Genomic DNA, 144,179 nt, shown 5'->3' with positions numbered 1-144,179 from the left:
TTGTGTTCAATTAAGGGTTTCTACAGAGAGAAAGATTATACTGGGAAGTTGGTATTTGTTAGAGATTTTTTCCTTCTGTGAAATACTATTCAGTTGTGAAGGGTTTGTCTTTTTTTTTTTAACTGAAACAGCTCAAAAAATAGTTTTAATTATCACTCCTGCCTCTCTTCAAGTAACACACAGGTAATCCTATTGAAGTTCAATAAGAAAAGAGGCTAAATTGAACACCTGACGACGGAATAAAGTATGATCCAGCAGGAAGGCTCCTACTGAAGAACAATTGAAAGTGAAGGTGAGTGTATTATTTCTAATAATATGATGTAAAATTATTATGTCAGTCTGCTTATCAGGAATGATGTACCAAATTAACTGCTGCACCTGCATTGCTTGCTGATATTAATTTGGTTTATATTCAAGAAGGTGCTGAAACAGAAGGTATTTGTACTGCCTACCTAAATTAGGTCAGGTTAGTCTCTGTTTATCTGTAACTACATTGGTGTATACTGTGTACGCTTTTCCATTCTCCTCAGACATTTTTCTGGTGCAGTGAGATGAAGCACACGCACTTGTTTTCTTCACCAAACCCACACTCCATCAATTATAGCTTTTACTATCTGTACAATGGTCACGATCGAGTCACTGTCTTGGTCTTCTGGTTAGGATATTATCTTTTATGCCATTTCCCCTCCGCTTGCGCAGTGTAACACACTCTTTATCCCTAACGATCTAAATACAGCTTTCAGGACTTCCCTTTACCAGTACATCCCACACACTATGGACACAGACTTCTCCATAGTAATGCTACACCTGCATTACTAAATTAAACAGTGTTAGAGAATATCCCCAAATACTGTACCTCAATCACCTGTCATGTTTTGACCTGGGGCAGCCCCTGCCCTTCCCAGGGAGACAGCACGGGCCAGGGCTGCTCCCGCAGGCATGTCCCTGGCTGGGGAGCTCTGAGCAGAGCAATACAGATGTGGACCGACCTGTGCCACTCAATGCAGTGCCAGAAACACCCCAGCAGGTTTAGGTAACTACTACAGAGATAGTCACCATCTTTGAGCTGTGGCCAGTCAGGATTTAAAAGATGTCCTGAGTTACATGGCTTTATCCCTAAATGTATTACAGTAGCTTTCTTGCTGGCTTAAAGAGAAGCACTTTCCCAAGGCTGCCTATGAGGATCTAGTACTCATCTGCATGCCAGGCTGATTTATGCTGTAACCAGTTAATTCCATATCATATAGCTACAGGAAGATTATTCACCATCAGAAGCTGGAAAAAGGGCACTTTTCACCCTAAATCTTACTTGTTTCCCAATAGTCACACACCAGTTTTTCATAGATATTAAAATTATTACTGCGCAGCCATTTATAAAAAATGGATACATACAGTATTCAATACAGCACTTTAGCTTGCTAAAACTTTTGTTTGTGCACTAGCATCATCAAACCACTGTCATAACTTTAGAAACAGTTTTATGGCCCATAGAAGTCTGTTGTTTATATGGAGTCTACTTTACAATGAAGTCAGGAACGTAAAATCACCCAACTGGGTTCTGTTAACTATGATCTGGACCAGCTTATCTTTGGAAAAGGAGTGCATGAGGAGTTCTGCAAGAAAACGAAAAGGTGTCGGGATAACGGTCCCTCCGTAACACGGTCACACTGCACCTGAGCCCTTCCGCTGCCCCTGGGGGAAGTGGCAGCACAGCTCTGCAGGATGTTGATGCTTTTTCTTTTTTCCACTGCAAATGTACCATAGAGCGAGCTGTGGAAAGGAACAGCTGGACTAAAGGGTGAGTTTCAGCACTCCAGGGAAAAATACAGTCCCCTCCCTACCCCAAAACTGGTATTCAAACAGGTACACAACTACCATACGTTCACCAGCACATACAGTGTGCAACTTCTCTAATTTTAAAGGGGACTCACTCGGACTAAAACATCAGACACTGACTCTTCCATGCTGCCTGACAGACTTGGCCTGGAACGTGGAAGAAAGAGAAGTTGTATGACCATCAGCTATTTGTGTTATTGTCTATTTTATTTCATAAAAAAGTACCGTTAACCCTGTTTTCATTTTCACGCACCACACACCCAGAGCTTTGCTGTACCCCTGGCTCCTAGCCTGGCCTTGTTTCTGGCACACAGGCAGAACTGTGTGTTCTCAAACACTGGACCACACAACTGTAAAAACATTCATCATGAATTTAAAACTACTGAACAAATTTTCTTCAAACTTCCTCCAAACTTTTTTCTGAGTGTTCGAGCAACGTTTGGTCCTACTCTCTGCATAATTCTTGCCACAGGAAAAACTTTGCACCCCCATCCCCACAAAACCCTCCCACAAGCCAATCTTTAAATGTCCCCCCATTGCTGTGAAGTGTTAACTAAACTTTTTTGACCAACTGGCACTTGAGGCTTGAACACATGAGCTGGCTGAGAACAGGAGGAAATATCAGTAAACCAGGATGAAGGACATAAGATAAACTGAGCTTAAAAGTATTTCTGTTTGGCTTTCTCCAAAGTAATGCATAAACAGACCATGGGACCACCTAACTTTTCCCCCCACCAAGGCACTAAACTGGTGTATACCATTCATTCATTTCTTGTTCCCTGGAATAATAATTTTGCTCAGGGTATGGTGAGCCTTTAAAAATATGACAGCTAATGGGTTTCAGTGAATGGGTTGTAAAATACTTAATCTTTTTTTTTCTGTATTGCAGATATTGAGTCATTGATAGGCTTCCCCCCCGCCTTTTTTAATGTCAATCAGAATATAGTGTAAAATAGGCAAAAGCAGAAAACTCAGTCTGATGTGCTTGGAGATTTTCATAGTGAAAGAGTCACATCTGAAGGAAATAAATGAGGTGGCTTTGAAGGTATGGTTATTTAAAATGGAAATTCACGTAGAAACAAACAATTTATGCTGTACTTTCTTTAAATTATGCTCTACAACTTTTCCAAATAAACTCAAGTCTGCATGTAATAGCAGCAGTAGATATAATGTGTCCCATATTAAGTTTTACTGCAGATGCACATGGGAGCATAGTAAGGACAAACCACAAGCCGAATAACCTGTGACTTCTTGAAATTTATTATTAGACTTAATAACTTAAAGTGTCCTGTTTGCCTTGAAGCCAGCTGAACCAGTTCTTATCTGAAGCTCACTGCATCAAGATTGTCTCAAACCTGCATACCTTTTCAAAGTCTGTAGATCAAATAATAAATACCTAGACATGAATTATCTAATTTTCCTAAGAATGCCTACACTTTATATTATTATAATTGAAAACATATTTTATTCCTTAAAATTTAAGATGATGCAGTGATTGCAAGTGAGAAGTGGGGTCAAGAGAACCTCTAGTGAGATCTCTTACATAAACATGAGAAATCAAACATTATTCTCACATGCTGTTGAGGCTAATAACTTGTTGGAGAAATGCCTCCGGTCTAGATCTGAAGACAAGAAGAGACAGAGGATCCACCACTTCCTCTGGTAATTGTCCCAGCAGTTAATCATTCCACCGCCAGAAATATCTGCCCAATTCCTAACTTAAATTTTAATATCCAGCTAGTATTTCTCATTATGCCTTTCTGTCCTAAATCAGACTTTTCTCTTTATGTGTTGTAAATAAATCTCTGCTCATCATCTTTCTAAGAAGTTGAACATACGGCAGTCTCTGTGCACCTTTCTTTAAAGCTTATTTTGTAGCCCTCAAATAAATTTTTTTACTTATCTCTTTAGTTTTCCAATATCTTCTATAAAATATGGGTCTCAGACTGGATGTCAGAGTTCTGCTCATACATAGGATAAAATTGGTTTTATCAATTCCTTATTACCAAAGTTATACAGCCAAGAATTGCATTTGAAATTTTTCTCTCCACGTAGTGGACTCGCGTGACTTCCAAGAAACACTGCTTTTCAGATGCCAACCCTCTTCCTGCAGGTATGCATTCCTAGTTCTATAACTCTGATCCTCCAGGATAACTTTACATTTAACTAAATGAAAATTAACTGTGTTTGAATGGGACCACTTTACAAATCAACCTGTATTTTTTTCTTTAGGTCTACTCTAGAATATTGTTTACCATTATCCTCAGATTATTTCTTTTTTAGAAAAGTTTTTATAATTGACTGAAACAAATAGCAATGCTTAGAGAACCATATTAAGGCCACCATCACTTTTTCCTAGACATCCAGCCAGCACGTGCTTTAATTTTACTTTGTGGTAAAGATAAGAAAACTTTTATAGATCTATAAATGTCCCAAGTCTGAACATTTTCGAGTATGGTAGTTAGTCCTGCCCATGACTTCTGTGACACTTCTGTTAGCTTCATTTCTACAGCTGCAAATATTAATCCAAAAGGAACTGACTTTGCAGAAGCTTTCCACATACGAATATACAGGCTTAGTCCTCACACAAAGAATTTTTACTTTGAAAGGAACTCTGTTTGGATAAACTTATCTGCTGATGGTATGACAAAAACAAAAAAAGAAAAAAAAAACATCCTGGGCTGGACTTAACCATATGCCTCTAACAAATTTTACATCAGAAGCTGCAATAAGCAAATAACAAAACGTGATCTATCAGGGGAGTGCCATAGAGCCTGGACTTGTTATTCACCCTCACCATAAAAATGTATGTCTAGGAAGAGCCATCAGAAGCTCAAATAGAGTGTATTTCCAGAACGAAACCAGTATTACTGCGATTATGGGGAATGCCCCTTCTCTGGATCCAGCTGGAGCAGCTGAGGACATTTTTGCCCCAGCTATTCCTCAGTGCCCACCACCTGGCAATTACCAGTGAGAGCTTTGCAGGCAGAAGAGGCTGTGTTAACAATCGTAATCCACCGAAGTACAAAATCATGCCTGCAGGAAGGCTCAGGCTGCCTCCCTTGGTGCCGAAGGCCACCCAGCAGAGTGTGCAGGGCTGGATGAGGAGCACGCACGTGTGCCTTCCCCCCGCACTGCTGCAGGAACACCTGCAGTGGGGCAGCGCTGGCTTCATGTATAGCAACCATGCAGAACTGAACAAAGGCTTATTTGAAAATTATTATACTGAACTGAAGTAAGACATTCACAATACATTTATCCGCACGAGCTGTTTCACATGCTTAAAACAGACTGAATAATGAGCATGTATTTCAACCCTAAGCGCACCAGTGTTTAAACACGTATTTAAAACCCTGTATTTTTTATATTTAGCACTGACCTGAACAACAACAAGAAAAATACTTTTTTCCCCCTCCCAGAGGTAAGAGACATTGATTTGCTAGGGGAATGAATGGTCTGCAGCATCTCTGATATGCCAGCCTACCGCTGCAGGTGCTCTCAGCACCACAGATGGCTGTCTTCCCACCTCATATACACAGCAGCTGGATAAAGCCTTGGCATCACATGATATAAGAAGCAGTATAACGTGGTGTCTAATAATACATGTGGAATGGACAAATTAGGTTCTCTTATTCTGATACACATCTGCAAGAAAGACAGTACTATAATCTGCACCATCAGTTTAAACAACCAGTCTAAACAAAATTGAAAACTAAAGTTTTTTCCTGCGTAAAACGTTTTAAAGTATATATTCACTGATAAAGTTGAAGAAAAATGTGTGGATGCCTTCTTAAGAAGAAAAGGAAAAAGAACGTATGAAATAAACACAGCATGTAGCTTAAAGGCTACTTGCCATAAAAGGCTTTTCCTGACTGGAAGTTACAGATGTACTTAAAAAACAGATGTACATCAAAGACTGTTGATTAGAAGCACAGAGAGAAGTAATTATCAGTTATTTTTTTTCAAAAAAGAAATTCTTTATTCTAATACCAATAAAACCTTAGTATGTACAGAATGGTTCTATGGGTTTAATTAACCATATGAAAAATATAAATGTATATGCTATTCCTGCTCCACATCATCAAATTCTTATGGCTACTTTGGGTGAGCTTCTGATGGATATGAGATCCTAGCTTCACTATTTTGTGACAGTATTAGCTTAAAGATATTGCATAAGTGAAATTGTACAAGATCTATTTTTTGTTGCTTCAAAGTGCCTGATGCTAATAATTCTTTGTGGTCCAGAGCTACTTCCACCAGTAGATACTGAGGCTGGCAGACATAGAGATTCCATCCTGCAGTACAGTACAGTGGGTACAGTAGCACAAACCACACTCTTTGTTAAACTGGTCATCAGCTGCAGAGGCTGCACCTTACGAATAAAATAAAAAGAACCAGAGCACAGGTTTGAACGCTGTCCTGAAACACTAGCAGGTTTCCTGGCACATTTCTGACTTGTGCCAACTAGTACTTTTCCCAAGAATAGTACATTCCTGTCTGTACCTTCTTTGCAGAAGATCAAGACATGATGAAAGAAACATCTACCTGAACCCTTTAGACTTCACTAATTTCAAATTAGCAGCTGTTTTTCAAGCTGAACAATTGTTACAGTTCTGATCTTAGATACATACGTGATAAGCCCCTGGACTGGAATACATGGACCTAAAAACCAAACATGCAAGTGTATAACTTTGGCTATATATTTGGGCTGGCTGATACTGTTTTGAATGCTGGAAGGAAGTATTTATTTGAACCAAGCTCAGCTAAGTGATTATCAGCTTCTCACATTGAAGTATAGTTGATCTCTACTGAATGCTAATTATTTCATCGTGTTAGCAAATACTCATTTCTTGGCCAGTGCCTTCATCACAATCTGTTCCATGTGTTGATTTAAACTGTCCTATAAGATTAATAGTGGGTGACAACTGGATCATTTAGGGTGTGACATACTTATCAAATTAGATACAAGTATCCACTCAACTGTTTATTTTCTCTACCGAGACAATTAATCCACTATTATAGCCACTTTCCTTCTCTTTAACTCAGACTGGAAGGTAGCATTTTCTTCTTGTCATTTGCTGACTTCAGGAGATGCCTTTCAAAATCCTCTTTGAATTTATTCCCCTTCCAGTTATGCTTAACATCTTTCAGTTTCCTTCTGTGTAGCCAAATAATTTCTTACTCCCTAATGCTATCCGGTTATTCTTCTTTAAACTTCTTTCCACACATACAGGCTTCAAACATGTGATTTCTGTTGTTGTTAATTTCTGTGTAAATAAACTTTAGATAATAGCTCTTTCCTCAGACCCAATTTCAACGGGAAACATAAAGTACTAATATGCAGTCAAAAAGAAATGTTTGTAATACAGAATAAGCATTTCTCCCTGGTTTGCCTGTCTATGCAATTAAAATCTGCACAATTATATGGTTTATTAGTTAGAAATTGCCAGTGTTATAGTTTCTCTCTATCAGAACAATGGAAACATCCTAGGTAAGAGTCACAAAGCAGACTGACTCATATCTCCATGATGAACATTCACAATGTGCACTAATAGTTAATTACATGGAATTAACTAAATGGAAAAATCCTTCCACCTATAAAATAAGCATGCCATACAGAAGAAATAAGTTTCAAAATGCACATTAGTATGTAACATCAACATCATACCATAAGTTAAAGAGTTATTTATACAGTTAAATTTTCACTGATACAGTTTGCTTTTCAAAGGAAAATACCTTAGCCGTTTGAATATTTCCAGAATACTGAAAATAATTTGACCATTTTAAGCTACTTAGCAGTTTCTGCATGGATCTACCCAACAGGCAAAACATACAGAAACATTTAAGAGTGATTTGTGAGGTAAGAGCGACAAAGCAATTATTCATTGCCAGGAAATGTGTCTATTTAGATTAAGTGATCATAATATTACTTGTTTCCAACAAATACGATTCTATGATCTTTAAACAATACATTATTTTGAAATACCTCTAATTTAATAAATTAGATGACTGATTTATTTTTGAAAATCTGGATAAATATACAAGCAAAATCCTTTTGAATTAAGACTTTCCATGCCAAGTCTCAACTGCGAGGGATTTTTTATGATTAAGTATGAATTCCTGGAAAACACGGTTTATCATAGAAAAACTGGCAAAACTTTCACAGTATTTGCTCTAACAGGCGCCACTGTTATGGGCTGCAGATCTATGAATAGGCCAAGAACAGAAGCTAAACCTAACACTGAACGATACAATATGTTACAATGTGGGAAGATAGGGTTTTCTTCTTTTCTAAATTATAATAGATGGGATTGATTTAAATCCATAATTTACATAATGAAGAACTGGCCTGATCTCATCATTTCTCAAAAATATTGTTTTGATAAGTGATTGTGTTCTGAAATTTCATCTGGCAATGAAAACATGGTCATCTCTGAAGAACTGATTTATTCTCTTCTTACATGCAAGAATTACTGCTTGGGAACATAATTGAGCTTTCAAACAACAGATCAGATGTAAGTTACTATCGCTAGCAGCATTTTGTTCATTCCATGTGGGTCATAAGTCTTGCGCTAACCCTCATATTTTACAAATCCTTAAAATCCTACGTGCATAACATTACGGGCTGAGATAGTCAGCTGGTAGCATCAGAATACAAAAACATGAAAGCGGCTGCTCTGGGTCAACCAAGGATCCACCAAACCCACTATTGTAACAGTAGCCCAAAACTAACATGTCAGTAACAGTATAAGAGCAGGACAAAAAATATATGCTCCCTTTCACCAGAAACTTCACTACCGTGCATGAGGTCTGGCATGTACATGGCCATACGGAGTCACTTACTGTGGAAGGGCTTGCAAACAGGTTTTTGCTGGGGAATGCATTTTCTGGTAGAACCCTTGTAAGCGAAAGCTCCACTGTCTGCCTTTCTGCCACTCAGTGACTTATTTGCCACTACAGTCCTGAAAAGCTAGTGAGGATCATGCAACTATGACATTTTGTCACATAGTTTTTCAGCTGATTCTAGATCAGACCGAACTTCTTTTGCACAGAAGGGACAACAGAATTTGCATGACACTGAAAATGCATGAAATCTAGGCTTACCAAGGGAAAAGGCATGAGACATGCATTAATCCTGCAAGTCTCACATGTAGTGCCTGAGACATGAGAGACCAGAAACGATAAAGGAAAATCTGAACTGCTGTATGACATGAGACTAACAGAGAGTGGAAGAAAGAGCGCAGTTACAGCTGACCATAACTGTGCTTTCATGCTAAAATCAGGATATTTGTTATCTTATGGCCCTGCACATCAGGTCCATTCCTGACATGACAGGACACGAACCTATGTCTTTTGCAATGCCAACCCACAGCATCATGTAGTCATATAGAGGCTGCCACTGAAAAACTTGTAGCTCCGTAATACATCATCCAAAAATGCTTGCATCACTCCACCTCTAATTTAATTCCCTTCTAATCAGGCACCTAATGCCTGCATCTCAGTTATCTTTCATTTACTACTATAGAAAGTGATTGCATATTTTTGCTTATGGCTTCCAATTACTCACAGTTTTGAAAGACTCACCCAGAATGTTAGTTACAAAAGACAAAAGCATGTGGAGACACTAATTTCTGATAAAATGACTGGTTAAGATTCCCTCTCTTATAAGCTGACTACATCAGACAACAGTCTGAAGTAACAGCTCTATCATCTTTGGGAAAGGAAACAGAAAATTATTTTCCCTGTGCTTAAATTGGGTCAGAAAAGAGAAAGGCATCTGTTAATATTCCATGTTGAGGCAAGCTTATTCAGCCAACTATTGTTCTAATGCAAATGATAACAGTTTGTTGCAGATGTGCAGCTGAATATAATGCAGCCAAATCATCTGGGGTTTTTGCAGTAAGAAACTACACACAGAAGGTGGTGGTGGGTTCAATATGTATTTTAAAAGATAATTTTAAGCACAGTGCCTTCCTGTCAACACCCTCCACCTCAACCACCAAAACTGCAAACTTTCAGTTGTAAATGTTCTTTTGAGAAGATTAGCATGTAGGGTGACCCAGAAATCAAAGTACAAGAGAGACAGAGATTGATAGACTGACTGTAAAATAGAGGAAGTATTTTAGGATAGTAAAAAAAAAAAAAAGAGACAAAAATGGTGCTAGTGTCTCAGTTGTAAGGAAAGAGCATACACACTGTAACAAAGAATGATATTCTATGTTCAGATACATCAAATAAGCTGCAGATATTTTCCTGGCATTACTATATCTTAGGTAAATTCTCACTAACATACTTTTTCCATAGTGCTCCACAGGTTTCAGAAATTTTCTCCACAATCGCCCTCAATGTTCCAGTGAGGTATACAGCTTCCCATCACTCCTTCAGTCATATAAATTGCCCTTCCCCAGTATGGCAATGTCCACACCCAGACTAAAACATCAGGTGCTCTAAACTACATAGCACCAAGGCACATATTGCACCACTTCTTTTTCTGTTATTAATGGAGAACCATACAATTAATTAAAAAAACCTGAACTTTCTACCTCTGGCAACATTCTTGCTTTTAAAGATAGACAGTATAACAATTTATGGTTAGTTTACCATGACTTCAAATTGTATTTTGAAATCAAACTATGCCAATCAGAGAATGGTTGAAGTTGGAAGGGACCTCTGGAGGTCACCCGGTCTAACCCCTCCTGCTCAAGCAGGAGCACGTAAAGCCATTTGCCCAGGACCATGTCCAGATGGCTTTTGACTATCTCCAAGATGGGAGACTCCAACACCTCTTTGGGCAACCTGTGCCAGTGCTCAGTCACCCTCACAGTAAAAAAGTGTTTCCTGATGTTCAGAAGGAACCTCCTGTGTTTCAGTTTGTGCCCATTGCCTCTGGTCTTGTCATCGGGCACCACTGAAAAGAGCCTGGCTCTGTCCTCTTCGCACCCTCCCTTCAGGTATTTACACACATCGGTAAGATCCCCCTGAGCCTTCTCTTCTCCAGAGTCCCAGCTCTCTCAGCTTTTCCTCACAGGAGAGATGCTCCAGTCCCTTTAATCATTTTCATGGCCCTTTGTTGAACTCTCTCCAGTATGTCCATGTCTCTCTTGTACTGAGGAGCCCAGAGGTAGACACAGTATCACAGAATCACAGAATCACTAAGGTTGGAAAAGACCTGCAAGATCATCAAGTCCAACCTGAAGAAAAAAAAAAAAAAAAAAAAAACCCACACAAAAAGCAAACCACAACACACCAAAAACCAACCCACCCAACACCACACAGCACCATGCCCATCAAGCCACATCCCACAATGCCACATCCACACGCTCCTTGAATACCTCCAGGGAGGGTGACTCTACCACCTCCCTGGGCAGCCTATTCCAATGTTTCACTACTCTCTCAGTAAAGAACTTTTTCCTAATATCCAGCCTGAACCTCCCCTGGCGCAACTTGAGGCCATTTCCTCTAGTCCTGTCACTAGTCACTTGGGAGAAGAGACCAACACCCACCTCTCTGCAACCCCCTTTCAGGTAATTGTAGAGAGCGATAAGGTCTCCCCTCAGCCTCCTCTTCTCCAGGCTGAACAACCCCAGCTCCCTCAGCCGCTCCTCATAAGACTTGTGTTCCAGACCCCTCACCAGTACTCCAGGTGTGGCCTCCCCAGTGCTGAGTAGAGGGGAAGGATCTTCCTCAACCTGCTGGCAACACTCCTCCTAACGCAGCCTATGACACCATTAGCCTTCTTTGCTGTAATGGCACATTGCTGGCTCAAATGTATAAATATATTGAGATTTACTTAGATTACCTATTAAATACCAAACAGTATCATCACCAAACATCAAAATTATCTGGTAGGCTGATAAAAAGGATATTATCAGTCTAGATTAATTACATCAATACATTTATTTCTCACACAATGAAAGATAGCTTGCAAAATTGAAGGAGTGAATTAGAGCATTAATGAGTAAACAGAAGAGGCATACAGAGTGGAAACCTCTGGTTATTAAAAAAATAAAATGCAAGCATAGGAAGCAGAAGGAAACCAGAGAAGTGAGGAGGAATATAGTTAAACAGGGAGAACTGTGTCAATGACAGAAGGAAGAAGAAAGCACGCAGGGGAACTGGAGATGTCCGGAAATAGTTTTGAAATGTGCTAGGAGCCTGGTAGTCATTAGGCAAAACCAAAGGCAGAGGGAATGACATGTAGGCATTTTGGTGAATTTATCTTAAGTGATGCTTTTTGTAGTCACCCTCAAAATGAAGTAATTACTTAATTAATATATTAGTTTTAAAATAAAGTACTGTAATTATTTTATGGAAGGGCAGAAAACTAATAGCCTTATGCATGTCTGCGAAGCTCAGCAACTTCTAAAATTCAGCTTTTGGTAAGCTACTACAGTATGATATATATCCGGAGTTGTGATTTTTCAATACACACTATACAAGTGCCCGTACAAAAGCGGATCTGTGTTTGTACAAGTATCCTGAGTGCAGAGTCGCTCCATCAAACAAGAATATAAAATCTTGTCTCAATACAGGACTGACAAATTTTGCACAAGATTTGAACGGAATATTATGAAATACTATCAGACTTTTTTTTTTCCCCACAAGTGACTTAAACATATCAATTTTTTTGTGGCTATGTTAAAGAGCTAAATAAAAGAAAAAAAAACAAAACCCAGAAGTAGAAATGTCCCAACAAAAATGCACAGTGTGCGCAACAGCTATGTCTCCTCTCCAAACTGCATTATTCCATTGAAACTCATTTAGTGTAGTAACCATGAAATGGAGTTTTAAAGTTGTTTACTAGCCACATCTTGACATTTAGAAAAATAGCTGTATATCAAGTAACACAATTAGATACAGTACAATAGCAATATAATCGTACAAAACAAAACACAATCCGTTAACCACAATTTGAATATTTTCATATGCTTCTGCAATTCCTACTTTTAGCCAGTACTGGAACTCCAAAAGACTGAAAGAAAGATTGTTCTTATGGCATGATTTCAAGGAGAGATTTTACATCCCCTTTTTAAGGGTAAGATAAATTAAATGATGGTCAAGAATTTTTGCAATGATATAGAAAGCTAAATATTCTTGAGGTCATGGTTAGGATTCTAGGGATGTGTGTTAATATCTGGACTGTATTCAAACACATGCTGCCCTATCATTATTCCAAATAATGAAATTACTACAAAGTAATTCACAGGTAGCTACAATAAAGAAATCTCTGTCCCTCACTCTTCCTTTCATTATTCCACCCCTTGATTTAGCTCTTGTAAAAATAAAGTTTTACATACTTGAAAATAAATTGAGCATATTTTCACTGATACCAGGCAATTCCAACAATAGTGAAAAAAAAAAAAATTTATTGCCAAACTGTTTCAAACTCCATTTCTAAACCAAAGTCATGGAGGGCTCCTTGAGGAGTGTTCAGCACATGTGATCACTAGATTATTTTGTCCTATTTGGGCTAATAAGTGTAACTGCAACATAGCCAGAAATATTTCATAAATTAGGTCACTGCTTCTGAAAAAAGAAGAGAACATGATTCTGTGGGACTATTTGTAATCTAGCATTTTAGTATGGAGAAATATAAGACGGCAAAAATCCCACAGCACACTCTACAATACCATTACTTTGGGCAGAAAAAGACTAACTTTACAATGGACATTTTCACAAACCCCCGAGGGATTCAGAACAGCAAGTCCAACTAGAAGTCAGTAAGGCATTTTGAAAAAAGCTGGAGGAATCTCTTAAAACACTCTCATCCTTCTGAAAGAATAGCCTTCAGCAGCAGATGTTCAAAAGTGCTCAGCACTCAGCAGGGCCTGCTAATAACAAAATTGTTACTGAAAAAAATTTTGCAAACCTGAACAACAACAGCTGTGTATGAAAAGAAGTACCAATAGCTAAAGATTCAAATTATTCTAGCTGCAAGTATCTTCTGGGTTTAGGAAATACTAGCAAGCCTGGAAGCATACAAACACTTTTATTTCTATGCATATACGCATACATGTTAATATTTGTGTTATACGTAAACAAAGAACTATTGTCCCAATCTCACTAACGTAGAGCATTAGCTTTTGGGGATAAGATGGTTAAGTTTTAGGTATAAATGAAAAACATGAGAGATGTCAAACCTATTTAGAAAAAAATTTAAGCACACACAAAATCTAAGTTTCCATATCTTAGCCAAATGTGTTGAGAGTTATAAAAATCAAAGCAGAATAATAAATGTTGGCTTTTGAGCTACAGTAACTCAAACAAAAATGTTTCCAAATTTTAACATTATATACACGATTAAATACTCAATTTCCTGCTATTTTTCCATCAAAATAAAGCTAGACTGTAATGAACACTGTATGAAGCTTCAAGCAAGGAAGATCTAGGTTTGATTATTATTATTTTTTTAAATTTGCAGAAAAACACTCCAAAAATTCCAAACTAAACAGACTAGACTTATGGTGATCTTACTACCTGAAAATAAGTACATTTTAGCTCCTTTTTAACAGGAAAATATGTTTGCTAGCAAAAATGAGATTATGGAGCTTGTTTAGTATTAACTTCTGTCAAGTGTAAACAATTTTTCTCTGAGTTACTACTGAGTCATATGGCTAAGAGCAGTAACTATTATCTCTTCATTTTCTGTAAAATGGCTTAGGCTTGAAACCTCCCACACTTTCCCCATGTGACTACTCTGGACTGTTAAACAATCAGAAAGCACTTGCTTTCAAAAATCTAACATGTGCGGTAGCATGGTAGCATCACTACCATTCAATGGCCTTTTAAAACATGCTTTTTTTGTTTTAAATTTGGCTCAGCTGAACACCATAATCACATGAACACTAATGTAATAGGACATCTTCAATCAACTCAACTTTAAAGACTACAAGTAACACATTTTTAAAAGAAAGCTACTTTTTATTAGCAGAATGTAAATATAACTAAAGACTGAAGTATTTTTATCTGTAGCAGGAAATTGCTGTGCTTAATAAAGGATTTGGAAAGTCTGACTATATCATAACCGGGTTTAGTGCAATCTCTTTGAGAACACACAATTATACCTATTCAACACAAATGGAACTGCTGACAGGAACCAAGGAAGTAAATTACCAGCTATTATTTCACTCGGTCACAATGCATTGTGTTAGCTCATTTTTCAGAGCCTAAACTAGAAAATTAATTTCTAATTTCCTCAAATTAGCATATTAGATCATTGCATTGGAGTGTTCCTTCACTATTAACACTTGATTTTTTGCTGCTGACTAGGTTTTACGTAAATACCATGAAAGCAAGCTCTTCAGAAATACACCAAATCTATAGTCCTACGTGACAACATTCTCTTCTTCAGAAATTATATGCCAAATGTTTTCATACGGAAATACATCAGCGTTTTCACATGAATACCTAAATGAGACAGTGTTTTAGCAAACATTAAACACTTTAAACCAGCACCTTTAAATATATTCCTTTTGGGGATGGATGTACAAGTTTGACAAACATATTGAGTCAAAAATCATGAGCCAATCACAAGAAAATTTAAAACTACTAGATTTTAAAGCAATAATTAATTTCCAGTGTTTTTTTAGTTAGTTTCTGGTGTTGAAATATTCAGGGTGTCCATGTTTTCAGACTTTTGCCTGCAGCTACAAAGACTGAAAAAATAGCTAAAACGTGAAAACTGTTAATATGCAGCAGTTCCAGCAGCTGAGCTTTAAGAAATCAAGAAACTGGTGACAAAATTCACATAAGAAAGCAATACAGGGAAATCCCATTAATGTCCTCATTACTACTGTATTCTCTTCACTTAATCGTCTTGGGAAGTAACAAGGTAAAGCCATTTTATAACAATTCCTGCAAGTGATGCACAGTAACCTCCACAATTCAAAGAGTTCTGCTGAAGGAAGTACCCGAGCTTTCTCCAGGTGTCCACAGGGGACAAATAGTCTTACAGATTTCAGGGCATTTGTACCTTTCTTTTGGCAGCTGAAGCATTGCCATACTGATAGTATCAGAGTTTCACTTCCTGAAAAAGTGTCTTTCCAAAATCAGTTGGTTTAGATTGAGGGAGAAGCCCAAAGTTTCCACATCACACTGTTCTCAGTAAAAAGGCCTTCCTCTGTTCTCTTGTTTATTACTGTCTTAGAACAAAACCATTAGAAAAATTAGTGTAAAGTGGTATAAAAGGTAGACAAAACAATTCATTTGCTAGTGAGCTGACATCATGTCTTTACCACATACTGAAGAGTTCTAGAGAGTATACACATTTAATTGTATAATTAGATGAAATTTTGATTCACATAGAAAAACAAAACACATGCCTATCAATAGATCCACACCCTGTTTTAATAGCCCTGAAAGATGATACAGAGATGCTGACTTGGACAACTGCATTAAAAAAAAATAAATTTTAAGCAGTTCTTTTCCAAAATGTTGCTCCCAGCTTTGAAATGCACGCACTGATGCAGCCAATTATAACTCCAAGTCCAGCAACACTATTTAAATTCTTATTCTATACTCATCTGGTTGGGGAAAGTGGTTTTTGGTTTTTTGGGTTTTTTGTTTGGTTTTTTTTTTTTTTTTTTTTAAATCATTTCTTCTAGGACAACCTTCCCCGAGTTACAGAGGTTCCAAAATTGCTCAATGAAGTGAAAAGGACTGTAGTTATATTCTGGCTCTTATTCTAAGGTCACTTTTAAGTTCTGAGATCCCGTTACTTTGTGGAATAAGTAATGATTACAAAACAGCCAGATTCACTTCTCTTTTAAACCCATCAAGCAATGAAACTTTGCTGGCTTTGATGGAATGTTTGACTTTTGGCAATAGCCATCAAGAAGCTCACACTCATCAGTGCTATGAGAGATCAATAGGAACTCATCTATAGAGCAACACTGACCTATTCCAGATAGGCATCTCACCCAAAGAACTAGGATGTGAACACTTTGTAAGCTTGAGTCACAGTGTGAGACACTGTAAATCTATGACACTGTAATAAAAGGGGGGGGGGGGGGGCGGCAATGTTCCCCTCCAAAGAAATGGTATTTCTTTTATCTCACCGAAAAAATAATTCAGATGGTTGGAAGAAAAGTAAGAGAAATGTAATATATTATTCTTTCTCAAATACTCCACCCAAAAAACATTATTCTGGAAAAAACGTATGAATCAACTTTTTTAGAGCTTGAAATTTTAAGGACAATTACTTATTTAATAAAACCTCCAGCTGAAAGGAATATTCAACATGTTATAAAACCTCTTACAAAACACTGCTGTTTTTTAGGTCATCTCTATTACTGAGTTCTGAAGAAATGATAAATTTCTCTTCCCCTTTTCCTTGCCACAGCTGCAAGAAAAAAAGGAACCTTATCTCCCAGGATTTTTCCATTTATATGTCTAGGACTCATGATTCACTGGCTTCTCCAGCTCTCAAAAGAGGTATTACTGCAGCCTACGCTCAAGCTGGCATTGGATTGCAGAGACGATTAAGAAAGCGTGGTGGCAGAATAATCATGTACTGAGTGCTGCGAATTATAGCTGATAGCATCTATTCATAAGTCCAGCAGAGAATATATATTAATCGCCTTCAATGACTATGAAAAATTGATTCTGACCATTACAGCAGAATGTCAGTATTTTGTACTATAAAACTGACACAGTCTGTAATGGTCTTGAATCCAACTTCCTTTTGCTTCAAGACTTCTCACCCTGTGTTCGGCCACAGTACTTTCTTCTAGCTAGAAACCTTCCACCAGCTATTCTAGTTGCCAAACCAGAGCACAGGACTTGCTCAATAGATACTTTTTATCTGTGGAGTTTTTATGGCCCAGAAATTTCTTCAGCCATCAGTTATCAAATACAATCTCTTTTCTTCTGTTGTAAATACACTAAAATAGTACTACTCGTATATCACTCCTAGTGCTATATGGCAGAGTTGTGAACTCATTTTTAGCGCATCTCTCCCGCACAATCTTTTGCGAAGCTTAAAATTTATTCTCTATATTTGGCCAAATTGTGGGTTTGCTTTGCTAGGCCTCAGAAAAGTTGTTTCTTCTAGTTTAGATGTTATAAGGAAGAGATGGTAAATCAGGAGGTAACAAAATAATCTGGTCCCTAAATTCAGAGCAAAAATACAAAGCTGGAATTTAACCATCTTTGTGGTAGTTTTTAACTAGCTTTGTTTTAGAAACCCTTTAGGCATTTGTCATTTCAGGTAGCAGATAAATGTAGCACTTTTGTCAGTATTGAAGATACTGTAGTATTAAAGCTAAATGCAATCTAGCTTCAAGACAGCTATGCTAGATCTGATCAAAGCTGCTTGGCACTTGCATCTAGTCAACAGCTAAGGTTTCTTGTGCAACTTTAAAAGCAATGAATTAAGCAAAAAACTTTGACAGTTTTTACAGTACTTTCTACTCTGCTGAACTCTTTGTGTAAGTACAGTTGGCAGCCCATTCAAAATGTTCACATTTGTATCTAACAGAGAAGCAGTATAATTTAAAATCTGGCTGTCATTTTCGTCAGGAATTCACTATAATGTGTGCCATGGTGTTATCATGGGATATTAATGTCATTGGAAATACCTGTGATCTTTATGCTACATGATAGTGCAACTCAAACATAGGTGCTTGAAAGTCATGTCCCTTGTTTGAACTTCTTAAACAAAGCTCTTAATAAATCTGATGTATAGCAGGTATAGCACCTGCTGTTATTGGTGTCCTACTGCTGCTGCTCTTTGCAACTAGATACCTGCACGCTCCTCTGCTCTCCAGCAGAGAACTTGGTACCAGGTTCGCAGAAGTCAGACTTACGTGTCCGATCCGCTAAGAATGCCAAGGAATGCTCAGAGGAAACCAATAAATTATAATTTGAGTAACAAGGCTTAAAATGGACAATTATCTGAACAGCCAAGCTAATCACAATCTACAAGAAGAAAGATCTCAAAGGAATAGTCTTAAAAGATGAGCTAACAGTTTGTTACTGCATCTGCAATATTTATACACAGTAAAGAGATGTGCACGATATAAGATTAAAGTGTCAAGCCTGGAGGTGATGCGTAAGTCTGTATAAACTCAGCCTTCATTTGAAGTCTAATAGCTTTCTTCCTGATTCACACTGTATAAAGAAACAGACTGATAAACTCTCACATTAAATGGCAAAGATCGTGTAAGATTCTAATTCAGTTGAGGACACTTTACATTAGACTTTTGGGGCCTCTTCAGAATCTAAGCTCTGCCAGTTTAGACACACAAAATAAATGTTTAAGAGAAAGTACTTATTGCACAAAGGAAGCCCTCTGGGAACCAAACATATTGGTGCAGTACTGTGTCCATCATAATTAAGACTGCTTCTATGTTTGATCATTTGGTGCAGAATGTTATACTGACACAGGTACAGTACTGAGTTACCTCTGCGGTATTGCATTGCTATTTTACATGTTACTACTGATTTTAGGCTAATTCAGTCTTAGGCTGTGCCCAGAAAATTATTTAAATCCACCCATTTTTAATGTGAGACTATAATACCATGTTAAATCAATGCAGAGTAGGAATGCCCTGTTCATCATAAGCAGTTCTTGCTTTTTCTTTGCCCACGTTCCCACTCCTTTTCCAAATATTACCTGCAGTCATATTTGTAGTTCTTCAGAATGAATCTGGAATTCAAACTGTTCAAGAGGAAGTTCTTTTCTTCACCTCTGAGGTGCAAAGCAAAAAGCACTACAGGAATCAGTAGTATCCAAGCTTTCCAATCTGAGGTAAAATTATCTCAAATTATCTCAGAAAGCTCTAAATTAAAAAGAAAACAAAAGCACAAAACCAAGCAACAATAAAAAAAGCAGCAGACTTTTTCCTCCATTCCCCTCCTTCTGTGCTACTCATGAGAGGTAAAGATGCAAACATATCTAGAAGCTCTCTATGAAGGATTTCCACAGCACATCCTTAAAAATCAGTGTAGTTGACCCCAGCTTAGTTCTAACACTGATAGTGACTTGATCAAGTGAGACCAGCTGGGGAGATTGCTCCTCCACCTATTCCCTTTGGCATTCCCCCGTGACTCCTGCAGCCAGCTGGTGCAAGTTAATTAAATTAAATCTGGCCTACAGCAGAGTACTGGAAGCTGCTGCATTTATGAGTTGAGCAGTGTCCCTTTCCAGAATTTTTGTGAGCCCCTCTGTGATAATTATTTGACAGGAATAAACCCCACAGGAGAATAAGTCCCCCAAGTTAGCAGTCGAGAGCTAGGCACCCCTATAGCAAATCACAGTTCTTTTATCACAAACATCGTACCTCATGGCCTGAAAACACTGTATCTGCACAGCACTGTGCCAGATCTAATAAATCCTGTCTCTCAGCAGGGGTAATTAACTCTTGCGCAGCATTATGCTGACACTTTTAAACTGTTTCCATTTCTTGAGCTACCTTATGCAGCTTGGGAGCCTCTAAATGGGAGATGCCCGTTGTGTGTCAGATTTTAAGAGGCATTGGAAACCAGTTACTTAAAGCAGCATGTGTGGATAGGATTTACCTTTCGCACTTTGCTAACAAAGCCATTAATTAGGACTCAAATGTCCCTACATGATTTTTTTTCTGTCTAAAGAGCCAAAGAACAGGAAGAAGCCGTAACTGTCTGTTTCTCAGATTCTTTCCTCTCTCCTTCTCTTTGCTGGATTCTTTACCCTCCAGATTTGCCCTGTCTGATATAGGATAGGAGCAATTTCTGCTGAATTCAGCCTTAGTCCATGAGGCTCCTGTCTTAGGTTACCTTAGGTTGCCACCAGCTATCAAGCAAGCAGGCCGCAGAGCATTCAAAATGATTCTCCAGAAGAAGAAAGTTATTATAAAGGGTACAGACAGGCCATCACAATCAATCAAGTTACAGCAGTGTAATGAGTTCCTAGCTTAACAGCCAAGCAGCTGTAATTAGCTGCATGTACACTGCTAGCCTACTGCAAGTCGGAGGGTGATGTATACTTAGATAATTTACTTTGCATTGGTATTGTGCAAGGAGTGTGCACCCAGTTATGTCTCAGCTGAAAAGCTTTATCTACTTAAACTCATAATGTAACTGTTGATAATCGCATATGTATCCAAAGAATCTCATTCCTGTCACAGTTGGTTAGACATCACCAAGCCAGTCCTGCAGAGCAAGGCCCAACATTCAGAGTCATGTTTTCTTATAGCATCTTTCAGGATGATGAGGCAGATATAATCTAAATATTGCATGCAAATACTGCATATTTTCTAAATATTATGGGATGGTGAAGTCTTTCTACTTCAGTCACAGTTGCCATTATTTATGGAATAATTTCCAATATCTAAATGCTGTCATTGTTAGTACATGTTCTGCTGGAGAGATGAACTGTACAAAAGATGAGGAGTATCAGAAACACCCAACCAAAAATTCTGCCAGGAGTACATCAGGATGTGGCCCTTGTATCAATGCCGTGAAAACAAATAATATCTGTATAGGCTAATAGGTTTGTTACTTAAGGAGAGACTTCTGTGCAAGGAAAGCCTTAGTGAATCCTTAAAAATGAGAGAGGCTGATTGCTTTCTCATCATGCCACACCTGAAGCAGATGGCTCTCCAGACCTGCCATACCCAGGCCTGTGGTTTGGGAGAGGATACGCATAGAACTGTGCCTTACTGATTGATCCTCAGGGAGGAAAATACAATCTCAGGTAGTTGAGTGTTTGTTGGTTTCTCTGCTGTGACTTAAATGGCTTACACTATAATGTACAAAAATAGCTCTCTGGTTGAGAATCAGAAATGAGTAAGTATATGGCTTTTCCTCCTACAGGTGGATTGTAGTTTCAGAATGAGCAAAAGACAAAAACCAACAAGAGTTACTTCATGCACAATAAAATTTGTCAATTCCTTTTACGGACAAATTCAATCTGTGCACTTGGATCAGCTACAGCTCTTTTCACTATTTGTATTTCCAAGCAGATTAGCAGCTGGCTCTCCTTCAGCATTTTTAAAAAATCCTGAACTGCATAATTGCCATGGGACAGTCCTAACTCACACTCTGGTTTTACAATCTGGTATTTACTTGGTTATTCATTAAAAACAGATAACTCCCATAGGAGATACTGCATCACATGGTACTCATGATACTTCTGAAATGCAATTTACTTAAGGAAACACACATGTTGAAAGTACTTATTTGGTCTAAGATATAATAATGACAAAAAATAAATCGTGCATACAAGCTTTTAATGATTGGAAAAACTATGTGAAAATCTTCCCAAGAAAATATTTCCTATTACTTTAACTACAAAGGAAGATTGAAGGATAATTTATATTCAGAAGGAAGGGAAAAATGCGCTTGAGTTGGCTCTTCTGCACGGCCAGTAATTCCCTGATAATCCTCTGAAAATAAGTTGAAAATGTATCATGCTGCAATATGATAAAACAATACATAAAATTCCACGGGCTGAATTGTCCTGATAAGGTACGTAGAGCTAAAACCTTGCACTCAGGTATATATAGCCCATTACAAGATATGCTTTGGGCAGTGGTACTGAAGAAAGAAAACTAAAACAGAAATCAGATGACAATGACCCTTTTCCACAAAAGTGTTTTGCTGATGTTGTGAAAGGTACCCTCTAAAGGTCACTTTAGACACATTTTATTTCTAGTCTTAAAAAGAACCGTGCATTTTTAAATTCTGCTTAAGTCAAAGAGAACTAAGCCTCTTAAAACCTTTAAAAACCTGACCCATCAGTTAAATAAGCAAACAAACCAAAACCACACTTCACTGCAACAGCACTCCAAGGAAATTTAGGCTACTTATGTCTAAGCTAAGTTACAGGTTTCAAGATAAGTAATGTATTATTTCACCATATTCATACAAAACCGCAAGTTTTAAAAATTGCAATTGTAACCCATAGTAATATTTATCTGGACTAAAACAGCAAAAAAGTTTTGTAGGAGCATTGTGATTTAATATCAAGCTGCCTCAACTCCCATGCAAGATCGACCATACCCATTTCAAGGAAAATACCAACCCAAATACTGAACAGTTACCTAAATTGCGTAAATCTTGGAAGGGTTATTTTCAGTAAGTGTTGATATTTTTCAGAGCACTTAATTGCTTAGCCGCTTAATTTAACTGACCTTATTTCAAACACATAGGAAACAGAGGAGGATGAGTCAACAGCCACATCTTGTTCACAGAGCTTTGAAAGCCATCTAGGCCATCAAGCTATGTGTTGTAATTTAATAACAGTGAAGAGGAGTCATTCCTGTAAAATCTACAAAGGAAACCTGGATATTGGTCCTTGCTGGATAGTACTTGGTTTTAGAATTACACATAACTGCTACTCAAACTGATGTTCAAGTTTATAAAAACTATTTCCAACTACTTTTCAGACACGAGTCTAATCATATTGCATTTTCCCTTTAGAAAATAACTAAGGAATGGATTGCTTCCAACAATGTAATAGAAAAATAACAGTAATTTTTTAAAAGTCACACTAAGTTTATACTTGAACCCATTTTAATGAATATGAATCAAATGCATGTGTAATACATTTATTTAATCTCTTAGCTCACACATGTGTAGGCATTTTCTTTTCTGCATGTATTCAGGGTTTTTGTTGCTTGGGTGGGGGGATGTTTTTTAAAACCAGTGCTGGAACACAAATTCAGCTGAAACATTTTATGTGCAAGGGAATTTTCAGAACCCGATTCCATAGATTCATTCAATCACATATGTCCTCATTCATATGACCAAATAACACACAAATTACACTGTATGAAAAATAATACTTATATTAATCTTTCTGTATCTCTGTCCTATAGCTGTGAACATCAGCATGTCATACTGGGTTGTCAGGAGCAAACAGATTTGTTATTCTTCAGCCTTAAGGAAAAAACATATCTGATCATGTTTCGTCATTAACACACCTTAATTTCCTTTACTGCTTTGATACCAAAGCATGGAGAACACCACTCCTCCATCAACAGATTTCTATTTTTCCTATCTCTGCTGCAGGAGGGAAAAAGACAAACACACAAGAAATACCAGCATAGGTTTTTTGTTTCTAAGGAAAAAACAATATAAAATACTATATTTTAATGCAGAAAAGAAAAATCAGTGTTTCTTGCTATATTTCAGTTACTTTATAGTAGCCTATCAGCTGAGAGGTACACTGCATAACTTTTATCTGCAAATCTAAGAGGCATCAGGTATAGAAGTGTCCCAGTACAGATACGTACATGCATGCATATCTAAGTGTCAATGAATGAAAATGTAGTTACAAATTTGCTATTTCTGTATTTTTCACTTTGAAATAAATAAAAACAACACCATTTTTCCTATAATTTATAAATCATCATCTCACAAATAAGCATATGAAGAGGAACAGAGCTATGACCAGAAAAGGGAAAATATTTAATCTCTGAGGATTGTCAGAGTAATAGCTAATCCTGGTTTTCTCACAGTTGACCTGACTTGAGCAGGAGGCTGGACCAGATGACCTGCTGCAGTCCTTCCCAACCTGAACTACTTATGATTCAATTTTAATTTCTTTTTATTATTACCAAACAGAGATTACAATCTTCGTGCTCTTTTTAGAAGCTGGCACAAACCTTTTGACTATTGATAATATAACTACACCTCTTGCCTGTGTGCCTTAATTTAAAATACTTTGAAGTCTAGTTGCAGGCACTCTCATTGAAATGAGCAGTATTATGGGTTTCACTTTCCTTAGGGTTTAGGTTTCCTTTACTGTTAGTTTTCACCTGCAGCAGTCCCTTCTAAATGTGATCAGCTAAAGGGTAGAAAAAACATTTTAATACTCTCAGCATATTCCCTGTACAAAGCAGATGTTGACAATCCACACGAGCAGATTCTGCAGCTGATAAAAGCTTGTTTCCTGAACAAACGTACTAACAAGCATGCCAGGCTCCGAGGGTTAAGCCACACTATAAAACAGTTCTTGTTTTCTGGAAAGCCTCCAAACTACATTCATCGTGTCCCTTCTTGCTCCCACTTGCTAGCTCCTTCACAAAAAGTGCAGAACGGCCATCAATTAAAATACTCACAAAAATATTTGCTCATTACTATTGCTTTGCTAACCCGCACTGTGCAAATACGTGTCTTTGGTAAAGTTTACTTCTTGAAAGCTCTCTGCTGATGCGGAAATGGTTTTTCCTTTTTTCCTTCAGAAGCTTTGAGTCATGTTTTGTAACTGAAAATAATGCGTTATATTTTCAGTCAAGCTAAGGCCAAGCCTTCTTGATCAGAGTGTAATTGGTGCTCACAAAATACACCAAAGAGGCAAGCCTGCTTGGTGATACCAATATTCTAGCAGAGCCAGTCTCAGTGGAGCTACACTTAATGCAGTTTCTACCTGTCTGTTGAGGCCAGAAAAGAGCAGATTTGGTCCAATGCTACTGCAAAATTAACAGAGAGCTGCAGTAGGCAATGACAGTATGTTGTTGCAAATTCTATGTGCTACAGTCTCGTTTAAAATGCTGATAAGACTTGTAAACTCTAGTTTTTAGTACTACAGTGATAAACAATATTCCAATGTCTTCAAGATTCATGCAATACTAACGAAAGCAGTGAGATCTTGCTGTTTGTAAATCTTGTCATCTTTCCCAAAACCACAATGCTTTCTGTTTGCTACCATCCCTCTTCAGATCATGCCTCAACTTATAAAATAATCCTTCTTAAGCAGGATCATTTTCTTTCATCTATAACTTGCCACATACATTTATGTCATGACTTAACTAACAATGGAATGACATCCTCAAGTTACTAAAAATGTCAACAAATTAGACTGGACTTTTCTTTAAGATTTGAAAAGTCGAAGCAACTCTAAAACTAAAATACAGTTTATATCTGTATCTCTGTAGTTCCTCTGCTGGTCTTTCAATGTTTTCTTAGACTGCCATAGTGCATTAACTTAAAATAAAAGTACATTGTGCATGTATCTTTTAGATCCTATGCACGATTTTGAAATTACAAGCGTGCAGCATTCAGCCAAAGACAATTAAGTGAACAGGTCAAATAATTATAAAGTAAATTAAGAAATCAGCACTTCCAACTAAGCTTTCATCCTGATTAAAGCTAAACTCAGAAATGCATGAAACAACAGTTAGCATTATATTCAAAACATTAGACATACTCTGCATATCATTTCAGCATCAATAAAATAGGCCAAATTAAGAGATCTCAGCAGTGTAACAAACACACAAAAGACTTGTTCTGTTCCTTTTTCCTATGACCAGTCATTCCAGCTTCTATCTAACTGGGATTAGAAGATACCAGAAATTTTGCAAAGCCCAAACAGGAAGAACAGTGTTCTTTCAGCCTAAACCCACAGCACGTTCTCCCGTTCACAGCCACAGAATCATCCAGGTTGGTCCCCAGTCTGACTTCCGGCTCTCAATAGGATCAAGACCATGCAGACCAGATTATCCAGGGCTTTGTCGAGTCAGGTCTTAGAAACTTCCAGGGATGGTGACTGTACAGTTTGCTGGACCAATCTAGCCAAGTGCTCGACTGTCCTCATGGAGAAGGCAACAGTTCTTGCTTTTTCTGGACCAGTCTATGCCACTTAGGCTACCTGTTCTCGTAGCAACATAACATGACCAACAGGAGACATAAACTGTGGTGGTGATGTTTACTGAGACCCACCTAGAGAGAGCCCTAGCATTGACTCTCAAAGGGCAGACAGTGTTTGTAGGTATTGTGCACCGAGACTGACTACAAGTGCAATGTATAAATGAAGGTCTCAAAAGCATCCTCACTTACAAACTTTTCAACATTGGGCACTACAGTGTAGATGTAGTCAAAAAGATCAAAACAACATAATCTTCTGTCTGATAACGAAGATCACTCACTGAGTTCTGGTGCTACGTTAATTTTGAGCTTTTTTTTTTATTTCACACTTATGAAGAAGAGATTCATTGTAGCTAAAAGGAACCTCATGAACTTCAACAAAGACAAGTGCAAAGTCCTGCATCTGGGAAGGAAGTACTCCCTGAAAAAATATGGGCTGGGCACTGACTGACTGGGGAGCAGCTCTGCTGGGAAGGACCTGAGGGGTCCTGCTGAAGCTTGAGCTAAACATAAGCCAGCTGTGTGCCCTGGCAGCAATAATCACTTCCCTTAATCTGCTGACCTGTTAATACAGCCTGACAGCAGATTAAGGGAAGTGATCATCTCCCTTTATTTGACATTCATCAGACCACATCTGGAATACCATACGCAGCTTTGGGTCCCACAGTTCAAGAAAGATATTGATAGAGTTTAGCACAGAGCAAACAACATGATCACGTGCTGGAGCACTTGCCCTATGAAGAGAGACCAAAGGAACAGTGTTTGTTGAGCCTGGAGAACAGAAGGCTTTGATGAGCTTTCCAGTACCTATGAGGAGGTCATCAAGAACACAGACTCAGGCTCCACATGATGGTGCATGGAGGGACGATGAGAGACACCAGATGAACTGAAACAAGAGTAGTTCAGATTGGATATAAAGAAAAACTTTTTCACCATGAGGACCGTAAAGCACCGCAACACATTTGTGTAGAAAGGTTGTGCAGACTCGACACTTGGAGATTTTCAAGACCAGACTGGATACAGCCCCAGACCACGTTGCCTACTTTGAGCAGGAGTTTGGACTATGTAACCTCCCTAAGTCCCTTCCAACCTGTATTATTCAATAATTCTACGATTTTACTTGTTATACAACTAAAAAATTCCTCAGTTAGCCTCTTCTAAATAAATCTTTGTTTATATTTAGAGAGAAATCCAGATTTCCTTTGACAGGTTGCAAAAGAAAACAAATGTAGGTAGCACCAAACTTCCATGGGGAGTCGGGGGATGATATAAGAACATTTTTGACCCTTTTTACTGCAGGTTGTCAAGTTGAAGCCAGAAATTTTAAAACATTCACTCTCCAATGAAATATGTCATTTTAAAGAAGGAAAAAATACTCACCTACTAGAAATAACTATACCTATAACATGGCTTCTATTAGAAATTATGCTAGTTTAGTATACTGTTAATTGTATATGTAGTGTCTTCACCAAAGTTTATGCACAATTTTACCTTAAGTATTTTCTATCCTACCTTAAATATTTTTGCAAACCAGGATCATTAACTCCCTGTTTGCCATATAGCTAGTAGCTTATCAGACTAAAAAAACCTCACACTACTTAGTTAACATGCATTTTGCAGCTTTGCATATTTATTAGCTTTCTGTATTTAAGTATATATTCTTTTATCTTTTGGTCTTTTCAGGCATAATTTCTAAATATTAATAATGAAATAGTAACTGCAGTATAAGGCCAGAAAGTCTGATTGGGTCATTTTACTGTTGCTCTTCCAGAAGTCTTAAATTCTATTGCAGCAATAGAAAGAAGAAAGATCACTCCTTAAAAAGCCCCCAAATTCCAATCAACTAGCATGAAGTCCATCCAATTACATGCCCAAGCCACACAGTAACATGCATAACATGAACAGATACACAAATGTGATGTTCCCATCTGGTAATAACAGTTAAATCAATTAGTACTGACAATAAGAAAATATCACCAAATAACATATTTGAAATCAAGTAGACTATCCTCTTACGTTGCTGGCTTCAGTGGGAAAGAAGTGAAATCATCTTTCACTTGCATTCCAGCTTGAATCTCTACAACTCTGCAAATACTAGGAAAGTGATAAAGAATTCTTCTTCATCAACTAGATTTGTACCACAGTCATATGGCCAGATGGGTAACACCTCAATCCCTGATAAATATGAAACTGAAGTACTTTGGAGTGTCATCAGAGGAGGTGACTCGTGCTGAAGAGGCCCCTCTGTATAATAAATTATCAGAAAATGAGAAGCAATATGCCCTGTTTACAGATGGATCCTGTCATATTGTGGGAAAACATTGACCGTGGAAAGCTGCTGTGTGGAGTCCTACACGACAAGTCGCAGAAACTGCTGAAGGACAAGGTGAATCGAGTCGGTTTGCCGAGGCGAAAGCCATTCAGCCAGCTTTAGACATTGCTGAATGAGAAAAATGGCCAGTACTTTATCTCTCTGTTGACTCATGGATGGTGGCAAATGTTCTGTGGGGGTGGCTACAGCAATGAAAGCAGAGCAACTGGCAGCGCAGTGTTCTAATCTAAACCCATCTGGGCTGCCAAATTATGGCAAGATATCACTGCTCAGGTAGAGAACCTGGTTGTAAAAGTACATCACATGATGCTCACATACCCAAGAGTCGTGCCACTGAAGAACATCAAAACAATGAGCAGGTGGACCAGGCTGCTAGAATTGAAGTGGCTGAGGTGGATCTGGCTTGGGAACATAAGGGTGAGCTATTTATAGCTCGATGGGCCCATGACACATCAGAACATTTAGGAAGGGATGCAAAATACAAATGGGCTCGTGATTGAGGGGTAGACTTGACTATTAATGCCATTGCACAGGTTATCCATGAATGTCAAACATGTGCCATAACGAAACACGCTAAGCGGCTAAAGTCTTCTTGGTATAGAGGACGATGGCTGAAATATCAATGCAGGGAAGCCTGGCAGGTTGATTACATCACACTACCACGAACCTGCCACGGGAAGCAGCATGTGCTTACAATGGTGGAAGCAACTACTGGATGGCTGGAAACATACCCCGTGACCCATGCCACTGCCCAGAACACTATCTTGGGCCTTGAAAAGCAAGTTTTACGGTGACATGGCACCGCTGAAAGAATTGAATCCGACAACGGGACTCATTTCCGAAACAATTTCATTAACACCTGGGCCAGGAGCATGGCATTGACTGGGTGTATCACATCCCCTACCATGCACCAGCCTCCGGGAAAATTGAACGATACAACGCGCTGTTAAAAACTATGCTGAAAGCAGTGGGTGGTGGGAGGTTCAAGCATTGGGATACACATTTAGCAGAAGCCACTTGGCTAGTTAACACTAGAGGCTCTGCCAGTCGACCTGGCCCTGCCCAATCAAAACCCCTGCGCACTGTGGAAGGAGATAAGATCCCCGTAGTACATATAAGGAACTTGTTGGGAAAAACAGTCTGGGTTATTCCTTCCTCAGGAAAGGGTAAACCTATTTGCAGGGTTGTTTTTTCTCAAGGACCTGGGTGCACTTGGTGGGTAATGCAGAAGGCTGGAGGAGTCCAATTTGTACCTCAAGGTGATTTAATTCTGGGTGAAAATAAGCAATGATTTGAGTTGCTTGTTATAGGAATTGCTATAGCAGGAACCCATTGCAAAAGGAGGGCTTCATTGCAATGTAAAACCCTATAACCTGGCCCAAAGGGACCAGGGGTGGAGACTGTAATGGAAATACCTTTAATTGTTGTAACCCATAATTGGAGTTGCATGTTACAGGAATTACTATAGCAGGAACCACCTGAACCAATGAAGGACAAGCCTTACAAGAAGCAGTGCAAGTGCAGCAGTAACCTGACCTGAGCTGGCTTTGGTGCTCAATGACTCCATGCAATACAACATCTCTCCTGTCTTGGGTGACCACCATAACAGATGGAGCCCAAAGTCATGGACTATATTAACTCAATGGACATTTTGTGGACATTTATGGACACTTTACAGACATTCATAGGGGTGATCCATAGACTAAGGGAATGATATCTGTGTACGATATCAAAGGATGGGAAGGGTGATGATAGGTAATGAGAATGTATTGGATAGTGTGCTACCTGAGTATGACATAAATGGTATGGAATAAGAGGTAGAGAATGTGATGGGTTTGGCTGGGATAGAGCTAATTTTCTTCATAGTATCAAGTATGCGGCTGTGTTTTGAATTTGTGCTGGAAACAGTGTTGATAATACAGGGATGTTTTCATTATTGCTGAGCAGTGCTCACACAGAGTGAAGGCCTCTTCTGCTCCTCACCCCACCCCACCAGCGAGTAGGCTGGGGGTGCACAAGAAGTTGGGAGGGGACACAGCCGGGACAGCTGACCCCAACTGACCAAAGGGATATTCCATACCATATGACATCATGCTCAGTATATAAACTAGGGGGAAAGCTGGCCGGGGGACCGCTGTTTGGGGACAGGCTGGGCATTGGTCGGAGGGTGGTGAGCAATTGTTTTCATTTGCATCACTTGTCTTTCTTGGTTTTTTTTTCTTTTTTGTTGTTGTTATTATTTTCCTTTTCATTACAATTTTTATTATTTTATTTTATTTCATTTCATTTTTTAAACTGTTCTAATCTCAACCCATGAGCTTTCTCACTTTTACTTTTCCGATTCTCTCCCCCATCCCACTGGGGCAGGGGAGGAGTGAGTGAACGGCTGTGTGGTGCTTAGTTGCCAGCTGGGCTTAAACCACGACAGTAGAAAAACTGAATTTAACTCCACTTCTGCTGCAAACGTGTAAAAATCTGTTTCGGAAGTTTTTCTGTAGTGTGGACCATAAATAGTAACTGTAAAATGTACAGAAGTAGAAAGCATGTGTCAAAAGCACTTTATTTGACCCTATTCTACCAAAAATATCCTTACTTCCTGTGCTCAGTTTAATCCATCACAATCTACAATCATTTTAGTTGTATAATCCAATACTTATCCTACACATTTGTGTGAGTTTATGTACTGAGAACATTAGGAAGAAAGGATTTATTAATAGCCTCACAACCGACATGTACAGGGATTATGGTTCTTCAGTCCCCCAGGAGTGCCAACCTTACATTTTTCTCTTATTTCCTCAGTTTAAAAGTTCAATTACAAAATTTCTAACATTAGGAAAACACCATATTTTTAAAAACACAGAACGTCTTCCTGTAGCAGCCAGGACCTGCTTGATTTGAGCTTCCCTGTAACCAGTGTCTCTGCCTCCCGCTGCTTCACACTGATTAAATAAGCAACAAAACATTTTGAGTGTCTAATGGGGCAACCTGCTAACTAAAACAAATATGATAAAGGAATGGGATCTTAGGCCAGCCATGTGTATAATCACAATTAAAACATACCACAAAGCAGGAGTCTTGAACAGGACAATCTCCGTGGCTTCCTCACTTGCATAGATAACCAGGCCTGGAGAAGACTTACCCCAGGCACTTAATACACCACTAACACACTCCCTCCCAGGAGTTTTTTTTAGGAGAGAGAAAGGTGTTTAGACTCTGTCTGCTTTTTTATATGATTGCACGGAAGCAGTATTAAGCATCAGCATTCAGTGTGGAGAGTTCAAACCTGCGATTTTGTACATATTTATTTGTATCTCTGAAAACACAGGCAGGGAATTCCACACCACGGGATGACAGGAGAGGACTGTAATCTCTAGGATTTACTGGAACCCATGGTTATGAGAGAGTACTACAAGCCTCACACTGAATATGTTTTTGCAGCAACAATTTTCCTGGTATGTTGTGAAAAAGATGCAGAGATTTGGTCAAAGATCTTGATATAGACTAGGCACTATATTCCCTAACCCTTAGCAAAGCCCATCACTGTGCCTTTGAAAAAACAACATTTGAGAGGTAAATCTTTGATCAAGACCTGAATTGCTGGACAAGAAAATTTGAAACAACCTAAGAGAATCTGCTACAAAAAGGTGTGAATGTTCAATAGTTCCAGATTACCATAGCTACATGAGCATAATACAGAATTCATAAATATTGTGGTCCACTTAAGCACACTTCTCAAACTGTTTACAACAATTTGAATAATTTGTATCTATCTTAACTAAATTACCAAGACACAACTCACACCTGTAAATTTCTACTTGCCAGGAGTTACATATAAAGCTGGACATGGGGTACATAAATGACTAAATCTCTCCCACATGGAGTTGATTTGAAAAGATTCTTCAATTTTCTCAAATTTTCCACTACAAGCTAAACCTCATGCATCTGAATGGCAAAAAAGAAAATACTGATTGGAGATTTTGTAGAACGTCACCCAGGCTCTTTTCTTCCTCCTGTTTTTTCCCTAGTTGATCTGATCACTACGCCCATCTAGGCTTCAGAGTTTGTTAGAAGTAACTGGAACAGGTCATCCACCTCAGGAGGCTGCAAGCATTAGTAAGTGTAGCTACCTTGATGTAGATGCAGCTGACTCGCATTCAAAGATACCATGACACACATACCATGGCAGCCCAAATCAGCCTTGATTTTTACCTTTTCTTCTTCTTTCCTATAGACATGCTCATTTTGTAGCTTCCACTCTTCATTGTCTTTCAGAAGTTTATTTAGGTTACAGATTAGCTGTGCTGTACAATGCACCCCAGTACCACTATGACTATGCACTATGTGTGCATGCACGTGTGTATGAGTACAGAGTGCATAACAGACTCAGTTAATCTGAATAGCGAATCAACTTTATATTCCCTTCCAGATTGTGTCAGGGTCCTAGGGGCAAAACTGAAGTTTTCACAGATTTAATATGTAAGCTAAAACTTCATCTATAATTTTCACACGTACTGCTGGGCAGTACGTTCAAGACAAGAGAGACATATTCAAAAATCTGAGAACACAAGGCATACCTATTTATGTACCTATTCTAAGACTATTTCAGTTTTAGCTTTTTCATCAGGTTATGTCTTTTCTCAGGACCATGCAACCCTTTATTCCTTTTTATTTGTCTGATCTCACGGTTGACCCAGCCTACAGCAGAAGGTTGGACTAGAGATCTCTGGAAATCACTTCAAGCCTGAATCTTTCTTTAATCCTACGATTCCAAAAGGAATGGCAACCTTATCCCCTGTTGATCACACACCTCTCCTACAAATTCTGAAAATTCTGTAAATGTTCAGACTGCACAAGTGAAAGGTTAATCATTTCAATTTAAAAGATAACAATAACTCCTCTCTACCGGTGATGTCTCCACTTTGGGGTCTACGAAAGTGAACACAAATTTGAAACTGCATTTCCTTTTTCAATTCAGCATCACTACATAATTCTTAGAACACCATGATAAAGAAATTTGATTATTTCTTTTATCTACTTGTGGTAATTGCCATAAGCGAGTCTCACGCTGAAAAGCTTGATATCTATCACTATTCTGTTCATATCACATCCAGCATAGTTTGGCCCTGATTTCCAATATTCAGAACAAGTAACACATTCCAACTAATAGTTCCAGCTAACAATGCCACGTGTAACTAACTTCATTTAATTTAAACACCCATCACACGAGCACTGGATGTGCCATCTGCAGAGAGGTTTATAATCATGATCTTTCCTGCAATGTGCAGAGCAATTAGTTATTCCACCATCACTACTGTTTTCATGCTGAAGTTCAAACTGCAACCTGTTATGGTTCTTCCACGAGGCACCTCTTTGAAAAAGCCTCAGTACCACACCAGGAAAAACACAGTTTCACAGTCTACTGAGAGACTGATTGCTCCCATACTGAGCCTCTCCCTGGAGTCTTGCTGCACAAATTAGGACGGCTGTAGTACTGCTGCCTTTCAGCCTTGTCTGGCAGAACAGAGACAGGATTTCCCCTTCAGCTGGGATAAAATAGTTCTTTTTTCAATTTAGATATAGCATTTCAGTTAAGGAAAGCTCATAAAGATTTTTGTGGCATGGACTACGCTTACCTCCTGGACAATGCCTCATGGCCATTTTACACCGTCTGGATTCTGCAATGGTTGGGCATGGTATCGTGTCTTTTGCTGGCTTCTTCACAATTTGTCTTGTTCTCGTTTCCAGGCCCCACTTAAATCCACATGTTTTGTTATTTCTGCTGCAAGTTCCCCACTCGCTCCACTGACCGACTTCACAGCCTTCTGATAAAGCAAAAGAAAATACAAGTTAGCAATTCTTCCGTTTTTCTCTTTTTTCTTTTTTTTTTAATTAGTAAGAATACACTGTTAGAAAGCACCGCTTAAAAGCTTCACTGTCAACAGACAAAAGCTTAAAATGAAATATTTTACAGAACCTGAAAGAATCTTTTTAGCCTACATCACCCTGAGCATAAAACAGTCAGATTGTCAATCTGCCTGTATAGACATTTTGTCAGTCCCAAATACTCAAAAACTCTCCTAAATCATGAGATTTATTTAAATTTTTCTCTTCTTAAAAAACAAATCCTATTTGGTTGTCACCTAGATTTGCAAAGCTCAAGAGTTCACATTTCAAGGTCCTCTCCATCATGAAATGCAAGGAATATTCTTGAAAGAAAGATTCTGTTCTGACACAATTCCCAGGGTTCAAGATAAAACACCAAATTGTGACACTCGGCAAATATTGTGAGAACTGCCAATGCTGGCTCAGAGTTATAAAGTAAATTTCTACTAAAAACACTTATTTGTTGGTTTATATTTGTTACTTGCTAGCAGAAAAGGGGGGAGCTGCAGAGAAACTAAAAGTGAATTTGAAGCCCAGATGCTACAGGTATTCAAATCTGCTCTGCCTCTGGTTTGTGGCCTTGGTAAAAGGCAAAATGAGCAGGTAGTTTTATGAGGGTAGTTTTATTTAGGTAGTTTTTATGAGGTCCAACGAGTACGTCATTGACTTAAAGTTCTAATGCAAAAACTGGCCTTCCTGAAATGTTTCTGAGTTATAAATCCTCATACAAGGTGATTTACAGTTCACAGAATCACAGAATCACTAAGGTTGGAAAAGACCTGTAAGATCATCAAGTCCAACCATCAACCCAACACCACCATGCCCACTAAACCATGTCCCTCAATGCCATGTCCACACGTTCCTTGAACACCTCCAGTGATGATGACTCCACCACCTCCCTGGGCAGCCTGTTCCAATGCTTCACCACTCTCTCAGTAAAGAACGTTTTCCTAATATCCAGCCTGAACCTCCCCTGGAGCAACTTGAGGCCACTTCTTCTTGTCCTGTCACTAGTCACTTGGGAGAAGAGACCAACACCCACCTCTCTGCAACCCACTTTCATGTAATTGTAGAGAGCGATAAAGTCTCCCTTCAGCCTCCTCTTCTCCAGACTGAACAACCCCAGTTCCCTCAGCCGCTCCTCATAAGACTTGTGCTCCAGACCCCTCACCAGCTTCATCGCCCTTCTCTGGACACGCTCCAGCACCTCAATGTCCTTCTTGTAGTGAGGGGCCCAAAACTGAACACAGGATTTGAGGTGCGGCCTCACCAGCGCCGAGTACAGAGGCATGATCACCTCCCTACTCCTGCTGGCCACACTGTTTCTGATACAGGCCAGGATGCCGTTGGCCTTCTTGGCCACCTGGGCACACTGCTGGCTCATCTTCAGCCGACTGTCAATCAACACCCCCAGATCCTTTTCTGCGGGGGAGCTTTCCAGCCACTCGTCCCCAAGCCTGTAGCGTTGCATGGGGTTGTTGTGACCCAAGTGCAGGACCCGGCACTTGGCCTTGTTGAACCTCATACAATTGGCCTGCGCCCATCCATCCAGCCTGTCCAGATCCCTCTGCAGAGCCTTCCGACCCTCGAGCAGATCAACACTCCCCCCCAACTTGGTGCTGTCTTCAAATTTGCTGAGGGAGCACTCAATCCCCTCATCCGTATCATCGATAAAGATATTAAACAAGACCGGTCCCAAAACTGAGCCCTGGGGGACTCCACTTGTGACCGGCCGCCAACTGGATTTGACTCCATTCACCACAACTCTCTGGGCTCGGCCATCCAGCCAGTTTTTTACCCAGTGAAGAGTGCACCTGTCTAAGCCACGAGTCACCATCTTCTCCAGGAGAATACTGTGGGACACAGTGTCGAAGGCTTTACCAAGGTCCAGGTAGACAACATCGACAGCCTTTCCCTCATCCACTAGTTATGAGGACAGAACTTTCTGATGCAAAACAGAGTGACATTCCCAATAACGTAATATTTCAAAGTTTGGGAAAAACTATTATTGTTGTTATTATTATTATTATTATTAGGGGTAAAAAGATCTGGACACAATCCATTAGTGAATATTTCTTGATAGAAAATACTAAGCATCAGCTTAAAAATAGTGTCATAAGTATTTGAACCTGTCCACCTGGCAAAAGAGCTGCTTCAGCAGTACTGTTGTGCTAGAATACTCACCCACACATTCCATAAGCTCTTCCAAGGCTGCAAATCCAGGGGGGCATCCTCGGAAGCAGCGGCCTCTGTGCGAGTAGAAGCCAGTTTTGCATTTGGTACAGAAGTCTCTGCTAAAGCAGGAGTCACAGTTTTCTATTCTGCATCCTGAATCAAAAGGATCATAAGGAACAATGAGACAGCTAAGTCAGGGTAAGACTAAAAATGAAAGGACTTATAAAGCAAGAAAATAGCAAAACCAGAAGTGCTGTAATGAGGAATACTGTCATCCTGAAATCTATCTGCTCTATAAGAGAAATTACAGTTAACTGTAATTACTTACCACATTTCCCCCTACACCTTTTTAATCCTATTTTTTTAATGAAAACTGTAGATAAAACCTCTAGTTAAGTGAAATTTGAGTAATTACTTCTTTTTGGAGGAAAAATGTTCACTGTAAATTATTTTCGTTTTTAAGTAATTTCTAGGAAACTAAGATGCAACAAATGATTTTGGGAAGTATGCATGTATTATACATACTGCCTTCAGTTTATTATTTGTCATTTCAAGCAGGATACATTTTTTTTCCATAAGTTGACCCTATAAATAGCTGAATGAATGCTTTCATGTATTACGCCTGATGTCCCTGTCTTTCATGTATTATGCCTGATGTCCCTGTCTACACATATGCATGTGCTATCATGCAAAAAGCCTCAATTTTTCTAGATATAACTCCTCTCTATTATTAAGGCAGTTAATCCATAAAAAACAGATGTTATTAAATAACTAAAAGACAAAGCTATAATCAATAGAAAAAAACCCCAACTATCGCCTTTTAAAGTATTGGATTTCTCTGAAAATTTAAGAGAAACATCATCCACAATAGATTACATACTCGGAAGCAGACTATTCAGGAACATCTTATTCCATGCTAAAACATGGCAACTTGGAAATGAACTAGATATCAACAACCATATGCAAACGTGAAAAGCAGAAATACTTACATGGAGGCTTATGAAAGTCAGTCCTACACACCTACCAAAAAATGTTCCAAAGATTAAAAAGTAAAAGCCTTTATATTTGGAACAGTAATGAACACTTAAAAATTAATTTAAAAAATCTAATCCTTCAGCTAACATACATAATTTATATAAACTACATTAACTGTATCCTGTCTTCAGCTATTTGAAGTCAGAGCAGGAAGTATTTGTTATTCATGTCATGCAACAATATACTAATCTTTTTTGGTCACTTATGTAATTAATTTTTTCTTCTTTCTTTTCTAAAAAAAAAAAAAAAATCACAAACCGTAAGGACTTCTGAAATAGCTATTTGTAAATATACCCTAACAATACTTTAAATTTAGCCCATCTTTATAAAACAGATTTTAATATTTAATCTTGAACTTCAGCAGGCCAAAATAGGGCAAACAATATCACTTAAACTGAGTGGTGGTGGGAAACTATTCTTTGTTAGCAATTAGGGAAATATGAGGCTTTTTGGATGAGATTCCTTGTGGCATTGGACAATAAATTAGGCAGATTGCATGAAAAGAAAAAAAAAATATTTCAAATGCTGGTACACCTTTCTTTGGTTAGAAGGAAGGCAAACATCAGTTTGAAACTGCCAAAGGGAAGATCCACAGGCTCTGTTTAGACACAACCACACATAACCTGCATGCCACCAACTCCAGTGTCCAGCATCTCTCGAAGGGGCTTTTAGAACTTGTGTTAATATAAGCAGCACAAGTTGGGCTTCTTATCCACAGTTTAGTTTATAGGAAACTCCCAAGAATGATAATCTCTTTTTCATGAGGTTTGAACCAATCTCCAAAGAACAGGAGATTAATGTTCATAAAACAGCCTGCAAAATCACTTCCCCAGATTAATGTGTTTGCCAGGCCAAAAGATAAGGTGAGCTGCTCTGGAGATGTACTGCAATAGTTAATTGCAAATCTGTTACACTCAAGATGTACTGCAAGTATTTTACTAATTGCAATGCTTGAATCAAACATCCAGTGTGTTTAAATATTCAGAAAAAACATTTGCATCTTGCCCACCCACACAGGACTGTTTGAAAAGACATCAAGGTTTTTCCAAACCATTTAGTCCAATGATGAGGTGCAGAACAGAACATTAAAAGAAAAATTAGCATCATGTGAGCCTCCCTCACATCCAAGTGACGCAAGTGTATTTTTGAAATAATGTTTTAACTATTGCTTTCAAAACATGTTGGGGAGTAACATGTTTAAAGTTTACCCCATTTGAACTTTTTTGGGTGGAAGAGGGATTAAATGAAAAAATTTCAGTACAGGTTGCCTTTGATATACAAACATGCTTAGCAGGCAAAAGCCTGCCTCACCTTACGTTGGGGATATTCTCCATAAAACTATTGCTATTTAGCAGTACATATGTGAATACCCCATATTTAAACATTAAATGAATGAATCAATCTATCTTCTTTCAGTTTCTTGATCATACTGCAAAATTCCTATCCTATTTATATCTTCTGCTTTGCCTTCCATGCCAGTTTTCTTTTGTATCGCAGTAGAGTCCTTGCCATGATAATTATACTTTGGAAGCACTAGTAGGGGCTCCCAGGTTAAGGTTGGGTGGAGTTTTTCACCAAGGCAGCTTATTTTCAATTTTTTCCTATGAAGATAAATAAGTCCAAACATTAAATGCCTATTACTTAATCTGTATCAGATGCAATTTAGGAGAAAATACTGAAAAAGTATTAGGAATACTTTAAGAATTCTGAAATTAAAACATTAATTCACCAGAGTGATACTCAGTACAATGCTTGGGGTTACTGGGTGCTAATCGCAATGATAATTTAACTTAGTAACAGACCACACTGTAGCTGAAGATCAACTGGGATTGACAACTACTCCTTTTTGACATCCTCCATATACTCTGTTTCCAATCATGAAGGGTGTTGGTGCAGTTCTAAGTCTTGCAGGGTTTTTTTTATAAAATTTACATAAACTAAACTAAAAAATTAAAGTAGAGCAGTACTCCAAAAGTTAGAAAAGCTAACTTTCTAGAAGCCTATTTGCAATTACAAACTGTCATAGGAGTGGTTATAACATAAGGAAATTTTTAAAGAGTTTATTATTTTTGGTGTCCAGCTTCATTTTATTATATTGTTTAAATGCTTTTGGGGTAAATTTCCTTTTTTTAAATAAAGGTGCTATTAATAAATTATTTTAACTGCGACTGAGGTTAGTAAGTTAGAATAAATGAAATGTTTAAATTCTTTTGCTTTCACAGTTAAATACACCAACATGGAGAGAACGTTTTTAGTTGGACTCCTAAAGAATGTTGATACTCCTTTGTGAATATTAAGATGTATTGGTTTGGAACTAAATATAACTGTGTCAAATTTTGTATTTCTTATTGTTAATCAGCATCATTATCTATGTATACATTGTTAAATATAAGTCTTAATGGAAGTACATTGCAGAATATGAAAATATTTTGCATTCTATTATTTAAATAATAAATTGGATAATAAATCAATAATCTAGTGTGAAACCTACAGAAGAGCTGTTTGACATAATACACAATAATTAAGAAAACCAGCATTTTAAAAAATTGGTTTAGCCTTTACACAAAATAATATAATAAAAACAAAAGAAATATTGTTTAAAGTTAATGACCTGAACTGTTTTCTTCTGATTGCCACATTTTTCAAGCCTTCGAACTTTCTGATCTCAGCATCTTATGCCTAACTCTGGAGAAGGAAAGCAAAATCTTTCCTACTTTTCAAAACCCCTTCTTAAGTCCTTTTAGATTCCGTTTAAATTAACTAGTTAGCTTACTGATACGATTATGATAAACTGGAACAAGAGAGTTGGTTTCTTTTAATCTGGAGAAGGTTCTTGTCAAAAGCAATTTTTATTACTTCAATTTACTAGCTATAGATCCAATTGCTTTTCTCACCAGTTCAGTGGTTTCATTTTCTGTATAATTTCAGTAGCTAAACCATGCTGCTAGTGTATTCTTTTTATTCCACTTAAAAGATTACCTGGAAGTTTACAGCACCAAAAAACCCCAAAGGAAACAAGACCAGAACACTTGAGCATAGCTAAGATTTTAGACCCAAGGAGCTCTTTAGAGGAAAGAAATAGATATTGTATAACCCACAGTATTCTTCAGAAATGCTTTGATTTCTTTTCTCTAAAAATAAACAGAAAATGGTGCCCACTAGAGGTTTCCAGATAGATACAGATAACTGCATGGGAGATTTTAGAAGCAGTAAGGAGAGGAAGCCTAGAAGTAGAAGCTTTGGAGGCACGGGGAAAGGTAAGATTGGTGTTGAGGGGAGAAAGGAGTTGATAAATTCAGTCATGCAGAAGAACCCTGAAGAGCAATCACATACCTTTGGCAGGCCTACCATACTTGCAGGGCAACAATGACAAGGTTAGAAACCTAATCTTCAGAACCTGAGAGTGAAGAAGTAAAGGGTGCTTCATTGCTGCTGTTCCCATTTAGCTAGCAACAAGAGTCTGTAGGTTAGGGAAAGACACTTGTGAGTCCCTACCTCTTCCTTCCCTTGTATTCAATTTGCAGTGTCTCATCAAGGGTCTGCTTCCTACCAGACCTCAAATGCCTTCTATTCCTGCTCAGCATCGTGTCTCCTTATATCCCACTAATTCTACTACCCTCTGCATAGCCAGGACCTCTCAGACTCATCATAACACTCTTACCACAGCTCTTCTAGCACAATCTCGTATTTTCTTTCTAGTGTTTCTATCTTGGGAAAGCCAGAAAGTCAAACATTTGCTTCCATCCTTCCATGTGAAAGGTATAAAACACCCTTGAAAACCATCCCCATATGAAGACCACGCATCTTCGTCTGCTACCATCCTCACATAACTGGACTTCAAAAAGCACTCAGGAAGGCCCAGAGAAATCTGCTGATATGTCTGATTAGCAGAGCCCATTTCTAAACAGATGACACTTTTGAAAATGTTACACCACACTTCCCACAAGAGTTGTATGTAAATACTAAAAGAACAACATTCTGACCTCATTGAAATCCATGGCAAAGGTCCTAATTGCTCCAGCAAGAGCAGTTTTAAACTAGTAACTTTCTTATCCCATTAGATAAACAAGAGCCCACTTCAATGACTTTAATGGGAAAAATTCATGTTAAAAACCCTAAAGAGATACAATCTTTCATGATAAATATATATTTATAAAGTGAAAACTGAGAACTGAAGAAGAGCAGTACTCCAACAGCTAGAAAAGCTAACTTTCTAGAATTCTATTTTCAATCACTAGCTGTCACAGGAGTGGTTATAAATTCACAGCTACATGACTTCACCTCCCAGGGGAAAGGGTGGAAGAGAAGTCACTACTTTGTCTGGTGAAGCTAAGCTGGGCTGAAATTAGAAGCACTGTGCTCAAGTATCTTCAGTTTTAGACAAAACAAAGCAAAACAACAACTTACCCCTTCAACAGAGGTCTGAAATGTTGATTTATGGGACAAGATATATATCTTCTCCAATGGAAGGTCTATTGATACTGTGCAATCTCTTAATTTATCTGACAGGCGAGTAAGAACTTGAATGACTGACATTTCAGTGCAGCACAAGGGTAGATTATAATATGTAAAAATGCCTCCATGCTTGACAGCAGTTACAGAATATGCTCGAGAAAGAAACATAACTCCATGAGCTAATACTGTGCCACTCCTCAGTCAATGGCCAGGTAACCTACCAAACTGAAGGACCAAATTCTTTGGTTCTACAGAGGAGAAAAAGGATCGTAATAGCTCCCTTAAAAAAGGCCATTGTCAGAAAAGAATCCAAAGACAGAAATTTAAAACATCTTTGACTCTGCTTACTGAAACAGAGTGGCAAAAGATAAGTTATGTTTAGGACTTAGGAGCCAAAGTCCCCTTTTCCTTAATTTTCAGTGAGCTCTAGCACTCCAAGGCACTTCAGAAATAATTTTCTTCTGAAGTGTTTTCGCACATATACCACATTTTTTTTAAAAAATAATAGCTATGAGCCACGTTTCAGTCAAGGTTAGGGCAACAAATCTGATCTATAAGAAGTGCATTTAGCTAGCCAGCAATAAAACATTTGTATTTAGGCTTTATAATCTCATTTATATTGACCCAAATGTTGCTCTGCCATTCACTTGAATAGCATAAAAAAGCAAATCTGACTGATGTGGATGAAACTTACAATATTTATAGAAAACTAAATAAATGGTGCATTAAAAAACTCTGGAGGGAAAAAGCCCAGATTACAAATCATACCCAAATTAGAGACACATTTTAAGCAGATGAACCACAGTGATATTAAAGATTTTCCTGACCTGTTTTGGCTTCCTGACACTCATGATAAGCCACTTCTACTAATTCTTCTTTTAAAATTAAGCATTAAAGAATTGACAGACTTATATTTTAGAGAAGCAATCAAAAGCCCAGGAGTTAAAAATACAAATTCATGTATTGAATTAAATTTAGACCCAGGCACATATGCCTGTTATTATAAAAAAAGTGTACATGCTCCTGTGAACAGCTTCATTCTGTACTATAATTACAGAGAGCGTGACATTACCAAAACAAATAGTATCATTCCATAGTAAATTTATCATGAGCTTATAAAGCGATGCAGAATAAGCTGAATTGTAGAGAAATATAATGCCTTTGAAGCTCAAAATAAAGCACAAAATGCCCCATATTGAGATGCATGTGCTTCGTATTTTAACATATCTTAACAAGAAGAAAGTTTACTATATTAGCTTCTCATACTACTAAGTGCAATATGATGAATTTTAAGGTCAAAAGATGTCTAGATCTCAACTGTAAAAAGTGGTTACTCCTTTGTAAAGTATTTTTACTGATATGCATAATCTTGAAAATTTAATATGAGCCTTATTTTGCCTTTGTGAAAGATCCATATTCTCTAGCATTTCTGTTGTCGCATTGTTCCTTTCTAAACATAATCAATGTGATTGATTATCCACCCATAACTCCCTGCGTAACAAAGGTATTTCATAGTACACCTAGTGAAAAAGACAGCTGCTCAATTCCTGGTAATGTTAATAACAACGATGATTCACAGCAAGTTCTGCTCCGCATGAAACGCAGACACCAGTGAAGAGTACGTCAGAAAGGGAAGTGAGAACACGTGAGGGGATCTTCGTGAGCGGAAACCAGCAACCAGCAGCGCAGGAAAGAGAACTGTATTGAACACCTTAGAGACAGAGAGATAATGATCATATTTTGCAAAGGGAAGATGCAGACTGAAGCTGGGGAAGGAATTGTGGCATTCCTAAATTGAAGGGTATGGTAGTCTTTGCACTGAAATTGGGTTCTTGCTTGAGGTGTCCCCTTGCATTTAAGACGACAAAGTAATAGGAGGTGACGATCCACTACAGTCAGAGTTTTCCTTTCAAAGGTCAAAATGAGTCTTTCCATCAAGGCATCATCCCAGAGGAGCCTCTGGTCCCATAATTTGTGAGGTTGGTAATCCTGGGGCTTGACAACTGTTGCTTGGTCCAAAGCACCTACTTTGCTCTTTCAAAGTGAGCTCTGACTCACAGCTCCCTAATCTTCTTGCCTCAGATCTCTTTGCCTCTTCTAGCCCAGAACCTCCTAACTTCACCTATCCCCAAACCGTCCCCATGCCCATCACACTCACTCCTTCCAACTCCTGCTCCCATCCCTCTGCTGCTCAGTAAAACAACATTGGTGCTACAGGCTTAACTTCATGCTGCCATCCTGTGTCCGTTGGCACTCCACACCAACCTGTCATTGACCAGCACCACCTTCTGTGCTAATCCTCTCCAGAATTTCCAGAGCTGGGAGGGACTTCAAAAACCCAGACAGACTACACATTTTATAACTCACCTTGAGGACACCAGGGCACATGAGGGACAAAGACTGTGCTAGTGCTAACAAGAACAAGAGACATAGGCCAGATGATGAAGAAAGCTATGATGTGGGCAGTTCTTATAGTGGATGGAGTATCAGTTGAACAACCAATGGAAAGAGAAGAGAGACCAAAATTTTCAGGGAAGTCACTGATGAGACAGTAAGGAGATGAGGAAAATCATGAGCAAAAGAGCTTTAGCCTACAGGAGAATATCTGTAACAGCTAGCTATTTAACCTCCTAAGCAGATGTGGTAGTTGCAGGTTTATTATCATTATACAAATAAAGATTTTTAAGCTACAACTTTGGCAGGGGCTGAACATGAGAGCTAGAGAGTGATACAGACAGTCACTTGACCGTAACAGGTCCTGAAGTTTACCACAGGTCTACCATTTCACAGAGAGCAGTGCTTGGAATACAACATCCTAATTATAAAATACTATAGTGAGGGTATTTTTAAAAATAAATTCACTTAATAAACACTTAGCAATACATTTCTAGTATGTTCTCATCCTGATTCATTATTAGTTGAGATCTTTTAAATAAATGCCAAACCACAGTGTTTTCAATTAGTACTTTACAAATATACAACTGCCCCATTAAATCTAAATTGATTACAGATTTAATAAATTCTAATTCAAAGCACTATGATTATTTTTATTGCTAGATGGATGGAACAAAATTCTTCCGTCAAAATACAAAGTAAGGCAAAAAATCAAAAAATTCCAAATTAAAAAAAAAATCCAAATTCATTTAAAGGAAAAGACAGTAGAAGACATAAGGGGAAAAAATGTCTATAAAAGAATGATAGGCAGACCTCAATTTCTGGCCATCGAACTTCATTTTCAAAATCCCCAATGCTATATTAAGCTTGTTTTTAAAAGATAAAGCCATATTTGAAGGAAACAAACACAGAAGTAATGAGGACTATTTCTAAAAAGTCAGAAATATTATTTTATTTAAAGCAAATAGTGCTGCCTCTGTGGTAATTGAACCCTCTGACAGACAGTTACAATTGCACTGGCTACAATAGTCTCAGAAGGTCGTATGCTCTTTTATGCTACATAAGAAACAGTCAAGCCATGATATATTAATGATGTCTTGCTATTTTGTAAGAAAGTTCAAAAAAAATCATTACCTTTCTTACTACAGTGAATTAACTACACATGTTTAATAAATGCTCAATTTGTTTAAAAGCTTCTCTTTATCTTGTATTTACTTAAGGCGCATGGAAGGGGAAATTACAATTTTAGCAATGTCGGGCCTTCCTGTGAGAAGGAAAGTGAACCTAAATAAATGGAGCAGCCAACCAAAGCTGAAGGGAGCTGTAATTTCTAAACTCTGAGTGCTTCCTCCCCCTAAAATTGTAGAGGTTACTATGGATACAGACTAAGTTGAAAGGTTCAAGATAGGCTTGATCCATTAATCAGATCAATATTAAATCACCCACCCAGGTGACAGATTTCATCTTACTCTTTAATTCAGTTTTGTTAGGGTTTTTTTTCAGGAGATTGTTTCTTGTTGGAGCAGTTCAGTTCAAAGTCATTAATTATTAAAATTTCTTGGAAAATTAACAAAGTATAGCTCTTCTCTTGGGCATTCTTCTATAGAAGAGACTCAACACTTTCCAATTTTGTGTCCAAATGTACTGCATTGTCATACTGCAATGTTCAGGAGGAAAATCATCTCCAGCAGGAAACCTTACATCGATTTCAAGAGACAAGCAGTCTCAAAATTACATGATTCACTGTTACTAGAAAAACAGTCTAGAATCACTTCATATTCAAGACACACATACCGCTTACATGTAGAAAATAAAATTAGTCTTGAAATTCAAAATTTCCATCATTTTAGAGCTGATGCACTTGGCTGTGGTATTTATTGTGTTACATTTGGCACTAACTATGTTTGGCTTTTAAAATCATGTCAACATTTTCCATAAAAATATGTTCTATAGCTTCTCTAACAAAAATGGGCAAGTGTTTCAGTAATAAAATGTTAAACAGCTTTTGTGCCTATAAAGACATTAATAGGGCAGAAATCATTTCAACTTATGTAATTCAAGCCCTGTAACTCCCAGAAGGATTTTAATGCAGCCAGAATTTTTATTATTGTTAGCTGAGATAATACTATCTGAGCAATGGAGCCTGTAACTAAGCGTACCTAAAAGTATCTAACTTCAAGTAGGAAGAAACCTATTCCATTTTTTAAGACTGTTTATATTAACTCAACTTCAATCCACAAAATGTCTATGTGTCCACAATGCAATGTACGTGCCATGCAAGATCACCAAACCAAGAACAAAAATGAAGATGTGATTTATAAATACACCAGTTGGCAGTTACACTAAAATAAAAATATACAATACAAAAATCATTGGAGGGGAACCAGGACTGGTCAGTAAATGCAACTGCATCATTATTCTCGCAGAGGGAGACTGTCAAAGGCTTGAGGGTGAGTTAAATATCCAGCGCCCAACACATGCCAATATAGGTTGGACATAACCCACATTTATGCTTTTCAAAACCAATCCCGTAATTCAGGGAAAAAGGTCACTTTCTGTAAGTGGTAAAAATGAAAAAAGTTATATTGAATTCACCATCCACCTTCTGCAAATTACTTTCTTAAAAAGAAAAAAAAGTTAAGACAGACTGACAGTACAGACTATTTTTCCTACCTCCCAAGCACAGTACAGGCTAATATAGATAAATTCATCTATTTCCCAAAACTGTAACTATATTCAAAAACTTTTTTATATGGGCAAGTTTTTATAGCCCAGTTTTGAAAGGTTTAAAGTGGACGAGTTGCTGAATTCACAAACCTGTTATGAAAATTAAGGCCAAGATCTTAAATTACTTTACAGAAGGGATACATAAACCATATACTGGTCTCATTTAATTTTTCATCAAAACCTAGCCACCTGGTACAGATTAGGCAGCACTCAGCAATATTAAACAGCAGTTGGGAACACAACATGAAGAATACCAGATCCATGGAGCCCGCGCTGGGAATGGGGAGAAAGAGGTGGGATGTCATTGCACGGGCTGGGTCCAAGCATGGCCATGAGTGCTCCCCTTCCAGCCTGGATGGCCATGGAGTGACCTCACGTGGGTCTCAAGATTATGTGTGATGTGAAAGCCAGCACCCACTTTCTCACAAGGCAGTGCATCCCAGTGACATGCCTCAGTACTGAGGGGGCGAGTGCCGTGCGTTTAACAGACACTTGATTATTTCAGGAAGCAACGAAAAGCTATTTCTTACTTCAGGTTCTTAGGTTCAGTGACCTAATTCTGGTTAGGCTATGACACACACACAAAAAAAACCATAAATATGAATTAGAGGTAAAAGCAATGATTAATAATCCATACGGGCAATTCTCCACATATGACCATATGGAAAAATCGATACCGGCACAACTGCCAGACAGCGGTGAAATGATGTGTAGAGATACCAGAGCACTCGCTGGTTTTAGCAGTTGTGCTTCTAGGCACAAACATGCAAACAGGGAATCTTGTTGCACATTAGCAGGTTGTAAATTTCCAAATAAAATGCAGTACTAAAAGTGAAAGGTTGTTTGTTTGTTTTTAATAGTACATCTGTTTTATTAAAACAGCAACACTTACATATTAAAGCATGTCTGGTGTGAGGTGTCTGGTCACCTGAAATTTGTGTGGGAACAAAAAGCATGACAAGCCGCCCACCCATATATCAGTGCATATACTGACTAGTACCTACATGAGGCACTGTTAAATTAATGCTTAATCCTTTTTATTTTCATATAATGGGAATTTGTTTGTTAAAACTAGGAATATCTGCTTAAATCACCATTCTTTCCTAAATTTCCCTTCTAACTAAAGCAATAATAACAGTAAAAATAACAACAACAATAAAAACTAGGTTAATGCATCAACTATTTAATCTGCCGCATGTTACGTATCTTGGAATGAGCTGGAACGTTCTTTAGCAAAGTTTTATGATGATCTTAAGACATTTGTGAAAATATCGTCGTGTTCCACAACATATCACCTTAAAAACTGACTGTGAATTATGGCGTTCCTATAAAAGTGAATGTAAGCATTCAAAAAAAACTCACTTGAACATCTGTTCATATCTGGCGTTCGGAGTCCGTAGTACCCTGATGGGCAGGAATGCAAGCATTCACCATATTGTCTCATTCCTTCTCTTCGTAGGAAGAAGAATAACTTGTGTTGGCATCTGATGCACCCATTATCCTTTGAACAAGATAAACAGCCTTTGCAAATTGGATTTGGTCCATAACTAGCTGCAAAATAAGAAGATAAATTACACTTTAAGATCATTTGGAAATTAATTTGGCTGGATGTCCTCTTCCCTCTAAAGTGTTACTTATCTACCGCTTGATTACAAGCAGTTTTGAAAGGAAGGTTCTGAAAGTGCACTCATTCTCATACATCTGCACTGGCAAGTGAATAAGAAGAAATGCAATCTCTGTATTTTTAATTGTATGTAGGGAAATTTAATGAATTTACACAGTTTCTAAATAAAGGTACAGGCAAGCAGAGACCAAGCTATATAAAGTTCACCACTACAACATAAGTAAAACCCTGGTGCTGAATCCTAGTTCGAAGCTGAGCACATAAGCACACAACAGCAGCAAAATATAGAACATCAGCACCCTGATATATGCACCTGGAATGATATGTCCATGAAATCCAGCAACCACACTAATGCAACTTCTGGCTTGTGAAGAAAGCAGTGTTAAGTGTAACAAACACTCTACAGTACAGGTACAGCACTAGCAAAGTGTGCTGTCCCATAGCTCTCCTGGTATTAGAAAAGCTGTCTTGCAGTCTCTTCTTGGTCTTTCTAACGAGAATGTCAAGATTATTATTTTAAAAAAAGAGTAGCAGTTTTAACTTCTAAGAGCCTTTTTCTACAAATTTCTACTCCAAATGGGCTGAAAACCATATGCACAGACATTACCGAAGGAAGGTGTTCAGTGCAGGTTACCATTTTAGGTCACCAGCTGCTGTGCCTTCAATTCTATTCTCTCATTTTGCCTTGTTTTTTTCTTTTATTTCTTTTAAATTACTTGCCTCATAGGTGCAACACAAACCTTAGCTGCATCACTCTTTCCCCTTATGAGCTTTTATTATACTGCCTTTCTGTAGAGTCACAGAACACTCTCCTGTCCCCATGGACTGTCAACTCCTTCTCAGGTGCTGAGTCAGCACAGCAGGTTAGCAGAGGGAGGATCACTCAAGACATTCCTGAAAACAGCATAACTTAACAGGTCTGTTTTAAATATTAAGTTGGCTACAGGACTTCACAGAAATTTGCCAGTTCAAACCTGGTTTATTGGAAACAAAAGAAAAATATTATGCAACAGAAGGAAAGTGTCTTTGGGGTCTCAAGAGCTTTTTAATAGAGGCCACCCCAAGAACAGCTGGCCAAAAGGGCAAGGACTATGTTTAATTGCTATATGTTTAAATATTTAAAAGTATTCACACCCTAACATAGTACTCTGGTACTTTTATCTTGTATGGATGGATAATTGAGGTTGTTCAATGGATGACTTCACCAACGGAGCCAGGAAAAGAAAAAAGAAAAGCCCCACCACCCTCTGGAACCAGTAGCTGATAAGCTTTACTCTCACCTTCACACATCTGCACACCACATTCCCACTCCCTTTCTGCTCCCGTCCCCCACACATGCCTCACCAAGTTCAGCACAACAGCATTCAACTCCGATCTTGTACAAAATAATCCTAGTGGGTGGCAGGCGGGACGAGAAGCCAAACGCTCCGGTGTGAAACAGCTCAGCCAGCGGGACACCTTCTGAGTGCTGGAGTCCTGTGGCACCAGGCTCACCTGGTGAGATCTTCTTAATGGGAATAGCAACCTTACCCTCTATGGTATATGTACAATTCTTTGGTTCTCTGTTAACCCTTTCGTAATGACACACCCTACAGACCAACTGCCTTATACTCCTAAAGCTGTTCCTGTCTCCTGTTGCCCGCAAGACCTCAGATATAACTTTTCCTACAGTTCATCTTGCAACTATTCTCATTCACAATCCACATCTTCAAAGACATACAAGAGAAACAAACAGATGATGAGCTAGGCCTTGATGCATCCCTTATCTTTCTGTCAGCAGGGATTGCCTATCTGTAACCACATCAAATAATATGTGACCATGTACTCCAAAGCAATTGTTGCTTAACACATGGTGGGCAATCCTGTAGACTTCTAAAACCCCTTTTAGTCTCCTTGCAGCTGACTCTCAGCAAATCTGTACCTCCAGCTTGTTGAAGGTTCCTCAGAGAAGCCTGTACGATAAAAAAAGAATTAAAAGGAACAAAGCAAAACTAAAGATGCGAGATGCCTGAATTTATTCAGCATTCAAAGTGGGTTTTGGAGTTTGAATCAGCTGAAGTCAGGATCTCATATACAGCATGTATATGATTATGACTCAGGGCCCGGCCAACTGCTGAACAGCATGGGTATAGCTAAAGGCTACTATTCTCAATAGTGTCGCTTGGAGAACAGGGATTAGGCTTTGGAGCAGATACGTTTACAGTGTCCATGTAGGTCTCACGTCCACCTTCCCTCGCTGATGCCCATTAAAATTCAGATTTCTTGGCTACAAAATGTGTCTCAGTTTGACTCTAATGTCCAACTTTCCTTCATCTATGACTGCCCACATGTTACTCTCCTCAAGTACCTCTTTTTTCTATTTCTGGTAAGATGTCTTTGTTGATAACCCTCTGTTCTGCAGACAAATTTAATTATGCTCAGTTCTCTGGGCTTCAGCTATAGCTCTGTATTGACATACTCTCATGTGAAAAGGAGCTAACAGCATAAAATGATCCTCCATTATCCTGTGCTATCCTTTATTTAGAAGATGGATGGCACATCTTTCACAGCTTAAGGTCGACACAAGATACATGAAAGGGTTCGATAATATAGAAATTTTGTAAGTTGTATATATTTATTCCCAAATTTTAACTTGTGTGTAGGTTCCCCAAACCATGATTTCTAGGCTCTGCTTTATCTCCTGAGCAGCCTTAACAAATAATTTGTAATTTTCTATGCCTTTATTTTTTCCCTCTTATAGGAACACTGTGAGATTCAGTTCATCAAAACTTGTAAACTGCTCTGAAATCCTCAGATATGATATATTATAGATGTGACACATGTATTGTTACTTGAATGAATGATTATTAAACTCACACATTGAATTTGGATAACAGAGTTCAAGATGATCACATAGTTAATGGTCACATAGTGATGACTTCCCCTGTTGCTCTCCTAGTTACTAAGTTATAATAAAAACCTAAAAATGCATCAGATATTTTTCTTTTCTTTCTTTACCACATTAAGCAAAAAAGAAAAAAAAAAAATCACTGAAGAATTATATAATGGTAAGGGGAGATAATATGATTTGTACGCTGTAATAGAGAGAGTAAACTTTATGAAAGAATCTGAAAACTTCCCACTGTGCTGCTGAGGCACCAAACTGAATAATTTCCAGGTATTTTGCATAAAGTTATTGTGAAGTGTATATCACAGAATCTGTGTTCTTCCACATTGTTGTTGGTTATATTCTTTTCAGAGTTTCATGGGAAGCATACTGACTTCTGCAACCTTTCTGTCACTTCAACTTGTCCCAAAGCAGGGACAAGGACTAAATTACTTGGACACTGAACATATACTTTAACAATAACATAGCACTGGTTTTGGTGTCACATAGGCATGCCATCTTGAAGATACCAACTTAACTTTCTCTCTTTGCCCCTATGTATGCAGGCTATAATTAAATCCTACAAAATTCCCCCTGCTCCAAAGTCTTCCCTTTCCATCTTGGTTTCTTAACATAGCAAACACAATGTATTCTTATCACATATAGCTTTTTCAATATAATTGCTCTTTGAAGGAGGAATTGAACACCTCTGTGTTCAGCAGAAACATCTACACATTTCCTTTGAATTTCTTCATAACGTCTTCTTTTTCCTTCTGTATTAGACTGCAAGAAAACATAATAAGCTTACAAAACATGGTCAATCACATTCCAAGTTACCAGCTGCATCATATGCAATGTAAAACATCATGCTACTTATATCTATTTCAACCCTGCCTGGAACACCCTCCTCAACTGTGTGTGCCAGGCAGGCAGGCTTCCTCCAGCCAAATCCCTCATGGAAACTCGCTCCTTCCACAAGGCCCACAAATGTTAACCAGTGTCAGAGCACTGCTGTCGTCACATCATAAAACCGAAAATGCACACATGCTCTAAGTTAGCACCATCCTCTGGGTCTCAAAGCGCATGATTGCCCTGGCTGTCTGTTAAGACTGTAAGGTCCCTGCAACAGCAGTAATGTTTTGTACAGCCATGTAAGTGTGTACGCGGGTGTGAACAACGCACATAAACACAAATACACACCTTTATACAGATAACACATTTTCTATTCCTTCTGCTTGCTGCTTCTACAGCTATACTCTAGAGCATATCTCTATATTTAAAGGAAAAACATTTACAAACTTGATTCCCTATGTTGCTTCTTTATTTTAAATCTGGGATTAGATTTGCCAAGTTTGAAAAGGTTACTTGAGAACACAGACTAGTACCCAAACACTGAATGAAACACTTCTGAACTCTAAGGGTGTTCAAAGTTTCATGGTTTGGATCCATATCAAGTGTCAGCTAATTACTTTAATTCTTGTCTGGATCAAATGTATTTAAGCCATATTGCTGAACCAGTTTTAAGTGAATTGTTATGACTATTTGAAATCATAAGAGAATCAGCAGTACAAAATGAGTCTAGCCTGTTCCCCACAAGAATACAAGTTGTTCTGTAAGCAAGAAAACTAAGAGCATTTGATTTCCTATGATCTTACTGTCTTGCAGCCCATACCACAACAACTGCTACTAATTTGTGTCTTTCTTGTATACCCGCTTGTTAGGTGTCACAAAGCTCTTTTGAACCTGGTGCTTCAGCTCACCACAAGACCCTGGTATTTTTACACATCTGTAAAAACCAGGCTGAAGTGGACAAATGAATCCAAAACCAACTGGAGAAAGAGGAGGGCCAGGCAGAGAAACAAGCAGTAGAAAAAGGCATTATGTAAACATGACTTCTTTAGAGGGCCAGATTAACATGCTCGTTATGTTCCTAATATCACTTGCTGCCTGGTCATTGTGTCACTATTTGGCAGTCTTTGGTCTTTTGAACTCTCTGAAGTCAGAAACTGGGCTTACTGGTACAATGGCCAGCTTAATGGTACTCTGGGCCTAACTGGGATTGCAGCCACATACATGTTGGTAATTGGATTTAGTTCAGATCTAGCAGGAATGTCTCCAAGACATTTATCACGGTAAATGAGGTGTGCAGACAGGACTCAGGAGGGAAGCAACTAAAAGACCACTACAGGCTGCACTTATTACAGAAAGAGTAGATTTCATAATCCTGAATTCCATTAATGCTAAAGACATCCCATACATGTCTCAATAAAACCTACTAAAATACACTCATGCTTGGCATATGTCTTCAGAGTACCGAAGAATGGAACAAAGAATACAGCCTTAAAGATACACCAATATTGTATAGTATACCTATGTATTAACACTGTAAGACTGCAAGGTCATTATAGTTAAAAACCATCTGATGGGCTATGAACAGAAGCAGCCAAGAAAAACACCTATTTTTCATTAGAGCTGCATAAAACCAAAAGTAAGTTTTGGACAGAAAACTTCATTAACAAAAAAGGAAAAAAATTGATTAGCTTGACTCTAGTCATTGTCTTTAAGAGAATTAAGAGATTCAAGGTCAAAGGGGATTTTTATGAACAATTAGCCCAATGCCCTGTACAAAGAAGCCACAGAACTTGTGCTTTACTAAAACATATCATTTAAGAAACCATTCAATCCTGATTTTTAAATTGTCAGCGGTAAGGAAACCACCACAACCTTTGTTAAGATATCATAGAGGCTAATCACTCTCACTGTTGAAAATCTGCAGTGGAATTTTGAAGTTCAAATAGCAACCACTGGACCTTTTTATATCTTTGCCTGCCAGATTGTTAACAGTTTTTCAATGTTTTTTTCCCCAATGCAGACACTCTGATTAGGTCAAGTTTTAGCCTTCTCATGGGTAAGATAAACAGACTAAGATTCCAGAATGTCTCACCACAAGGCAAAGTGTCCAGTCCTTTGATCAATCCTTTGCCATTTTATCAACAGGCTTATGGACACCAAAAAAAGAGCTCAGAAATGGAAAAGCAACTGTGCCAGTGCCAAATACAGAAGTAATATAACTTTTCTACTTTTCCTAGATAATACTCTCCCGAAACATTCATGTGTTATGTAAGTTTTTTTGACCACAAAGACGCCGTTTCCCCAGTATCACGCTGCTCTGGGTAGGAAGCAACCATTTCTCGGAGTTACGCAGGAGATCACCCAGTGCTATCTTCCTCAGGACACTGGGCCTTAACCACGCAGGATCATTTTCCACAAAGTTGTCCACAAGTCAGAAAACCCAGATGTTCCCCACTCTTCCTCTGAAGATAGACTAACTGTAGGGTGGCATTTCACTTCAATGAGTTTGGTATAAATCTCACCAAATTTATGAGCATAAGTGAACAATTTTGCCTGCTTATTATGAAACCATTTCTTCACTTCCTTTGGAGGTCTTAATTCTATTTTCAATACCATAATTTTATGCTTAAACTACTTTCATTTGTCAGCTCATTTCATTCTCTCATTATTGATATAATGTCCTTCTGATTGTTCTAGTCTAGGCCTCAGAAGACTTGTCTTCATTCCATCTATATTCAAAAGCCAGTGCACTTTTTATTCCACTTCCAAATCAAAACATTTTACTTTTGCTACATGGCTATCCAGCTGCACACTTTCAGAATTTTCTGTACTGTTTTCCCCACCACCATGGTAGAGAGAATCACTGTGAAGATCAGTTAGATATTACAGAATCACAGAATGGTAGGGGTTGGAAGGGACCTCTGGAGATCATCTAGTCCAACCCTTCCACCAGAGCAGGTTCACCTAGAGCAGATTGCACAGGAATGCATCCAGGCGAGTTTTGAATATCTCCAGAGAAGGAGACTCCACAGCCTCTCTGGGCAGCTTATTCCAGTGCTCCGCCACCCTCAAAGTAAAGAAGTTCCTCCTCATGTTTAGATGGAACTTCCAATCATCAAGTTTGTGCCCATTACCTCTTTTCCTGTCACTGGGCACCACCGAAAAAAGACTGGCCCCATGCTCCTGGCACCCACCCCTGAAGTATTTATAAGCATTAATAAGATACCCCCTCAGTCTTCTCTTCTCCAGGCTAAAAAGACCCAAGTCCCTCAGCCTTTCCTCATAAGAAAGACGTTCCAGTCCCATAATCATCTTCGTAGCCCTTTGCTGTACCGTCTCCAGCAGTTCCCTGTCCTTCTTGAACCGGGGAGCCCAGAACTGGACACAGTACTCCAGATGCGGCCTCACCAGGGCAGAGGAGAGGGGGAGGATAACCTCCTTCAACCTGCTAGCCACACTCTTTTTGATGCACCCCAGGATGCCATCAGCCTTCTTGGCCACAAGGGCACATTGCTGGCTCATGGTCATCCTGGTGTCCACCAGGACTCCCAGGTCCCTTTCCACAGAGCTGCTCTCCAGCAGGTCAGCCCCTAACCTGTACTGATGCATGGGGTTATTCCACCCCAGGTGCAGTACCCTACACTTGCCTTTGTTGAATTTCACAAGGTTCCTCTCTGCCCAACTCTCCAGCCTGTCCAGGTCACGCTGAATGGCAGCGCAGCCTTCCAGTGTGTCAGCCACTCCTCCCAGTTTTGTGCCATCAGCAAACTTGCTGAGGGCACACTCCATCCCTTCATCCAGGTCATTGAGGAATATATTGAACAGGACTGGATCCAGTACTGACCCCTGGGGAACACCACTTGTTACAGACCTCCAACTAGACTCTGTGCCACTAATCACAACCCTCTGAGCTCTCTATCTGTCAGCCACTTTTCAATCCACCCCACCGTCTGTTCATCTAACCCACACTTCCTAAGCTTGCTTATGAGGATGATGTGGGAGACGGTGTCGAAAGCCTTGCTGAAGTCAAGGTAGACAACACCCACTGCCCTCCCCTCATCTATCCAACCAGTCATGGCATCGTAGAAGGCTATCAGATTGGTCAGACATGACTCCCCCTTGGTGAATCCATGTTGACTACTTCTGATAACCTCCTTTTCCTCCAGATGCTTTGAGATGACACCCAGAATGAGCTGTTCCATCATCTTTCCAAGGACGGAGGTGAGGTTGACTGGCCTGTAGTTTCCTGGGTCTTCCTTCTTGCCCTTTTTGAAGATTGGAGTGACATTGGTTTTCCTCCAGTCCTCAGGCACTTTGCCTGTTCTCCAGGACCTTTCAAAGATGATATTATTCTCCTTCAGCACCCTGGCAAGTCTCAAGAAATTACCTACTTGTTGAGATATTTTGCAATATTTAGTGACTATAGGCATTATCAGCATTGCATACTGTCTACCAAATTCAGAAGCGTAATTTATCAATAAAATGACACGTATGTTGGTTTCAGGATGCCTTGGTTGCTTGGATATTTTGAGAACATTACTGACTTTCCTTCCAGCTGGGTTGAACTGCCAGTCACAGAGGTATCTCAACCATCTTTCTTTATTCAACCATCTGGAGCTTTTAAAGGCATCTCTCATAGTTTATTTTCTGGATACCTGCTATCAACTGGAAACATTTAACTCCCCTTCTCCTCTTCTGTCTGCTCTTCACAGCCTACCAGTCCTCACTTGCCTTCAACTCTACTGAATGCTGCCTCCTCCTTCTACTTCTGATGGGAATCCTCCTTCAAAATTTCTCTCTGTTCAGTTCCTTCGGGGGACATTTCCTCTCTCCCTGAAAATGGAGCAGCAATGCCTCCTCAGTCTGGTTGCTCAGATCTCTTCCATTTCCCCCGTGTTCCCCAATGACTGTACTCATCCTTCCAGTCCAGAAATCCAGCGCTGTCAACAATTTACATTTTATGCACAGGAAGTCCTTCCTGGCTAACGGATGGAAAAAAAAATATGGAGCATCTGTTGCAGGTCACAAACACCACTGTCACCTGCTGTCCTAAAAATCAAGGATAGAAATAGACACAGAGAAGAAAGTGTCCCACTCCCTGTTCAAATGTCCTAGGAAATATTAGCTTTTATTGCTGGTTTCTGTTCACAAATTCACCAGTTTTATCCTAGGTTTTCCTGCTGTCACTGACAGAGAGTAATTCAACACTCACACTTGAAACACTGGGGATAAAAGGTCCAAGCATCACAGCCACTGAGTGCATCCAGAGACAAAAAAAAGTTAAAATAAAATATACTAAAAAAAGCCCTCTTCCCTTGTGTTCATGCATACAGGCCAGCTATATAGCCTGTTCAGGGAAAAAAAAAAAAAAACCCACAACCAAGCCTTACCAACCAACTGGTTCACAAATACCACTCATAGGTCATCGATCTTGAAGCCTAGCCCCCCAAACACTTACGTTTGATGTTCAAAAGTGTTACATGATGCACATTCATGTGCATGTTGCCAGTCCCACTTCTGAGTTTTAATTTATAGGCCAATCCATTTCAGCTATAGTAAGAAATTGCATTACACCAGTACATTACACCAATAAATGGACCAGCCATTTCCTTTAATCCATTCAAGCTGTTGATTTGTAAAGTGGCTGCTTCAGTTGTTATCACGCTGAGAAGAGTCCCTCCAAGATGACCTCACAGCTGTGGGCAGTTTTGTCTACTCCAAATCTCAAAATTCTTTATCTTATCTGGCATCTTCAGTCTCTGTAAAAATATCCATGATATAAGCTTTAAATAAACTTCCATCAGGTAGTTTTATGATTTAGAATACTTTATAAACCCCAGATAATTTTATTAAATGCTGGTAGCTTCATGTATAGTAACCTCAAGAAACCCCAACCATAAAACCCAAGAGGATTTTTAACAGGCAATACTTTTGAAAGATAACTTGTCTTTCACTCTCTCTTATTTAGGTTTCACATTATTTACACTTTCAGCTTTTTACAGGTCTACAGAGTAAAACGTAGAAATCCCGCAAAGCTACTACTTAAAACCAAGAAAATAATCACATCTGAGATTCTGGATTGTTCCCCAAACCCCAGCAATTGAGACACGGAGGCAAAGCACCACAACTGATCACCTTCGGCAACAGCACAGATCAATTACATCTGATGAAAACTGCATAAATCAATTGACGGGGCCGAGACCCCGACCCCCAGTCTGCTCTACCCCTTGGATCTACCCCAATGTCCGGCTCGCTCTGGCATACCCGTCATGCAGTGGCGGGGCTCTGTTGCCTTAGCGGCACTGCGGGCTGGTTTCAAAGAAGGGATGTCTACAGCTCCCTCCCACCCGGCCACCGGTCTGGCACTCACCAGTCCCAGCTCTCCTGCAGACAGTGAAGGAAGTGAAGTACAAGAGTGTGAGTACTGAGCAGCCTACCTGCTCAGCACGGGGAGCTCTGCACCTGCGCAGAGCTGACCTTAAACCATCTACAGCAGGAATCGGGAATTTTCAAAGCCAATCGCTGTGTCATTCCAAACAGGCTTTTGAAAAATCACTTTCCTCAGCCAAGGCTTTATCTCTTTTTCACTTACATCACCTACATATGAAGCACAGGAGCTCCTTCTAGGCTTTGTCTGTAGGAAGAGGGAAGCAAGGAAGACAGTACGTGACAACCTCCATGTTCCCCAGCTTATTTCAAGAGGGAAGTTTATTTGTCTTCCATTGAAAATAAACCATATTGGGAAGCCACTCAGAGGCTGGCAGTTTCACTTCTAATATAGGAAAAAAAAAGACATGCTCCTTCCAGAGACTTACTATACCTTGGACCAAGTCTTTATATATGGTGTTAACGTGGAAGCTGCGAAGAGAAACAAAAATAAAAACCAAACACTTCTTTACTATCCTCATAACACCACGCTGGTGGGGAGGCCTTGTCAGTGGAGTCCACAAGGCAGTGTACCTCCACCTCTCAGGTGGTTAAAAGTCACTTGAACACCAATCTCGGACCTTTCCATTTCAGACTCCCATGCTATAGTCATCCAGAAATGCACAGACTGTCACAGCCTATTTCTTAATTACAAAATTGCACAGAAATGCATTTTCCCCATGTACATATTCTGTGTGCCACTCTCCAATGGCACATTCAACAGCAAACTTCATCCTGCATATTGCTGCTGCAAATCAACATCTGGGACACAAATCCTATTGGAACAAAGTCCCAGGCATTTGAACAAATTCTTTTTTTTTCCCAAGTTTTTTAATATCTAGAATATTTCAGCTAGCTGCTGTGAATAAGATTCATCTCTAGCACACAGGTGAATAAACAGAGATTTAATTTTTTCCCCTTTGATGGCATGTTTACTTTGTCTTCTATTGTAAGTTATAACTTTTCCAAGCACTGAAAACTGCAGGGATCCAACGTAGAGGCGTTCCAACAAAAACACAGTTCCAAACCCAGATCCACCCAAACCGCTGAAGACAAAACATTATTGGAAGCACTAAAGCTAAAGAGGTGAAGATCCAGAACACTCTGCTTAAGACACAAAGTACAATGGCATACAAGAAGACTTTATGTATGATGCATTATATTTCATTTTGCCTTTTCAAACTTTTACTGAACAGTACCTAAAAAGGTAGAAAAGATTGAGGAACAGAAGAAAAATAGAGAAGGAGCTCAAGTCTGACTTTTCACTTCCTGGAGGACTAAATTCAACATATTTTAAAAGTGATAGATATCAGATCTGGACTCTGAAGCTAGATAATCCATACAGCAATTCCAACAGAAACAAACAGAGGCAAAGACTATATAGTTATTTTCATTGTTATATTAGGCACCACTAAACTAACGACTACTTACTTAACTATTGTTTACTATCACATTTTATTGTACAACTGGAACTGGCATGTAAAGGAAATGCCAAACAAATAAATATTTGGCTGTGATTGTAAATCTGTAACAGTGAAGAACATGCCTTATTTCTCCAGTTTATAAAGCAGTGAACACGCTGGTTAGTGTTTCATAAATACCAAACTTCAAAATGTTGAACAGCATATAAATGGAGGTTTTTGCCTTTTTTTTTTTTTTAAGAAAAGAATATTATTAAACTGAAAGTGGTACCCTCTAAGAATGAAGAAATGTAAAGTTTAGATAGTTGGAAATAGTCTGGAAGTTTTAATGGCCTCAGGCATAAGGAGCTGAGTAGGAAACTTTAAAATGCATGTAAGGTTATATTCACAGTATCATAAGTTTTGCAGAAGAAATGTTGTACAGGTCCTTACACTGAGCAAAAACTAGTTCTGAGCAAAGCTTCACTGGAGGTCTGTACAAGCAGATTTGCCAGATGTCCAAGCCTGAAGGAGGCAAACTGGGTTTCAGGTTAGGCATTAGATTGAGAATGAAGCTTGGACCACACAGAAGTAAAATTGGTCCCCAAAAGTATTGCAGAGGACTAGGCTGGTAGTCTCCAGGTAGATGTGACAAGTCTGTAGAGAAACTCATTTGGTACTGTGTAGACACAGCATTGCATTTCCTCAGCTACAGCAGTTGACGGAGTAGTTAGTGATTATATTTGTGCTAGAAAACTGATAGCACTTACAAGGTCCCAGGTGGAGTACTTGGGCTGAATCCATTTCAACTCTACTGAAGCACTAGGCAGAGAGGAGATACTATTTTCTCCTTGCCTGGGAAGGAAATTCAAAGCTAGATGGATGCTGTGGTTACTCCAACAGCTACAGTTTCAGGAAGTCCAGGACTCCAGGTGGCAACACAACACTCCTGAACAGGTAAAGGAAGGCACAGCCATTTCAAGCCCCAACTAGATAAAGCCCCAACTAACTTGATCTGGCTTCACACCTGACCCTGCTTGGAGCAGGAGATTGGTAAGGGAGGTCCAATCTCCTGCTTGGGATGTCTCTTCCAGACTGATTTATCCTGTAGTCCCATGAACTGCATCTGAAGTATCTGATTTCACTTCTTGCTTGAAGAAGGAAGCAGCTTGAGCTACATGTTGAACTACAACACACTTCTGATGGAGAAGGAACAGGTAACAAAGCACATGGGGATATGGAAGTTTTCTGGATGTCCAGACATATTCCATTTCACAGGAGATCCCAGAGGGACACAACAAGTATCAATGAAATGGAAACAAAATATTTTGGAAATGTGCTGTAACTGCAAATAAAGGAACCTAAAGGATATCTTCACAGGTGGAAGTATCCTTTCCCACACAAAGTGAGCCATCTTAAGAGAAAAAAGCTCACCAGAGGAAAAGACCTATAGGTAGCAATGCAGCTCAGATCAAACCAGACGAAATTCAGGAAAGTGCAAGACAACATCCACCATTCACCAAAGATACCCGAAACTTCCCCCAAAAAGCATCTTTCTTTTGAAAAGAGCAGAGATATTCCAGAAGGACAGGTGGCAACTTCCTGCCTTCTGCAAGCAGAGAAACTCCCCACAAGCACAAGCCACCCTACCCTACTCTGTCACCAAAACAGAGGTTTTATTATCACACTCCTAAAATGAGAATTTGGATATGGATACCCACTTTGTATTACCAAGAGTGAGGCGAAAGGACTGTACATTCAAATGCTAAAAGTGCTACCCACGGCCCCTCATTCCAGGAGGTGAGACTCTGATAAGTGGTGATGGGGCAGTATTTGCATCAGACAAACCACTACCCTTTAGTGCCTTACACACACGGAAGTACAGCAACTCCATGGCCTATAAAGCTCACTCACAAGACTAAAACTTTAGTACTGATGGACTTCCAGCCCTCCCAAGAGACCAGGATAAATTTTTCCTTAGCCATCAACTATCAGAAAAGAAAAATGGCATCCCAGGAAACATTGGCATTAGAGAAATCTGATATATCTGATATAAGCATTTAAAGAAATTTATCTAGAGTTTCTTTAATAAGGTGGGGTCTTTTTGTATTTATAAAGAGCACCACCTTAGGGTGCTTATTAATGGGGCAATTCAAAATTAGATTAACTTTTAAGAGAAAACACAGGTAACTGCTGATCAAAAATTAGTAGTTGACAATGTACCTGTGAGTTTTGGACTGGCTACATTTCCACTGTACAAGCAGTACATAGCATAAGCCAGATATTAGATTATTTGAAACTTTGCAAGGGCCAAATGTGCCAAGCTTGAATTACTTGTTGGCATAATTAACTGGAAACAAAAATTAGATGTTGGGAAGAGTTAAAATTGGTAATTGTTTAAGGATATTTTACTGCATGAATAACAAGCCATAGTACCACAAATACCAAAACAAAAAAAATGTAGGGCAAAAAAGACCATTCTGACAAAAAAACCAAAAAAATTGTGGAAGTGGTATCAAAGCACAGCTTCAAAGGACGGAAAAACAAGACATAAATAGCAAATAATCTAAGTTAAAAAAATTGAGATAATTGACAAATAACCTAAAGGGATCAACAAAAAAAAAAAACCAACCCCACCCCTCTAAGCCCTCAAATCCCAAAACTCAACAGTGAATAGAGACCAGAATAACAAACCATATTTCTAACACTTAAAATAACAGACAAAGAGAAAGCAAAAGAGCCTAACAGTTACATCTCGTGTTTGGAATAAAGCAGGATGTATCCACCCAATGTGATGACACAGCTGTAATCAAAAGTTTGCCACCCATACAAAAGGAAGCTATGCAAGACCGTTTGCCAAAGAGAAAAATAATTTAAGCAGCTATCACTGCCAGTCAATTGCTAAATGCATTAATTTAATGTTTCCCTCTAGAATTAGTTTGTGGGTTGTTTTTTTTTTTTTTTTTAAATGCTTGAAGACTGAGGAAAACCCAACAGCTCAGAGCACAGCCTATGTACCAAACAGGGAACTACAGACCAATTCATCTGACAACAATCTCAGAGGGAAAGAAATGGAATCTTTAAGAAAGTGTTGCATCATTGAGAAGTACAGATTAAATATACATACATACATAATAGATAGCTAGAATAAGCAAGGGTTTAGATCAGAATAAACTGTTAGTCTCTATGAGCATGGAAGAAAAGAAGAACATTGGTGAGTTGTGCTTTGATTTCAAGTCATCTGACTTAGTACAACATGACATTCTGATTTTAAAACCCAGCTCACCAACTAATCTCTAAATGTACACTGTATTAAGAAAGAATCAATGCCTACCAAAAAAAGCTCCAAAGAATATACAAAATCTTTGCCGGCACAGTCTCCAGATGACAAGAGTGGATGGGGTAACAAGTCATCAGAAGGAATCATTGCTGGCACAGGGTCACCTCAAGTCTCGACTAAAAGTTTACAACCTAAAAAATGTAGTTGAACAAAGGTAAATACCAACTACCCAGAGGAAGGGAGGGAGGGGGTCCATCTTGCTAATGATGACTGAAAGCTGAAATTAGGCTTGAACTAAAATAGGATGTGTCCACCATGTAATTAAACGCTGGAACATGCTACCTGTAAGATGGAGGCAGGGGGAGAAGGGAATGGGAACAGGTTTGGACTGGCTTGAAACCCTTGTTAGGGAGACTACCTCTCTATTCATAAGTTATATGCTTTCATGGCACTTCTGGGATAACGTATTTGGTTCTTGCCCCTGGAGATGTCATGCAAGCACTTCAAAATACACAAATTGTGAGTGTTTGTCACAGTTTGGATCATCAGTGTGCTTTTACATCAGAAATCCAAATCATCCCCTATAGACTGAGCTTTGCTCTACGTAACAGTGCAGTCCTGGAGCTGTATTTCCTTCAAATTAATCTGAACTGGAAAATAAGCTCCAAGCGTACACCTAGCATGCATCCAGTTCACAGGACCAGATTAGAGTTATCCCAAAGTAAAACCCTGAAACGTGTAAAGCGTGGGCACCAGGTCACCAGAACTAGTTGTTTAGTTCTGCAAATGCACCTCACCGGACCCCATTTCTTGCTATTGTAGATGTGGCCAGTGAGTCTCTCCTGATCCCAGGGAGGACACAAATGCCTAGATTGCCCTTAGTAGTCTCATGCCTGTTAAGACATTAGTTATAAATCATGTAGTCTCATATTTCAGGGCCCAGCCAGCAACCTAAAAAGGTTACTGAATTTAACATGCAACAGGCAGATGTAGTTTCCCAAGAATGAGGGAAAATTATTTTTCTTCCTCTGAATGATCAGAGACTGGCCATAACTAAGGGCAAGTAACATGCTAGATCAAAACTTGTGTCTAGTTTGTATATGTCCCCCATACATTTAGAGTCAAGCTAGTTATCAGATTACATTCAGAAAGGAATTTTCTTCCATCAAATCAGCAGACTTGCAGCATGTGGCACAGTTTACCTGCTAGGACTGTCTGGGCAATTTTCATTTAGTTAGTGTCTCACATTTCCAAGGACCTGAAGTGTTTTGCGGCTGCTTGGTCACTGCTGTGGTCTGTGACACATAGTTTGGTAACCTGTGAATTGAAGTGCTTTGTGCCAGTTTGAGTCTTTAGACTACATACATCTGAGCAAAAGGTAATAATACTTGGCAATATGTTATAACAACAGTCCTTCCTGGTCTTAAAAAACAAATAAGGATATGCTAAATAAATCAGTTTATTTTTTATTCCCTTTTATTGTAAAGGCTGTACCTCTGAGACGAGGAACGAACTACTCAATGGAGCCCTCAGCTTAGGATATGAGACACACAGGTTCAAGGGAAAATTCAGCCATAGTTGTTTTCATGACTTGGGCAAATAACTTAGCTTTTCTTACTCTGAATTCCTCATTCTTAAAATTGAGATAATAGCACTTCACTATCTCAGAATAAAAGGAGTGTCAATGCCTTAAAGTAAGAAGTTACATGGGCTTATATCTCACTATAAAAAAAGAGAGAGGGGAAAAAAAAGAGATAAATTCCATTAAAAAATGGAAAAACTTCATTTCTGGAGTATTTCATAAAAGAGAAATGATTTCTCCAAAGTTCTCCCCTCAGCTCTCAAAACATTTCATCCTAGAGACCACCTGGCAGCTAAATCAATTCTTTGATATTCAAAAAGGTTTTTATTTTTGATATTGCTGTACATTAACAGACTCCAATCATTTCAAATAAGTCACTAGGAGCCAGGACCACTCCAGTTATGAGTCTCCTGGTACAGTTTTCTGAATGATAAATATTTGTTGATAGTTTTCCAGAAAGGAAGGACTGTGTGGTAGAGCCTTGGTGCAACTATGGTCTTTAACTCAGCCTACTAATTCATATCGTGATTACAACTCCCATTACTGGATTTTTGACTTGAAGTAATTAACTGGAAGAAAGAAAACATATCTTCCCACTAGAAGCAGATGATGAGTTTTCTGTAAAGATAGGCAACAGCTCTTTAAGAATTGGACTATTAGGAAAGCCCATGGAGAGCCCAAAAAGCATCATCTGTGTAAAGAAAATCCTAGCCATACTGTCATTTATCAAGAGCCGCCTAAAAATTAGCAGTACTAAACATGCTCCCACATATATTTGTCCCAAGTCACATACTAGGACCTCAAAAAAAAAAAAAAAATTAAAAATCTTCATTCACATAACTATCTGTAAAAAGAAACCTTGGTGTGGGACAGGTCTGGGCTCTAAAATGAGAAGTGAAAATGACCGAGAACAAATTTACTTCATTGCATATACTAATGCAAGCTCACGCAGTGAGAAGGAGAGTGCACTCAAATGATCCCCTAGTACACCTGTTTTCTTCACACAGTTATTTCACAGGAAGAAAGCAAAACATTTAAACGCATCTCTCACTTTGTATCTCAGATTTACTTGACTTTGTACTTCCTTAAGATTTTTAGGAGGTATTTGCGACACATAAAGCTGCGGCTGGGAATCATAAGCATGTTTTCATTTCTACCACCAGAGGCAGATTTTTAGGAAGTTATGACACTTACTTTCGCCTCTGAAAAAAACATCATTAAACACATTGATATTTAAATTTATATTTAAACACTTAACTACTTAAACTGAAACCTCAAGTTACTCATGTAATCTCTATGGTGTTGGGTTTTTGTTTGTTTTTATTATTTTCTGACATTGTGAAGCATACAGAAAACAGGCTATCCTAACCTGAAGTACATTTTTAAAAAATGGACTAAATGATGCAGTTAGAATATGCTTCAAAGCACTGCTCCTCTCCAAACCATGACTGCAAAACCAACATTGTGGTGTTCCACACTTGTGCCTCAAGGACTTCCAAAACAAAGTTTGCTCAAGTTATGAGCTGCACACATGTAAGTGTGTACATGCACACATATACACACGCATACATATTCCCTGCCAAAACCAGCCCTAGAAAACAACTAATTAAATCATGTCATGGAAGGTGTTTGTATCTCCCTTAAAGATTTTGTACTCACTATGCTTTCTATTAAACCACTTAAAAGACAAGGCCTTCACAGTTAAAAGGAGATGTAAATAAAGGCAGAATTTAGGTTGCCAGTGCAATTTCATTTCATTATTCTTTAAATATGCAAGCTGGAATCTTAAGCATTTTTTTGTCACAATGCTGCCTTCGCAAAGCCAACAAGACAAACAAGCACCTTTTAACTCTATGAAGCAAGAATGATAGATAATGCATGCAAGATAGTTCCAGAGAAAAGATTTTCCCTTATAGAAGATTTTTTATATTTTCAAGATTATACTATCTATTTTTAAAATTAAAAATATAATCACCATGTCTCAGTGTAGTATTATTAACTGTTGCCTAAACACCCATTTTCAGCAGCTAATATTACAATCACCCAGATAAAGCATGCTCTTAAACATGAGACAGCTCCTAATTTTAGTGTCCTCTTATGCCTAGTAAGTACAGGGTCTTCTTACATTCAGGGTCATGGGACAAGACACAATGGTCCAGCTCACTAAGATCAAGGACCTGGCATCACCTCCATGAAGGGAGAAGGATGGGAGCACCAAGCCCGGTACGTACAGCGACTGTCAGTGCCTCCATGTGGAGCTGTGAACTCCTGGCTTACCACGACTGCCTCCACGCTGGTCATCACAGGCAGCCCGTGATGGTAAGTTTGTGATTACAGTCAACCTTTTACAGTAGTCCTGCCTCCAAGCTAGTCCCTCTTTCCACCTGAGCAGGAACACTGGCCCATGTGACTCTGACCCTGAATTCAGGGCACACCAAAATACAAGATGATGTTAACTTTGTGACTGTTTTCCTTTAAAAAAACTTGTCTTACATCTGCCTGAACACAAACTGAAACAGATAAGTATCTGATCAAGGCGAAAGATAAAGTAGATGATTTAGAATCCCCATGGAAAATACAGGAGAGAGAATCACGTGTGATTCTCAGACTTACATATTTCATTGCAGGCAGAGGAGAAGACTGGATCTTGGAAACAGCTTCCCCTCTCTGCTAGCTTTCTGTAGGGATTTTTTGATGATGCAGTACAGTCGGGTCAGACTAGGATTCTGGCAAAAAGATACAAAATATCCTGAAAAGAGCGAATGAAAGGGGATGGGGAACAGGGATATACATATCTATATAATGGCACCTTCCTATGCCCATTCTCTCCTCCTACACTCCTCATATATCACCATTCCCTGTGGAGCTATTAAACTCAGCGCATAGCCCCTTACAATTACTATAACCATCTGATTTTTATAACTTCCCACTCCAGGCTTTCATTAACCCCAGACTCACTTGATGCCAAGTCTTCCTTCCTGGAGCACCAAGGCTATGTGTGGAGTCCAGCTGGCGAGTCAGGGAGATGTCGTAAATTGGAAGAGTGTGCTGGAGCTACTTAAAGTTGTGGTGAACCAGAGGAAAAGGACCAATTGCACAAAAGATTTAGGAAATGGATAGAAGGTGTTAAAATATCCATCGAGAGCATAATTTGTGAAATGACATCCAGAGCACAACAAAACCTAACACTAAAGACATCTACGTAAACCAAAATCATCCATCCAGACCTGATTCTGCGCAGAGTGACCCATAAAAGCAGACCCCGAACAGCCACCATACACCTATCGTCATACATTTCCTGACTTCTAGGAGTGCAGCACAGTCAGAAAGCAGCAGATTTCCCAGTCTTGTTGATGTGCCTCTAATTTCAAAGCTCCCAGACTTTAATTGCTTTTCAACAACGACCTCACATGGCATGCTTTGGCTGGGAACATATTTTTATAGACAGTTATAGCTCCCTCTCTCCAAATGGAAACACTGACAGGTTTCTAACTCCAGAAATATTAGCAGGAACCATAACAACACGAGTCTGGTTTAAAACATAACCTGTGACCTGGAAAGTCATTTTTAACACTCTGTTTTAACATTTTGTGTGCCTTTTTGGGGCTGGTTAAATGTAAAAATTAGAAACTGAAAAAAATCTCAGGTGCCAAAAATGCACATATTTCCCTCACTCTCCACTATGGTCCTTGATGAACAGCTGCCGCCTTCGCCTCCAAAGACGGAGACAAAAACATAATTGTGCCATATATCTGTATGAAAACATTGTGCTATGCTTAGCTCTGCTTTGTTGCAAGCACTGTAAAACACGTTCATTTTAATTTAGCTTTTAAAAGTGACTTAATTCTGGAGAAACAGACAGAAGGATGCATGAACACATTCATAGAATCGTAGAATCATTTAGGTTGGAAGGGACCTTTAAAGGTCATCTAGTCCAACCCCGCCTGCAATGAGCAGGAACATCTTCAACCAGATCAGGTTACTCAGAGCCCCGTCCAACCTGACCTTGAATGTTTCCAGGGATGGCGCATCTACCACCTCTCTGGGAAACCTGTTCCAGTGTTTCACCATCCTCAGCATAAAAAATTTCTTCCTTATATCTAGTCTAAATCTACCCTCTTTTAGTTTAAAACCATTACCCCTTGTCCTATTGCAACAGGCCCTACTAAAAAGTCTGTCCCCATCTTCCTTATAAGAGCCCTTTAAGTACTGAAAGGCGGCAGTAAGGTCTCCCTGCAGACTTCTCTTCTCCAGGCTGAACAACCCCAACTCTCTCAGCCTGTCCTCATAGGAGAGGTGTTCCATCCCTCTGATCATTTTTGTGGCCCTCCTCTGGACTGCTCCAACAGGTCCACGTCTTTCCTGTACTGAGGACTCCAGATCTGGATGCAGTACTCCAGGTGGGGTCTCACCAGAGCAGAGTAGAGGGGCAGAATCACCTCCCTCAACCTGCTGGCCACGCTTCTTTTGATGCAGCCCAGGATACAGTTGGCTTTCTGGACTGCGAGCACACATTGCTGGCTCATGTCCAGCTTTTCATCCACCAGTACCCCCAAGTCCTTCTCCTCAAGGCTGCTCTCAATCCCTTCATCCCCCAGCCTGTATTGACACCAGGGGTTGTCCCAACCCAGGAGCAGCATCTTGCACTCGGCCTTGCTGAACCTCATGAGGTTCACATGGGCCCACTTCTCGAGCTTGTCCAGCTCCCTCTGGATGGCATTCCGTCCCTCAGGCATGTCAGCCACACCATTCAGCTTGATGTTGTCTGCTAACTTGCTGAGGGTGCACTCGATCCCACTGTCTATGTCATTGATGAAGATATTAAACAGCACTGGTCCCAGTATGGACCCCTGAGGGACACCACTTGTCACCGATCTCCACCTGGACATTGAGCTGTTGACCACATGTCCTTCACAGCACTGCAGCAACCAATTTATCTACAGACAGTTCTAACAGGGGACAACCAGTTTCTGATGAAGTTGATTCAAAGACAAACTCATTCACATGCAAAATGATCTGGTTACACAAACTCACTCACAAAATAAACTGCTTATGTGCTAGAGCCATGAACTCTGCCTCATCAAAAGTCAAATAAAATCTCCACAAATGCTTGACTCTTCAAACAACAGCTAATCTGCCAATTCAATAACAACTGTGAAAAAGGGAGTTGATTAGAAAAATGATATAAAGTAGAAGGAAATTTTATATACCATGCTATACATCCACACCACTAGTTGTGTGATGACTTTCTAAATACAGGTTTTTAAAATATTCTGTTCCCTAACTACGTAAGTCTTTGTCTGAATCTACCTAATAATTCAAAATCCTGTGGTACAAAAATGGTTCTTCTCCTTTGCAGGGATGTACAGAAAATATAATACCACTTCATGGAAGAACTTCCTGTTTCAAAAGCAGTCTTCATTCCAGTGCAGAATAAAGTAGGAATAAATATTTCAAAGATAAGCCAAGTTCTGGTGCTGCCCACCTGACAAGAGTATTTCACTGTGCCAGGAGCAGGAACACAGGCACTGGGGAACCGGCATCCCCAGGGCTTCCCAGGTACTCGCACCCTTTCATAGTATTTAATGGGCTAAAGGGAAGCCGCCAGTGACCGGCACCAAGGCACACCAGTCTGCTCTCCCAACAGTGCCTGGGAAGCTACTGGTGCAGCCAAAGTCCTGACAGCACTGGCACATCGTGGTAAAGTGAGCCCCAGAGCTCAGGAGCTGCAGCAAACACCAATCCCAGCTTCAGCCTCCACAGCATCTTTCCTGGCTACAAAATACTGCCCTAGGGAAGTCCACCAGACTAAGAGGGATTTCTATGCCAGTGGTTTCTGCAGTGATTCCAAGATGGCCCAGGCTTGGTTGCATGTAATGACCTGCTGACTGGCAATACTTATGTGCACCCACGTTTATTTTATGACTAACAATCTTCCTGCTATTGTACAGTAGTAACAGTCTCCCTGGCTCGTTGGAAGCAGACAGGCTACAAGAGAGTGCATGCAAATAAATACACAGTGCGGTATTTTAGAACCAGCTTACTTTTTAACCATATCCATTAAATTTTACTTTGTTCTACACCTCTCTTTCTCAGCAGAAGATACAAGATATAGAATTGAGGAATCCTGATTTACAATCAGAAGAAATGATAACTATTACTAGATAAATCGTCTTAAAGCTGAAACAGCACATTGGGAAACACAAATTAAGAAGTTACTTAGGGTATACTTTACTACTTAACTTACTGGTTGAAGACTGGAGAACATGCATTTATCGATACATAGAAGTTCAATGGAAAAAATAATTACCATCTCCTTTTAAAAGCTGTCTGAACTCTCTGTTTCCTTAAGGAAACAGAGTCTTGCCAGACTTAATTATAGTTTCCTCCAACTGTAACATTCATAGCTCTTAAATCCTTAGTTTTATTGCCAGTAATTAGAGAGTGTATGGTTTCTGTCCAAAAGATGGAAATGTTTTAAAATATTAAGAACTTTGTCAAGTAAATTAAGTACTTTGGTATTGCCAAATGACCATTTCACTCTCCCCCCCCCTCTACTTCCCCCCACCCTATTTTGCTGAATTAATTTTGTAACATAACACATATCATCCCTGGATTTGTCCCAGACAAATGAACTTGAAATCATTATTTATCATTTATGATGCCTTTTCTAAACACATTTGGCGAACGAATCCCAGCCAGATCCCCTTTTACCAAAGAGTTTGTTTGAGCAAGCAGGGCTTCAGACACCAAGAAAACAATTTGTACCAAGAGTCAGAGTGCTAAAACCGAACTTTCAGTCTTAAATATATTCTGCAAAAGTAAGTGCACTTTCAGTATATAAGTGATAAAATATATGACTAAAGTGTGTGGGCAGTATTTTGAACATTGCAGGCTAACATACAGGTTAAACAGCCTTGTTTAGCAGTGGAGTGGGCACACATACCACAAAAGATATGCTTTAGCGATCTTCTGTTATATTAGCCTACTAATGACACATGCTTTGCATCCAAGTATCATTAAAGGAACACGAACAAATAGCACACAGCAAAGCAATGCTGTAAAACCCAACGTAGACTCTGCAATGTTATATCACTTATAAAACAAAATCTTTGAACTAGAAACTGCACTACAGTCATTGCCACCTCAGGAAGCTGCGGTTTGCTTCATTCATGTACTGTTTTTAGGAACATGGACATCTAAATAAAATTTTGTAGGCATGCAAGGTTATCTAAGGGTAAAACTTAGTTTATCATATTCAAAAACACAAGAGAAAGGGAATACAGAACAATACATGTTTACTGGGGCAGTCTTTTTGGAGAATGTCATGATTAGGAGAGAAATAGAGGCTTGTCATAACTCGTTCAGTCCAAGTTATGCCCTTAGAAATCTGCACCACCACAAGGCTCAGAAGGGGTCTCAGATAAAGAGATGGCAGTTTCAATGCCACTTCTTTTCAAGAATTAATTTCTTCCCCATAAATAGCTGGTGGAGAAGCAAGAAGTGCCTTGGGTAGTAATGAGTAGGCTGAGGTGTTTTTCTGGGTTCACCCAGCTGATTGTTCTCAAGCTGGTATCTCCCTTTCCCCTTCTGTTTAAACATGAATGTGGTCTTCCTTATAGCTTTGTTCCTACGGATGGCACAGATACCACTGGAGTTTGCTGCAGGGACAAAGACCTCTAAGGCCTTCGACTGGTCCATCAGAAAACTCTTTGTTGTACCATCATCAGCTTATCCTTTTCCTTTCCTCATAAAAGAAAGTTCTAGCCAAATGCTGTCTTACCAGGTCCTCCTGCAGCCCCTGTACAACCACCTACCATGCCATGGACCCCTGTGGAAAGGCCTACATTCTCTAATTAGGTACGGAGATACTTAGGAACACCTCAGTTAGGAACCAAGATGCTCAAGTATTTACATGCATAAGTGGCTAATTAAATGTGTTCCGTAGCGGAGAAGCAGGTCACATCAACTTTTTACCCCAGAGAGCCACAAGCTAGGCTGGTCTGAGAGCACGTAGGAACATTAAGGGCATACAGAAGGAATTTCAACAAGTTTGCAAGGAAATTAGCACGCAACACAGTTTTACAGGGGTAGAACACATATGGGGGAAATATAGACAAGAAAAGGTTCAAAAAGGAAAATTAGTCCATCACATTCACACCATTTTCATGCTATTCCAGCTCTTTTATCAGAGGAAAAAGTACCACAAGCAACCTTACTCCAGGCCAGGATGCATTTGACTTGAGCTTTTTACTTCAGTTCTTTGCTGTATGAGATGCATATTAACAACAAGAAGCAGAGATACAATACCAAAGAAGCCTAGGTTACATTTCAACAAAGAAATTCTGTATGCTTCAGCGAGGTTCCCCATCTTTATCTAGTTGACAGTAAAATAGCAATTAGTTTTGAGTAGTAAGATGCTTAAAACCATTTCTACTATCTTCTGTCACTACCCATCCCCCCGTTCTTTTTGCTTGCCTCCACAGTCCAAGTTTGGTTGTCAGAAAGGCTGCAGGTTATGCATTTAGACTGTACTGAACCAATGCAACATTTACCAGCAGTCAGCTGATTTACTTTGGGGATTGCCTTTCTGCTGTTTGCATTTTAGCAACCGTGCCATTCCCACCCCCATCAATCCTGCTGTGTGCAGGAAGTCACACTCCTTTTCTAACGATAGGATGTTATGCTTGTGTGTGTCTGTGTGCGTGTGCCTGTATCCAATGTTAAACCACTTCCTCAGGCTTCAAGGAAAGGTTCTTGGAGAAGGTGGTGTGCAGGGGAGTGGATGTAGAACAAAGCTCTCGTGGGAAAGGGAAGAAAAAATAAACACCATGGTAAAGCCAGCTAAGGAGTTTATTAATACCGTGTTTCACAGTGCTGGCTGATTTCAAGTCCTACCTATCCCAGCTGCAGATGCAGAATTGACAACTGATTATTGGATGATCTCTGCGTACTATGAAAGTCCAGTCAGTACTTTAAGGGATGCTTCAAATTTCTTCTGTTCTCTAGCAGTTTGCAGCTCCATGCTTACCTCCTGGATGTCAGCTGCCAGTTCTGCACACTGCTGGGACAGACTAGCCAGGAAGATCCAGCTGGAAGTTAACAAGCTGAATCTGGCCCAGTGCCTTTTCCCTGGAGGAGGCAGACCAGCCAGCGCAGCCCAGCCAGCTGCCTCTCGCACAGCTGGGCTGGGAGCATCTGCCACCCCGCAACGTCGTGGCCTTGGAGAAACCTGAGCGCTGCAGTTTTCTTCAAGTGTGGAAGAACGAAGAGTCAGCAGAACTGTAAGCTGCTGTTTATCAGAGGGGGAAAGGAGACGGGAGCAGAAGAGGTCAGCCTCCAACACAGCTCAAGGTTGCCCTGAGCTTCTGCTGCTGCTGTCTCCCAAGAAGAAACCCAAAAGTGGGATCTAGTTCATATGCCCAGTGGTTAAGACCAGACCACCTTAGGCTAAATAGAAACCTAACCATCAGATCTCCTGTGATATGTCATCTGTGAAGTCCTCAAAATAGAAGACCAAAAAAAAAAGCTTTGTGGAACCAGATCAGAAAGGCTGAAACTATTAACTGCAAATGTGGTAATCCCAAACCTTTCCTCTCGCTTAGTAGTAGGAATTGTCAAGTTTGATGTGCACGAAGGGATAGATCACACTTAGCAGGGCTCAGAGAAATCTCGGAGGTTTTCATCCCTGTGGAGAAGGTTCCCGCGGTGGCACTCAGCTGGAAAGGCAGGGAGTTGCCAGGCTCTTCCAGGCACAGAAAGTGTTACTGGAGTCCTGCTGGGCAGCTCTACCATCTCTGCCCATTCATCAGCTTCTCCTCAAAGGTTCCTGCAGCTCAGGAAATCTCCCTCTAAATGCCTTTTTCTGCATACACCATCCAACCAACAGAAATTAACAGGATATGCTGAAGTGGGATTTAGAACAGGAAAAATGAAGTCAGATATTCTGAAAACCTCTGAAAAGGTCACCTTTCATAAAGGGGAGTGATCATCTGGTTGATTTGCCTTTTCCAATCGTTCTTCACCTGCTGGTAGGAATGTTTCAACAGTGCAATATTAGAGAGTGTGAGGAAAAGTAGCTGTCCTTCGAAACAGGAACGAATATAAATTTCAGAAAACAATGCCCAGCAAGGAAAGCTATACACACACTCCATCTCTGTACCTGAACAGCTCCACAATTTGCTATCAGGGAAGTGCTCTTCTAGGAAAGGAAGAGACCATGACTCAGTATGATTAAAGACAAAAAAAAAAAAAAAAAGAAAAAAAAAGGCAGACATCAGCCCAGACTGACATCAACTCCTACTGCAATCCCCCAAATCACTTTTTTCTCAAATTTCCCCTCTCGCAAATAGAGACGGAGATTAAATAAAAATGCATTTATTAAAATAGGGAGAAAGTTAAAGATACGATTTTAGTAACGAAGCAGTTCGGAGATTCTAAAAGCAATTACTGTATCAGTTCAGTCTTTGAACTGTTTAAACTAAGGATTAGTCTCATCTCCTTCTGGCTGCTGCTCTTGCAGACACATGCGATCTCAAAATATCATGTGTCAAAACAAACAAATAAAAATGCATCCAAAAGTGAAAAAGCTTATCCAAGTGCATCTAAGTGTCTTTGGCCACATTAGGCACAAATACATGAGAGAACAGACCTGTTTTTGCGAAACTAATACATCAGCTTCTGACCATACCCAGAAAGTGTGCAAATGTAAGATTCTGGCATACAGCTGGAGAAAAAAAATAAGTTAATCTTTATAAACCACAAAATAACATCTGCTTACAAATGTGGTGCAGTTTCAAGTATGTTCTTGTGAGATCTCCCATCTTTACATACTTATGGCACAGAACATTTTCACAGACTAAGAACAGAACCTTTCTGAAGAAGACACCATGATGGAGACAAGGCTGAACTCTGCTCAGCTCCACTTGTAGCAATAGAAACCCATTACCAGCTTAATCCACCTAGCTAAGCAATTATATTAAAACAGTTGCACCATAGTCAAAATGGAAAGCGTATTGATAGTCCTTACTTCCAACAGTCTTGAAACTAGCCTCATTTGACTCGATGTTTAAAATCAGTTACATCTGTACAAATTTGAATTTGTTTGGAAGTGTAGGCATGGAAAGTAACTTTCAAAGTGAAATGATAGGGGAGTCTAGACAATATATTGAACCAAACAAGCACACTGGGGACAATAAATCAATCAATCAAGCTGTGTCCCAGAGATCAAGCACTACTCTTTCACTTGACATCAAGTACCTGTTCTCTCCTTGCCAACTGAAGCGGCACAGCAGAATACCCTAACCCTTCCCTAGCTGCATTGAGTCTGGTCTAACAGTAATGACAGGTGTTTGTGGAACTGGAATAAAAAGACTTACTGCAAAAAAAAAAAAAAGAGCAAGCACAAATGAAATAATGACTCTAATGAGGTGTTAGAAGTTGCAAGACCATACATACCCCTCTAAAAATCCTACCTTAACGTGCAGGTGCATACAAATCAAGTATTTTCACCTGCATGCAGCCAGTAACTTCACCACAAGAAAAATTACACACTCAGTTATAAGGAATCAGCATAAAATGGGAATTCTCTGTTTTCTACTTAAATAAGACATAAATACCATAGGAAAACCCTACTTTTTCTAGTAGGGAGGGAAAAAAAAATGTCTAACACTCAAGAAACTGAATTCAAATTCCTTCTAGAAATAAAAATTAATTTGCTGAACATATTTGCAATAAATCCTTCAAACCCATGAAACATGAGTCAGACCAATTCTTAAAGGACTTTTAAAAAGCACTTTATAAACTCCCTTTGATCGACACCAGAGACATAAAACCCACCTACAAGGTCAGCTGTAGAGAATATCAAGAAAAGCAGGGGCCACACAGCAGCACTTGCCTACACAGACAAAACAAATACAATACATATAAGATTTCAACACATTTTCAAGTCTTTTTAGAGTTGGCAGAAAATGCCTGTTCCCTTGAGTCCCATTGAAACTATAAACTTTACCCAGGTTTCAGCTTTGAGAGTCTGTTGAAACAACTGTGTTTTCCATAGCGTGTTTTGTGTTGACTACAAATGTTGGAAAAAAATACAAATACTTTTTCCTTTTTAGTTTTTTTTCTTTTTTTCTTTTTCCTCTTTGCTCTCCAAGTCAGTAAGTGAACAAATTATAGCACACTGTGGAAACTCTAAAACAAACACATCACCGCAAATATAAGTATTAGAGATAAAGATCAGTAACTACAATGCAAAGAAGAAAATATTTAAGAATTAAACAGAAGGCAGAATCCAGTCAAGCACCAGTGCCAAAAAAGCAAAACAATTTAAGAGCCAAACCACCGCTCCACCCCCTCCATCAAAAAAGCAGCCCAGGATGGTAACTATGCAGAGCCAGACAGGAACCGGAGGAAAATAATAACCTATTTACACATACAGAATACTACAGAGAGGTGAATATTGCTGTGCAAGTGAACATACCAAGATTAGGAGCTTGGCAGAACATCTTAACATGCTTTCTAGACGATCCTGAAACTCAACGTACCATGGCAAGACTATCCATGAACACTACTGCTGAAAAAGTTTCAACTTTTAAGCTGCTTTAACAGAATTGGAGACAAGCAGATTTCTTTATTTGGTAAGTATTTCCACCAGCTTATTGACAGTTGTGAGGGAATGTCACCCATAGGAACTGTGTTAGCTTTGTGCACATGAAGGTTTGCAGGATGTAATGACTCCAATCTGCTTTTGTGAAGTCAAGGTTTTGAAAATATAGGAATGAAGAACAGGAAAGGACCTGTGCAGGTTGTACAATGTAAAATACTTGTCAGAAGCCTTTTATGTTTCATCTTAAAAGCATTTCTACCATAGTCCCTTCTGCTATCATCCCATAAGGGAATGATATTTCAAAAAAATTCACAAGACTTCAGTCTTCAGACTTCACCAGAACTTCCCCACCTGTGGGGATTCTGTCTTGACAAAGGTATTCCTTTTCACAAATTCACAATTCAAAATGTTGTTTTGCTCAACTACATTAAAATAAATGCTCTGCTTTACTAAAGTTAGTAACAAATGTGATTTAATTTCCACCACAGACATCCAGGATCATTCTCATGTCATAAACAAGTACGGCCTAGTAACAAGCTACAATATTTAGCAAGCCAGGGATGGAATTCACCTCACCTAACTTCACCAGCTAAAACCTTAAGGATTCACTCTTAGGTCGGCCCCTTGGGATAAGATGAATTACCCTCTGAGATGCTCGTCCTCTTCCACTGACTACGGAAGCTAAGTGGGCTGAACATCCCTGCTGAGATACCCATTTCATTTCACTGACTAATGGCTAGATCAGACTGAATCTAACCTTCAGATGGTTAAAACTAAGTGAAATGGGTTCCTCCCTAAACTTTAATCTGTGACATTCTTGTATTCTGTTTGCTGTAACAACCTGAGTGATGCAAGGGTGCTACAATTCTGAAGTAGGCAGACAGATACTTGCCCGTAGTATCCGTTTACCAGACGGCAGCTCCAAAAATACATCATTTAGACAAATATCTAAGAGAAAGAATTGAGAAGCTGCAGTAAAATGAAGGTTATTTTGCTTATTATTTCAGAAGAGGTTTGAAAATATCCTTTTGCTGTACATTTGGATGGGAACTATGAACACTCAATGCACATGAATTCATCCCATCTCCTTGAAGTTACCCCTAAAAACCTCTTTTATTGCAGTTTATTAATTACATTTAAAAATCCTTAACCACGTAAGAAAATTACTTTTGGCTTAAATTTCAGTACAATTATCTTTCAGTGGTGGAATTCCCAGCTTTAAGATTTAAGTGGATTTTCTGGGGTTTAATGCTTTTTTGTAGATATGTGCATTTAGCATTACTGCTATGCTATAGGAAATGAGGCACTCATACTTAGAAAGCACCAGCTTCTTGTTAAATTCAATCAGCAGACAAACAACTGTGTCTTTGTCACAGAAGCCCAAGTTCAAATGCATAAGGATCAGATAATGAAGAAAAAAAAAAATCTTGTATGACACAATATGCTTTCACTTTATTTAAGAAGTGAATGCACAAGTATCTAAATCAGATGCTCTGGAACCAAAGCAGTTTAAATGAGTGCATTTTGAAGCCTAAAATATGTTTAAGCAGTTGGATGTTATAAGAGCATATACCACATTAAAATTAAGTTAAAATCAGACTTTTTCTGGTAGTCTTAAATGTAAAAGAGAAAAAAACAAAACAAAACACAAATAAATGGCCCCAAGCTCCAGAAATACTTTTAAAATTTGGGGGAAGAGGGGTTAAAAGAGTCAGAATTCATTTTCAGAAACAAATTACCATCTCAACATCCTTGTCTTTTATGTTCTGAATATGTAACAGGAAGTGGGAATTGTCAGAGGTATGTATAACTATGCCTAAATTATAGCTATAAAGCCAGCTAGCCTAATTCTTAGAGAACTTCTAGTTAGAACCTACTCAGATTACATGCAGATAATAAAAGAATTAAGCTAGGAAGCTGAAGGGGTTTTTTGCCCACACGTTATTTAAACATGAATCCAATTACTGAAGTTTCATGGAGCATCTGTCTCACTCCATTGTTTCACCTAAACCAGAGATGATATAGCTGTATTGCAGTGTTGAACAATCCTGAATTAATGTGGGCAAATGAAATCCCTTCTACAACATTATTCTGCTGTAGGAGGGGGTGTGGAGGAATCCCTTTTAGCATAATAAAAATGATGGTGATATAATGAATAATTATTATGGGCCTTTATAGCTGGAAGGCATGGTAGTTATTTCAAAGCTATTTGTAACCAACAGCCTTATAAAAAGCTAGAATGTATTACATATGTGCAGAAGGTAACTGCAAGCATGTATTAAATCCCAACATCTGAAATAACAAACGGATGTTTGTTTCTACAGTAACTACCTCTTTTATTGAAAAATGTGGGCTGACGAGCAACTAAATTAATTAATTATCACCTTTTCAAAAAACATAAATGAGGGCTTAAAAATAAACTGCCATGAGATAAGAGCTCTCCTTTCCTTCTCTGGCAGCTATATCATTCCCTTCCTTCCAGCAGCAATTTGGTTTTCTGGTGAAATTCATGGGTGGAGAAGCCCTGGTCAATTAATTAGTTCCAGTTGCCATTCAAAAAAGGGCTGATGCCAAAGAGCAGAGCCTCCAAAAGGTGGTATTACCAACACTTAAGATGTAGGAGAATGGGAACCCAAATACCCAGGTCCTGGATTCCTGTGATAAATAAAAGAGCAAACAATAGGATTTCTTTCTTCTCTTCTTAAGACAAAAAAAAATGTGTAAAGGAAAAATAGAAGAAGCAGTGTCTAAGCTTGCAGTCAGTTTGTATAACAGCCTTGAAATACATGAACTACTTCACAGACCATGGAGAACTTCTACTTTTTTGCTTTATCTCCCTTGCTCTATAGAAATATCAGCAATTCCATCTTGAGGAATTTGAGGAAGTTTTGAGGAAACAGTTTTCCTTCATTATCATGAGGTAATGCTGTGATACCACTCAAGAGGATGGTCCATATGCCTTCTCTGTCTCTCCAGGAGTTAATAATGGATCCCACTGCTGTTACTCCCATATAGCAAAAGAACATTTAGTTTAGTAAGTGATCTCCCCATCTTTATCTCAACCTGTGAGCTTTTTCGTCTTATTTTCCCCACCTGTCTTGTTGAGGAGGGGGACTGAGAGAGTGTCTGGGTGGGCATCTGGCAGCCAACCAAGGTCAGCCCACCATATACTTCATCTCAGGATTGTTGTCTGTGTCTAAGTGTGAATATCCACATGGACTATGGAAGTGGGAGATGCACCTGAACATGGGTCTGTTCTTTTGAGCAGAAGAACTAACTCTTTGAGGGGGTCACCTACAAGTAGTAAAAGACCTCCTTTCAAAGTCCGTCTACTTTTTTAAGCAAATCTAAACAGTTCATGGAATTAATAATTCAAGATGAAAAAAAATTTTAATGGAAAGTAATAGGTTGAAATTTATTAGTTTTTCCAAAAAGTCTTGGAAAAGAGCATTTTTATATGCTTTTTTGTAAAATTTTTATTTTTGACACCTAGACAGAAGATAGGAAGAACTTCAACAGTATGCAGTAATACGTGCTCACACACTTAAACACACACATTTACACACACTTTTCTGAAAAGTACAAGTCATTTTAAGACACGTAATGAAAAACTAGAAGATTAGATTCCTGCCTATGCCCTTTTAATAGAGCCGTGACCTTTGTTTTCTGCTAAAACATGTCTGTCTCATTAGGGTACACTTATGCAAATAACCAGAATTCCCATCTCAGGGTCCATCAATAGTTTCTGTCCCCACTCTTGCAGATGTCTCAGTGCCGCTCTGCAGTTTTGATCCATGCAGCAGAGCCAGCTAGGTCTGAAAGGGGAAGCAGCGCATCCTCTGACATGATGTGGGTATGCACATTCCTCACCAGCCTGTGCCTAAGGGTGGAAGCAAAGGAGGGATTGCTACAGACTTTTTTAACATGCTCCCCACAGGAATGTTGATACAGAATCCAGTGATCTGATTTTCACTACAATAGGAGTGCCTAGGCCAGGCAGCACATATGTAGGGTCAGTGGGTTTGGAAATACTCCCAAGTGTCAGCGCTGTTTTGGGAGGGGGGAAGGAGGAGCCGGCAATCAGACCACTTACATAATGTGGCCCTAGGCTAGCCACCCATTACTACCTAAGCACTAGTTCCTTAAAAAAGATGAACAGAGCTGCTTTATGTAAATGCTTAGCCACAAAACAACTTTTAAGGACTGGTTTTTAACAGTTCTGTATAAAAAATTATCACTGATGCAGGAAGACTGCATCTTATATCCACATTTTCCTATATACCTCTACACTTTGTAATCTCTGTTCTGAAAGAGGATTAACTAAGAACTGCATTGAAACAATTGTTTTAAAAATGCAAGTGATATACTTGAAAAGCTGCTTGTTCAAAATGAGTTTTTCCTCAAGAGCAGGGATATTACATTTCAGTTTTCAAGAATTTAAAGGGGCAATGCAACCAATACTGATGCCTGCTTATTGTAACAATATAAACCATAATACTGTTGGCTTGAATCCATTAATGAATTAATCTTTGTCAGAATAGTGTCTATAAAGAAGGCTCTTAAAAGACCCCAAAGACATTATAGCAGTGATGGTTTACCATTATGTGGTATAGCAAAGTTTTACTCAACTAGTTCTAAAAGCAGACATATGGAGTCCATTAAACCCCTCTCTTTTTTGTGGTGTAATTCTGAATGGCTGTATTATGCTACTTATTTAAAATATGGATTGTAACTTCCACCACCAATTAATAAGAGTTCTACACATTGCATGCAATTTATACGATGCACAAACTTTGTCATCAGCACCTAAAACTGAAACAATGTCAAGAACTGTATTTCAGCTAACTGTAACAAATAGAAGATTAATATGATGAAAGCCAAATAACATTGACACTAATTAAGTCAGGGACACACAATTTAGCAGCTGTTAAAGTCAATGAAGAGGTGCTTCTCCTGTAAATCTTCTGATATTTTGAATGATTTGTCTTTTTTTTTAATGTATACATTGCTATCCTCTGTCACACATGCGGAACTCAACCACAATATTCCCAAATAAGGAATTTACATTTAATTTTATAAATAAATATTTTAAAAAAGAATCCCACACATGAAACTAATCAACTCAGCTGATCTCCCTCACATAATAAAAACTGCCTTCTTCATTGTTCCTTCCTCTTGGTGCCACATTCTGCCCTCTTACACCAGCATCGTCTTTTCCCACCTTCCTGTCTTTACTATGCTCTTTTGGACTTCTTGATTAAAGCAATTAGGTCTCAGTTTTACACGTGGCTCCTGAATTAGGTGGAGTTCAGTATGAACCTAGAAAATCCCTTGCACATACCTTACTTCAACATCAGGGCTACGATAAAAGATCGCAAGAGGCAAGGACCAGGGCACATGCTCAAGGTTCAAGTGACTATCTTCTCGCAAAGCATCCTACCCAAATAACAAACAGCGAGGAAGTAAAGCTTAAGACATATTTCGAAAAATTATAGCTGCATTGCACTTGCACATGTACTTGAGCATATATGGATTGTCAGTCAAAAAATTCACAGCAGAGACTAACTAAAAGAAAGCAACACAGGAAAGCTTGTTTATCTTTACTCGGCCCTCTATCACTGGGAAATGCATTAAAATGCAAAACCCATCAGGTTTAGTAAACCTCTGAAGTAGTCAAGAAGAAAGATTTTCAAAGACACAAATAAGAGTAAAGGAACTAACTCCCTTGTCTTACTGAACCCTTCAATTTTTTAAATACATATGACCACCACATTCAATTTACCATAGTAACATCTAGCACTAAAAAGCATGAGCTTTTGCCATGAGATCTAAGGGAATGTGATAGTCCACAAATACAATATCTCACTCATATGCTAGCCAGTAGAAGTAGATACAATGAAGAAAATGGGAGGGAAGAAAGGACAGTCCATTTAAGGCTGTTCTCCTCACATGCCAGCCTTCAGCCTGTGAAGTGTTACAAGGCCACGAAGATGAAGATGTGCAAGGTTCTTCGTTGAGCAGACCTGTGTCTCACCGAGGCCATTAATGGCTTGGTTCAGCTCAGGAAGACACCAAGATGAGGTGATTACATGCTGGAAGACGTTGGCAGTTAATACTTATCAGCACCTGTTAAATATTACAAAGCTGAAGCCAGACTTAGGTGAATGTAAGGTTCCCAGCTAAATGCTTAATCAAGCAGATACCATCACTTGCAACTTTACAGCAACCCTATGGCAGCTTTTTCCTTCCTATTTTGGCCTCATTGGCTTTATTCTGAATGGGAAAGAGAAAGATCATCTCCACGTGAACCCAAGAAAAGACTCTCCTTTGAAAACCAGCTCTTACACTTTATCTCCTTTCTGTAGTTATAAAACCTTGAATACTTCATACAGCAATCATATAACCAAGAATTAACAATCAAATATAACACACAGCAAATGTTCTCAGATGAGTCACTGTACTCTTTATATTCTTGATTTGTTGGCTTCTTTGCTGAGCGATCATCAGCTAATTACTGGTCTAACTATAGAACACCAAAATTGTTACATCTGCTCAGACACGGCCTTTGAGGAAAAAAAGATTTCTCATTTCATATTCAAGTTAAAATGAAAGTGTACATAATGATAGTTTTCAAGAGATCTCATGACTACTTTGCTTCAGCTATCCACAATTTTTCACATAAAAACATAAATGACACATTTAAGATGACTGCACAGCTATATCATCTACCCACTACAGCCCTACCTTCAGGCTGCTCTCCCAGGTCTTGCAATACATTTGAGCAGATTTGTGTTCCGCAATTCAATATCTGGAAAATTTCAATAGATCAGGTAACATTACAAAAACAGAAACAATCTTTCTACAGAACATAGGGTGCATTTTTTTTTAATTGTTTTTTCATCCCACGCACACAAAGTGAGCAAGGAGTAATATCAAACGCTACTGCAAAAGAGGTTATGGGTCTTTTAAGCAATATAAAATCCAACACCGTGGACAAGACAGTTGCCCACTGTACAACGCCTTGGGATTCACAATGCATCGTTCATAGCAAGGACCTCTGTATCCAGGAATGTTTCTGGAGCATCCTCCACTGCATTAGCGACCTGTTAAAATCATCATTGTAACAACACAGAAATGCATCTCTCCCTACTGACAGTTCTTCAAATGGCAAAGTACTTGCCAAAAAAGGACTGGCTTTTGTTCAAAGAAAACTGTGCAACATGGACAACAGGCAGCCAAGCTGTAACAGCAGCTTTTAAAAGTAGCAGGGAAAAAAAAATTAAAGAAATCTAAACAACTTTTTCTGAGGGATCTCATCTTTTTTTAAGGAACTGTAAGAGGAATGTCTACTACTGTTACAGATACAGGTACCACTGCTGGTAGATATTAAGTTTCCAATTATTTGTTATAACACAGCTGAGAGTGATTAGACAGTTTACATATGACTGCTAGGAGCCCAGTGCACATTATGTGGGCCATCAGGTCCTGCAGCCTAAACACAATTCTTGATTTAATGGATAAATGAATTTTGCTAAACCACTTCAAATACAAGAATGTTTTCTGAATCTGTGCACAGGCTGTTAGTATATTTCCATGAAGTCTCATTCCAAAGAGATCACAACGCACTTCGTCAGACCCAGTAAAAACTGCACCCCAAAATCCCATACCAATGAATGAGATACTGTTTTCTATGGCTGCTTGTAAGCTTCTACACTGATGTCTTGTTTGGCAATTATTTCTTCTTTTTACTAAATGGTACTTTCTATGAAAGTTGTCTGCTTTTCATGAAAAAGGTTTGGGTTGGTGTTTTTTTTTTTTTTTTTTCTATTTCTCTGCGTAACCTCCCCCACCACTGGAAAACACTTCTTTGTTTTTCTCCACCAAATACACTTTGCTCATTTTTCTAAACTAGCATCTCTGTGCTGTGGAAGCATAGTGATCTCAGTCCTAAAGGAAAGATCTGAGGCTTAAGAAAGGGACAAAGTAAGGCTACAGATTCTCTTTTACTGCATCTTTCACTGCTCAGTTGCCAGCATCCTGGAACTTGATTTGTTCTTACAAATGCCATTATTGAAGATCTGAAATTTCTGCTATGTTGTCATGTAAGAAGAGGAAGAAAGTAATACGGCAGCACACTAATGCAATATGAGAATTTTGCAGCATTATTATATAAGTAATTAATTAAGCATTAATTAGGTGGTCCCAAAAGAATATCTCCTTTTTCATTTAGAAAGGAACTGTCCTTTCACTTATGCAAATGTATTGAAAGTCTGTCTAGCCTGGAAGCCAACACACTGAAATTGCTTCAGGGTGAACTCTATGGGGAAGAAAGGGAAACTTTATAAAATACGTGATGCCTTTCAATATAGACAATATGGAACTCTGCAGTACACAGTGGGTCCATTTCTGTAATTACAGACTTCAAAAACTTTTGAAACATCACGTATAATGAAGGCCCTTGATCAATATTCTGCCCTTCACAAATTTCAAGCAAAAGTCTGGCACCTTGACAGTGTTAATGACAATCCAAGAGGAAAATATCACATAAAACTGTATTTAAAGAAAGCCTTCAGGCTTCCTTTCCACTTGCATGGTCCTCGTGGATGAGCTGCAGAGAAGATAGATACACAGGCTATTCGCTAGAGTATACTTTCCAGTTTGGAGCCCAGTGTTTGGAGGACATTTTCCCCACTGAGAAACACCAACTAATTTACTGAACATATGGTCACTGAGACCATTATGATCACCACTTCTAAGATTCTTGTAGCACATGCTATGGCATCAATAGGAATTTATTCTTTCCTACTTAAGTGATCTGACTATCTCTCAGATTAAACTTGGGAAGGAAAACCAGCCCCAAATTAAAAGATCATGGTAAAATAGAAGAGCTTGGATTTACTGCTTCATTAACTAGAATTATTTTATTATTCTCCCCAATGTAAAACTGTAACCATCTCATAATTGAGGAGCCTTTTTATTCTGTAAAACTTACTGAAGAGCTCTTCACATATTCTTTAAGTTGTCTTGTTTCTGGATCCAATGAAGAATACTGATCTGAAGGTAATAAAGCCACTGGCCCTATCTATTTAAGTTATGTCCAGCAAGATGTGATAGGCATCAACATATAATGTCAAACAGTTGACATTTCTTAAGGCTTTTTACTCTTAACCTCAAAATAAACCAATAGCAGATGAGCCTTGTCAACAATTTGCTAGTTGCTTAGTACACTCTGACTACCATGTTCTAGAATGCACACTATATATCTGGTTGGTATTAAAGTGCATAATGAAGAACATATTTACATCCTGTATTTTTCCAATCTTATTCACTATATTACAGGATTAATGGGCCTACAGTTCATGTCACAAGCCAAATTGTTCTAGTAAAATATGAGGCATCTATCTACTGAGAGGCTGGAAAGGGCACAGTTTGTTTATTGCCAAGTCTGAAACAATGCCAACAAGAGTGTGTTACTAAATTTCATTCAAGCCCATAAGATTTCACATGCTAAGACTATGCTGAGTAAATAAAATTTAGAAACCTAAATGAAATCTAATTCTCTTATTTTTATTGAGCATTAGTATCAAGCTTGGCTCTGTACTGGAAATAGCCTGTTTTCCAGCTCACCTCAGCTACTTCTAAGGTACCTAATGCCTCATTATAATCTACATGAAACATGGAAAGTACTAGGCAGATAAGCAAAGGAACACAGTCCTACCAGAACCCAGGAAAAAAATCACTGGATAAGCAAAGTTTGTTGACAGCCATATCCAAGTGTCCCAACATTTCACCTGACATTCTCATTCCACTCAAGTCAACGGAACATGTGCCATTAATTTCATAGGGCCAGCATTCTCCCTATATCTTTGTCTTAAAGAACCTATAGAGTCGTTTAAACAAATAACAGTACACTGCTCTGAAGTCCAAGTATGAGGTTTTGACCATCACATTGTTCAAGGAGAAAGCTTGCAAAGAACATATTGGATAAAGGCACTAAAAGTGGACAATAATGAATGCTAAGGAACAGGTCTTCCAAGTTATAAATATCACAACAAAAAAGGTATGTAGCAGAATGTAAGTAGAAACAGAGAACTAGATAAAAGAAATAAATTCATTTCTGCTAAGAGATGTGCAGAGTCTTCACCATCATAGTGCTGTTACAGGTCTATGCCAGCAGCAAGTGTGTAGTCCCATTTTCCAGATGAAGAAAGATGGGAACAGGATGTGGACTGAACAATTCAAAGTCACACAGGCTGAGAGTCAGGAAGTGAAAATAGTTCTTCTGCATCCTGAGACAGCTCCTTATCGTTGCAGTCCTCCTGTTCTAAATCTTTAGTAAAGCTGAACACAATCAGTGCAAAACCATAATTCATAGAGCTCCTAAAAAAATTCAAACTACTAAATTTTTAAAGACTTCAAAACTTCCTACGAAGTTTTCTTCAAAACCAAAAAATGAACCAATAAAATAATTTTCGATAAAGACAGGGGGTTTTGGAGGTTGGAAGACAGGAATAAGGTGATACTTCCAATAATATGGAGGTTTCAGCAACAAGCTCAGAGAGAAAATGAAGGACTTGCAGGCAAGACAAAAGAGCTTATAGAAACTTGGAAAAACCATGAAGGAAGAATAAATGCTAAAAATTATGTTAAAGCTGCACATGACTGAGAGGAGGAGAAGCAAAGCCATCTAATTAGAAGTGCGGAAGGTAGAAGAGCAGAATGGGTGTCTTTAAACATAGTGGAGAAATACCAGATTGCAAAATTATAACTCTGGAAATATGCATATATTACCACATATGAATGTATCTGAGTTACAGAAAGATGTATGGAAAAGACAATTCAAATGCTCACTGTTTCCACACTACACAAATATACACTTAGCTGCAGGACATCACTTTAATTCAATCCAACAGCACTGTGCTTTACATCCTGCATGTACTTAGCATGTTCAAAACATCCACCAAATCTTCTGTCATCCTCCCTGTTGTCAGCCCAAGGCATCAGAGTTTGAGACATCAAACAATGATGATGGACCAGACTTACAAATCTTGAACTAGAACAGATGGAGCTCATTTGCTGTTCAGATATGTATAGCTTTATCTTCTCATCTTGCAGGAATACCATTAAAAATGAAATTAAATGAAGTAGCTTCTGTATTTCAGATCCACTTAAATCACAGCAGGCTGGGTCTCATCCAGAAAGAATGACACTTAATGGCTATAGGGCTTTTTTTAATCCAAATCATAACTCCCTCATAAAGAAGATAAAAAATAAAAACATATTGATTTACCTGCGCACTCTGGGTGCTTAGCGTTCAGCACATTTCAAGCAGAAATTAAGATTAGCATTTGGCAAGGGGGTACTGAATTTCTTTGGTTATTCTGTGTGAATGCAAATATAGTCTTAAAAACAGACAAGTCATATGTTTATAAAAACTAAAAGCCACTTGGCTCACATGACACAGATGAGGTTTGTAATGTGAATAATAAGGGACTCTAGAATTAAAGGAAAGACACTGACAGCTCTGAGGAAGTAAAACCAAGTATGCTATATACATTTTTTATTCTTAATCTAAGAAATATACATTTCTTAATTTTGAGAAAGCTATGTTTCCATTTTCAGTTAAGTTACAGTAAAAGTCAGTAAGATGTTCAGCTAAGTATCTCCAAATGCAGGCCTCAAACATCTTAATTTCAGACCCCAAGTCTGAAGTCCCTCAAACCTCTTGTCATTTTAAAAATCTGATCATATAATTATCTTATTCTAGTATGAAATAAAACCTAATTTGTTTTTATGAATATATAAATTGTTCTTAGAGCAATTTAGTCACCCTACTGCAAATGACCACTTGCATGTGAAGAGATCTATCCTTTGTGTCTGGAAGTTAATAAAATATGTCAGGATAAAACCCCATTTAAATACTTTTTCAGACACATACTTTGTCATGAAAAAACCAGCAGTAATTTCTGCACGCTACTGAACAGAGATGCAGAGTCACACACTGTCTCATCTCTGGCAGACATGAGAACGCAGAAGACTTCACACCAGATAGGGCCAACATTTTCTAAATCTCTTAGATCATTGCTATGGATGCAATGTTCTACGTGCAGGTGTTTGCTCAGTCAAACTTGGAGGCAGGAAACTCATTTATCTGCTTATTATCCTTCATAATAACCATATACAGGCCTAGAGATTAACACTTTAGGACCACTTACCCATGCAAACCACTGATATAATTTAAACTGTACTGTGATAAAACACTACCCTCTGCACCAGAGGAACTGAGGCACAGAAATGAAATAAAAACTTGCAGTTCCTGTTTAAGCTGTGAATGCTCAACATTTAAGAAAAAAAAGAGAGGAAAAAAAACTTCTTTGTAGACACACATGCAAAAATCCATTATGGGGGTGGTGGGGTAGAAGAATCTGGTTTTAAACATACTGACCAGCTCTATTGGTAAGAGAACCAGGCACCTTGGATTCAAATTTCATGCTCTCACCACTAAACCACAATCCCTGCAGAGCATTTAAGTAAAGCTGTAAAATGAAACATCAAACAGCAAATGCAAAGCTCTAGGATGTACTCGAATACTATCAAGAGCACTCAGCTAATCAGATTTCTCCTTGGCTAAACATACGTAAACAAAAAGAGAAATTATTCTCTACAGTAGAATATCATGGGGATCTCTACGTGCTTACTACAAGGAGAGAGGAGATAGTGTTTCTGTTACAAACTAAGCGTGAATGACAAAAATCAAGAAACAAATTAACACGGTGACAAGCAGCGATGAAAAACAAGTCAACTATGTTTGTGACTAAACAAAATGGTTAATGCTTAGTCACAATTTCGTAAGTTAGCAGTGTGAGATGTAAATGCAAAAGAAAGATAACACTAAAGAGTTCTGACATTAAAGCATTTCAATACAAGTCCCTTGAGAGACATGCTATTCCTTCACAGCACTGCATTTCATTGTGTGCTTTTTTCTCATTACGTATCTGCCAGGCTTAACTGTGACTTGAGGTATTTTTAAGAAGAAAGATCAAGCCCAGAAAGACACATGGTATGCTGGACCTGACAAAAATCTAGAATCAATTACCATTTTTTGTAGAAACAGAGACATTGTAATGAAAATTTTACAAAGAAGTTGATATACTGAGCAAAAGCATTGCTCACTCCAGCAGCAGTCAATAAACCTTTAGAGAAAGGTATAAGAAATCTCTTGTTGGTAAAGACAAATTCATCTCCACACTAAGAGTATTCCCAGTCTGTGATACTCAAGTCTAAACCTAGAAGCATAAGTTGAAGTAGTTCCTCTGAAAAATTCTAATCTTAATACTCATAATTTTTTTTTATTTCCATATAAAATTATTTCCTACTTCACCCTGCAATGGTCAAATCTCAGATTTAGCAGGAATGGCTGTAGTGGCCTGCTGTGGTGAACATCCACCTAGTCGCATAATGTGTGTGCAATCAAACATTTCATTTTATTGTACCCATATCCCAATTCATAGCAGGGTTGAGTTAAAAAAAAATAAAATCTCTTGTGACTTGTTTTTTTCAGAGTTGCTAAGCATCCCCAAATCCTTATTCTCTTTTACCTTATGGAGGAACTCAAGCGTTTATTACCCCAGGACTCAGTTTCTACACCTATAAGAGATACCCCTCACTTCAGAGAGGTGCACAGGAAAGAGTCCTGAGCACTCCAGAATACAATTACAAAACAGAAGATAAGTGGTTTTCAAAGACACCATCACAGTAGGCATGTTACTAAGAATGAGGCCCCTGGGTTTGCCAACCCCACATAATCAGAAAACAAAGACCATGGTGGATGAAGTACCACTGCTACTAACCACTCCACTGGGTCTTCTCCTGGATTTTGAAGTGTCAATTCATTAATTTTTTTGAAGCTGTCCCTATCTGAGAATATGAACTACACATGTAGCTGTTTATCAGCTAGAGTGCGTACACTAAGCTCCCAGCTCAGCAACAGAATGTAGATGAAAAAATGTTAAGACTTTAGTAATTAGAAAAAGCCAGCTGCAGCTAATAAGGAGAAGGAATGTTAAACTGGGGTTTTTTTAATTTTTTTTATTTTTTTTTTTTTTTAACTTTACTGCAGCTGAGACACAGAAGCCAAGTAAATTACTGGACTCTTCCACTATATGACTGCTGGTAGAAAACTGCGCATGGAAAAACTACCACCACTGATCTGGTAGGAACACAAGCCCTAAGTGGAGGTCTTCGTTCAGGTCAAGCTTTGGCAAATTCTAATCCTTCTCAGGTGACATTACTTGCATTCGACCACATCCAGTTGATCTCTTCAAATATTTTCCTTCCTCTCCTCCTTAAGCCTTCCAGAGTGTGTTTAAGTAGCACAGACTAATGTTATTTTACCCAATGAGCCTCATATTACACCAGGCTCAATATGCAGTAGTTTCACTTAGCAGCTGCTTGGAAAGCTATTAAGAGAAAACAATATGAAACCAACTCTGTCTTCAGATTCAGGTTTAATAGAGTCACATTTCAACCCTTTTCCAAAACCTGAAAAAACCCTACATATTGATGCCACTGCTAATGTTACAATAACTGAAATAAAAGTTGGAAGCAGCAAGACTTTTTCCAGGAGTCTGATGGAAAGAACGGAAAGTAATGAAAAAGAGTTTGAGTTCTCAAATACAGCATTAGCAAAGTGAACTACAGCTCTTAAAGTGCCTGACTTTCAGTCTTTCTGTAGAATCTGACAGTAATATTGTATAAGACAACAATATACCTGAGTAAACACCACTTCAGAAATATACTCTATATCTGAGACAGACTGACATTACCCCCAGATTTACAACAAAGTAAGTGAGACCAGAGTTAGATCTAGTATCTTAATTATTACATTCACAATGCACTTGTGGTGGGTTGACACTGGCTGGATGCCAATTGCCCACCAAAGCCCCTCTGTCACTCCCCTCCACAGCTGCACAGGGGAGAGAAAATACAACAAAAGGCTCGAGACAAGGACAGGGAGATCACTCACCATTACCTTCACAGGCAAAACAGACTTGACTTGGGGAAATCAGTTTAATTTATTGCAAATCAAAATCAGAGTAGGATAATGAGAAACAAGACCAAATCTTAAAAACACCTTCCCCCCAGCCCTCCCTTCTTCCCAGGCTCAACTTCATGCCCGATTTTTCTCTACCTCCTCCGCCTGAGCTGCACAGAGGGACGGGGAATGGGGGTTGCGGTCAGTTCATCACACGTTGTTTCTGCTACTCCTTCCATCTCACACTCTTCCCCTGCTCCAGCATGGGGTCCCCCCCACGGGAGACAGTCCTCCACAAACTTCTCCAACGTGGGTCCTTCCCATGAGCTACAGTTCTTCACGAACTGCTCCAGCATGGGTCCTTTCCACGGGGTGCAGTCCTTCAGGAATGGACTGCTCCAGTGTGGGTCCCCCATGGGGTCACAAGTCCTGCCAGCAAACCTGCTCCAGCATTGGCTCCTCTCTCCATGGGTCCACAGGTCCTGTCAGGAGCCCGCTCCAGCACAGGCTTCCCACTGGGTCACAGCCTCCTTCGGGCATCCATCTGCTCCGATGTGGGGTCCTCCACAGGCTGCAGGTGGATATCTGCTCCACCATGGACCTCCATGGGCTACAGGGGGACAACCTGCTTCACCATGGTCTTCACCACGGGCTGCAGGGGAATCTCTGCTCCAGTGCCTGGAGCACCTCCTCCCCCTCCTTCTTCACTGACCTTGGTGTCTGCAGGGCTGATTCTTTCACATATTCTCACTCCTCTCTCCTCCAGCTGCTGTGCATGGTTGGTTTTCCCCCTTCATAAATATGCTGTCCCAGAGGTTCTACCAGCATCGCTGATTGGCTCAGCCTTGGCCACCAGCAGGTCCATCTTGGAGCTGGCTGACTCCATCGGACATAGGCGAAGCTTCTAGCAGCTTCTCAGAGAAGCCACCCCTGTAGTCCCCCGCTACCAAAACCTTGCCATGCAAACCAAATACAGCAGTCTTTGTTATTTTTGGTATTTGGTATATTTGGAAAGAAAAAAATGGGGGAGGAAGGAACTCATATGATGCAGAATTAGCATGATACAGAACCTTATTTTACAATAACTTTAAATGGCTCAGATCACCCAGACAAACTTAGTTTTTCGTCTTCCCTCCAGTTTCGCCTCTTACCTTCCATTTCTGCTGTGCATCATCAGCATTTTTGCATGGAAGTGTGCACAGGAAGGAGAAGGGAAGTAAGAGGTGGAGCAAGTGCTGTTTCAAGACTTCTGCTAGACTGGGAGTCTTGTTGAGGGAAAGTGACAGAGGTGGGAAGTCCTGTGTCACTGCTAAATACCAGGAAGCTCCTCTGGGTTGATCTCAGTACTCCAACAAAGTTAAGGTGATTGCAACTGCATGTGATTCAGTCACATATCCCGAGGATTCCTAACAGGAATGGACTCTCCATGTTTCCCCTCTACAGCTGACTGTTACTAAAACCAAGTAGGCACAAGCTAGGTACCTGATACATTTCAAAACCACCTTTCACAGAATGGTTGAGGTTGGAAGGAACCTCTGGAGGTCATCTGGTCCAATCACCCTGTTCAAGCAAGGCCACCTAGTTGCAGTTGCCCAGGATCATGTCCAGATGGCTTTTGAGTATCTCCAAGGATGGAAACTTCACAACCTCCCTGAGCAACCTGTGCCAGTGCTCAGTCACCCTCACCATAAAAAAAAAAAAGCATTTCCTGATGTTCAGAAGGAACCTCCTGTGTTTCAGTTTGTGCCCATTGCCTCTGGTCCTGTCATTGGGCACCACTGAAAAGAGCCTGGCCCTGGCCTCTTTGCACCCTCCCTTGAGCTACATTGATGAGATCCTCCTTGAGCCTTCTCCAGGCTGAACAGTCCCAGCTCTCTCAGCCTTTCCTCACAGGAGAGATGCTCCAGTCCCTTTAATCATTTTCATGGCCCTTTGTTGAACTCTCTCCAGTATGCCCATATCTCTCTTGTACTGAGGAGCCCAGAGGTAGACACAGTACTCCAGGAGTGACCTCACCAGTGCTCTCTAGAGGGGAAGGATCACCTTCTGGCAACAGTCCTCCTAATGCAGCCCAGAACACCATTAGCCTTCCTTGCAGAGCAAGAGCATGTTGCCAGCTTATGTTCAACATAGCATCCACGATCACCTCCAGGGCCTTTTCTGCCAAGCTGCTTTCCAGCTGGGTGGCCCCCAGCATATATTGGTGCATGGGGTTATTCCTTCCCAGGTGCAGGACTTTGCACTTCTTGTTGAACTTCATGATGTTCCTGTTAATTTCTCCAGCCTGTTGAGGTCCCCCTGGATGTGGGGTAATTTCCAGAATACTGCTGGCACAAGATGCAAATAACAAGACATTTTTAGCAGAAGAACAGACAATATCCTCTTCTTGTACACAAAGTTGATCAAAACTAGATTCCCTTTGACACAATACAGAAGTCTCTCTATTGGGTTGCAGAGATTATGCGAAAGAGATAGATAAAGCATATGCAGCACAAATATAGGATGATAACAGGAAAATAGTTGACTTTCTTGCTGAGAGAGATACAGATGAGGCTGAACTCTGCTATCTGAAATGGAGGAAATACTACCTTTTTTGTGCTAGTACATGCCCTCAATGCAGAGAAGCAGCATAATCCAGTGAACATGGACAAATCTAAGAATCAAAACTGGAGATCAGATACTCAGCTTTGTCCCAAACTGTCAATCACAGGTTATTCTGTGCCTCCTCTTCCTCTCCTATCCTGCACCAGTTTTGCTTACTTGAACCCTTCAAAGAAGTATGTATTTTTACTACGACACGTCTGTATATCAGTAGAGATACACACTGTGTAGCACTAGGTGGGCTACAGGTTCTGTTCACCTAAGTATAAGATTTTGCAGAACATTTGCTTCTCAGTTTCACAGCACACAAATTGCATTGAAGCAGTTCATAGTTTTCTGCTTCTACAACAATCTGTATTAAAAAAAGACAAACAAAACACAGTAAATTTGATTCAAGCAAGCTTTATAGAAAAAAATAGTTACTTTAAACACTACAAAAATGTTGTGGATTTTTCTCATTTTAGTTTCCAAGTACAGCTACAAATGTTTCCTAAAACTCAATTCCCAAAAAAACCCTTTGAAGGCCAAGTGCAACAGGTGAAGTTCAGCAAAATCTGAGACTGACTAAAAGAGTTATGATAAGCACTTGTAATTCTGCAGTTTCATTAGTTAAAAAGAGAAACCATGACCCACTGTCATCGGTGAAGCTGCTGCACTCCAGCATACTTCAGAAGTGCTGGGAGAAACACAGCTGGAAGCCAGAGCACCTGTCAAGAAGCACCTTTTCAATTAGATGTTTCCATTATTAACTCCTATACTGCCATAATATTAACATTTCACACTGGAACGTTCCTTAGCATTTACATAAAACAGGGATTTATTTTCTATTATTTTTTATTCTATTATTATTTTCTATTTTTTATTTTCTATGCATACATGTATTAACCAAATGTTTTATATGTGGAAAGACTAACAATGAAAGCAAACCCTCTGAATTCCTGAACATACCCTCTTACCAGCAAGGCAGACTTCCCAGCAGCGAACCATGTCAGGTAGACAACAGACACAAAATGGTTGATCTGCCCATGTACAATCAGTATTTTCTGAACGTCTTAAAAATGACCAAGAGAAACGCATGCAGGCCAGGTATATTTTTGATGGCCCTGGCAAGGAGCCTAAGTCAAAGAACTGTCCTGTCATCAGCTGTTGCCACAGGAGTAGATCACAACAGCAAAGGCACACAACTGCCCTACTCCAAAAGGTGCTGTCCCTCAGACATCCCTCGGAAAGTCAACTTTCCTCACAAATGACCATTCAACAAAGTAGGTTCTACATCCCTTGCAAGAGTGAAGCATCTCAAATGAGAAGCCATTTGTAATTATCTTGGAATATTTGGCAAAAGCTTTACACAAACTAAAAACAAGTAGTGGCTGTGTTGTTGTGCTGTGAACACAACCTAACATACCTTGGGTGCACTGCAGTGATCCTGCTGAGTTACAGTTACTCTTGCTGAGTCAAAACTGAATCCATGTCCCTCATGTTATTAGCATGCACTGTGTAAAATGAGACCTAAAACAGGTCTGAACTAGCTGTAATGAAAGCCCAAAGAACATTTCTGCTCGTGGAGAGAAATCCAGGATAGATGCTGTTCTGGAGATCTTAATTCAGAGGTTATTGTCTAAGCAGGGCCAGTGCTACAGGACCTCACCTTAGCTGGGATCCTTAAGTACTATCTCAATATAGATAAAGTGAAAGATGATGAAACTTTAATTCCCATTCAAAAGGGTCTTAGCTACATGCTTCTCAGTGGAATCCCTAGGTAAGTCTGTAGGTTTATAATGAAAACATATCTACCAAAATTTTTTGTAATAATTCAAGAAAGAAACAAGAGCAACTCAGTAACACCTAACTTTGCTAGGCATAGTTGCTGTTTCAATGGTTTCCAACTTGCCCAACAAGTTTTAGTATGGACGCACTGGGTGTTGTCAGCGCTGCTATACATGTGCAGATTAATCTGTGCATGCACAACAGCCATTCGTCTGATGTGGCTAGTTTGGGGGTTTTTGGTATTTCAAAGGTGGCAACCATACGGCTGAAAAGACCATACATTAGAGCAAAGCATATATTTGTGCGTAACATATTTCAGCCAGCATTTCAACTCAAAAACCAAAATAACGCGTCTGGATCAGGAAGTTTATATTTTGTTGCATCACTGCAATTCTCTGATACAAACACTGTAGTCTCCTTGCAATGTAAATCAGTACACGTTTCTCCCAATATATAAAAAGGCACAGACGTTGTCTTCATTGCTGCACATTGTCTACTTGGGAGTTCATGTTGATGCAACTGCCCAGTGATTAAGAGCACCAATTTAGGCAGTACCTAAAAGCCAACATCACAAACATTATTTATCATTTAGGTCCTTTTCTCTGTCTCACTACATCTATGTGTGGGTCTGGTTTTCATCAGGATGGAGAAAATCTTGTCTATTTTTTTTTGAGAATTGTCAAAAGTTTCTGCAAGGTAAATTTAGGATTCATAATCCCCAAACCATAAGCTGCGGATTATTTTTAGATTTACATTTTTAAAATCCTAGAGACCAAAAATTATTTTTTAAAAATAGAAAAATCATACTAGAAGGATTTTCATAGTATTTTGCATCTATGTTAACCATGAGATTTGCTCTTACCCTCTTCAATTAATGTTCACAATTCAATAAAAAGTGTTTATTTTTAAACGTAATTACAGAACTGCATGCCTTTCTAAATATTACTTGTAATTACTTACATTTTCCTTGTTACAGTCACACAAACATCCCATAAAAACAACAAAAAAAAGGAGTGAGAGCAGATAGCATAAATCCAATTCACTTAAAAGGACAAAGTCTTACAGATACATCAAGTACTTGGCTCTATCGAAATGGTATTTCAAGAAGAAATACATAACTGATTATTTACTGGATGCCAAGATTTGCAAACTGCCTGCTGTCAAAAGATGTTTCTCCTATTACAGTGAAACAGAGAGCATAAACTTTCTGTCACTGCTCACCACATCTTGGGAGATGGAATCTTAAACCTCCCCTTGCTTTATAATCACATAATCAAGGTATCTAGAATACCAGTTGCTTCTCTGCTTTCCCTAAAAAAAAAAATCTTCTCTTTCTGCCCCATACTACAATTTTATTCCTTTATGTTCTTTCACTCTTCACAGTTTGTACATAGAATCATTTAGGTTGGAAAAGACCTTTAAGATAGAGTCCAACCACAAACCTAACACTGCTAAGTCCACCACTAAACCATGTCCCTAAACACCACACCTATACATTTAAATACCTCCAGGGACTCAACCACTTCCCTGGGCAGCCTGTTCCAATGCCTGACAACCCTTTCGGTGAAGAAATTTTTCCTAATATCTAGCCTGAACCTCCCCTGGCACAACTTGAGGCCATTTCCTCTGGTCCTGTCGCTAGTCACTTGGGAGAAGAGACCAACACCCACCTCTCTGCAACCCCCCTTCAGGTAGTTGTAGAGAGCAATAAGGTCTCCCCTCAACCTCCTCTTCTCCAGACTCAACAACCCCAGTTCCCTCAGTCGCTCCTCATAAGACTTGTGCTCCAGACCCCTCACCAGCTTCGTCGCCCTTCTCTGGACGCGCTCCAGCACCTCAATGTCCTTCTTGTAGTGAGGGGCCCAAAACTGAACACAGGATTCGAGGTGCGGCCTCACCAGCGCTGAGTACAGAGGCACGATCACCTCCCTACTCCTGCTGGCCACACCATTTCTGATACAGGCCAGGATGCCATTGGCCTTCTTGGCCACCTGGGCACACTGCTGGCTCATCTTCAGCCGGCTGTCAATCAACACCCCCAGGGCCTTTTCTGCGGGGGAGCTTTCCAGCCACTCGTCCCCAAGCCTGTAGCGTTGCCTGGGGTTGTTGTGACCCAAGTGCAGGACCTGGCACTTGGCCTTGTTAAGGGCATTCAAGAAAGGACAGGAAATTTAATCATCAATCTTTCACATGCTAGCACCTAAAAAGAAATTTGAAGCGACAACTTCACATCTAAGCAACATGTAATTGCATCAACACAGAGTAAGATTAAAGCATAGAACATAAATACTCTGGAATGCAATGCTCCAGTGAATGTAAGTACAAACACAAGGATGAGGCAGCGTGACCTGTACATGTCCAGAAAATGCTAGCACCTGCTCCATGGGCCAGTTTAATTGGTAAAGGTCAGAGATGTGCATAGATTCAAAATCAAGGTGCTAAGATGGTGCAAACCCAAAGTAAAGACATACAATTAAAGTCTCAAACCCTTGTAGTCCCAGACGAAGGTCTCCAGACGAAGGTCTCCAGACGAAGGTCTCCAGACGAAGGTCTCCAGACGAAGGTCTTGTGATACTCCATCATTTTAGATGAGTTACAGTCATCATCTCCATTCCACACTCAGAACACTGACTTTCACATCAGTTAATTATTTTGAAAATAGAATTATGTACAAACACCAGTTTCTTGTAATTCCTCCTTCCTGCCCCCCATCTCCACTGCAGAAACTGTATTGGAAAAGTGACATTAATTAGAATGCCTATCAGACTAATTCTTTCACTCTCGTCTCTCCCATGTTTGACACTGTGTGGCACTATCATATGACTTTTTGGGGCATACACTGGAAAGACCCCCACCCTGACCCCTTTCGACTTCATTTCTCCTTAGAGTTTTGAAAAAGTATTAGTGAAAAATGGACAGAACAGATCACCTCATGGTGAACCCTGTCAGAGCTGGAATCGCCAGAGGTAGAGATCAAGTGATGCAGCTAGGTTTCAAGTCAGGCTCACAAGTTATCTTACTGCCCACAGATATAGAAGTTCAACAAGTATAACAGTAAACCCTGGTCAGTAAGTGGCCTTTATGTATGGAGCTGGCTGGACAAAGCCATTGTGTAGACAGGAGAAACAGCTGTACAACTCAAACTCTGCATCTGCCTGATGGTGCTCAGAAGCAAGATCCACTTGACACTTCACTTCCTAAGACGTATTAGTCAGAATCCAAGTATCAAAAAGTCCTACTACAAGCCTATTCCAGTCACTGCACCAAAAATTACTTGGTAAGAGATTTAACAGGTTTTAAGCCCAGCACTACTGGCCCAAAAACTGATAGATTTATTCTGCATGCACAAGTGACTTTGCAGCACCCACTTGATGCTTTCCAAAGCATTGCATCTGCTAAACAAGTACTACAAAGACCATGAGTATACAAACCGTGGCAGCACTTAATTTTGGTGTCTAAAGCAGCCCATGATGAAAGGATCAAGCTGTTACGTTTGTGCATTATCAACAGCCAACATGTATGAAGTCATGCTTTTCACTAAGAAAAGGATTAGCAAATACTTGGAGCCTAGACAAATACAAAAGGTTCTCCAACTGTGCCTGAACAAAACTTTGAGATGAAGAGAGGGCCTGAGGAATTTGATTTAGTATTAAAAAATACCTGAAGCTAAATAAATCTCTAATACAAGAGAAAGCATAAATTTCAGGGACTGTGTCTGTTAAAGTTAGAGCTACACCAACATGTAATTTTAATAAAAGGCCAGAAGATTGGGTGGGGTGGATCCCTTCTCATTTGCAGTTGATTACAGCTTACTTCAGGGGCTAACAATGAAGATGTGTACATCTGAATTACACTTCAGTTAAGAGGACTTGATTGCCTCTATATATATTTAATATTTATTGAGTTTGGGGTATGCTTTATCTGATCAAAGGCAGGCATCTACTGTAAGATGGAGTTAATTGTATCAACAGCTCCATGGACAGTACCAACAAGCACTACATCAATTATAAAAGAAAATTTAGACCTTCATGTTACAGATAGTTACATGTAGTCGCGTGAATCCCACCCCTGGAGTTTATAATCAAGGATGTATTTTTGGAAAGAGATGTTATGGTCAGCTCTAAGCTTCCGAGTTTGATGTACAGTGCACCGGGAAAAGTTTGCAACCTGTAATCTGCAGGTTTGACTAGACAGTACCCTCTAATCTATGGTTAGCTAAACTTTTTTAGTATTAAAAACAGCTAGATGATCAGAAGTGAAATGCAGACCTCCATGGGATGGTCAGACTCTTGGCAGAAGTAACAAGAGAAAGAAAAAAGAAAACCAAAAAACAGCGTACAGAAAGGCCATCGTTTATGCCTTGAATTTTGATAGTGAACAACTCTTCCACTTTCTAGCTTTTAAATAATGTCATATTTTTCATTAAAAGCAGCAACCAACACCATACAACATACACCATACAACATGTTAAACACCACCATACTAACATACTTTATCATAGTAATTATGCTAGCCTGTATACTGTAAATGATACATTGAAGTGAAAAACTGCATTCTTGCAGTTATCATCATCGCTTCCCTATATTAGCGTACAACCTCACTTTTGGTATTTGTCATGCATTTTGAACTGCTCTAGTAATAGATTTCAGCCAAGCTTTGGAAAACATGTATCCCCCCCTTCCCCAGAAAAGGAAAAACATAAAATTAAGGCAAGCTTATCAAGCAGACAAATGTTAAGTTCTTCATCACAGTGTAAATCTTCTTGCAGGTTTTAATAAAAAAGCATATAATCATAGACTTCAAGGTCTGACCAGACACACCCATCTAGCCCAGTATCCTAACCCCAAGTGACCTGTAATGGCAGCTAAGGGATGGATACAGGAGAGGAAAAGCATACATAGAGCAATGCTGTGCCAGCACATGCTCCCCATTTTTAGTTTCCACCATATCAGGCCTTGAGACAGATGCATATGACTTTCTGCCTGGCCTCCGACTGCTCAAGAAGGTCATGTACATGCCAGGCCCAAAAGAATATCTTTTAAATATCACAAGCAGCACTAGAAGCCTACTTCGAGCAACTGAATCAAGCACCTAACCTTAGGTGTCCATTTTCATGCTGAACTCTGCTCTTAGCATTTCGAGCATCTCTTCTGCAAATCTTTATGCTCCACTTGAGCATCGATTATCCTCAGTAACACTGCATCGTTAGCTAGTTCAGTACTCAGTCATTCACTCACACAGAAGTTCTGACCTCTGCTGACATTTTAGTTTAAGAAACTTCCTCAGACTTACCAGATAACAGAGCATAAGTAGCCCAGAAGTTTAAAAGTTTTGACTTTTCAATGGTTACAGTGTTAGGATATTCTTACTGCTGTAGTAATGTTGTGTACATAAAGAATGTTTTCTAAATAACTATCCTAAGTAGTAAGGGGCTGAGGAACAGAAGCTCCCCTCCAAGGCTTTACCACAAGTACCTGGGAAATTACTCCAGAAAGTGTTAACACGTCTCAGTTCTTTTACAAATTCTGTTACAAGCATTTAATGTTAACACCTGAAGAAAACAAGTATTTCAAAGTACAGCTTCCTCATAAGTTTTTAAGCCTTAACCCACAGACAAAGAGTTAACTGTCCTCCAAATGTAAAACATGTTTCAAGTTCAAAGAGAGGAGAATTGAATAGGTAAAATATTTGGATACTGTTGGACAATTAAAAGATATTCTTTGTAGTATGACTTTTTTTTTTGAGATAGTAAATTACTCTTTTGGCATTTGTACAGTCTTTGTAAAAGCAGATGTGGTATTTACTTCAATCAAGTATTTCCAATACAGGTTGCTTTTACCTAATGCTCAAATCATCAATCTTTCCCAAAGCCTGACCACACAATCCAGCTGAGACAGGTTCCAAGATTATCCCCATCCCTGGTAAGTATCTAGTCAGGAAAGCCAAATCACAATCCTCAATATCTGAACAGGTTTTTCTTTTAGTTGAAAATCCATGTAACAGCTTCCTGTACTTATAACTGGTTTGTGGTCAAAACTCCCATCTTACATTATGATACAGATTTAATTGATGTAATTTTGACTCCAGCTACTATGTTCCTCCATATGTGCATACACTCCTATGAACACCATACACAGAGCCATAGTGAGCTCTGAGAAACACTTGGAAAAATTTCCTTCCCCAAGCACTCCTCCTATTTCCACCTGTGGGTATTTTGCCATCAACACTGTCACTTACTCTTCATTCACTGACACAGATATTGCCCCTTTCTTTATGTACATCTACTACAAACAGACTGAGGGCATCCAGGAGATGAGTATGCACCTTTGCCCTTATCACACTCCTTGAATATGAACTAAACAGAAAGACAAGTATTCAACACCCAGTTTTTCTTTGAGTTCTTGGGTATAGGTAACTTCCAATTTCCCAATGTGAGTGTGTCCCATTCACATCTCTCATTATTCCAACATTGGTCTCACCAACTCCAGAGAGCCTCTCTGTACTACAGTTAAGTCTTCCCATCAATGCAGGCATTGCTGTCACATCATTGACTTTTTTCCCTTGGAGAATTTTGTTAGCATCTAATTTTTGACAGCTGTTTACAATGAAACCTATACTCTTTTCTGCCAATGCTTCTGCAGAATACCATCGCTCACCCTGGTAAGCCAGCCTGACAGTCTTCATTTCTATATACTCCCGTTCTGATGTGTGGTACTCTTTGAGACATGATAAAAACAACTTTCCCAAAGACAAGGGAAAAAGCACTGGTCTTTCATGCACCCTGTGATATTCAGTGAAATGCTAAGACATGAAGCTGCTCATCTTATACTGAATGCTAAAGAGAAATCTGAAGAAAAGATAAAAATTTTCATTGAAATGAACAAGCAAGTAGGTATCCAAGAGAAATGAAAAATGAAGTTATACAATTAAACAAGAAAGGGAAAGTAGGCACTTTAGTATTAGCCTAAGCCAGCTGTGAGATTACACCACTGACCTTTAAGCTATGTAACTCTTAAATATGTTTTAGAATAGCTTCTGAAGGAAAGGCAAGTAATCATAATTACCTGCTCAGGACGGAGACTTCCAAAGGGAGAATTTGCTGGGGTGTTTCAAGGGAAGTAAGGTTCCGCTCTGAGCCAACTAGGCAAAGCAATATTCTAATGAGCTGAGAAAGTAACTAAGAGCAGCAGTGGAGTTCGCAGAATCTGTTGATTATAATGCATTTACCAAATAATTTTTAATGAAGTGACATTGACTAACAAAATGCAAATCAATGCCAGGGAGAAACCAGATTCTAAACCTTAATTTTTCATTCCGCTTCTACTGCAGTGTTGCATGCTTTGGTTTGGGAAAGGGTTGAAAGCAGAAGGGGAAAGAAGAAATCAGGGAACATCACCCCAAATTTACTAAACTCTTGTTTACTAGAGTATTCTACATCAGCTACAAATCCATGCAAACTCCAATACAGGCATATATACTTAAAGGTTACTGTACATTTAGCTGCTTTAAAAAAAAAATCATTTACACATGATATTTGCCCATAATTCCAGACTGAATGCAATTGATTTTTACCGCACAGGAGACTTAATCTATGCCAAAAATTTTATTTCATTAAGAAAACGATATTATGGAGCATCTGAGATCATGTAACAGACAAAACAGAATGCCAGAGAAATTTTAACTGCCAGTACCCCACAGTGAATGCCTGATTATTTGCAGATGGGATATGGAAAAATTGTGAAATTATTGGAATTTTGGGTCTTGTGCGAAAGCATTACTTCAGACTGCATATGTCATGGCAAATGTCTATTATAATTTGAATACATTCTTAGATTTTGCTTTCAGTGCTTAGAACTGACTGCACTTACTTCTTTAGACTTATTAACTGAAAAGACTGCATTCTTCAAAGCACAAAACAAAACCCTTAGGTGATAGCACAAAACAGTGCCAGTAAGTCAACTGTCAATACTGACGTTATTTATCCAATAACTAAACTAAAAACTAATTTAAATCAATCTCCTTTGGAAAAGCCAACTGTTCAACAAGCACAACAATTGGTCTAAGATCAATCAGCGAACATGAGATCAATTAAAACCAGCTTAAGTTTTTGTAGGAGGACAATTCACACAACTCGAGTTAGATGTCTATTCATTTCAGTACTCCCACAATGCAATCCTTAAGCTCTGTTGTAAAGCAGAAATACCACTATCACCCTCCGCTGTCTAGCCAGCACTCTAAGTAGTTCCACATTTAATTAAAGACACAGTATACCCTTTGTTAGCACAGATAGTCTGGTCACTTTAAAGGACTGCTGTCGTTTTAGCCACACACAAAAAAATTAAATTCTGGAAACCATCTGTTGAGAAACCATCAAAACTAAATTGCTTTACAATTTTATTTGTACCAACTCTGAAGGCGACGCATGAAAGTGCAAACTATTTTCCTTTCACAGTTTTATTTTTGTTTGTACCGGCTTAACACTGGAGATGTTCACTCCCTACCCTTCCAAAGGGGAGTGCAATTCTTTCAGAAATACAAATTTCTCAGCAGCTAAGCCACCTGATTTTCAGCTAACTTTAGAAATGGGGAGGGGAGACGTGGCCAAGAAAATAACAGGAAAAGGGATAGCAAAATAATTCAGAATATGTGGATAATAAAAACATTTTATACGGAATGTGTACACACTCACACACACCCCCTCCAAAAAAAAAAAAGGGAGAAAGAAAAACCCCACAGGCAACCCTAACAACTGGGGAAGAGCTGCAGTAACTTTTTCGTCCACATGGGTGCTGTACTGGCACATTTCACCGCTCCGACTTCTGAACTCCGGTAATCCCGACACCAGCATTTTGGGAAATTAGATTAAACCCTAACGCACCGTTTCTCTCATTTTTTCCTCAAAGGGATCTGCAGGCTTTGAGCAAAAGTTGGCGGCACAGAAATCCCCTCGGCGCTGGGAAAGGCGCGGTTCTTGCGCTCCGCCGCCGCGGCTCTCCGCGGGCTGAGCCGCCCGAGCCCCGCGGCAGCGGCACGGCGGGGCTGCGGGTGCCCGGCGTCCGCGGGATGGAAGGGAGAAGCCGCCTTTCTGCCTCGGAAACACGGCCACTCTAAGGATGGTCCAGGGACGGCAGCCCCGAAGCCCGCCCCAGGGACAGGCGAGCCTTACCAGCAGGGGCTCACAGCGAGCCTCTGGCTGCCGTAAGCTGTCCGGCGAGCTACAGCCGCGGTCCCGCGGCGGCTGCGGGCAGCGCCCTTCCCGCGGCGCGCAGCTCCCAGCGAGACCCCCGGCTCTGCCGGCCGCGCGGGAGAGGAGGACGCGGCCGCGGCGGGCTCGCACCTACCGCTCGACGTCCCCGTCCACGGCAGCCCCACGCGGGTCGCGGAGCAGCCGCGCCGCTCCGGACGGTCCTTTCCCATCGGAGCTCACGTCCACGCCGCTCCTCCTGCTCCCGGCCCGGCCTCCCCAGCGGGAGAGCGGCGGGCAGCCCCGCAGAGGGGTCGCCACGCCGGCACGGCCCCGCGTCCCCAGGCTCGCCGCCGCCGCCCCTCGTGCCGGCCCGGAGCCCGCGGGCGGGGACCCGGGGCAGCCGGGGCGCGCCCCGCTGCGGGGACGGCTCACCTGCCGGGGAGCTCCCCTTCCTCGGCGGGGCGGGCACGGGCACGCAGTCCTCCGGCAGCCCCGCTCCAGCCCCGCAGGCACTCCTGCTCGTCGCCCCGGGCGGGCGTCCCGGGTGAGCAGGCGGCGCTACTCACCTCTCTTGCTGCGTCTCCAGCGGCCGGCTTGGCAGTGGCCGTAATCCATACAGTTCAGGATGATCAAGGCAAAGGAGAAGAGGCGAAACTGCATCCTGGGCCGCTGGGGTGGGCAGCCTCCTCCAGCGGCAGCGAGGGGCGGCGGAGGCCGGCGGCCGGCTGCGTGCGGGGCTGCGAGCGGCCCCGGGCGGGGAGGGAACCGGCGGAGCGCCGCGGGGCAGCGGCTGCCGCGGGGACCGGCAGGAGCTCACACGCCTCTTGCTCCCCTTCCCGGGCGCTGCAAACTCACGGCCGCTTCCAGCATCTCCCCTGCGCCGCAGGGAGAGAGAGGGGGAAAGCTTGGCGCCTGGCTTTCCCGGTCCTCCTCCTGCTCCGGCTTCTCCCCGCGAAACAAAAAGAAAAACCAAAAACCCAGGCTGGGGCAGGAGCGCGGCCCCCGAGCAGAGTCACCGAGAGCCCCAACTTTTTCCCGCAAGCAGCGGACGAGCGCTGCCGCTCGGCACCCCCGTGCGCCCCGGGGACGGGCTGTCAGCCGAGGGAAAGCGCTATTTATCCCGGCGCAGGGGCGCACCCCGCCCACAGGCGCTCAGGTCGCGGGCACGGCGGGGCGAAGCCGCCCCCCCCTACCTTCCGCGGCGCGGCCCCGCGGCCATCCCGCCCCGCCGCCGCGTCCGGAGAGCGGCTCCGCGCCGCGGGGCAGCCGCCCGCGGGCAGGCGCGGGCCGACGGGGCTCGGGCGCGGGCTCGGCGGGGCGGGCGGCGGGAGCTCCCGGCCACATGCAGGCGGTGTCCGCGCCGGGCCCCCTCCCCGCTCCGCTCCGCTCCGCCGGCACCCCCGGCCGGCCGCCTCCGCCCGCTCCTTTTATGCGGCGGGGCGGGGGCTGTCAGCCGGGGGGCAGCGGCGGCGACGCGGGCAGCGGGGCCGTGCGGGCTCCGCGGGGATGCGCGGCGGCGCGGGGCCGCGGTACGTAGGTGGTGCTGCGGTCCGAGCCATCCCGCCGCCCGGCCCTAGCGCCGCCCGGCGCCGCGCCCCCGCCCCCGCCTCCGCCGGGCCCTAACGCCCGCCCCGGGAGCCGCGGAGGCTTTTGCCTGCGGGCTCTTCCTCGGCAGGCTGCTCCCTCTCCCCGCAAAGCCTCCTCGTCGTTTCCCTGCACTGCTTACAGCCTTGGGAAACCTTGTCCTGCTCACTTCTCTCTTTTTTCTTCTTTTTTTCCTTTTTGTCCCCCTTTCTTCCCGCAGTGTTTGACAATTAACTCTCTTTCTCTCTTTCATCCCTGGTTTTAAGACCTTGATCCGTTTATTTTCCCCTCCTTTTCCTCCGGCTTCCTAAAATTCTGGTCTCGCGCTTTCCAAAGCCTCTTCTTTGAAGCACCACTTTCATTGTCGTGGGAAGATGGCTCTTGAAGTCCCAAAGTATAACTTCAGCAAGTAATTTTTAGCTGTTTCTAGCCACATCTCCGCTTGGCAAAGGTATTGTAGAGCTGGTAAAACGGGAACCCCGATGGTACAGATGAGAGGGGATGAAACAAGGGAGCGCCCCAGAGGTTCCAAGTGAATTTAGCTCTGATGCAGAAGGGTCTGTATTCTATATTCCTCGTAGCATCAACTACACTGACCCCACAGAGCTATCTGATTTCTCTGCTCCTCACTCATAGCCTGTTCTTCAGCACTGCGGGTACCGACAGACCACGGCTCCTTGGTTGCGGTGCTGGACCTGCTCTGCCTGACCTAATGATCCCCATTGGACCTGGGGCGCTACGGAGCAGGTGCAAAAGCTGGGGGGCACCGTGGGTCTGGCACCGCTGGCACAAAGCCAGGTCCCATAAACTCAGCTGGATCCAGGCTGACTCTGTGCTGGGTGTTTCTGCTCCTTTCCGCACTCCCGACACTTCTGTTTGTGGGAATGTGGTGCTGAAATACCTGAGCTGCCTCGGGATGGAGCCAGCTAGGTTCTCACGAAAGCCAATGTACTCTTCCCAGAGCAGAGCTGGCCCTGGAGAGAGCGTAACTGCATTCACGTGGCGCTATGCCTGAGCTAATATATCGTGTTAGACCCAAGCTGGCTTTTCATCCATGGCCCAGACAATCTGACCACAGATAAATGAAGTCTGACTGTGTGGTGTTTACCATCCCATCCTGAAACCTCAGAACTTTTGACTGTATTTATCAGTCTAATATTCCTCTGAAGCAGAGAAGCATCAGCATCCTCAGTTTGCAAATGTTAGACTGAGTTACAAAGAGGCTAAATAACTTGCCTGAAATCAAAAAGGAGGTATGCGACAGAGTCAAAACTTGATCCTGAGTTTCCCAAGTTTTCAGACAGTGCTGTAACCCCTGGGCTGCCCTTCTTTACAGTCATCTACTGTACAGCAGTAGTACTATACTAGATTAACCACTAGTATGAAATGTAAAGATATTTTAAAGTTACAATGTATACAATATATATTACAATATATAAGAATATCTTCTGATGTCAAATCTTTACTGTCTGTCTTAACTGTCATCATGGGGTTACAGTGTATGAGATCCCACTGTGCTACACAGAGCACCTCATACCTTTCAGTGTTGTCAAAATCTAAGAGTTACAGAGACGGGATCCATCAACTAATTAACACAGACCTAAGTATCAGGTCAGTCAAGGTCATTCTAGCTCAGTGTCAGTGGTCTCCAAGTGAAATTAGGCTGGATGCTATGGGAAAGAGTGCAAAAAATAAGGCATGTATATATGTGGTTTGTGGTCTTTATTTTCCCCAATCTACTTACACAGTGAAACTTTCCAAAGGAGATAGATATATATACACACACATATAAAAACTTGTTGCAACAGGCGCCATATTTTGTTTTAGTGGAGGATGTTTACAGGCAACTGGAGTTCTCCAAGATGCGTAGTCCCCATATCCACGCTAACTTCATGTGACAGATTGTGTGCCACAGACAGCTGAGACTTTTTGTGCTAGCAGTATCTTTAGAGTACACGGTTACTATTTTCTGATGCAGAAATAAAAAGTGTACCACCACCCCACAGATCCTCCCGAGCTGCAATGCAAGGGAGAGATCAGACTACAAAAGGAAGGGGAAATCAAGCAGAAGTGTTAACTACACCTTTGTGAGGACTCCAGGAACTGATGTCCTTTACTGTTTTCAGGTCTACAAACCCATAGTCATGGGGCTTTGAGTTTACAACAGTTACCTGGACATGAGTCTCGGAGTCCTCTGTGTAAACAGTGATATCAGGATGTCCTCACTAATACAACTCCATTTCTGGATGTGTCTGAAATATGTAAAAGTATAAATGGACTTTCAGAAAGGTGCCCTGCTGACACTGAAGACGACTGAGGTCTCTCAAAGTGTAGTACTGGATTGCAGGGGAAACTGGTCTCACACATTTCCCCATTTCTTAAGGAAGGATAGGCTGTGACCCTTCTCTACCCTGTGCTCCTTTGAAGGTCTCCCAGACCTGGAACATAAATATAGGAAAGTATCTCCAAGTGAAATTCCTAGCCTTTAAGAGCAGGAGTAAGCCTCAGCACTGAGTTTTTCCTGTATGCAGTGGGGGAGGCAGTAGCCCAGGTGGGAGCCAGCTCTGCGGAGGAAGCCTGCAGTCGATGGTTCAGGAGCTGTCTGGGATTTCAACATCCAGTTTGAGCCAGGCAGGTTAGACCACCCACAGGCAGCCCACATCATGCCTGGCAGCACTAGCCATGGGCTAGTATCCTATCGTGCCATGTAAACATAGGATATAGCTACTTCCTCAGGACTGCTTGATGTGATTTACGTCAAGAGACAGCTGACGGGGAACTTCTGCAGACAGAGAGACACTGTTGGTCTGTAACAGGCAGGTGGCTGAGCTGGAGCAACATTTTCAAGACTTTGATAGGAAACACAGCTATGATGACTGTAAAGGAATATAGTTAATTATTTTTTTAAAATTATTTATCAAGAGCTCTTTCTAAGCTTGATGGGCTGTTAAGGAGACAGTATGAAAGCACTTATACGAAAGATCCAGAATTTGAGTGACGGAGACCTGCATCCTGGATCAAATGGCAATTGGAGGTAAACTCTCAGTATTGCATGAGGTATGATAGGCAAGAAGTGCTTTCAAAGAGAAGACAAGCAGCTTATGCTTCCTATTATGAGGATGAATCTGTGGAAGTATGCAAGAAAAAGAGCATTACAATCAAAGTTAATGGCCAAGAACACAATGCTAGATAGACAGCAGACTAAACTGGATTTAAATTCACAGCATACAATGTTGCAAAAAGCAAGATATTTGGCAATAAGAATCTGGATTATAGTTTTGACACTATGATGGATGGAAAATTCATGTTTTAAAATAGGCAACATGGAAAGAATCTTCTTTCTAGACATAGACTAGATATAGTTTGGTTGTCAAACCTGCAGGTAAGTCTCAGGTGATGACTAGTCACTATTACAGAAATAATACCTGAATTTGTGTTTTCAGAGAAGACTACCCAGACATGGAAGGTCGAAGGAGGAAAGAAGAGATACATTAAAGAGACTAGTCAGCCCCTACCAGGCAGCTGGAAGGTGGGTGAGGATCACCAGAGTATCCCCTTTGGGTGAGCTTCTGAAGGAATGGTAACAGGAAACAAAGGCTGAGGAGAACAAGAAGAACCACGGTGCTCATGGAGGACAAGAATAAAAGCACACAGCTAGTTGTTTATGACGGTCGATAAATCAAGAAGAATGAAGGTAACTTGGAGATATGATCAAGAAAGAGTAATTAAATATTTTGGGAAGAATGATGTCAGTGGCTCAGAAGCTGACTCAGGGTCTGCAGAGCCTAGAACATGTTTACAGTCAGAGGGAAAAGAGTCAGGGGGCTTGAGAGGTTAAAGAGCAGAGGACGAAAGATACTGGGATGGGTTCTCTAGGATGTGGACCTTTGTGTCTGTAGTCCCACTGAAACCAACAGAGAGGAATTCACTATAGGCACCATCATGCAGCACTGGGGCACTAATGAACACTGCATGCATTCTAGGGGGGACTTTGTCAAAGTGAAAAACTGGGAAAATTATCTGCGCAATAGCGTGTTTGATGAACATGGTCATAGAAAGAATGCATTAATCAAGGCCCAAGAAGATGATGTGACAATGATTGAAATACCAGATGATGAGAGTCTGGGCAACAGCTTTAGCTGTGGGAATAGCTAGGAAGGGGTGTATTTTAGAGAAGTTATTCAAAAGTTATTCTATGATTCTATGAAAAGTCTGAGCAGCCAAATTAATGCACTTGAATGTTGCTGAGATGATTCATTATACACTGTACTGAAATCCTATTATTTTATAGAACTAGAGTTCTGTTCATTGAAAATTCAGTTTTACATGTTGCGCTCCACAGAGGTTTCACTGACTGTAAAAGATTTTACCTTCTACACTTTGGCTGTAGTAAAGCCAAAGCGCTGCTGCTTTTGTAATATAAAGCAATTGAACCTTTCCATTCTTTACTGGGCTTCATAGGATGTGATCTGTAAGTATCCTAACTTCATCACACAGCAGAGAGATCTTAAAATGAACAATAACAAAATTTATTTTAAAAGAAATTTCTCCGTATTCCTATAGTTGGGTGACTCATCTCCTCTACATTGAAGTCATGATCCTTCCTAAGACCAGAGTCTCAGCAATAATATGTAAGTCTACATAGCTTTACACTGAAGTAGAGGAGGTAATGAGCTTTACATCTAAACTTCAAAAATAAATAAATTTATACACAACCCAGCTTCCATCTCTTTATTTCCAAGTCAATCTTTACCTCCTTTAAATTCCTAAAATACACTTAATTTATTAATTCTTCAAAATGTGATCTAAAATAATAAATAACAATACTGGAATATTATGCCCAGTTTTGGGCCTCCCAAAACCAGAGAGAGACCACTGGAGGGCCACCAATGTGTTTAGGGGCTGGAGCACTAGCCCTGTGAGGAGAGGCTGAGGGAGCTGGGCTTGTTTGTCCTGAAGAGGTGGTTTTGGGGAAACCTAACGGCTCCTTCCCATGCCTACGAGGAGATTACCAAGCAGGTGGAGCCAGGATCCTTACAGAGGTCATGTACTGAAACAGGAGAGGTTCGCACTGGGTAGAAAGAAAATAATTTTCCCTGTAAGGATGAATAAGCACTGGAAGAGGTTTGCCCAGAGAAGCCATGAACTCACCTTCCTTGGACAAGGCCTTGAGCAACCGGGTATGAACTCTGCTGATCTTGCTTTTTAGCAGGAGGTTGCACTAGGGACCCCCCCAGGTCCCTGCCAACCTGGATGATTTGGAAAACTTATAAAAACCACGAGCTCCCAAAAGAGGGTGAGAAGACTGCCCCATGCACCTTTTAGACACCCACGTAGCTTCCCTTCAAGCCCTACCTGGCCACCTGGTATCTCTGCAACATCCACAGTGCACAAAAAAACCAAACTCACATAAAATTGTCTCTGGTTTGAAGCAATAAAATGATCGAAGCAATCATTCTATTTTTAATTTTAAGGTACAATGTTCTTTAAAAAATATTTTCTATGTAAAACAGTGAAGCAAAACCACCCGGAATTCTTCTGTTAGGCTACAGAGATTTCAATATTCTCTGTGGCAAAACTAGACTAATTTTAAAAAATGTGTTGTCTCAGCAGAAATACCCGATGCCTTATGGAGGAAGACCGTAGATATTAAGAGACTGTGATTAGAAGCAAATCCAGCTAAATTCTCTTACATATTGAGTAGGGGATCAAAGACTGTCTTCCTTCTGACTCTCCTCCCCCTCTGAAATGCCACCAAACTCCTCAGTTTTTGACCTGCTTGTGCAGGCTTTGCTCATGCAACACTTCCAGCAGTAACCATGAGCATTTTGCCTGAAGAAGAATAAATTTATTAAAGCTGTATGTTTTCATTAAGGGCTCAGGGAAGCAAACGGAAAGAAGGGGTAACATCTCTAAAATAACTTTTGTAGCTCTCTTGAGTTTAATTTCCAGTTCTTTCTGAAAAAAAAAGAAAAAAAGAAACACAGAAAAAGTAATAGGAAAAATATGCTCTAAATGATGTGTATCCTCCTCTCCAATTTGGACTGGCACAAGACAATCAGTTCCTGCCTGCCAGCTGTGGACACCATATTTCTCTTGGAGTGTGCAAGAGCCAGTGTGCTTGTGTGTGGATATCTCATTCGGAAGGTGAGAGTTCAAATTCCAGCTTGGCAGCTGCAGATAATCCACTTCTTTTGGAGAATGGTGATTTCAGTTTGCCAGCATATAGATCAGAAAATTTACTAAAAAATTAATGTATACCAAGCCAGTTCAGGCCTTCTGTTTTGCAATGCTTTTCACCACACTCTTAACTATAGAGTAGAGGTTTGCAACATGTAGATGTGAGTTTAAATTTGCTCTAATAGGGCTTCAGAAAAATGGCTTCACAAGGACATGTGGAATGCAAAGATGAAATGTGAACTGGTTTTTACGTAGTTTTTTACATACTTTTACACAGATTTTACATCTTCTGCCCTAAGCTTTACGCAATCACTGCTTTATCTCTCATACGCATACAAACCCACCCACACAAGATCATAGAGTAACTGAGTCCGTGAGGGACCTTGGAAGATCGTCTAACCTCTTGCTCAAAGCAGAGCTAACTTCACAGTTAGGTCAGGTTGCTGAGGGCCTCGTCCAGCTGAGTTTTGAAAATGTTCAAGATGGAAGATTCCACAGCCTCTCTGGGTGACCTCCTCCGGTGCTTGTCCACCCTCACAGTGAAAATTTTTTCCATATATCCAGAGAGAACTTTCCTCGTTGCAAGCTGTGACCATTGCCCCTTGGCTTTTCTCTGGGCACTCCATCCTCTTATAAGCTCCCTTTTATTTCTGAATATATATTTTTATACGTTTGTTTGCATATATATATTTATATGTCGAATTATATTTTTATATTACCTGTATATTCTGGTTTAAATGTATGTTTAGTTTTTATTTCTACTTTGTACTTCCTCTGTTCCTTTATCACCTATACATCAGATAAAGAAAATATTTAAGATACTTTTTTAAAAATTACATCCTTGAGAACAGTGTCTCTTCAAGACACCTACCTTATTTTCCCACTGTTTCTGTTGATTACAGAAGGAAGGAGGAGCAAAGGTGATTGGATACCTGTAAACACAGAACTGTTACCACCACGAGCACTGATAATTAAAAGTGGCTCTCAAAATGAACCCTTATTAAGAGGAACGTGATATGTTGGAAACTTTTTAATTGAAATGTCAGAATTTGCAGATTATTTTCTTGTAACAGAAGCATTGTTCAGCATAGACATATTTTGTATTCAACATCTTGTTTGAATAACCTTCTAATTTAGTAACTGGCTTTGGAGATGTCTTCCAAGTACAATTTAGAGACCTTTACTACTTAATGTTAATAAAGACTAAGCGTTAAAGGTTGTGATGTTAAGCATATGCTTTCTCCACCATATCTGTTTAGCAATAAAGTGATTGCAATATTTGTTGGAATATACAAGAAGTATCTCTGCCAAATGATAATAAGGAAGGGAGTTTAAAAAGAATTTTGGACAGTTAAGAATCCCTAGATAAAATCCTAGCAATTTGTGTAGTTAATGTACAGTGAGTTTCAGAAGTAAAATTGCCTCCATTAACATAAAAGCATGTGTTCAAGACACTTTTATAATCTGCAGAATATTATACTTCTCCACTGTCACATCATTGATTACCCCTTGTCTTATATATCCAACAAACAAAGCTTAGGAAAACAAATTAAAAGAGAACTCATGAGCATTCTCTCCGAAACACTGTCACCTCCTTTAGCCCAGCTCAGAAGAAAGCCTGGATCAGTAGATAATCCCACACCAAAGGAGCAACAGATAGTGACACTAATAGGAGACGGGTGTATGATCTCACTGTGCTCGTGATGCCATCCCTTGACATGTTGTTGTGACAAATATCTAAGCACAGAAGTGAAGGTTTTCAGTGAAAGGGCAAGAAAAGAGCTTACATTCAGTTTTGTCAGAGGAATTGCACAGATGTGCCCGAGGACATCATTTTCAGAACTTGAGGGCCACAAAATACGGCTTTTAATTTTAAAAAGTGCATAAACCACACTAGAATCCTGTTTTGTTTGGACTCTATACCCTGCTAATCACGATGGGAGCTGAATGCCAGCTTTTGCTTCATTGCAAGTTTTGGAAAGGTGTATCATACCTTTCTTCTGGAACAAAAAATTGGCTCATTTCTGTCCTTATAGTAAGATAGACCTAAACCATAAGGGAAAAAAAGCGCAAATTTAAGGCCATCATTTTTCAGGGTAAAATCAAGTTAGAAACTATGGCAGAGAGACTGTGATGTCTGCCATTTCAACAATACCCCAGGGGCTGCGAAGGGGACTGCTGGAGCCAAAAGCATGAACCACAGTACGTAAGTAGCTGTAGACTTTAACCATGCCTATCTTCTCTTGATCAGCAGAAAGCCCATAAACCATGCTCCTTGGGGACTGAAAGGCTTAAATAAGTACTAAAGGACTCAGTCCTGCACTGGCAGAATAATACATGTGATAATCTAGAATATGTTGTTTGCCTTTAATTTCTACTTTCTTTTGGACTTCCTTTTTTTTCACCACTGAGCCCTGTAAAGAGAATAAGTGAGGCCATGCCAAATGCAGATATTTCACTTTGCTTTCCCTGAACTCAACACTGAAGTTTTTATCATCAGTTTAATGGATATTTTCAGATCAGTTGGACCTCAGTGATGATTTTCATTATTTAATGTCAGCTTCTCTCCTTAAGGAAAATACGAAGTTTGAGTTTTTAGCCAGCGTGACAATTAACAAAGGGAATATTACAAATCACATGGCCCAGTCTAAAACCAGCTACTGATCATCTGCAATGCCCTCATGACACTCCCAAACCTTCCTTCCCCTCAGCCCTGGTTTGGCCCACAGCTGGCAGCTGAATATTTTCTGACTGATAGCTGGCTTGGTGAATACAACTAATAATAACACTGGGCCAAAGTCCACTCCCCGCTGTTTAGTACTTCTGGGGAACAGCATCTTGCACAGTAAGCAATTGTTGCAGTATCAAAATCCGTGTTTTATCTGCCCAGCGTGAGGGACGCAGAGGGATGTGGTTGGGAAAGTTTCAGGCAAGGGATTTTTAAAAGCAAATTTGTCTTGAGCTACTGCTGTCCCCTTAGCAAAGTGTCACTTTCAAAACTTAAGATTTTTTTTTCAAATATTAGGAAAAGATAAGACCCCTTATGTCTTATACCATATATGTATGTATGGGGTAGAAAGTAGGGGCTAAACCTCTGAGGAACTTGAAGGATCAAGCAAGTGGAACATACTTGAATGTCTGCAAGTAAACTTCACCTGAATCCAACCACCTAAATCCAAAACAGAAATAACATTAATAAAAACCCCTCTCTTGGCTTGCTCCTCACCCCACAGCCTTTGAGTTCAGTGGCACCATTTAGCTTGATTTCAAAAGCCCTGGAAGAACAGAGCTTTGCTTCTACCTCAAACCAGCAAATGTGGAAGGCAGAGACCCTCTCTGACAGAAGCATTCGCAAACCTTAAACGCACAAGATTTGTATGAATATTTTCAGTCTATCCCCCTAGCCCTGTCAGCGTGGTTTATCAGACACATTCTGAGAAAATCTCTGGGAATGATCTCCTCCCAAAACATGGCTGTGGTGACTTATTGTTAAAGACACAGCCAGCAACAGTACACTCATACTACACAACAACCGACTATTTTCCCTCATTTGCCTGATGATACCAAAACCTACATCCCTGAATGTATCCTAAGTAACTTGAAGGGGAAAGCAGGGTGGGAAGGAGGCGATCTATACCATCCCTATGGCAGCTGAGCCCCTATGCAGGAAGGAAATCAGGATTTGTTAAGAGTAGAGAGAAGCAGGAGAAAGGAACCCACAGCCTAGGAAAGAGTCACGCTGGGTTCCTGGTTTCTAACCCCCAAAAGATATACACATACATTCATCAGTTACTGCGTAAAATGTTACATGTGTCAAGCTACAAAAACATCTCAGAACGGGAGGCTGAGAGCCACAGCTATACATCTCCCTCGGAGCAACCAACCCACGACACACCCTAATAATGATAAAGTTGCTGTGAGCGAAGGGAGCAATGCATCTCATGCTGGTTTCCAGTTAGGAAAACACTCGGCTACCAGCACCTGCAGGGCATGAGATGTGGATGTGAGCACGGAGGGTAGGGATGGGTTTGAGTACCCATCTCGCACTCCCCGGCTGAGTGGCCTAGCCTGTAAATTGCCGCACAGAAGCAAGGCACGAACTTCCCAGGCTTCTTTTAAAAGAAAACGGTGAACTTCGATCTGTTCTTTAATAGAATGGCTGTAGGTAAGGGCACGTGGTGACCGTATTTTTCAAAACCCCGCACTGGTGGGGGCAGTACCTCCCTTACGGCAGCTCTTCGGAGAGCAGTAGGGACACTGTACTGCTTCCCTAATACCTTTGATCAGGACACCATTCGCAGGCAACTGTAACCCGCACCGGGATTCCTTCAACAGTTTCCTGAGCAGCTCCATGGAACAAACTCGGGCCAGCTTTTGGGCATTTGTGAGGGAAGCAGAGGTCTCTGGATCGCTGGCTTACAGCTACCTACCGTTTCATGACATAAAAAATGTCCTTCACAAGTCAAGGATGAGAAAATGGTCAAAAAGAGAAGTGGCACTAAGTGTTTGCTGAGCCTCACTCACCCACTCTGACGCATCTCAGGCAGCCCTCAGACTGCTCTGTAACACCCCAGGGCATGAAAATCACCTCGTCCTCCAAGCTAAAGGAAGCCCAGACCAAGATACTTTGTACTGGTATCTGTTTCTCTAATATAATTTGATACACTGATACAGCAAAGTGACTGCTTGCTGGGTTAGCCAAGGAGGCTGCTATTCTGTGAAATGTTAGATGGACATTGCTTTGCTACCTCAGGTTAAAATTCACATTTATCGCTACAGATGTCTTGTCAGATGTTTGATGCTTAAATTATGATCGTCTGCAGGGAGGGGGTGGAAAAGAAAGGCAGGGAACAGCACATAAAACCAGTCTAGCTAGATAAGTTTTTCCATGCTCTTCTTTTTGTAATAAGAAATGTTTGCCGTGTCTGTGCATGCATTTGAATTTTCAGGATTGCCACCATGTGCCTGGATGTGATGTACCTGGAGCAAAGAGCAGTGGGCACAGAAGAGGTCTAAGACCAGGCTGACAGAGTCACAACATAGAGTTTTGTCAGAAAAGTCTGTCCCGCTTACTTTTTATCCAAACTGCCCACTGCCTGTTTGGAAGAGGTCTGGAGAAAGGCAAATGGCATTGGCTGTGGAGGGGACACAGAGCAGGAGCTGTTGCCCAGCCAGCAGCAGTGCACCCAGCAGCTGCCAAAAGAAAGGAAAACCACAACTCACAACTGTAAAATCAGCCATTATTAAAGAGGAATATGGAAAGAGGGAAGAACTTTTGAAGAGCTAATCCTAAACTTACAAGATGGTCTTACTTACAATCCTAAACTTACAAGGTTTCATCTTTCTTACCAGTGGTAATAGTAGCAGTAGAGTAGAAGCACGAAACTCTGCTGGCAAGACTCAGAGCAGAGCTCTCCATACCCCTGATGGTTTTCTCACTCACTCACTCAGGTCATATATCATTCTTATGTTACGCTTCTCTCCTGAGAAAATGCAAAATGCAAACTACCTTTGAATGAAGATGATCCCTCCAGAATCCCTTCCACCCATGTTCATGCCCATGGTATGACTCAGATGTTCACAACAGAAGCAGGATAATCCTCTGTCTCCAGAGAACCCATCAAACCAAACTTTCTTCCAGACCTTCATCACAACTCAGCCTTGGCCAGTCCTGTGCTGATCCTGGCCACATTCATATTGCAGTTGCTGGGAGTAATTTATTTTGGACATTCCCAACTATTGTCCTTGTGCGGGTGGTTTGTACTAGTGGAGATCCTAGACTTCCATCCAAGGCAAGAGGGAGCATATCATACCAACTTTGGAGAATACATTCCTAGCATGTTCTGGGGCCTGACTTTAGCTCTGGCATAGATACATGGCCGTGCCATACTTTTTTATTAAATATGGGCAAGTTGCACCATTCGGTACTGGCACATTTCCATTCATTGGTCTCATGTACAAGGGGATTATGACAGAATCACAGTATGGCTGAGGTTGGAAGGGACCTCTGGAGGTCATCTGCTCCATCCCCCCTGCTCAAGCAGGGACACCTAGAGCTGGTTGCCCAGGTGGCTTTTGAATATCTCCAAGAAGGGAGACTCCACAAACTCTCTGGGCAACCTGTGCTAGTGTTTGACCATCCTCAGAGTAAAAAAGTGGCTTTTTGTGTTCAGATTGAATGTAATGTTTTTTAACTTGTGACCATTGCCTCTCACCTTGTCACTGGGCACCACTGAGAAGTCTGGCTCCCTCTTCCTTATTCCCTCCCATCAGGTATTTATTTATACACATGGATAAGATCCTCCCGTGTCTTCTCTTCTTCAGGCTAAATGGTCCCAGCTCTTTCAGCCTCTTCTCATACATAAGATGCTCCAGTCCCTGAATCATCTTTGTGGCCCTTTGCTGGGCTCACTCCAGTAAGTCCATGCCTCTCTTGAACTGGAGAAATGAGTGGTGGCTCTTCTGAGCTGGCACAGAAAGGCCAAGCAAGATGGACACAGGCCTGAGACTGCTTAGGAACCCCGAGAACAAAGGATCTGGGCCTGGTTGTGGACAATCTAATCAGGCTGATAAACTGTCATGAACATACAATCCCAGATCCAGCAGAACAGAGGCCATATCAAAATTACATGGCAAACATTATTTTAACATCTAACCTGGTAGAGTCTGTTTATATTGGGTCAGAAATTTGGCTGAGGTAGTGGCAGCGTGTTTAATTAAATCCCAAGTTGTCTGCAGCTGTTTTTGCATTTGACACTGTAATACATACAATTTGACTGAGAAGTTTATTCATTTTTATGATTTCCTTTTTCAATCTTCCAACAAGATACTCTGGAAGCGGAGAGTTTTCATAAAAGCAAGTAGTACCTTAACAGATAAAACATGCCAGAGCAGCTAATGAAAATAATTTAATATTTTTAGTTAAAAAAAAAAACCATATTAAAAAACCCCAAAATATGCATGTCATACATGTCCAGCATGAGACTGTGGATATAAAAGAAAAATCCTGCAATACTGAGTAAATTGTTCAAACAAATAGTAGAAGAAAGCTACCCGTTGAGCCAACCACCTGAAGTTAGCAATTAGCATAGCTATGCTAAGAATGATTCCCGTTGCAGATATCTCATGTGTCTCAGATATCACTAGCTGATACCTCAGTCAAAATAAATCCACTTTGCTGCTCTGTTTACACTGCTGGGGAGTCTTGGTTAAACCAAAATCTTTCCATAAACTGCACTGGTTTGTATAGAAGGTATAGAACGTATTTGTGTTTGGGTTACTGGCTTATCAATTAATAGTTTGTTTCTTTTTCTTAGAGATAGCTGGTTTGCTTTGAATAAAACACTTAAACATTGATTATAAGGGAACAACTCTCAAACTTGCTGGGGCAGACCTGCTCCAAAAATCATTTAGGAAGTGCAAAAGCAGAAAAAGGGAAAGAGGTGAGATGTTTCTTGAGAGGTGAGATGTTGAGGTTCAAATCCTTGTTCTAAATCAGGAAAAAGAGGGACGTAAGCCTGCCGCTGAGCATCTCAGGCACGTGCTCAGGCTCTGCAGCAGACATAGCCCTCTTCATCTTTTTTGGTTTTTTTTTTCTGCTAGGCCAGGTCTCATGGGTACATTCAGAGAGTGCCCACCATGCAGGATGGACTCCGGGTGAAGGAACAGATTGTCAGCTTTTACAAAGCTCAGCCTGCATGCACGAAATAGGGTATTTAGCCACATGGGGAATTCAGACATCTCAAGGGTTAGATTGTGGCTGTGGAAGGCATCGCAGGTTTAAGTTTTGGATGTAGGAACTTGAAAGTGAAAGGAGGATTTTCTATCACTAATTCATCCTGTGGGGTCATACAGGGACACTACTGGTGACAAATGGTGTAATAGTTATCAAAGGGATTCCCCAATTACTGGCTGAAGAAAGGTGGTTCAATACTGACTGTTCTTACACATTTCTGCCTGTTAAACTAACACAACCCAGTGTGTTAACTAACACATCTCTTCCTTCTGGTTTCTTTTTTTATCAATAGAATTCTGGTTGAAAACAAAAATTAAAAATGATGAAAACACCATACTCTAAGTCTTAGAGGATCTGAGTAAACGTTGCAGGAAACCTCCCTTAGACTTGATGCCAGATGTAAAAGTGTAGTTAGCTACGCTGTTCACTTGAAAGCTAGCCAATTTTGGGAATGCAGTGTAGCTAGAACAATATTGCTGTAGCAGCCATGGCACGTCCTTACTTTTTGATAATTACAGGGTAATCCTAACATTGCTGTATTTTGGGGTATTTTTAACACACAGATTAAATCTGCGCTGCAAGTGAAGCTGCAAGTGTAAGCCAGCAGGCAGGTACTAGAAGAGCACCAGTGGTTTGGGCTTCACTGTGGGCTGTGCACACCTGCTGAGGACACCGAGACCTTTCTGAGATTCTTCGTCTGCGCTGAGTCCTGCAACATAGCATCCTCATTGCTACTAGTATCTTTATCAGGTAACTTCAGGCTGGCATGGGTACACCCTCATATGCGATGGTCACACCTCTGTTTTGTGGAGTACATCCTTCGCTCCGCGAATGCTGGAGATTGTCCAAGTCCTGTTCACACACAGCTATTTACTGAAATTTTTACGGGCAGATCAGATGGATGTAAAGAATAGGCTTAAGGCCCTAATTCTTCAGTGAACTTTGTAGCTTCTCCATTCGCTAGTTTGACAGATGCCTCTAGAAGGGGGCTTGTGGAAGGATCCTGAAAGCAGGTCTGGGCTTGGAAGCTCCTGACTAACACAACAGCTACATTTCTAGTTCCGTATTCCAGGCCATTTGACAGCATGAAGACACACAAGCCACCTATAGTGCTTGGAACAACTAGGCTCTGTAATTTCTTATCCTAATTTTAGGTCAATCTAACAATAATAAACTGATTCTTACGGTTCCTGGCAGGCTGCCGCAGTATGAGAAGTATTCTCTCCCTTGTTTAAACGAAGGATTGTTCAGCCAGACTTCTCCTCTAGCTCTGGGAGGTTTGGACTGCGGCGACTTCTTGCTCTCAGCCATCCCTATATCGTGTTATTTATTTGTGGCATTTTGTATAAGAGGTCCTATGCAAATTACAGCTTGGAGCCTTTGTCCGATAGATAGCGAGAGCTGCAGTGTGCCGTTCCCCCAGTGGCAAGCCTGCTTTGGTGTCACTTAATAAATCACCCGTCTAAACACAAGAGAAAAAATGTAAGTATGCTGGAAATTTAAAATTGGATCTTTTCTGTCATTCTTCTCTCATCACAAATAAACCAAAAAGAAAAGAAAGACACTTGTGGTACTAGAAGCCTTTGGATTGTTATAACTACTAACCAAAACCTCCAGTAAGCTGCCAACCAGACTGCTTTCCTCAAGCTTATTATTCCATTTCTGGTTCTGCCATTTAACTCCTCAACTGTAATATTTCCATGCAAACAGCACGGTGTGCCCAAAATATCTTATCTTACATTAGAGAGAAAACAAAATTTTTCAGGGAGGACACTGTATCTCTTTTCCCCCATATAGCTGCAACTATGCAAAACCGAAATGGTTTCTCTCTTGGCAGGCAGGCAGGATTCCTAATGAGCCAACACACAGAAAACAGATAAAACTAAGATGCAAACACCAGAGCCTATTTTATCCTCTTTCTTTTCCCATCATGCTTTGTCCAGTTCTTGCATCCCCGTTATTACCACTAACTATAGCCAACAGATATTTAGAAAGTACATTTCAATCAATGTCATTGGCTGACAGGCCCTGTATATTGGTGCAAATTTAACACTTCTCCCCCATATTCATGGCTATCAAGAATTTTTATTTGGTCCATATCTCTGCTCTAATTTCCTCCTAACTTTGCCTAGTACTTTTTGATTCTTCTTATCTGGCAGCTTCTTCTCTCTCTCTTTTCCGTAACATGCTTCATGTCCTTTCACACTGTCTTTGTACTTTCCCCAGGCTTCTCCTCCACTTGCTATGTCCTGTTTCTTTGGACATCCCTTTCAAACACTGTTCTGGAGTGGAGGCTTCTCCCATGCCTTCCCTTCATATCCTTTATCTTTACTCCCCCATACAAGTCCATAATAATTCCTCAGTTCGAGAACGATACAGCTGGAAAAACCCAGGGGGGGCAAATACTGCATCTCAGATACCCTGCTGCTCTGGAACGGGTGTTTCTGAGTTGATGCATCCTGAACAAATGGATGGATACCATTAGTTAAATAGATGGATACGATAGATATGCTTTTATGTCCTATTTACTTTTCTCACAAGTGTAGTGTTAACACAAAGAGGGGGTCGAAGAGAGAAGGGCTGTGTTGGCTTTCTCCACAGGATCAACTCAGAACCTATAGAGCAAGCGAAGATAAAGAGAACTTAGTGGGGTACTGGAATATGTGGACTTAAGCTAACACAATGTATAACTCTTTGCGGCTCCCTCTGCCTACATGTTAACAGTCGCACTGAGTCTGGCTCTATACATGAGTAAAGCACATATATGATAGCCCATTAATAATGTTTAATATATAATTTTGCTTTTTTTTCCCAGGAAAAAAAAAATAGTATTTTATCAGCTTTCAGTTCTGATTACTTCTAACAAGATTTTTTTGGGATTTTTTTTTTCCTGGGCTGGTTTTGGTGGTGAGTAGGAGTGAAGAATGAAATTCAATAAGCCTGCAGGCAATTGCTGTACTGGCAGTGTGCATTGCTTTTCATTTTGGAATTGGCATGAAGGCCCTCCAAGTAACACAAGCTCTCCTTTTTGACAGAATTGACAGATAAATTACATAACAAGATGCAGTCAGATAGTTTTTTGGGGGGATGAGGATTGAGTGAAGTCAAAATGGAAAGCTCATTTCATGCCAGGGGTATTCCTTCACTGTACTACTAAAACGAAGCACCTTTGATCCAAAAGGCTCCTACGGCACTTCACAAAACATAGCCAAGATTTGAAATGACATGGCTGTCTAAATTAGGTTCCTCTATCTACTGGACATACCAGTAACAACTCAATAATCACAACTGTTTGACTTCTCACAAATTCTGTTTACTTGGCGGAGCAGGGACACTGCAAATTATTAGTACCTTTAAGCTGTGCAAGTAATTTTAACTGAAACTGTATATTCTTTGAAAACACCGATTGAGTTTGTACAAGAAACTAATATCTAACCATGCTGAAAGCCAAAATAGATGGGTGTCTTTGTTTCTTCTAACTTAATTTGAACCTCCTGGAGCCCCACAGAAATTCTCTGACATTTCCCATTCTTGGTAACACTTGCTTTATGTTCAAATCATACTACATATTGGACTATATTTTTCTAACTAACAATTTTCAATAAATGTTTTCAAAGTCTTGGAAGCTGTCTGCCATGAGTGAGTTTCAGATCCTTCAGGGAGATTTATAAGGCAATATGAAGTGCGGAATGGAGAGGAAAATAAGTTGAAATAAGCCTTTTCTTACATACACAGTAAGAAAAGCATGGCACTAAACAAATAGTCCTAGTTAGGTCAAAAATAAACCTGCAAAAAAGAAATAAACCGGTCGCTCTCTATATGCTGCTCAAAACTCAAAATTTCCTGCATTACAAACAAAAATTCTTTGTTCTTTTCCAAAAACCATTAAGAAAAAGTTTTTTACATCAAGGAAATCACACAACACAAGGTTCATACAAGTGAGAAGGATGAACTGCAGTTTTATGTAGAATAAACTTACTTTCTAAATGTCCACACCTTTTTGCCTCTTCAAAAAATACATCGATCTGGCATCATGGGAGGGAAAATGCTCCTTAAAGCAGTAGAAATAGGGGGAAAAACCCCAAATTATCACCTGAACAATTATTATCAAACAACACATTGCATTTCCATGGCCACTACCATACAAGGATATGAAAACATACTGAAATAATTAAATTAATTAATATCCCAATACTCCAAAAAGGTACTTTAACTTCTAAGTGCAGACACAAAGATTACGTGTTTCTTTTTTGTGAGATTAAACAAGAAATCTGTGTCCAAGCCATGTGTAGAATCTTAGTCCTTCCAGAACCAGCCTCATCATTCAATCACAAGGTCAGTACCTCCATACATTCAATAAATGGCTCTTCAGCACAGCACAGTTTTTCCTTAAATACCATAACCTCTGATCACCGAGGGACAACAATTAAGTGTTCCCAACATGGGTATAAAAAGATAGTTGTCCTAAATAGTTGCTTCCACATACCCTGCCCAGGGTCATTATTAGAGGAGTATAATCTGCACGTTCCCACCTCTTAAAACGTCACATAGCATAGCTTCCAGCCCATGGCTGTTTCAGCCAAGCCAGCCGTAGCTGAGCAGCATGGCCAGCACCCTTCCACTCTTCTATTGCAGCATGTGCAAGCTCTCACAAGCATCCAGGGTTTTTTTTAATGACAAATTCTTCCATGTACATTGAATATTCACTGCAAGAAGCAGCTCAACCTACTGAAACAAGCTTAACTTCTATGTTGTTTGCGTTAAAATTTCTCTTCATGGCCAACTTTGTATATTCAGGGTTGGTTAGCTCCAGGAAGACAAACTCCAACATCACAAGCATCTAATTCACACATTTTCAAACTCCTTAAGCTGTGGAATATGTTTATACTGCATTATGATTTTACCTGATACTAAACTTCCAACTTGTCCAGTGGCCATACTACATGTATGAATGCAAACCCTCACACAAGGATGTTTTGGGACACAGTGGATGGAGTTTAGTCTGTACCATCAGTGCAGCGTGGATGGGTGAGGTATGCTGCGCCTGGTCTAGGCTGCTACCACGTAGCTTACTCTTTTGCAAGGGGAAATGGGGATTGTACATAACCCGAATTCAAAATGCTCTCCTACCACTGAGAACACACTGACCAAGAAACAAACATAGTACTGGAGCATGGAGTGGAGTCAAGGAACACGTTGAGATTCAGCTTACTCCCTAGCCCAGGCTGCTAAGAAACCATAGCTATCCTCTACTTGGAATAACATAGGGGGAGTATCTTTGGATAGCTGCAATTCAGTGATGGTTTTGCTCTTTGTAAAGCATTGCTCATTCTCATACAAAATGGAAATATTCATTAAGAGGCTTGCAGCCTTGCATTTTCATATATTTAAAATTATAGTTTATTTAATCAGGACTGCATTATACAAGTAAAGAAAAAAATTTTACTGCCTGTCAGCTTGCTGCTCGGTCATGGAAATGAAGCAGATTCACAACTGCTCTTGTTGCCAGTTATCACCCTTTCTAAGGATACCGAATTCACAAATCCACCTGCAGGGAGCTCACATGCCTCTCCTGTATAGTTTATTGGCAGTCTATTCTCAGTACCAACCACCATGCCACATTGTTACCCACTGGCCTCAGAAGTCTCTGCTGTGTTATTTTGCTATGAGGCAGGTATACATTGGTTGCCATCTTTTTATTTGCAGAGATAGTACATACACCAAATCCCCTGTTGACAGCTACAAAAGGATCAAGGAAAGCCATGTCCGCTTTTCAGCAATGCTACGCTCACTGCTTTCCGCTGACCTCCTTCACTTGCTTATTCCTGGTTCTGACTTACACTTCCAGCAGTCAGTGCTTTTAGCTAGCACAGCACAGTCTTAGGCCATAAAACCTCGTGATGACTTGGAGTACAGAGTAACATGTCTGCCCAACTGTTGGTGGGATTTTATTTAAACCTTTATTTTAACATATAGCTTACAGGCATCAGATTTTGCTTTCCTCTTGGATATTAAAGGTTACACAATTATCAGCTAATTGCAGGGAAGACTAGGAGTTCCTCACACCATTCTTCCACTTGTACATGCTATAAAAGGAGCCCATTACCAGAGGCAGCACTGTTCCCCTTACCACTACCCTCCTCTCTTAATTAAAAGTCCTCGAGTGGCTTTTGCAGGCTTAATTCCTGATGGCGTTTCTACGGTAAGAATTGAGAAGACATTTATTGAAACTATTAAAAATTTTATTTAAAAGATTACAAACATGACTACACATCTTCTCTAAATGAGGTTAGAAATGAAACATTTTAACCCCCAGAGGATCATAGCTTTACACATTACACTTGTTTAAAGAGAAAACTACAGTATTTTCTACAAAATAAGGAAAACTTGACAATGTAACATTGTAACTGCTCAACAAGTTTACTGAAAAAATAAACCAACTTTGTTCAAAAAGAGTCCTTGCAGCAGGGGAGGTTCAAGATTTCCCCATCTTCCACCTTTCTTCCCTTCCTCCCTTCCAAAAAAAAAGAAAGAGAGGGAAGTCTTAAAATGTTCTTCCTCCCTCCCCTTTCCAAGGGCTTCTTTTAGCAGTTACTACAAATGTTTTTGTAAAAGCAAAGCCAAAACAAGAGTCAAAGTGGATCTTATCTTCATGTAATTTAAAGAGGAGAACAACTATACTTGGATGTTTATAAAATACTGCTACTAATGAGGTTTCTAAAGCTTAGTCAATGGAAAGTTACAACAGAATATGCAATTGTCATGCTTGAAGTAAGTTTCATCTGCTGCCAACCTATTACAAATTCATGCTCTGGACAGCTTCCTCCTTTGGCTGAGAACATGCTTTGCCTTCCCTCTTCGCTCTCCCCTCCCTGCATAATTCAGTCACGACTCAGTCATTTTGCAAAGACCTCCTACACTGACCATGCGAGGAAGACAGTGTGTTAGCAATATCCACAGTGACAAGCTCTGCTAAGCACACAACTAGCCATGCAGAAAAGCTGTTTGGCAAGCATGGGCAGGGCAGAGTGCTGTTGCAGCGCTGCCTCTGCATCCCATGAGAGGGCTCATACTTTGAGATTTAGGTTCAGCAAAACTTTCCTCTCTGAATAGCAGTGCTGGCACATACAGAAAAACCATTAAGGGACTAAATTCTTACTGGGCCACTGAAAGCACACAGTAGGTTTACTTCACCAAAAAGTCATCTGGAACTAAAGCCCTTCATATCCTACAGGATACCAACATTTTGAATGAGATGTTCCCCTTTCACCCATCAAAACCAGGTGAGATCTATGCAATTTAAGAGAATTATTTTAGCAAAGTTACCCTCACCATGTAACAGCACATGGGCTTCAGAACACATGTACTCCTCTCCAACCATATAACCACCTTTATGTTTTGGTTTTTATTTTAAAAAGAACAAACTCTTCCACAACTTCTCCTAGGCACAGACATTGTCAGGTGACTGACAGAAGTAATACAAATAAATCATTTGTTTAAGAAAAACCTTTCATCTGAAATCAGAGTTTCAGAAAGTTAGAAACATTATTTACAACATACTTGTAGGTACCTGAGATATCACCAGTGAATAGTTCGGTCTGAATATTACATAATTTCTATAATTTCTATTTTAGTGAACTGACTAGCAAATGTCTCTTTTGAAAAGTGGTATAAATCCTCATTTTGAACTCCTGTTCTGAAACCCACCTGACTGTGTGCTTAAGTCAGTGGCTTCAGTGATCACTGGCAGCAGGATTTGAATGCTAGTGCAAAACCAAGACGCTCCTCACCCACCACCCCTCTTGAAAAAATAAAAATCAACCCACAAAAGCATTAGTTTTACATCTACAGCAAGTTGAATAAAACTTCACACTTTCAGCTTCCTGGAAAGGACAAAAAAAAAATTACAATCATTTACTGCATGTGAATGTAGTAGAAGCATTGGGGTTTCACAAGCTGGACTGAACCCATTAAGATGTACAGTATCTTGTTAGTGCAGGAATTCGAAGCGTAGGGATGATAAATACTTTTATGCACAATACGTTTACAGAAGGTACTGTAATCCTGAAGTTTTCCTTTAAGGTTTACACATGGAAAAAATTCTCAAGCCTCAAAACTGTTCATGTAACTGATGTTTCACTCAGTATCTGAGGGAAACTACCAAGAATTAAGCACTGCTACAATCTGCACATACCTTTTCAATCCGTGCGCACCTGGTAGATGAAAGGTCAGAAAAAACAGAATGGAAAGCTATGATAATACAGTATTGTGCTCCTGAGATGAGAGGATTTTAAAACTCCGACCATTTAAGCAAATTCTTCTTGTGAGAAGGAAAGCTGCATGTTTACAAGAAACATTCCAATTTTATCTCATTTAAAAATTCTTTAATTATAACAATCACAAAAGTGCGGTTGTGTAATCAAACAGGGAACATGGCTATTATGCAATCTGGATTGTTCTAACATAAGTGTTTTGGGGGTATAATGATATAGAATGAATCCACAGTTTGCAAATTAGTCAGTCTCTTGACAGAAGACCTGAGGAACAGTAAGAATCTTGGCATAAAGAACATGCTCAGCCTTAGGAACTCTGCTCTCCAAAGGCAACTTGTAACTTCAGCTCCAATTCAGACCCTTCATCCCCATCATAGGAACCAATCCTATACATAAAGTGAATCCTTGTGCTGTAGACCAGCTTTTTGCGTTGGCGTGTATTGTCCAGCAACAATCTACCATTCTAAATTCCATCTGCTGGCCAGCACAACTGTTTTGACAGTCATAAGACAAAAGACATAATTAAGCACAATAAACAAGGTTTATTATAGCTAGATCAGTTCTTCGAAGGCACAAACAGTTGTGCAGCACAAGGGGTTTGGACAAAAACGAGTGCTGCATGACAGCAAGAACACTGGCATACACAGGAGAAAGTGTAGAAGCAGCTGCCTGCAGAATCAGAGTGCCTACTGAATGTGGTAGTAACCAAAGAACTAATGCTTTCTAGGAAAAAGAAAAAGGTTTAAAGAAACAACCATTAATTACATCCCCACCCCACACACATCCCAGTTCTAATTTTATTCTTCTACAGTCCTTTAAGTAATGGTAGAACACTTCTCCTTGCAAATGCCCTGTACACCTATTACCTTTTAAGTTAGAAGGTATGATTTTTGCCTCCTTTTTTCCCCCGTCTTTACAACTATGAGCATCACAGGATTAGACTGTAGCACAATGAGAAGTTAGATTAAATCTTCTGCTGGAAACCACTTCCATTACACTGCTATATTAAAGTATGTTTTAAAATAAGTTATTACTATACGTATTAATAAATATATTAATTCATACAATAATTTAGATGGGAAATGATCTCTGGAGGTCATTGAGTCCAACTCCCTGCTCAAAGCAGGTCTAAGTCTATCAGGATGGTCAGGTACTTAAGTTGAGCATCTCTAATGGTGGAGATTCCATAACCTCTCTGGGTGAACTGGTTCCACTGTGTGATCATCTTCATGGTAAAAAAAATAAAAATAATCTTTTTTACTCCCCCTTAAATCCAACTGGAATTTCCCCACATTCCAATTTGTGTCCATTGCCACTCATCCTGACCCCATGCACCTTCAAGATCCATCTTGCTGTGAATCCTCCCAATGAAGGGACTGAAGACAGCAATAAAATCTGGTCTTAGCCTTCTTTTCTTAAGGCTGAACATTACTCAGCTGTCTCAGTTTCTCCTTTTATGTCACATGCTCTTGCCTCCTCACCATTTTTGTATCCCTCCACTGGACTTGCACCAGAGGATCAGTATCTGCCTTGTATTTGAAAGCCCAAAGTTCGTCACAGTACTGCAGTGGTGTTGTCACAAGGGGAATAATAATTTCCATAAACCTGCTGGTTCCACTCGGGACACTATGGTTTTGCTATAGGCATGTCTCTTTCCACAAGGGCACCTGCTTGTGTTCACCTTGCTGTCCACCATACCCCCAAGTCCTTTTCTGGAAAGCTGCTTTCCATTTAGTTCATGACCCCTGCCTGCACTGCTACATGAGGTTATTCCATTTCAGATGCAGGACTTGACACTTGCTTTGCTGAACTTCAAGATGTTCTCGTCAGCCAATTCCTCCAGCCTGCTGCAGTTCCCCTGAACTGCAACACTGCCCTCCAGCATATGGACTGTTCCCTCCCTAGTTTGGTATAGTACATAGTACAGGATTAGACATGGGAGAGTAAAGATAAAAGCCTGCCGTGAAAACCACTTCTGAAGAAAGACACCTGCTGTCTTCATGGAGAAATCAGTTCCTGTGACTGTTTCCCAGCCAACATGTAACTGCAGACAGTAAGCATGAGGGTTGGTGAGCTAAAACAACTTCGCACAGTTTTCCAGAACTTTTGGAGCAAAGAGGGAAAAAGGTACACAGTTGGAATAAGGTGAAGGTGAGTCATTAAATTTTCCTCTCAACCTGAAATGCAAAACTGTATGCAGAGATAGTGTCTCTCTTCCTTTCCATTATTCACATTCATCCCACTGATCAGTCACCATACTTCACAGAACCCTAAAAAAGATCCTGGATTTTCTGGCTTAGAGGTGCTATGATACATTCTGCAGTGCAAAGGTGCTAAGGAAACCCAAGGAAGTGTGAAACACTGGATGGAATAAACCAGAAACTTAAAAAACCCCTTCAAATTACAATAATCAAACAATACAGGGTTTTGTTGCTTCATGTTTGCATGGTTAAGATTAAGAACTTCAGATTTCAAAATAAAAGCTTTAAACCATACCCAGCTCATTAGCCAGACCTTTGGAAAGATTCCCCCCCCCACCCCAAAACAAAAAGCTCTACTCCAGAAAGTTTCCAAGACTGGGCAAGATTAAAAAGTGATACTTACAACAAGAAAAATTCTGAAGCATAACACACAGGTCTATCCAAATTATTCTGCATTAGGATTATGTTAGGTTTCATAAAAGGTGTAGGCTACACCAAGCTTCTTCCGTGACAAAAAAACCAAAAACATGAAGTGCAGAAAGATTTTGGTTTTCACAAATGTTCAGTGGGGAACCATTTGTTTGTACCATCCACTTCTAGTTTTTTGTGTGATGTTTGTGCAACAGATACATAATTCTCCACTTCCAAACTCTGACAGCTCTGAGAGCAATAGCAACCTTCGATACAAACAAACCTAATAGAATTGATATTTTAAATTTTGCAAACTGTGATCCAAAATGCTTCAGAACACCATTATGCTAAAAAGCCCCTATACAACATAATAAAGTATCTAACTATTTAAGTTAGAGATGCACAGACTGTTAAAATAAGCCAATTTTATTCAAATCATGTTAGATGGAACACATAATTACCTTTTCTCAAAAAAGTTACATATTTATGTGATTTTTAGTCAGATGAAAACTGATTTTTTCCCCCTCTGCAGAAGTATTTCAGTAGAAGCCAGAGTCTTGAGTAGCCCAGTTAGGTGCCTAAAGAATAAAGAAAAAAAAGAACAGTAGAAAATAAATTCCTATATTATCTGTTGGTTGCAATTTATGAGAAATAATTAAAAAAATTTATAAAACTGATATACGCCTAAAAAGTGGGAATACTGTTAATTAGTGAAGGATACCCTAGAAATTTAAAGCAAGTGTTGATATAGCAGAAATACATGCTGTAATTAAGTTGTACAGCCTGAGTCCCCCCAAGTCCATAGTTTCAAAAAGGAAGAGTTCTAGAAGACTCCGAAATAAGTATAAAAACAATTTGTCAGCTATTTTTTTTTTTAAAAGTTTCATGTGACATCCGTTTCATGGAATAAACTAATCCACCACTACTTGTCCAACTCCCATTAATATTTCAGCCAAGCAGTGAGGAAGCCAAATAAAACTGCTAATATAAGTTCTTTTAATGTGTGGTTTGGGTTTTTTTGTTTTAAGTATGTATGGTCAGGTCCTTAGTGGACCTGAGAATCATCCACCTTACACTGTTCTTCTCCCTCACAAAGCTTGCCATATTGTGAAGTGGACAGAGGCAAAACCAGATGATCTTCCCAACCTCCTTATTTTCACTGGATCTACTTAAACCTCTGGCTGACCTAATTATATTCTCTAGTATTTCATGAAATGGGTTAAAGAGTTAGGGTTTTGCAGAACTCCTCCTTTATGTTCCAGTCTTCCATCATTCATTCTTCTCTCAATACTATATATACACACCTACAGATGTTTTTCAAGTACATACCATTTGAAAAAAGTAATACAACTACTTTTATAAGTGTCACTCTTCAAAACCAGCCCTTTTCAGGTGGTGAAGGAGACCATTTAAAGGAAGTAGAGAATTAAATCATGACAGAAGCACACCTAGTTATGCAACAAAATAAAGGAATACCTAGCAATGAGAAGAGAGGCAAGAAGAAAACAAGAATCACTGTCCAATGCTCACTATAAGAAAATAAACCTTTTCAACTTAGTAACTAGTGCCAGAACTAGAAGTAGGTACATCTGATTAATTAAGGAACAGGTTAAGAATTATACTTAAATATATCTCACAAAAAAGATAAGAAGAATTCAGAAAAATACAACTTATACCAACCTCAGATCTACCACTCTGATTCAATTTCTTCTCAATGTTCATAGCCAACATTTGACTACGAAAAGACAGGCTTTTGGTCTTTTCAATCACTTGTTGATAAGGTGAGACTGCATTGTTGCCCATGACTACATGGCCCTAAAACACAGGAAAGAGTTACAGCAAATTTAATAATCACTCAGAATGCACATGCCTTTAAATTAATGCTCTGCTTTCAGAGCTTTCACAAATCTTACACACAGGATCAAAAAAGAATAAATGAAGTCCACTATACTTTATGGGCAAAGAAAAAAAACCCAGCAGAAATATGAATTTGCTGTTCCTGAATAAGGTAGAATAAATTTCACGAAAAAGTCAACAAATTCGCTTAGATCCATCTATACAGTCTTACCAGCTTTGAATCCAATTTGGCATCTAATCGTGCATTTCGAATTAGATTGACAATCCATCTTTCTGCTTCTTCAGGAGTCATATTCAGTTTATCTGCCAACATACTAAAAGATAACAGACTTAATCAAAAGGTGAAATAGAATCCCTCTGATGTTGGTAAACATGACTAGGAACTATGGAATACAAGTTAAATCAACACAAAAAATTGACACAGCCCAAGACTTGTATTCAATAAATACCACTTATCTGGGAAGCATACTTTCATTTGACTGAAATGACTTTAAAGCTTGCATACGTGCACACCTGCACATCTTCCAACCCCACTGCTTTACACTGGGACATTGTGAATAAGGAATCAATATCCTACAAGTACGTACTTGGTTGCTCTGAACTACATCTTGCACTTAAATCTCAACCTGCACCATTTTTATATATTCCTATTAAACCTTGCCTACATGAACATTCTTTGGAAAACTGTCATTTAAGTAATCTCATCACAATATTAAACAGCAACCATCATTATAAAGAGAACATTTTAATTGCTTTTATTCTTATTTAAATCCAGTCAGCAGTCACAGAAGTTTAGACTAATTAGACCAGGAAAGTGTCTCTCTCTGTAGCTCACTTAGCAATACACTTCACCCTGAAGTTTCAGGAACAAGAGCCATAAGACAGAGTTTGGTATAGAAGATGTGACAGATATACTGTGCTCAAATTTCTTGCAATTTCAAGGAGGGATGGTGGGGGAGGACAGAGAAAGGAAAATTCTTAATGAAACACTCTTGTCCAGGAATAATTCTTTCTGATGGTGTTTCCCGTGGCTTTCCAGCCAACTCCCTTAGCTTCCTGCTGGCAGTTGGCTCATACAGGACATTTGTAACACTCATTCTTCCATCAGCTTTCAGACTAAGGTAACAAACATGAGGTAAGGGCTACAGACATGACCAAAAAGCCAGCTGGCTAGGCTGAGTTGCACAAGAGGTCAATTTCTCACCATTTCACAGCATCTTGCTTAAACATATTTTTCTCCACCTGAAAGAGTGATTTCCCTCTTGGCAGTTATTAGTGTCAAGCAAATACTTCATAATATATCATTATCTTGTCTACCTAGCTAAACTATCTATATAGTCTTCTTTCTACAGTCTTCTATATGTTCCATTTCCCACCCTTCACCCAACTATAAAAGTAAATTCCATTTTTTGGTCACAGATGAACATGAAGTGAAACAAATAGAAAAAAAACAAAGTAATTTTAAATGCTGGACTTACATTGAACTCACTGCAGTGAAATGACACAACAAAAGAAAACAGAAGTATCTGGAGTATGGCAAAGCAAGGCGGAGTAAAATCCAACCACAGCTGCTACTGTTCTACTAGAACTGTTAATCTGTGGTTGAATTAGCGATTGTAGAGAGTTAAAGCAGACAAGTTGTGAGACAATAAGTTGTTTGTGGAATTACCAGACATCTAGGCAGAATAAGACAGATATTTCAATAGGAAGAAGTAACAAATTGCTTTACTATCTTTGAATCAGTGATGTTAAGCATCTGATTTGAAACTAAAGAAATTGTGAACTGAAAGAACATAGGGTGGGGTGTATGTGTGTTAGGGGAATTCTCATATTTCTCTTCTAGAAGCATCAATAGGATTCAGATAAAATAACTCCTCCAGATGACCACAAGAATGGCTACTGCCACTACACTGGGGATTAAGCAACCTACCTTTGGGATTAAAGCGTGGAACCTCTACCCTTGGAGATAGTCAAGAATCAATGAGACAAGGCCTTAAGTAGCATAACGGAACACTACAGTGGGTCGTACTCAGAGCTGTAATTGGATGCACAGGACTGAACCAGATGACTTCCAGAGGTCCCATCAAACTTACAGCACCTAGATTTTGCTTCTTCCTTAAGTTAAAGTCCCTGTGTACTTGGAGGGGAAGAGGGCACAGACTTCTAGAGAGTCATTCCAAGCCAAAAAAGCATTCTCCATCCTTCCAGAGCAAATGCACTGAAGATCTATCCTGATTACAATTATGTAACGAACAACACTATTCTCCTATCACACTGTTAAAATAGGTATCTAATACTCAAGAGATGCCAACTACAGCTTAGCCCCCATACATGTATGGGGTGTATGGTAATGGTGACACATTCAGATTTACAAATCTGCATTAGCACCATTAATACTAAGGAATGAAGGCAAGAAAAGTTGTATTTTAGATTACCATTGTTTACAAAGATTTCCACTACAATCCAATAAAAATTAAATATTAATAAAATTATTTCATTATAATTCTTTAAAAGAATACTGTCTACCATTTCAAGTTACAGATGATTTTAAAGGACAGTTTCCCAACAGTAGTTTCAAAAATAGTTCTTTAAGATTATTTCTGTCCCTGTTTTATAAGGAGATTCACTTATTTGGGTCATGCCAGAGCAAATGTTATTTCAGTTTTCCTTTGCTTATAAGGCAAGTTTACTGAATTCCACACATCTGCATATATAAACAAGCCTATCTTGAAAAGGAAAACATAGAAAAGAAGACTGAAGCATATTCAGCTCTTCAATTAAATACAGGCATATCAAACTAACCAAAACACATTCTCAGTTAATTTCATCTATTACTCCCTATTAAACATGATATTTCAAACAGTAAACTAATTGCAGGATGATTTGGAATGTATAAATTTTAAATTACAACTGATAAAGTAATTATGTCCTTTAGAAAAAGGTCAGCTGCCTAACAGATGTAAGTAGTTTAAAAAAAAACCATTAAGTGAGCCATCTATTTTCCATTTAACATAAGGAATAGCAGATTTCCCACTAATTGTTTTCAAATTTGTTCTGAATAATGAAATAGTACTTATCGAGCACTGTGGTACAACCAACTAGTTTTAAACTCCAGGAATAGCAGTGGAAATCACTTGTGGACAAAGAAATGCAAGAACTATGCCTCAGTCAAATGTTTAATTAAAAGCATTTTGACCAAGTAATTTCTCCAAAAACAAGTCCGAAATGCACTAAGAAATACTTGCACACCCCACCTAATAAGCCCAAATCTGATGATTGTTACCGCTTGTGCAGAAATTCAAGACTTATGTCCATCATTTAAACCACATTGACCTACCGAAAAGAATCTCATTACTGACGACTGATTCCACATGCAACTACCTGAATTGATAGATGATAGGTAATATACCCATGTCCATCTGAAATACATGTCTCAACTCAAAGTTTACCACTTGCCTCAGGACACACCATAATGCTCATATAATAATGACACTGCTACCTATACTTACAAATCACACATAACAAGGAAGGCCAACTACAGTATTTTCTATCATACCTCAAGTTGAAATACCACATACAGCACAAAAAATACGAACTGTAAAGTAAGTAATAAACACTAAATAAATGACAGCCACCTACTATAGACCTTGATTTGTTAAACAAGCCTTGCTACTTTTGCTGTAATGAATCATTGGTATGTGATCCACAGTTTACCAGTATCTTTTGACAGAGAGACTTGAAGCATACTTAAGATACATCCTCCAGACTCTCTGTTCAATGATTGGAGCCAGATCAGAGAAGAAAACTTCTCAGAAAGACATTACTCTTTAGTTAAAAAAGCTTAAACATCTAGTTTCACTAAAAACTTGTGCTTGAATATGTGCAGTATTCACAGTACTAAAAAATCATTTATAGGAAACAGCAAGACACTATGGGGTTTTATATTCCACAGAAAAGTCATCCCTAGGAGAACTTCATTTACTTACATTTTTTCTTCCAAATACTTACTCACAACCCCTTTATCCCTAAATGTGCAGTACTCTGCTTAAAGTGATTTTAGATAAAATATTAGCATCCTTATAAAAATGAACTTAAGTATGGCAGTTTTGTTTACAACATCTAGTTCAGTTTACTATTACGACTATGCTTAAAACACAATGTACCACAGCTGATTAAAATGCTTAAATTCACTGTTTGCTTTTCACATTGAACTCATTGACTATTTTAAGCTGATATAAAGGACAAAAAATACCACTTTCCAAATGCATTGCAAACAAATATGTCACACAGTGAATAGAGATTAAAAGTAGTAAGAATCTCTGTCCTTTCTCCAACTATATCTATGCATGAAAAAAAGTAAGCCCTTCAGTAAGCTTGCAAAATTCTAAGACAATTTTCGCTCAAGTCCTTTTCTTTTGAAATCAAGCAGCATCAAATCGCTTCCTCAGAGGACCAGATGCACACATTTGCTCTGGATGCACGCTGGTAACAAGACTCCATTGAACTTGATAGATTTAACAGTTTTGGTTTCTGCTGTCTCAAGGATCTCTGCACTGTTCTCTACCATTGAGATTTTTATAGCATTCAGAGTTCTTCACCTTTTTCCTTTTTAATTTAAGGGATGAGGAAATATGGAGAACGGGGGCAAAGGCCAAATGGAAAGGGATCTCAAGCATGCATAACAACATCTTCCCGCTAAGTTTCTACAATAGAGGCATTGGAGCTGATCTCTTTGAGAAGTCTGCTTTTACAAAATTAATTTGAGTAAACAACAGACATCCTTGCTATTAAGAACATCACTTTCTTACAGCTGGATCACTCACTTAGTGCCACCGGGAATAAGATCTATTGTTTTATATTGAATTAATGAAAAAAGCAATACAGTTATAAATATGTTCTTTGAAAATTACTAGAAGACAGACATGGGTATCTGTATCTACCAAATACAAATAAATTTAAGCAATTGCTGTATTTGCAATTTGTATTTAATATTACCACTCTATATCAGTATGTGTGGAATTGAGCTCCAAAGTAAGACACCTGGACTTAGGTGACACTGGGTATCAAAGTTCCCATTAAATCCAGTACAGATGTAACTTGACACCATGAGAATGTTTTAGCTTGAAAGCACTGTTTGTTTGGGGGCGTGGGGGTGGTAGAGAGAGGTTGTTTTAAAGTTCACCACAAGAATTCAGCTTCAAAATATGATTGTTTTAATTTAAGTATATGACATTATAGCTATAAAACTAGAAAGACAACTATCCAAGTAAGTTTTACTTAATGATTTTAATTTCATCTGATGACTGAATATTTTACTACTAAAGTTTACACTGTTTCTCAAACTGTCATTCATGACTGATTTTTCTGAACTGCCATATTAAGAAGTTATCTTACCCAATGCTGATACATTGATGGATGCGACAAAAAGTCTCAAATATAAATAAACGGGCATTCTCAATGAAGTCCTCAAGGCATGCCACTAAGAAGAAATCGTTCACAAGCACCTGCAAGTGTAAGGAGAAAGGGAACACTAAGAACAAATATGGAAGTAGTAATTTACTGGTAGACACCATCAATAAGCAAGATCAGTGAACAGCCCATCTAAAAACAGTTCCTGCTGTATTCCAAGATGTGGAGAAAAAGCTATAGATTTAGTAGAAATTTTCATTGTTTTGCAGCTTGCTAAATTAAAATCGCATGCTAACATGATCACGGAGGTCTGACTCAAAAAGAGAACAAGGTCTATTGCCGTCATTATTCTACTGAAGATCCCTCCAACACATAAGAATTTAACTCCCCGCTCATGGCAAGATTCTTCTCTCACTCTGCAATTTGATCAGCATTCTCTTTACCATGCAAACCAGCTTACTCAGTAGTGCAAGTGTGCCTATGAAGTTCAGATTACAGGACCACCAGCCCTACAGAGTGAAGATAAGCCTTCTTATTTACCCAATTAGGTGACTAATACTAATGAAAGGAAAACCAAGCCAGAGGCTGTAACAATTGGTACTAATGTTCAGCTATTAGAAATATTAACTTTTACACTAGCTAACCCAAGAATCACAGAATCACTAAGGTTAGAAAAGACATGTAAGATCATCAAGGCCAACCATCAACTAACACCACCATGCCCATTAAACCGTGTCCCACATGTTCCTTGAACACCTCCAGTGATGGTAACTCCACCACCTCCCTGAGCAGCCTGTTCCAGTTTCGCAGTAAAGAAATTTTTCCTCATATACAGCCTGAACCTCCCCTGGCGCAACTTGAGGCCATTTCCTCTTGTCCTGTCACTAGTCACTTGGGAGAAGAGACCAACACCCACCTCTCTGCAACCTCCTTTCAGATAGTTGTAGAGAGCAATAAGGTCTCCCCTCAGCCTCCTCTTCTCCAGACTCAACAACCCCAGTTCCCTCAGCCGCTCCTCATAAGACTTGTGCTCCAGACCCCTCACCAGCTTCATCGCCCTTCTCTGGACATGCTCCAGCACCTCAATGTCCTTCTTGTAGTGAGGGGCCCAAAACTGAACACAGTATTCGAGGTGTGGCCTCACCAGAGCCGAGTACAGAGGCACGATCACCTCCCTACTCCTGCTGGCCACACTGTTTCTGATACAGGCCAGGATGCCGTTGGCCTTCTTGGCCACCTGGGCACATTGCTGGCTCATATTCTGCCGGCTGTCAATCAACACCCCCAGGTCCTTTTCTGCAGGGGAGCTTTCCAGCCACTCGTCCCCAAGCCTGTAGCATTGCATGGGGTTGTTAGGTGTTATTTGTTAGTGTTAGGTATCTTTAACTGTTCATAGTAGATCAACTAAGAATTTTCCAAGAATATGTATTTAACTATCCTAATAGTATTTCACATTACTTTTCACCACTACAATTCCAGGATGCAGTATCTTCCAGAACAAAAGGCAAATCCAAGGTTTTTTTCAAGCACTTCTCAAACACTAATGGAAAAGCTGAAGCTCAGCCAAATGCATGATTACCTATTCAATTCTCTTTCTAGAACTGTTTAAATACAATTCTAAAGCTATATCCTTACCATTAAGTCTTGCTTAAGTGTCACAAAATGAGTTGTCAAAGAAACCCACCACACACCCATGAATTAAAGCTCATCAGAAAACACCGGCAATGGATTCAAACACCACTTCAAACAAATTGGCTGGCCATTGTGAATTTTAGAGATCTTTACTTAAAGGAAGAGAAGCCTTTGAAGTGTTATAAACCTTACTGTTTCACACTCTCTCAGCTTCTTCTGTGCACCATCGAAATCAAAATTAACGTACAAGCATTCCACAAACTCCGTGATAGGGTCCCTGTATGTGTAGGACTCCTGTCAAAAAAATTAGGAACAATATTAGAAATCAACGCCACAAGGTCACTCCAGTATTCCTTATATTCTTCAAACAAAATTTAATACTGGAAACAAGTCCATACATCACCTTAAAAAAAAAATAAGTTAAACTTTCTGATTTCTCTTATAAAAGCTGCATAAATGCACTTTTTTCTTCCCCAGTAGTCTGGTTAAACAACCAGAAGTGTAGTTTCACCTTCAGCATCTAGTGCTGTAATCTTTGGGTTACAAAAATGTCAGAGACTAGAGCTGATTCTGTATCAAAACTCTAAATTTCTTAAAACATTGTAGAACACATAGTCTTCCTAAATTCTAATTTCAGAGACTAGTCCAACACAAATCCTTCATACTTCAAACTGAATAATCATTCAATTTACATGGACAACACAGCTAACACAAATAATGCTACTTTCTATATACAGAATACTTTAACTTATTTCAGCTTTGCAGGAATTACTCAACTTTCTCAACTACAAGGCAGGAACAACACTAAATCTGTATAGATCTGTGTAAATTAAGATGTAATTAAACATCCTCTGATATGTCTTGAATGCACATTTTAAGACTTCTTAACTCAGTATCTGTCAATGTCTGCTTTAGCATAGAATAAGATCACCAGACTAAGGGAATTACTACGAGTTTTTTTTTTCTGGATCAAAGTTATTTTTCCTTCCCCAAAGAAGTGTATTTACAGTTTCATTATTTAGGTTTAAAATTCAGTTCTATAGGTAAAGGTTTTTTACATCGAAATTGTACTTGTTAACCACATAATTAACATCCACTATGTAAAACAGTCTTGGATCGATCACCTTTTATACTAGAGATGAACAAACTGCTTACCTACCAGTTCAATACTCACAAAGGTATTCAAGTATTAGCAATCTCTAATTGCCAGTAGAGCAATCAGCCTACCATATGACATTTGACAAATCACTTCATTCAATGCTTTGTTTCTCCTATGTAGGCAAGTCGCTAGTTATCCTGTCTGATCTGCTTTCAAATCTATAAAACCTCTACACTTCATGATTTAATATAATGAACCATACAGAGTAGAGGAGTACAAGAAATAAATCCCTTACCAAATATTTCAAAACCAAAGCCAGAGTTGGTATTTTCAAAAGGAACACCCTAGTGATCCTTTTTTTATTCATACCAATTGTACAAGATAAAACAAAAGCAAGAAAGTTGTAAAATGTTACTTTACTTCAAATATTAAAAGTTCATGTTACATTAGAAGTGCAATGCTAAAAATCAGGTTTTAGCTTAAGACAGAAGATGAGTTAACACTTCAACTAGTTTATAGCTTGTTATGCTACTTCTTTTGTGAACACTAATACTTAAAACCAGATTAAGATATTCTCAACATCTGATCTTTGCACTGATTGTGCTTTGCATAGGTAGTTACATCAATGCTTGAAGTAGATATAATTGATTGCTAGCCCATAATAAACTGATATATGTGTGATGGTGCAGTTATTATTCACAATATGCATTATTATGAAGTGTATACAAGCCATCATGCTTCAAACAAGTTGCATGCTGATTTTAGATAAAAATCTTTGCTGCAACCCCTTTGACTGCTATCAAGCACAATTCTTTCATTGATCTTGTCACAGTTGTATGAAGATGTAGACATGGACAACAGAAGCATTTTCAAGAAAATGCACATGAACACAAAACAATGCACATGTTTGCATTTCAAAACCACTGAACTAAGATCCCTTATTCATACAATTCCTTGTAGGGATGGCTGAAAAAGAAGAATTGGATCCAAAGCTGTATAACATATCTTGCTGAATTTTCTGCATTTAATCATACAGAAAGAAAAGCAAGATTGAGTGCATATTCTATTTTACTCATTGCTTGTTGACATGAAAAGAGGAAAAAACTCTGTCCTCCCACTGATTGACATGCATTTTATTTAACAGTGAAAAATTAGTTCAATGAGA

At 39.8% G+C, this 144,179-nt stretch overlaps 2 protein-coding genes across 2 annotated transcripts in view; both read right to left on the bottom strand.

The window, feature by feature from the left end:
* Nucleotides 1-34,147: 34,147 nt before the first annotated feature.
* Nucleotides 34,148-107,293, bottom strand: RSPO2 (R-spondin 2). The gene is made up of 5 exons (XM_059815606.1): nucleotides 107,200-107,293; nucleotides 48,770-48,958; nucleotides 36,806-36,949; nucleotides 34,366-34,560; nucleotides 34,148-34,275 (listed from the first exon to the last, which is right to left on the bottom strand). Exons 1-5 carry the CDS (start codon nucleotides 107,291-107,293, stop codon nucleotides 34,148-34,150), a joined length of 750 nt encoding a protein of 249 aa, XP_059671589.1.
* Nucleotides 107,294-133,422: 26,129 nt separating this feature from the next.
* Nucleotides 133,423-144,179, bottom strand: part of EIF3E (eukaryotic translation initiation factor 3 subunit E) — a 24,827-nt gene continuing 14,070 nt past the window's right edge. The window contains exons 9-13 of the mRNA XM_059836284.1: nucleotides 142,108-142,209; nucleotides 140,269-140,378; nucleotides 135,086-135,188; nucleotides 134,698-134,832; nucleotides 133,423-133,595 (exon numbers count right to left, since the gene is read on the bottom strand). Of these exons, the coding sequence (XP_059692267.1) occupies nucleotides 133,557-133,595; nucleotides 134,698-134,832; nucleotides 135,086-135,188; nucleotides 140,269-140,378; nucleotides 142,108-142,209 (489 nt within the window). The 3' untranslated portion in view covers nucleotides 133,423-133,556. The remainder of the gene's footprint in view (nucleotides 133,596-134,697; nucleotides 134,833-135,085; nucleotides 135,189-140,268; nucleotides 140,379-142,107; nucleotides 142,210-144,179) is intronic.

Source organism: Gavia stellata, chromosome 3 (assembly GCF_030936135.1).
Source record: "Gavia stellata isolate bGavSte3 chromosome 3, bGavSte3.hap2, whole genome shotgun sequence".
Lineage (NCBI taxonomy): Eukaryota > Metazoa > Chordata > Aves > Gaviiformes > Gaviidae > Gavia > Gavia stellata.
Note: the sequence above shows the minus strand (reverse complement) of the source record. Positions and strands in the feature narration are given on the sequence as shown.

Bases quoted from the DNA above. Each gene is read 5' to 3' on its own strand.
- RSPO2 (XM_059815606.1), bottom strand. From the start codon at position 107,293: ATGCAGTTTCGCCTCTTCTCCTTTGCCTTGATCATCCTGAACTGTATG. The intron at 34,561-36,805 runs GTGAGTATTCTA...TTGCTTTATCAG, and splicing joins AGAGCTTATGGAATGTGTGG to AAGGCTGTGAAGTCGGTCAG. The intron at 34,276-34,365 runs GTAGTCCATGCC...TCCCAGCTGAAG, and splicing joins GCATTGTCCAGGAGGTAAGC to GGGAAATCCTGTCTCTGTTC.